General features: G+C 40.7%; 1 protein-coding gene across 1 annotated transcript; it reads right to left on the reverse strand.

The window, feature by feature from the left end:
* Positions 1-312: 312 nt before the first annotated feature.
* LOC106588536 (uncharacterized) lies at positions 313-76,485 on the reverse strand. The gene is made up of 198 exons (XM_045709208.1): positions 76,293-76,485; positions 71,651-71,811; positions 71,353-71,417; positions 71,024-71,205; positions 70,604-70,764; positions 70,306-70,370; positions 69,977-70,158; positions 69,561-69,721; positions 69,261-69,325; positions 68,932-69,113; positions 68,515-68,675; positions 68,215-68,279; positions 67,886-68,067; positions 67,470-67,630; positions 67,172-67,236; positions 66,843-67,024; positions 66,426-66,586; positions 66,127-66,191; positions 65,798-65,979; positions 65,382-65,542; positions 65,084-65,148; positions 64,755-64,936; positions 64,338-64,498; positions 64,039-64,103; positions 63,711-63,892; positions 63,295-63,455; positions 62,995-63,059; positions 62,666-62,847; positions 62,249-62,409; positions 61,949-62,013; positions 61,620-61,801; positions 61,203-61,363; positions 60,903-60,967; positions 60,574-60,755; positions 60,157-60,317; positions 59,855-59,919; positions 59,526-59,707; positions 59,110-59,270; positions 58,811-58,875; positions 58,482-58,663; positions 58,066-58,226; positions 57,764-57,828; positions 57,435-57,616; positions 57,017-57,177; positions 56,717-56,781; positions 56,389-56,570; positions 55,972-56,132; positions 55,673-55,737; positions 55,344-55,525; positions 54,928-55,088; positions 54,629-54,693; positions 54,300-54,481; positions 53,884-54,044; positions 53,584-53,648; positions 53,255-53,436; positions 52,836-52,996; positions 52,535-52,599; positions 52,206-52,387; positions 51,787-51,947; positions 51,487-51,551; positions 51,158-51,339; positions 50,742-50,902; positions 50,442-50,506; positions 50,113-50,294; positions 49,697-49,857; positions 49,398-49,462; positions 49,069-49,250; positions 48,652-48,812; positions 48,352-48,416; positions 48,023-48,204; positions 47,606-47,766; positions 47,305-47,369; positions 46,977-47,158; positions 46,560-46,720; positions 46,260-46,324; positions 45,931-46,112; positions 45,514-45,674; positions 45,214-45,278; positions 44,886-45,067; positions 44,470-44,630; positions 44,170-44,234; positions 43,842-44,023; positions 43,426-43,586; positions 43,127-43,191; positions 42,799-42,980; positions 42,382-42,542; positions 42,083-42,147; positions 41,754-41,935; positions 41,338-41,498; positions 41,038-41,102; positions 40,709-40,890; positions 40,292-40,452; positions 39,993-40,057; positions 39,664-39,845; positions 39,248-39,408; positions 38,947-39,011; positions 38,618-38,799; positions 38,202-38,362; positions 37,902-37,966; positions 37,573-37,754; positions 37,156-37,316; positions 36,855-36,919; positions 36,526-36,707; positions 36,111-36,271; positions 35,811-35,875; positions 35,482-35,663; positions 35,066-35,226; positions 34,767-34,831; positions 34,438-34,619; positions 34,022-34,182; positions 33,724-33,788; positions 33,395-33,576; positions 32,979-33,139; positions 32,679-32,743; positions 32,350-32,531; positions 31,934-32,094; positions 31,635-31,699; positions 31,306-31,487; positions 30,888-31,048; positions 30,588-30,652; positions 30,259-30,440; positions 29,842-30,002; positions 29,542-29,606; positions 29,213-29,394; positions 28,797-28,957; positions 28,498-28,562; positions 28,169-28,350; positions 27,753-27,913; positions 27,453-27,517; positions 27,124-27,305; positions 26,709-26,869; positions 26,409-26,473; positions 26,080-26,261; positions 25,664-25,824; positions 25,365-25,429; positions 25,036-25,217; positions 24,617-24,777; positions 24,317-24,381; positions 23,988-24,169; positions 23,571-23,731; positions 23,272-23,336; positions 22,943-23,124; positions 22,525-22,685; positions 22,224-22,288; positions 21,895-22,076; positions 21,479-21,639; positions 21,180-21,244; positions 20,851-21,032; positions 20,435-20,595; positions 20,136-20,200; positions 19,807-19,988; positions 19,391-19,551; positions 19,091-19,155; positions 18,762-18,943; positions 18,346-18,506; positions 18,047-18,111; positions 17,718-17,899; positions 17,303-17,463; positions 17,004-17,068; positions 16,674-16,855; positions 16,258-16,418; positions 15,959-16,023; positions 15,630-15,811; positions 15,213-15,373; positions 14,913-14,977; positions 14,584-14,765; positions 14,168-14,328; positions 13,870-13,934; positions 13,541-13,722; positions 13,126-13,286; positions 12,826-12,890; positions 12,497-12,678; positions 12,079-12,239; positions 11,779-11,843; positions 11,450-11,631; positions 11,035-11,195; positions 10,737-10,801; positions 10,408-10,589; positions 9,990-10,150; positions 9,690-9,754; positions 9,361-9,542; positions 8,946-9,106; positions 8,647-8,711; positions 8,318-8,499; positions 7,903-8,063; positions 7,603-7,667; positions 7,274-7,455; positions 6,873-7,033; positions 6,573-6,637; positions 6,244-6,425; positions 5,829-5,989; positions 5,530-5,594; positions 5,201-5,382; positions 4,159-4,260; positions 2,079-2,446; positions 1,380-1,441; positions 1,004-1,152; positions 313-591 (listed from the first exon to the last, which is right to left on the reverse strand). The coding sequence occupies exons 1-198, from the start codon at positions 76,483-76,485 to the stop codon at positions 506-508; spliced, it is 27,072 nt and encodes a 9,023-aa protein (XP_045565164.1). The 3' UTR covers positions 313-505.
* Between the last annotated feature and the right edge of the window lie 67,694 nt (positions 76,486-144,179).

Genomic DNA, 144,179 nt, shown 5'->3' on the forward strand with positions numbered 1-144,179 from the left:
TGTTTTGGTTTGTTTGCCCCACCATAATTTAGATGATAAAATCGTCACTGTGCATGTGACATCATTAGACATTTATAAAACGCATAGTGTACAATATGCAGAACAACCAAAGAATATCTGATCATGGAAGAACGTCAACTCTTAAATTTCAATACATTTTCTGCCACTGGGGCCACACATCAAATGAGTACAAAATGACTGGTAGGCACTTCTAAATCATTAAAGACATTCAATTATAATCTGCTAATCCTCATTTTGTTGGAAAATAAACTTTTCAATGTAATGTAAGACAAAGTAAATATACCACAGTAAAAAGCTCCAATTGATTAGAATAGGTTTATTTCAATTTGAATAATGAGTATAATAACTATAACTATAATGAGAATCAATTTAGTTGAACAAATACTGATTAAATAGGTTGCCATTATATATGATGGGAGTGGGGGGCATGAGGTAAATACATTTTCAAAGTTAATATATTTCATACTGCTGCTTGCTGCTGAGACTAGCTTGACAGCAGCAGCGACAACACCACCAGACAGGAGGCAGTGAAGAGACTGGTCTTGCTGCTTATTCCACTTGAGGTCACAACTGCATAGATAAAGAGAGAGAAAGTGAACATGAAAGGGAAATATGTATTTGCCAACCTGCTACATGATTATTGTGAATAAGGCCTGTACATATTTACTGTTAAATATTTACACACACACATACACATGGATTTAGTACTGTAGATAGTACTGTAGATATGTGGTAGTGTTGGGGCCTGAGGACACACAGTGTGTTGTGAAATCTGTGAATATATTGTAATGTTTTTAAAATTGTATAAACTGCCTTAATTTTGCTGGACACCAGGAAGAGTAGCTGCTGATGGGGATCCATAATAAATACAAATACAAATTCTGTTACTGCTACAATAAGTTTGTTTTCCACCATATAGAACCTCTAGATAATGGCATACAAAATATGAATTTACCATAAAGCATGGACAATATTTTTTTACCTTCACCATTGACAGTAACTGACGTGGGGTTGATGTTGAAAGCTGTGATGTTATGTGCAGCCTTTATCAAAACGGTGTCAATTTCCTTGGAATTTGGCACAGCGGAGGAGCTAAATGCTAAATTCATGGTGTTAATGATTGATCCATTTCTGGGAACAAATGAGAGATTGTTTTAATGACAGTTGAGCCTTGCAATATAGAACTACAATATATTTTCATAATGAAATATTTCTTTATTTTAAAAAGGAATTCTATGAGTTTTTTATTTATGATGTAGCATGTTTATATACATTTTCATGAAATCTGTATACGGTTCTTTGGCTGTAGAATTCAATTAATTAAAATCAACATAATCAATTGAATGCAAACAATTCACCTGAATTTTATTACTGTCAAACTGTTGAATGATGTGAAAGCTGATTGATAGAAAGGTTCAAGCTGCAAGGCAAAAAAACATGTAAAGTTTAGACAAACAAGTTTCAAGTAAACATTTTTTAACCTTTATTTAACTAAGCAAGTCAGTTAAGAACAAATTCTTATTTACACTGATGGCCTACCCGGCCAAACCCTAACGACGCTGGGCCAATTGTGCGCCGCCCTATGGGACACCCAATCAAGTCCGGTTGTGATACAGCCTGGAATCGAACCAGGGTCTGTAGTGACACCTCTAGCACTGAGATGCAGTGCCTTAGACCGCTGAACCACTCGGTATTCCATATATACTAGTCGTATGTAGGGGATACACATGGTATACAATATCCAACGAAATGCGTACTTGCAGGTTCCTTCTCAACAATGTAATAACAATAAGAAATAATAAAAGATAAGAATACGAACCTAAAGTAAATTGCTCTGTAGAGTATAATATTAGCATAAGTATAATACACGAAGGCGCAATTTACAGTCAAATATTTACACGTGTTTTGGGGAAGTGGGGATTGGGGGGAAAGTTTTTAAATTGTGCAGTATTTAGCTATCATAATAAGAGTAAACTGAGAGGTGTTTATTACTGTATTCTACCCCTCATCAGGACCTTCCCACATTTGTGTTCTTCTCATTCCTTCAGGAGGCTCACCTGTGTTTTAATCAGTGATGCTCGAGTTTGAAAGGCCTGAGAGGATGAGGTTGATAGGTCGGAGATAAATGTCTCTCCTTTGGACGTGAACTCCACAGACACTGTAGTGAGTATAATTGTGGCCACAGAGGTTGTGGTGGCAGCAGCAGTTGTAGTGGTTGGAGCAGCTGTGACAACGGTTGCGATGACAGGAGTAGCCGTTGTAATTGTTGTGGCACCTGTGGATGTATCTGGGACCCCTGTGAGGGGCACAGATGTTGTTGTAGTTGCAGGCCCAGTCACAGGAACAGTGGCAGGTTCTCCAGTTGGTTGTGTGATGGTTGTGCCAGCCACAGTAGTTATAGTAAGAACAGCAGATTTAGGACCACCTGAAATAAAATTAAAATTATCTCTTATTATTAATCCTTAAGAGTCTACTGAGGCAGCCGTTCGTCAATATAAGTAACATCATTAAAAAAATCCCCATCAAAATCCATCAGTTTAAGCTAGAGATTTGTGCCAATCCACCGCATTCGCTTATGTTGGCCTTCCGCATTAGCGGTGGAAGGTGGCTGAGCTACAGCAGTGTTTGTCAGACCATGAGACATCCTGAAAATTGGTCTTCTCGCGGAAACGCTGAACGGTTTGACCCCACGGGACTCGTCTGAAATCTGTAATGCTGATGTGCCAACTTCTGTCTGTAGCGTCTGCACCGTTTGGGCTACAAACTCATATGACACTTCAAAACCTTGCTCCTCATTATTTCGTTTTTGTGTGTCTTTTTGCCATTTATGAATGTGTTACTCAATGCGTTTCTATGGGCAATAGAAGTCAAGGCCAGATTCAACATTTTATCAAATAATTTGTGTATAATAATTATACCCAAAGGGATCCTAAAATTCAAAATCAATTAGCTAAATGATCCATGGTATGACCATATGACTAGGTAGAAAAAGTACTTTTGTGTACTTGCAATATGATAGTTATTAAGTTTGGGAAAGGCGTGCCGCTAGCGGGACACCTCGACAACATCTGGTGAAATTGCAGAGCGCCAAATTCAAACTACAGTATTATAAATATTTAACTTTCATAAAATCACAAGTGTAATACATCAAAATAAAGCTTAAGTTCTTGTTAATCCAGCCGCTGTGTCATATTTCAAAAAGTCTTTACGGCGAAAGCATACCATGTGATTATCTGAGGACAGCGCCATGCTTACAAAAACATACAAACATTTTCCAGCCAAGTAGATTAGTCACAAAAGTGAGAAATAGCGATAAATTAATCATTTACCTTTGATGATCTTCATATGGTTGCACTCACAAGACTCCATGTTACACAATAAATGTTTGTTTTGTTCCGATAAAGGCCCTCTTTATATCCCAAAAACTCTGTTTTGTTGGCATGTTTTGTTCAGTAATCCACTGGCTCAAAGGCGGTCACAACAGGCAGACAAATAGATCCAAATAGTACCGGTAAAGTTTGTCGAAACATGTCAAACAATGTTTTTTATTAATCCTCAGGTTGTCTATTGTCTTTATAATCCATAATATTTCAACCGGACAATAGAGTATTCAATACAAAAGGAAAAAGAACGGAGGGCGCGCTCCCAGTCGAGCAAAAAGCTCTTGTTCATTCTAGCGACCACTCAGAAAATGTTGTCATTCTTACTCATTTTTCAGAATAAAAGCCTGAAACAATGTCTAAAGACTGTTGACATGTAGTGGAAGCCATAGGAACTGCAATCTAGGTCCCATCCATTTATATGGTGGATACGCTTTCAATGGAAAAACACTAAATTCAAAAAAATGCCACTTCCTGGATGGATTTTCCTCAGATTTGTGCCTGCCATATCAATTCTGTTATACTCACAGACATTATTTTAACAGTTTTGGAAACTTTAGAGTGTTTTCTATCCAACTCTACCAATTATATGCACATCCTAGCTTCTGGGCCTGAGTAACAGGCAGTTAACATTGGGCACCTCATTCATCCAAACTTCTCAGTACTGCCCCCGGTCCCAGAAAGGTTAAGGGAAAATTATAGTCAAAAAATATAGCTGTCAACCTCTAGATAATGGATTGCGCAACAAATCACCTACCGACTGAGATGGAAGTAGTGGTTCTGATTCCTCTTGCTGTTGATTTTGCAACAGGAGGAGCTGTTGTATTTGTCGAGACATCTGTGGCTGTGCTTGGGATCCCTGTGAATGGAAAATGCATGTAATTAGAGATCAAACCAAGAATAAATTGTACGAAATTTCAACCGATTTTGGTGGACTACTTATAGGAAAAAATAGTTGTGGTTGGGGTGAGGGCAAAAGGTGACTGAATATGTAAAGTTGTGCTAAAAATAACGCTTATATGTTCAAAAGACGTTCATGTCTAAATGAAAGAAAATGGTTTAAAAGTAGAATACAATATTACCTGAATTGAGTAACAGTCGTCTGAACGAAACTAAGCCCATATCTTTGTCGGAAGATTGTGTCACACTGTAAGGAGTATGGGAGAGAAGAGACATCTTTAATAGACTATCAAATAGTATGAGAGATTTTCCAAACAGAATATATGTAACATTCTTCGGCAATTTTTTTTTGTAACAATCCCTTATTCCCATTGCTCAATGCTCTTAAAGCCTAAAGTCATTGTCACTTGAACCTTAGGTAAAGTAATAACCACATCAACAAAGACACAAATGAATGGTCATATCTGGATTTCGAGGACTTACAATTGTGGTAATGGTATATGATAGTGTTTTGAATTCTGTGCTTTGAGGGTCAGTCAAGGCTGGTACAAAAACTTGTTGCAAGGTGACTTGTAATTCCACCATTGGAGGAGGTGCCGTTGTTATGGCAATTGTAGCAGGAACAGTTGTTGTTGCAGGGGCATCTGAAATCAAAAAATGACACTCTTTTAGAATTTGAAAGGTGCTCCAATTGCAACGTGTGCTTAAACTGTACTGGTGATGTGCTAGTGTGTACAACTTGATAACGTGGGCTGTTGGGCGGAGGACAGTGAAATGTTGCTGATGTAGCTGCAATTGTTTGATCAATTCCGCAGCGTTATTTAACTTCAAAGTTGCCACAACTGAACATTACATGTCAATGCATAATTCTGGAGCACCTATTGATTGGGTTTGCTTACTTATCACAGTGATGGAGTTCAGATCCACAGAGAAGTTGAAGGTAGAGTTTGGATTGGTCACAGCCTCTTTCAATGTATCAACAATGTCACTGCCCTTGGGGACAGGTACAGTGGAGGTCGCATTGAACTCCAGTTCCAACCCCACCTCTGTGTTAGGATCCTGACCGAGACGGGGCACAGGTCTGCAAAGGATCAAAAAGTTCATAGGTTAGGGTCAAGTGAAAAGGTGACTGAAAATGTAAAGTTGTGCTAAAAATAACGCTTATATATTCAAAAGAAGTTCATGTCTAAATGAAAGAAAATGGTTTAAAAGTAGAATACAATATTACCTGAATTGAGTAACAGTCGTCTGAACGTAACAAAGCCCATATCTTTGTCGGAAGATTGTGTCACACTGTAAGGAGTAGGGGAGAGAAGAGACAACTTTAATAGACTATCAGATAGTATGCGAGATTTTCCAAACAGAATATATACAACATTCTTCGGCTATTTTTTTTAACAATCCCTTATTCCCATTGCTCAACGCTCTTTAAGCCTAAAGTCATTCTCACTTGAACCTTAGGTAAAGTCAATAACCACATTAACAAAGAAACAAATGAATGGTCATATCTGGATTTCGAGGACTTACAATTGTGGTAATGGTATCTGAAAGTGTTTTGAATTCTGTGCTTTGAGGGTCAGTCAAGGCTGGTACAAAAACTTGTTGCAAGGTGACTTGTAATTCCACCATTGGAGGAGGTGCCGTTGTTATGGCAATTGTAGCAGGAACAGTTGTTGTTGCAGGGGCATCTGAAATAAAAAAATTACACTCTTTTAGAATTTGAAAGGTGCTCCAATTGCAACGTGTGCTTAAACTGTACTGGTGATGTGCTAGTGTGTACAACTTGATAACGTGGGCTGTTGGGGGAGGACAGTGAAATGTTGCTGATGTAGCTGCAATTGTTTGATCAATTCCACAGCGTTATTTAACTTCAAAGGTGCCACAACTGAACATTACATGTCAATGCATAATTCTGGAGCACCTATTGATTGGGTTTGCTTACTTATCACAGTGATGGAGTTCAGATCCACAGAGATGTTGAATGTAGAGTTTGGATTGGTCACAGCCTCTTTCAATGTATCAACAATGTCACTGCCCTTGGGGACAGGTACAGTGGAGGTCGCATTGAACTCCAGTTCCAACCCCACCTCTGTGTTAGGATCCTGACCGAGACGGGGCACAGGTCTGCAAAGGATCAAAAAGTTCATAGGTTAGGGTCAAGTGAAAAGGTGACTGAAAATGTAAAGTTGTGCTAAAAATAACGCTTATATATTCAAAAGAAGTTCATGTCTAAATGAAAGAAAATGGTTTAAAAGTAGAATACAATATTACCTGAATTGAGTAACAGTCGTCTGAACGTAACAAAGCCCATATCTTTGTCGGAAGATTGTGTCACACTGTAAGGAGTAGGGGAGAGAAGAGACAACTTTAATAGACTATCAGATAGTATGAGAGATTTTCCAAACAGAATATATACAACATTCTTCGGCTATTTTTTTTTAACAATCCCTTATTCCCATTGCTCAACGCTCTTTAAGCCTAAAGTCATTCTCACTTGAACCTTAGGTAAAGTCAATAACCACATCAACAAAGAAACAAATGAATGGTCATATCTGGATTTCGAGGACTTACAATTGTGGTAATGGTATCTGAAAGTGTTTTGAATTCTGTGCTTTGAGGGTCAGTCAAGGCTGGTACAAAAACTTGTTGCAAGGTGACTTGTAATTCCACTACTGGAGGAGGTGCCGTTGTTATGGCAATTGTAGCAGGAACAGTTGTTGTTGCAGGGGCATCTGAAATAAAAAAATTACACTCTTTTAGAATTTGAAAGGTGCTCCAATTGCAACGTGTGCTTAAACTGTACTGGTGATGTGCTAGTGTGTACAACTTGATAACGTGGGCTGTGAAATGTTGCTGATGTAGCTGCAATTGTTTGATCAATTCCGCAGCGTTATTTAACTTCAAAGGTGCCACAACTGAACATTACATGTCAATGGATAATTCTGGAGCACCTATTGATTGGGTTTGCTTACTTATCACAGTGATGGAGTTCAGATCCACAGAGATGTTGAATGTAGAGTTTGGATTGGTCACAGCCTCTTTCAATGTATCAACAATGTCACTGCCCTTGGGGACAGGTACAGTGGAGGTCGCATTGAACTCCAGTTCCAACCCCACCTCTGTGTTAGGATCCTGACCGAGACGGGGCACAGGTCTGCAAAGGATCAAAAAGTTCATAGGTTAGGGTCAAGTGAAAAGGTGACTGAAAATGTAAAGTTGTGCTAAAAATAACGCTTATATATTCAAAAGAAGTTCATGTCTAAATGAAAGAAAATGGTTTAAAAGTAGAATACAATATTACCTGAATTGAGTAACAGTCGTCTGAACGTAACAAAGCCCATATCTTTGTCGGAAGATTGTGTCACACTGTAAGGAGTAGGGGAGAGAAGAGACAACTTTAATAGACTATCAGATAGTATGAGAGATTTTCCAAACAGAATATATACAACATTCTTCGGCTATTTTTTTTTAACAATCCCTTATTCCCATTGCTCAACGCTCTTTAAGCCTAAAGTCATTGTCACTTGAACCTTAGGTAAAGTCAATAACCACATCAACAAAGACACAAATGAATGGTCATATCTGGATTTCGAGGACTTACAATTGTGGTAATGGTATCTGAAAGTGTTTTGAATTCTGTGCTTTGAGGGTCAGTCAAGGCTGGTACAAAAACTTGTTGCAAGGTGACTTGTAATTCCACCACTGGAGGAGGTGCCGTTGTTATGGCAATTGTAGCAGGAACAGTTGTTGTTGCAGGGGCATCTGAAATAAAAAAATTACACTCTTTTAGAATTTGAAAGGTGCTCCAATTGCAACGTGTGCTTAAACTGTACTGGTGATGTGCTAGTGTGTACAACTTGATAACGTGGGCTGTTGGGGGAGGACAGTGAAATGTTGCTGATGTAGCTGCAATTGTTTGATCAATTCCACAGCGTGATTTAACTTCAAAGGTGCCACAACTGAACATTACATGTCAATGGATAATTCTGGAGCACCTATTGATTGGGTTTGCTTACTTATCACAGTGATGGAGTTCAGATCCACAGAGATGTTGAATGTAGAGTTTGGATTGGTCACAGCCTCTTTCAATGTATCAACAATGTCACTGCCCTTGGGGACAGGTACAGTGGAGGTCGCATTGAACTCCAGTTCCAACCCCACCTCTGTGTTAGGATCCTGACCGAGACGGGGCACAGGTCTGCAAAGGATCAAAAAGTTCATAGGTTAGGGTCAAGTGAAAAGGTGACTGAAAATGTAAAGTTGTGCTAAAAATAACGCTTATATATTCAAAAGAAGTTCATGTCTAAATGAAAGAAAATGGTTTAAAAGTAGAATACAATATTACCTGAATTGAGTAACAGTCGTCTGAACGTAACAAAGCCCATATCTTTGTCGGAAGATCGTGTCACACTGTAAGGAGTAGGGGAGAGAAGAGACAACTTTAATAGACTATCAGATAGTATGAGAGATTTTCCAAACAGAATATATACAACATTCTTCGGCTATTTTTTTTAACAATCCCTTATTCCCATTGCTCAACGCTCTTTAAGCCTAAAGTCATTGTCACTTGAACCTTAGGTAAAGTCAATAACCACATCAACAAAGACACAAATGAATGGTCATATCTGGATTTCGAGGACTTACAATTGTGGTAATGGTATCTGAAAGTGTTTTGAATTCTGTGCTTTGAGGGTCAGTCAAGGCTGGTACAAAAACTTGTTGCAAGGTGACTTGTAATTCCACTACTGGAGGAGGTGCCGTTGTTATGGCAATTGTAGCAGGAACAGTTGTTGTTGCAGGGGCATCTGAAATAAAAAAATTACACTCTTTTAGAATTTGAAAGGTGCTCCAGTTGCAACGTGTGCTTAAACTGTACTGGTGATGTGCTAGTGTGTACAACTTGATAACGTGGGCTGTTGGGGGAGGACAGTGAAATGTTGCTGATGTAGCTGCAATTGTTTGATCAATTCCACAGCGTTATTTAACTTCAAAGGTGCCACAACTGAACATTACATGTCAATGGATAATTCTGGAGCACCTATTGATTGGGTTTGCTTACTTATCACAGTGATGGAGTTCAGATCCACAGAGATGTTGAATGTAGAGTTTGGATTGGTCACAGCCTCTTTCAATGTATCAACAATGTCACTGCCCTTGGGGACAGGTACAGTGGAGGTCGCATTGAACTCCAGTTCCAACCCCACCTCTGTGTTAGGATCCTGACCGAGACGGGGCACAGGTCTGCAAAGGATCAAAAAGTTCATAGGTTAGGGTCAAGTGAAAAGGTGACTGAAAATGTAAAGTTGTGCTAAAAATAACGCTTATATATTCAAAAGAAGTTCATGTCTAAATGAAAGAAAATGGTTTAAAAGTAGAATACAATATTACCTGAATTGAGTAACAGTCGTCTGAACGTAACAAAGCCCATATCTTTGTCGGAAGATCGTGTCACACTGTAAGGAGTAGGGGAGAGAAGAGACAACTTTAATAGACTATCAGATAGTATGAGAGATTTTCCAAACAGAATATATACAACATTCTTCGGCTATTTTTTTTTAACAATCCCTTATTCCCATTGCTCAACGCTCTTTAAGCCTAAAGTCATTGTCACTTGAACCTTAGGTAAAGTCAATAACCACATCAACAAAGACACAAATGAATGGTCATATCTGGATTTCGAGGACTTACAATTGTGGTAATGGTATCTGAAAGTGTTTTGAATTCTGTGCTTTGAGGGTCAGTCAAGGCTGGTACAAAAACTTGTTGCAAGGTGACTTGTAATTCCACTACTGGAGGAGGTGCCGTTGTTATGGCAATTGTAGCAGGAACAGTTGTTGTTGCAGGGGCATCTGAAATAAATAAAAATTACACTCTTTTAGAATTTGAAAGGTGCTCCAGTTGCAACGTGTGCTTAAACTGTACTGGTGATGTGCTAGTGTGTACAACTTGATAACGTGGGCTGTTGGGGGGAGGACAGTGAAATGTTGCTGATGTAGCTGCAATTGTTTGATCAATTCCGCAGCGTTATTTAACTTCAAAGTTGCCACAACTGAACATTACATGTCAATGGATAATTCTGGAGCACCTATTGATTGGGTTTGCTTACTTATCACAGTGATGGAGTTCAGATCCACAGAGAAGTTGAAGGTAGAGTTTGGATTGGTCACAGCCTCTTTCAATGTATCAACAATGTCACTGCCCTTGGGGACAGGTACAGTGGAGGTCGCATTGAACTCCAGTTCCAACCCCACCTCTGTGTTAGGATCCTGACCGAGACGGGGCACAGGTCTGCAAAGGATCAAAAAGTTCATAGGTTAGGGTCAAGTGAAAAGGTGACTGAATATGTAAAGTTGTGCTAAAAATAACGCTTATATATTCAAAAGAAGTTCATGTCTAAATGAAAGAAAATGGTTTAAAAGTAGAATACAATATTACCTGAATTGAGTAACAGTCGTCTGAACGTAACAAAGCCCATATCTTTGTCGGAAGATCGTGTCACACTGTAAGGAGTAGGGGAGAGAAGAGACAACTTTAATAGACTATCAGATAGTATGAGAGATTTTCCAAACAGAATATATACAACATTCTTCGGCTTTTTTTTTAACAATCCCTTATTCCCATTGCTCAACGCTCTTTAAGCCTAAAGTCATTGTCACTTGAACCTTAGGTAAAGTCAATAACCACATCAACAAAGACACAAATGAATGGTCATATCTGGATTTCGAGGACTTACAATTGTGGTAATGGTATCTGAAAGTGTTTTGAATTCTGTGCTTTGAGGGTCAGTCAAGGCTGGTACAAAAACTTGTTGCAAGGTGACTTGTAATTCCACCACTGGAGGAGGTGCCGTTGTTATGGCAATTGTAGCAGGAACAGTTGTTGTTGCAGGGGCATCTGAAATAAAAAAATTACACTCTTTTAGAATTTGAAAGGTGCTCCAGTTGCAACGTGTGCTTAAACTGTACTGGTGATGTGCTAGTGTGTACAACTTGATAACGTGGGCTGTTGGGGGAGGACAGTGAAATGTTGCTGATGTAGCTGCAATTGTTTGATCAATTCCGCAGCGTTATTTAACTTCAAAGTTGCCACAACTGAACATTACATGTCAATGGATAATTCTGGAGCACCTATTGATTGGGTTTGCTTACTTATCACAGTGATGGAGTTCAGATCCACAGAGATGTTGAATGTAGAGTTTGGATTGGTCACAGCCTCTTTCAATGTATCAACAATGTCACTGCCCTTGGGGACAGGTACAGTGGAGGTCGCATTGAACTCCAGTTCCAACCCCACCTCTGTGTTAGGATCCTGACCGAGACGGGGCACAGGTCTGCAAAGGATCAAAAAGTTCATAGGTTAGGGTCAAGTGAAAAGGTGACTGAATATGTAAAGTTGTGCTAAAAATAACGCTTATATATTCAAAAGAAGTTCATGTCTAAATGAAAGAAAATGGTTTAAAAGTAGAATACAATATTACCTGAATTGAGTAACAGTCGTCTGAACGTAACAAAGCCCATATCTTTGTCGGAAGATTGTGTCACACTGTAAGGAGTAGGGGAGAGAAGAGACAACTTTAATAGACTATCAGATAGTATGAGAGATTTTCCAAACAGAATATATACAACATTCTTCGGCTATTTTTTTTTAACAATCCCTTATTCCCATTGCTCAACGCTCTTTAAGCCTAAAGTCATTGTCACTTGAACCTTAGGTAAAGTCAATAACCACATCAACAAAGACACAAATGAATGGTCATATCTGGATTTCGAGGACTTACAATTGTGGTAATGGTATCTGAAAGTGTTTTGAATTCTGTGCTTTGAGGGTCAGTCAAGGCTGGTACAAAAACTTGTTGCAAGGTGACTTGTAATTCCACCATTGGAGGAGGTGCCGTTGTTATGGCAATTGTAGCAGGAACAGTTGTTGTTGCAGGGGCATCTGAAATAAAAAAAAATTACACTCTTTTAGAATTTGAAAGGTGCTCCAGTTGCAACGTGTGCTTAAACTGTACTGGTGATGTGCTAGTGTGTACAACTTGATAACGTGGGCTGTTGGGGGGAGGACAGTGAAATGTTGCTGATGTAGCTGCAATTGTTTGATCAATTCCGCAGCGTTATTTAACTTCAAAGGTGCCACAACTGAACATTACATGTCAATGGATAATTCTGGAGCACCTATTGATTGGGTTTGCTTACTTATCACAGTGATGGAGTTCAGATCCACAGAGAAGTTGAAGGTAGAGTTTGGATTGGTCACAGCCTCTTTCAATGTATCAACAATGTCACTGCCCTTGGGGACAGGTACAGTGGAGGTCGCATTGAACTCCAGTTCCAACCCCACCTCTGTGTTAGGATCCTGACCGAGACGGGGCACAGGTCTGCAAAGGATCAAAAAGTTCATAGGTTAGGGTCAAGTGAAAAGGTGACTGAATATGTAAAGTTGTGCTAAAAATAACGCTTATATATTCAAAAGAAGTTCATGTCTAAATGAAAGAAAATGGTTTAAAAGTAGAATACAATATTACCTGAATTGAGTAACAGTCGTCTGAACGTAACAAAGCCCATATCTTTGTCGGAAGATTGTGTCACACTGTAAGGAGTAGGGGAGAGAAGAGACAACTTTAATAGACTATCAAATAGTATGAGAGATTTTCCAAACAGAATATATACAACATTCTTCGGCTATTTTTTTTTAACAATCCCTTATTCCCATTGCTCAACGCTCTTTAAGCCTAAAGTCATTGTCACTTGAACCTTAGGTAAAGTCAATAACCACATCAACAAAGACACAAATGAATGGTCATATCTGGATTTCGAGGACTTACAATTGTGGTAATGGTATCTGAAAGTGTTTTGAATTCTGTGCTTTGAGGGTCAGTCAAGGCTGGTACAAAAACTTGTTGCAAGGTGACTTGTAATTCCACTACTGGAGGAGGTGCCGTTGTTATGGCAATTGTAGCAGGAACAGTTGTTGTTGCAGGGGCATCTGAAATAAAAAAATTACACTCTTTTAGAATTTGAAAGGTGCTCCAATTGCAACGTGTGCTTAAACTGTACTGGTGATGTGCTAGTGTGTACAACTTGATAACGTGGGCTGTAGGTGGAGGACAGTGAAATGTTGCTGATGTAGCTGCAATTGTTTGATCAATTCCACAGCGTGATTTAACTTCAAAGGTGCCACAACTGAACATTACATGTCAATGGATAATTCTGGAGCACCTATTGATTGGGTTTGCTTACTTATCACAGTGATGGAGTTCAGATCCACAGAGATGTTGAATGTAGAGTTTGGATTGGTCACAGCCTCTTTCAATGTATCAACAATGTCACTGCCCTTGGGGACAGGTACAGTGGAGGTCGCATTGAACTCCAGTTCCAACCCCACCTCTGTGTTAGGATCCTGACCGAGACGGGGCACAGGTCTGCAAAGGATCAAAAAGTTCATAGGTTAGGGTCAAGTGAAAAGGTGACTGAAAATGTAAAGTTGTGCTAAAAATAACGCTTATATATTCAAAAGAAGTTCATGTCTAAATGAAAGAAAATGGTTTAAAAGTAGAATACAATATTACCTGAATTGAGTAACAGTCGTCTGAACGTAACAAAGCCCATATCTTTGTCGGAAGATCGTGTCACACTGTAAGGAGTAGGGGAGAGAAGAGACAACTTTAATAGACTATCAGATAGTATGAGAGATTTTCCAAACAGAATATATACAACATTCTTCGGCTTTTTTTTTAACAATCCCTTATTCCCATTGCTCAACGCTCTTTAAGCCTAAAGTCATTGTCACTTGAACCTTAGGTAAAGTCAATAACCACATCAACAAAGACACAAATGAATGGTCATATCTGGATTTCGAGGACTTACAATTGTGGTAATGGTATCTGAAAGTGTTTTGAATTCTGTGCTTTGAGGGTCAGTCAAGGCTGGTACAAAAACTTGTTGCAAGGTGACTTGTAATTCCACTACTGGAGGAGGTGCCGTTGTTATGGCAATTGTAGCAGGAACAGTTGTTGTTGCAGGGGCATCTGAAATAAAAAAATTACACTCTTTTAGAATTTGAAAGGTGCTCCAATTGCAACGTGTGCTTAAACTGTACTGGTGATGTGCTAGTGTGTACAACTTGATAACGTGGGCTGTTGGGGGGAGGACAGTGAAATGTTGCTGATGTAGCTGCAATTGTTTGATCAATTCCACAGCGTGATTTAACTTCAAAGGTGCCACAACTGAACATTACATGTCAATGGATAATTCTGGAGCACCTATTGATTGGGTTTGCTTACTTATCACAGTGATGGAGTTCAGATCCACAGAGATGTTGAATGTAGAGTTTGGATTGGTCACAGCCTCTTTCAATGTATCAACAATGTCACTGCCCTTGGGGACAGGTACAGTGGAGGTCGCATTGAACTCCAGTTCCAACCCCACCTCTGTGTTAGGATCCTGACCGAGACGGGGCACAGGTCTGCAAAGGATCAAAAAGTTCATAGGTTAGGGTCAAGTGAAAAGGTGACTGAAAATGTAAAGTTGTGCTAAAAATAACGCTTATATATTCAAAAGAAGTTCATGTCTAAATGAAAGAAAATGGTTTAAAAGTAGAATACAATATTACCTGAATTGAGTAACAGTCGTCTGAACGTAACAAAGCCCATATCTTTGTCGGAAGATCGTGTCACACTGTAAGGAGTAGGGGAGAGAAGAGACAACTTTAATAGACTATCAGATAGTATGAGAGATTTTCCAAACAGAATATATACAACATTCTTCGGCTATTTTTTTTTAACAATCCCTTATTCCCATTGCTCAACGCTCTTTAAGCCTAAAGTCATTGTCACTTGAACCTTAGGTAAAGTCAATAACCACATCAACAAAGACACAAATGAATGGTCATATCTGGATTTCGAGGACTTACAATTGTGGTAATGGTATCTGAAAGTGTTTTGAATTCTGTGCTTTGAGGGTCAGTCAAGGCTGGTACAAAAACTTGTTGCAAGGTGACTTGTAATTCCACTACTGGAGGAGGTGCCGTTGTTATGGCAATTGTAGCAGGAACAGTTGTTGTTGCAGGGGCATCTGAAATAAAAAAAATTACACTCTTTTAGAATGTGAAAGGTGCTCCAATTGCAAGGTGTGCTTAAACTGTACTGGTGATGTGCTAGTGTGTACAACTTGATAACGTGGGCTGTTGGGGGGAGGACAGTGAAATGTTGCTGATGTAGCTGCAATTGTTTGATCAATTCCGCAGCGTTATTTAACTTCAAAGTTGCCACAACTGAACATTACATGTCAATGGATAATTCTGGAGCACCTATTGATTGGGTTTGCTTACTTATCACAGTGATGGAGTTCAGATCCACAGAGAAGTTGAAGGTAGAGTTTGGATTGGTCACAGCCTCTTTCAATGTATCAACAATGTCACTGCCCTTGGGGACAGGTACAGTGGAGGTCGCATTGAACTCCAGTTCCAACCCCACCTCTGTGTTAGGATCCTGACCGAGACGGGGCACAGGTCTGCAAAGGATCAAAAAGTTCATAGGTTAGGGTCAAGTGAAAAGGTGACTGAATATGTAAAGTTGTGCTAAAAATAACGCTTATATATTCAAAAGAAGTTCATGTCTAAATGAAAGAAAATGGTTTAAAAGTAGAATACAATATTACCTGAATTGAGTAACAGTCGTCTGAACGTAACAAAGCCCATAGCTTTGTCGGAAGATTGTGTCACACTGTAAGGAGTAGGGGAGAGAAGAGACAACTTTAATAGACTATCAAATAGTATGAGAGATTTTCCAAACAGAATATATACAACATTCTTCGGCCTTTTTTTTTAACAATCCCTTATTCCCATAGCTCAACGCTCCTTAAGCCTAAAGTCATTGTCACTTGAACTTTAGGTAAAGTCAATAACCACATCAACAAAGACACAAATGAATGGTCATATCTGGATTTCGAGGACTTACAATTGTGGTAATGGTATCTGAAAGTGTTTTGAATTCTGTGCTTTGAGGGTCAGTCAAGGCTGGTACAAAAACTTGTTGCAAGGTGACTTGTAATTCCACCACTGGAGGAGGTGCCGTTGTTATGGCAATTGTAGCAGGAACAGTTGTTGTTGCAGGGGCATCTGAAATAAAAAAATTACACTATTTTAGAATTTGAAAGGTGCTCCAATTGCAAGGTCTGCTTAAACTGTACTGGTGATACGCTAGTGTGTACAACTTCATAACGTGGGCTGTTGGGGGGAGGACAGTGAAATGTTGTTGATGTAGCTGCAATTGTTTGATCAATTCCGCAGCGTGATTTAACTTCAAAGGTGCCACAACTGAACGTTACATGTCAATGGGTAATTTTGGAGCACCTATTGATTGGGTTTGCTTACTTATCACAGTGATGGAGTTCAGATCCACAGAGAAGTTGAAGGTAGAGTTTGGATTGGTCACAGCCTCTTTCAATGTATCAACAATGTCACTGCCCTTGGGGACAGGTACAGTGGAGGTCGCATTGAACTCCAGTTCCAACCCCACCTCTGTGTTAGGATCCTGACCGAGACGGGGCACAGGTCTGCAAAGGATCAAAAAAGTTCATAGGTTAGGGTCAAGTGAAAAGGTGACTGAAAATGTAAAGTTGTGCTAAAAATAACGCTTATATATTCAAAAGAAGTTCATGTCTAAATGAAAGAAAATGGTTTAAAAGTAGAATACAATATTACCTGAATTGAGTAACAGTCGTCTGAACGTAACAAAGCCCATATCTTTGTCGGAAGATTGTGTCACACTGTAAGGAGTAGGGGAGAGAAGAGACAACTTTAATAGACTATCAAATAGTATGAGAGATTTTCCAAACAGAATATATACAACATTCTTCGGCTATTTTTTTTAACAATCCCTTATTCCCATTGCTCAACGCTCTTTAAGCCTAAAGTCATTGTCACTTGAACCTTAGGTAAAGTCAATAACCACATCAACAAAGACACAAATGAATGGTCATATCTGGATTTCGAGGACTTACAATTGTGGTAATGGTATCTGAAAGTGTTTTGAATTCTGTGCTTTGAGGGTCAGTCAAGGCTGGTACAAAAACTTGTTGCAAGGTGACTTGTAATTCCACCACTGGAGGAGGTGCCGTTGTTATGGCAATTGTAGCAGGAACAGTTGTTGTTGCAGGGGCATCTGAAATAAAAAAATTACACTCTTTTAGAATTTGAAAGGTGCTCCAATTGCAACGTGTGCTTAAACTGTACTGGTGATGTGCTAGTGTGTACAACTTGATAACGTGGGCTGTTGGGGGAGGACAGTGAAATGTTGCTGATGTAGCTGCAATTGTTTGATCAATTCCGCAGCGTGATTTAACTTCAAAGGTGCCACAACTGAACATTACATGTCAATGGATAATTCTGGAGCACCTATTGATTGGGTTTGCTTACTTATCACAGTGATGGAGTTCAGATCCACAGAGAAGTTGAAGGTAGAGTTTGGATTGGTCACAGCCTCTTTCAATGTATCAACAATGTCACTGCCCTTGGGGACAGGTACAGTGGAGGTCGCATTGAACTCCAGTTCCAACCCCACCTCTGTGTTAGGATCCTGACCGAGACGGGGCACAGGTCTGCAAAGGATCAAAAAGTTCATAGGTTAGGGTCAAGTGAAAAGGTGACTGAAAATGTAAAGTTGTGCTAAAAATAACGCTTATATATTCAAAAGAAGTTCATGTCTGAATGAAAGAAAATGGTTTAAAAGTAGAATACAATATTACCTGAATTGAGTAACAGTCGTCTGAACGTAACAAAGCCCATAGCTTTGTCGGAAGATTGTGTCACACTGTAAGGAGTAGGGGAGAGAAGAGACAACTTTAATAGACTATCAAATAGTATGAGAGATTTTCCAAACAGAATATATACAACATTCTTCGGCTATTTTTTTTAACAATCCCTTATTCCCATAGCTCAACGCTCTTTAAGCCTAAAGTCATTGTCACTTGAACCTTAGGTAAAGTCAATAACCACATCAACAAAGACACAAATGAATGGTCATATCTGGATTTCGAGGACTTACAATTGTGGTAATGGTATCTGAAAGTGTTTTGAATTCTGTGCTTTGAGGGTCAGTCAAGGCTGGTACAAAAACTTGTTGCAAGGTGACTTGTAATTCCACTACTGGAGGAGGTGCCGTTGTTATGGCAATTGTAGCAGGAACAGTTGTTGTTGCAGGGGCATCTGAAATAAAAAAATTACACTCTTTTAGAATGTGAAAGGTGCTCCAATTGCAACGTGTGCTTAAACTGTACTGGTGATGTGCTAGTGTGTACAACTTGATAACGTGGGCTGTTGGGGGGAGGACAGTGAAATGTTGCTGATGTAGCTGCAATTGTTTGATCAATTCCACAGCGTGATTTAACTTCAAAGGTGCCACAACTGAACATTACATGTCAATGGATAATTCTGGAGCACCTATTGATTGGGTTTGCTTACTTATCACAGTGATGGAGTTCAGATCCACAGAGAAGTTGAAGGTAGAGTTTGGATTGGTCACAGCCTCTTTCAATGTATCAACAATGTCACTGCCCTTGGGGACAGGTACAGTGGAGGTCGCATTGAACTCCAGTTCCAACCCCACCTCTGTGTTAGGATCCTGACCGAGACGGGGCACAGGTCTGCAAAGGATCAAAAAGTTCATAGGTTAGGGTCAAGTGAAAAGGTGACTGAATATGTAAAGTTGTGCTAAAAATAACGCTTATATATTCAAAAGAAGTTCATGTCTAAATGAAAGAAAATGGTTTAAAAGTAGAATACAATATTACCTGAATTGAGTAACAGTCGTCTGAACGTAACAAAGCCCATAGCTTTGTCGGAAGATTGTGTCACACTGTAAGGAGTAGGGGAGAGAAGAGACAACTTTAATAGACTATCAGATAGTATGAGAGATTTTCCAAACAGAATATATACAACATTCTTCGGCTATTTCTTTTTAACAATCCCTTATTCCCATAGCTCAACGCTCTTTAAGCCTAAAGTCATTGTCACTTGAACCTTAGGTAAAGTCAATAACCACATCAACAAAGACACAAATGAATGGTCATATCTGGATTTCGAGGACTTACAATTGTGGTAATGGTATCTGAAAGTGTTTTGAATTCTGTGCTTTGAGGGTCAGTCAAGGCTGGTACAAAAACTTGTTGCAAGGTGACTTGTAATTCCACTACTGGAGGAGGTGCCGTTGTTATGGCAATTGTAGCAGGAACAGTTGTTGTTGCAGGGGCATCTGAAATAAAAAAATTACACTCTTTTAGAATGTGAAAGGTGCTCCAATTGCAAGGTGTGCTTAAACTGTACTGGTGATGTGCTAGTGTGTACAACTTGATAACGTGGGCTGTTGGGGGGAGGACAGTGAAATGTTGCTGATGTAGCTGCAATTGTTTGATCAATTCCACAGCGTGATTTAACTTCAAAGGTGCCACAACTGAACATTACATGTCAATGGATAATTCTGGAGCACCTATTGATTGGGTTTGCTTACTTATCACAGTGATGGAGTTCAGATCCACAGAGAAGTTGAAGGTAGAGTTTGGATTGGTCACAGCCTCTTTCAATGTATCAACAATGTCACTGCCCTTGGGGACAGGTACAGTGGAGGTCGCATTGAACTCCAGTTCCAACCCCACCTCTGTGTTAGGATCCTGACCGAGACGGGGCACAGGTCTGCAAAGGATCAAAAAGTTCATAGGTTAGGGTCAAGTGAAAAGGTGACTGAAAATGTAAAGTTGTGCTAAAAATAACGCTTATATATTCAAAAGAAGTTCATGTCTGAATGAAAGAAAATGGTTTAAAAGTAGAATACAATATTACCTGAATTGAGTAACAGTCGTCTGAACGTAACAAAGCCCATAGCTTTGTCGGAAGATTGTGTCACACTGTAAGGAGTAGGGGAGAGAAGAGACAACTTTAATAGACTATCAGATAGTATGAGAGATTTTCCAAACAGAATATATTCAACATTCTTCGGCTTTTTTTTTTAACAATCCCTTATTCCCATTGCTCAACGCTCTTTAAGCCTAAAGTCATTGTCACTTGAACCTTAGGTAAAGTCAATAACCACATCAACAAAGACACAAATGAATGGTCATATCTGGATTTCGAGGACTTACAATTGTGGTAATGGTATCTGAAAGTGTTTTGAATTCTGTGCTTTGAGGGTCAGTCAAGGCTGGTACAAAAACTTGTTGCAAGGTGACTTGTAATTCCACCATTGGAGGAGGTGCCGTTGTTATGGCAATTGTAGCAGGAACAGTTGTTGTTGCAGGGGCATCTGAAATAAAAAAATTACACTCTTTTAGAATGTGAAAGGTGCTCCAATTGCAAGGTGTGCTTAAACTGTACTGGTGATGTGCTAGTGTGTACAACTTGATAACGTGGGCTGTTGGGGGGAGGACAGTGAAATGTTGCTGATGTAGCTGCAATTGTTTGATCAATTCCGCAGCGTGATTTAACTTCAAAGGTGCCACAACTGAACGTTACATGTCAATGGATAATTCTGGAGCACCTATTGATTGGGTTTGCTTACTTATCACAGTGATGGAGTTCAGATCCACAGAGAAGTTGAAGGTAGAGTTTGGATTGGTCACAGCCTCTTTCAATGTATCAACAATGTCACTGCCCTTGGGGACAGGTACAGTGGAGGTCGCATTGAACTCCAGTTCCAACCCCACCTCTGTGTTAGGATCCTGACCGAGACGGGGCACAGGTCTGCAAAGGATCAAAAAGTTCATAGGTTAGGGTCAAGTGAAAAGGTGACTGAATATGTAAAGTTGTGCTAAAAATAACGCTTATATATTCAAAAGAAGTTCATGTCTAAATGAAAGAAAATGGTTTAAAAGTAGAATACAATATTACCTGAATTGAGTAACAGTCGTCTGAACGTAACAAAGCCCATAGCTTTGTCGGAAGATTGTGTCACACTGTAAGGAGTAGGGGAGAGAAGAGACAACTTTAATAGACTATCAGATAGTATGAGAGATTTTCCAAACAGAATATATACAACATTCTTCGGCTATTTTTTTTAACAATCCCTTATTCCCATAGCTCAACGCTCTTTAAGCCTAAAGTCATTGTCACTTGAACCTTAGGTAAAGTCAATAACCACATCAACAAAGACACAAATGAATGGTCATATCTGGATTTCGAGGACTTACAATTGTGGTAATGGTATCTGAAAGTGTTTTGAATTCTGTGCTTTGAGGGTCAGTCAAGGCTGGTACAAAAACTTGTTGCAAGGTGACTTGTAATTCCACCATTGGAGGAGGTGCCGTTGTTATGGCAATTGTAGCAGGAACAGTTGTTGTTGCAGGGGCATCTGAAATAAAAAAATTACACTCTTTTAGAATTTGAAAGGTGCTCCAATTGCAAGGTGTGCTTAAACTGTACTGGTGATGTGCTAGTGTGTACAACTTGATAACGTGGGCTGTTGGGGGGAGGACAGTGAAATGTTGCTGATGTAGCTGCAATTGTTTGATCAATTCCACAGCGTGATTTAACTTCAAAGTTGCCACAACTGAACATTACATGTCAATGGATAATTCTGGAGCACCTATTGATTGGGTTTGCTTACTTATCACAGTGATGGAGTTCAGATCCACAGAGAAGTTGAAGGTAGAGTTTGGATTGGTCACAGCCTCTTTCAATGTATCAACAATGTCACTGCCCTTGGGGACAGGTACAGTGGAGGTCGCATTGAACTCCAGTTCCAACCCCACCTCTGTGTTAGGATCCTGACCGAGACGGGGCACAGGTCTGCAAAGGATCAAAAAGTTCATAGGTTAGGGTCAAGTGAAAAGGTGACTGAATATGTAAAGTTGTGCTAAAAATAACGCTTATATATTCAAAAGAAGTTCATGTCTGAATGAAAGAAAATGGTTTAAAAGTAGAATACAATATTACCTGAATTGAGTAACAGTCGTCTGAACGTAACAAAGCCCATAGCTTTGTCGGAAGATTGTGTCACACTGTAAGGAGTAGGGGAGAGAAGAGACAACTTTAATAGACTATCAAATAGTATGAGAGATTTTCCAAACAGAATATATACAACATTCTTCGGCTATTTTTTTTTTAACAATCCCTTATTCCCATTGCTCAACGCTCTTTAAGCCTAAAGTCATTGTCACTTGAACCTTAGGTAAAGTCAATAACCACATCAACAAAGACACAAATGAATGGTCATATCTGGATTTCGAGGACTTACAATTGTGGTAATGGTATCTGAAAGTGTTTTGAATTCTGTGCTTTGAGGGTCAGTCAAGGCTGGTACAAAAACTTGTTGCAAGGTGACTTGTAATTCCACTACTGGAGGAGGTGCCGTTGTTATGGCAATTGTAGCAGGAACAGTTGTTGTTGCAGGGGCATCTGAAATAAAAAAAAATGACACTCTTTTAGAATTTGAAAGGTGCTCCAATTGCAAGGTGTGCTTAAACTGTACTGGTGATGTGCTAGTGTGTACAACTTGATAACGTGGGCTGTTGGGGGGAGGACAGTGAAATGTTGCTGATGTAGCTGCAATTGTTTGATCAATTCCGCAGCGTTATTTAACTTCAAAGTTGCCACAACTGAACATTACATGTCAATGGATAATTCTGGAGCACCTATTGATTGGGTTTGCTTACTTATCACAGTGATGGAGTTCAGATCCACAGAGAAGTTGAAGGTAGAGTTTGGATTGGTCACAGCCTCTTTCAATGTATCAACAATGTCACTGCCCTTGGGGACAGGTACAGTGGAGGTCGCATTGAACTCCAGTTCCAACCCCACCTCTGTGTTAGGATCCTGACCGAGACGGGGCACAGGTCTGCAAAGGATCAAAAAGTTCATAGGTTAGGGTCAAGTGAAAAGGTGACTGAATATGTAAAGTTGTGCTAAAAATAACGCTTATATATTCAAAAGAAGTTCATGTCTAAATGAAAGAAAATGGTTTAAAAGTAGAATACAATATTACCTGAATTGAGTAACAGTCGTCTGAACGTAACAAAGCCCATAGCTTTGTCGGAAGATTGTGTCACACTGTAAGGAGTAGGGGAGAGAAGAGACAACTTTAATAGACTATCAAATAGTATGAGAGATTTTCCAAACAGAATATATACAACATTCTTCGGCTATTTTTTTTAACAATCCCTTATTCCCATTGCTCAACGCTCTTTAAGCCTAAAGTCATTGTCACTTGAACCTTAGGTAAAGTCAATAACCACATCAACAAAGACACAAATGAATGGTCATATCTGGATTTCGAGGACTTACAATTGTGGTAATGGTATCTGAAAGTGTTTTGAATTCTGTGCTTTGAGGGTCAGTCAAGGCTGGTACAAAAACTTGTTGCAAGGTGACTTGTAATTCCACTACTGGAGGAGGTGCCGTTGTTATGGCAATTGTAGCAGGAACAGTTGTTGTTGCAGGGGCATCTGAAATAAAAAAAATTACACTCTTTTAGAATTTGAAAGGTGCTCCAATTGCAACGTGTGCTTAAACTGTACTGGTGATGTGCTAGTGTGTACAACTTGATAACGTGGGCTGTTGGGGGGAGGACAGTGAAATGTTGCTGATGTAGCTGCAATTGTTTGATCAATTCCACAGCGTGATTTAACTTCAAAGGTGCCACAACTGAACATTACATGTCAATGGATAATTCTGGAGCACCTATTGATTGGGTTTGCTTACTTATCACAGTGATGGAGTTCAGATCCACAGAGAAGTTGAAGGTAGAGTTTGGATTGGTCACAGCCTCTTTCAATGTATCAACAATGTCACTGCCCTTGGGGACAGGTACAGTGGAGGTCGCATTGAACTCCAGTTCCAACCCCACCTCTGTGTTAGGATCCTGACCGAGACGGGGCACAGGTCTGCAAAGGATCAAAAAGTTCATAGGTTAGGGTCAAGTGAAAAGGTGACTGAAAATGTAAAGTTGTGCTAAAAATAACGCTTATATATTCAAAAGAAGTTCATGTCTAAATGAAAGAAAATGGTTTAAAAGTAGAATACAATATTACCTGAATTGAGTAACAGTCGTCTGAACGTAACAAAGCCCATATCTTTGTCGGAAGATTGTGTCACACTGTAAGGAGTAGGGGAGAGAAGAGACAACTTTAATAGACTATCAGATAGTATGAGAGATTTTCCAAACAGAATATATACAACATTCTTCGGCCTTTTTTTTTTAACAATCCCTTATTCCCATTGCTCAACGCTCTTTAAGCCTAAAGTCATTGTCACTTGAACCTTAGGTAAAGTCAATAACCACATCAACAAAGACACAAATGAATGGTCATATCTGGATTTCGAGGACTTACAATTGTGGTAATGGTATCTGAAAGTGTTTTGAATTCTGTGCTTTGAGGGTCAGTCAAGGCTGGTACAAAAACTTGTTGCAAGGTGACTTGTAATTCCACCACTGGAGGAGGTGCCGTTGTTATGGCAATTGTAGCAGGAACAGTTGTTGTTGCAGGGGCATCTGAAATTAATAAAAAATTACACTCTTTTAGAATTTGAAAGATGCTCCAATTGCAACGTGTGTTTAAACTGTACTGGTGATGTGCTAGTGTGTACAACTTGATAACGTGGGCTGTTGGGGGGAGGACAGTGAAATGTTGCTGATGTAGCTGCAATTGTTTGATCAATTCCACAGCGTGATTTAACTTCAAAGGTGCCACAACTGAACATTACATGTCAATGGATAATTCTGGAGCACCTATTGATTGGGTTTGCTTACTTATCACAGTGATGGAGTTCAGATCCACAGAGATGTTGAAGGTAGAGTTTGGATTGGTCACAGCCTCTTTCAATGTATCAACAATGTCACTGCCCTTGGGGACAGGTACAGTGGAGGTCGCATTGAACTCCAGTTCCAACCCCACCTCTGTGTTAGGATCCTGACCGAGACGGGGCACAGGTCTGCAAAGGATCAAAAAGTTCATAGGTTAGGGTCAAGTGAAAAGGTGACTGAATATGTAAAGTTGTGCTAAAAATAACGCTTATATATTCAAAAGAAGTTCATGTCTAAATGAAAGAAAATGGTTTAAAAGTAGAATACAATATTACCTGAATTGAGTAACAGTCGTCTGAACGTAACAAAGCCCATATCTTTGTCGGAAGATTGTGTCACACTGTAAGGAGTAGGGGAGAGAAGAGACAACTTTAATAGACTATCAAATAGTATGAGAGATTTTCCAAACAGAATATATACAACATTCTTCGGCTATTTTTTTTAACAATCCCTTATTCCCATTGCTCAACGCTCTTTAAGCCTAAAGTCATTGTCACTTGAACCTTAGGTAAAGTCAATAACCACATCAACAAAGACACAAATGAATGGTCATATCTGGATTTCGAGGACTTACAATTGTGGTAATGGTATCTGAAAGTGTTTTGAATTCTGTGCTTTGAGGGTCAGTCAAGGCTGGTACAAAAACTTGTTGCAAGGTGACTTGTAATTCCACCACTGGAGGAGGTGCCGTTGTTATGGCAATTGTAGCAGGAACAGTTGTTGTTGCAGGGGCATCTGAAATAAAAAAATTACACTCTTTTAGAATTTGAAAGGTGCTCCAATTGCAACGTGTGCTTAAACTGTACTGGTGATGTGCTAGTGTGTACAACTTGATAACGTGGGCTGTTGGGGGGAGGACAGTGAAATGTTGCTGATGTAGCTGCAATTGTTTGATCAATTCCACAGCGTGATTTAACTTCAAAGGTGCCACAACTGAACATTACATGTCAATGGATAATTCTGGAGCACCTATTGATTGGGTTTGCTTACTTATCACAGTGATGGAGTTCAGATCCACAGAGATGTTGAAGGTAGAGTTTGGATTGGTCACAGCCTCTTTCAATGTATCAACAATGTCACTGCCCTTGGGGACAGGTACAGTGGAGGTCGCATTGAACTCCAGTTCCAACCCCACCTCTGTGTTAGGATCCTGACCGAGACGGGGCACAGGTCTGCAAAGGATCAAAAAGTTCATAGGTTAGGGTCAAGTGAAAAGGTGACTGAATATGTAAAGTTGTGCTAAAAATAACGCTTATATATTCAAAAGAAGTTCATGTCTGAATGAAAGAAAATGGTTTAAAAGTAGAATACAATATTACCTGAATTGAGTAACAGTCGTCTGAACGTAACAAAGCCCATATCTTTGTCGGAAGATTGTGTCACACTGTAAGGAGTAGGGGAGAGAAGAGACAACTTTAATAGACTATCAAATAGTATGAGAGATTTTCCAAACAGAATATATACAACATTCTTCGGCTATTTTTTTTTAACAATCCCTTATTCCCATTGCTCAACGCTCTTTAAGCCTAAAGTCATTGTCACTTGAACCTTAGGTAAAGTCAATAACCACATCAACAAAGACACAAATGAATGGTCATATCTGGATTTCGAGGACTTACAATTGTGGTAATGGTATCTGAAAGTGTTTTGAATTCTGTGCTTTGAGGGTCAGTCAAGGCTGGTACAAAAACTTGTTGCAAGGTGACTTGTAATTCCACCACTGGAGGAGGTGCCGTTGTTATGGCAATTGTAGCAGGAACAGTTGTTGTTGCAGGGGCATCTGAAATAAAAAAATTACACTCTTTTAGAATTTGAAAGGTGCTCCAATTGCAACGTGTGCTTAAACTGTACTGGTGATGTGCTAGTGTGTACAACTTGATAACGTGGGCTGTAGGTGGAGGACAGTGAAATGTTGCTGATGTAGCTGCAATTGTTTGATCAATTCCACAGCGTGATTTAACTTCAAAGGTGCCACAACTGAACATTACATGTCAATGGATAATTCTGGAGCACCTATTGATTGGGTTTGCTTACTTATCACAGTGATGGAGTTCAGATCCACAGAGAAGTTGAAGGTAGAGTTTGGATTGGTCACAGCCTCTTTCAATGTATCAACAATGTCACTGCCCTTGGGGACAGGTACAGTGGAGGTCGCATTGAACTCCAGTTCCAACCCCACCTCTGTGTTAGGATCCTGACCGAGACGGGGCACAGGTCTGCAAAGGATCAAAAAGTTCATAGGTTAGGGTCAAGTGAAAAGGTGACTGAAAATGTAAAGTTGTGCTAAAAATAACGCTTATATATTCAAAAGAAGTTCATGTCTGAATGAAAGAAAATGGTTTAAAAGTAGAATACAATATTACCTGAATTGAGTAACAGTCGTCTGAACGTAACAAAGCCCATATCTTTGTCGGAAGATTGTGTCACACTGTAAGGAGTAGGGGAGAGAAGAGACAACTTTAATAGACTATCAAATAGTATGAGAGATTTTCCAAACAGAATATATACAACATTCTTCGGCTATTTTTTTTTAACAATCCCTTATTCCCATTGCTCAACGCTCTTTAAGCCTAAAGTCATTGTCACTTGAACCTTAGGTAAAGTCAATAACCACATCAACAAAGACACAAATGAATGGTCATATCTGGATTTCGAGGACTTACAATTGTGGTAATGGTATCTGAAAGTGTTTTGAATTCTGTGCTTTGAGGGTCAGTCAAGGCTGGTACAAAAACTTGTTGCAAGGTGACTTGTAATTCCACCACTGGAGGAGGTGCCGTTGTTATGGCAATTGTAGCAGGAACAGTTGTTGTTGCAGGGGCATCTGAAATAAAAAAATGACACTCTTTTAGAATTTGAAAGGTGCTCCAATTGCAACGTGTGCTTAAACTGTACTGGTGATGTGCTAGTGTGTACAACTTGATAACGTGGGCTGTTGGGGGGAGGACAGTGAAATGTTGCTGATGTAGCTGCAATTGTTTGATCAATTCCGCAGCGTTATTTAACTTCAAAGTTGCCACAACTGAACATTACATGTCAATGGATAATTCTGGAGCACCTATTGATTGGGTTTGCTTACTTATCACAGTGATGGAGTTCAGATCCACAGAGAAGTTGAAGGTAGAGTTTGGATTGGTCACAGCCTCTTTCAATGTATCAACAATGTCACTGCCCTTGGGGACAGGTACAGTGGAGGTCGCATTGAACTCCAGTTCCAACCCCACCTCTGTGTTAGGATCCTGACCGAGACGGGGCACAGGTCTGCAAAGGATCAAAAAGTTCATAGGTTAGGGTCAAGTGAAAAGGTGACTGAATATGTAAAGTTGTGCTAAAAATAACGCTTATATATTCAAAAGAAGTTCATGTCTGAATGAAAGAAAATGGTTTAAAAGTAGAATACAATATTACCTGAATTGAGTAACAGTCGTCTGAACGTAACAAAGCCCATATCTTTGTCGGAAGATTGTGTCACACTGTAAGGAGTAGGGGAGAGAAGAGACAACTTTAATAGACTATCAAATAGTATGAGAGATTTTCCAAACAGAATATATACAACATTCTTCGGCTATTTTTTTTAACAATCCCTTATTCCCATTGCTCAACGCTCTTTAAGCCTAAAGTCATTGTCACTTGAACCTTAGGTAAAGTCAATAACCACATCAACAAAGACACAAATGAATGGTCATATCTGGATTTCGAGGACTTACAATTGTGGTAATGGTATCTGAAAGTGTTTTGAATTCTGTGCTTTGAGGGTCAGTCAAGGCTGGTACAAAAACTTGTTGCAAGGTGACTTGTAATTCCACCACTGGAGGAGGTGCCGTTGTTATGGCAATTGTAGCAGGAACAGTTGTTGTTGCAGGGGCATCTGAAATAAAAAAATTACACTCTTTTAGAATTTGAAAGGTGCTCCAATTGCAACGTGTGCTTAAACTGTACTGGTGATGTGCTAGTGTGTACAACTTGATAACGTGGGCTGTTGGGGGGAGGACAGTGAAATGTTGCTGATGTAGCTGCAATTGTTTGATCAATTCCACAGCGTGATTTAACTTCAAAGTTGCCACAACTGAACATTACATGTCAATGGATAATTCTGGAGCACCTATTGATTGGGTTTGCTTACTTATCACAGTGATGGAGTTCAGATCCACAGAGATGTTGAATGTAGAGTTTGGATTGGTCACAGCCTCTTTCAATGTATCAACAATGTCACTGCCCTTGGGGACAGGTACAGTGGAGGTCGCATTGAACTCCAGTTCCAACCCCACCTCTGTGTTAGGATCCTGACCGAGACGGGGCACAGGTCTGCAAAGGATCAAAAAGTTCATAGGTTAGGGTCAAGTGAAAAGGTGACTGAATATGTAAAGTTGTGCTAAAAATAACGCTTATATATTCAAAAGAAGTTCATGTCTGAATGAAAGAAAATGGTTTAAAAGTAGAATACAATATTACCTGAATTGAGTAACAGTCGTCTGAACGTAACAAAGCCCATATCTTTGTCGGAAGATTGTGTCACACTGTAAGGAGTAGGGGAGAGAAGAGACAACTTTAATAGACTATCAAATTGTATGAGAGATTTTCCAAACAGAATATATACAACATTCTTCGGCTATTTTTTTTTAACAATCCCTTATTCCCATTGCTCAACGCTCTTTAAGCCTAAAGTCATTGTCACTTGAACCTTAGGTAAAGTCAATAACCACATCAACAAAGACACAAATGAATGGTCATATCTGGATTTCGAGGACTTACAATTGTGGTAATGGTATCTGAAAGTGTTTTGAATTCTGTGCTTTGAGGGTCAGTCAAGGCTGGTACAAAAACTTGTTGCAAGGTGACTTGTAATTCCACTACTGGAGGAGGTGCCGTTGTTATGGCAATTGTAGCAGGAACAGTTGTTGTTGCAGGGGCATCTGAAATAAAAAAAATTACACTCTTTTAGAATTTGAAAGGTGCTCCAATTGCAACGTGTGCTTAAACTGTACTGGTGATGTGCTAGTGTGTACAACTTGATAACGTGGGCTGTTGGGGGGAGGACAGTGAAATGTTGCTGATGTAGCTGCAATTGTTTGATCAATTCCACAGCGTGATTTAACTTCAAAGTTGCCACAACTGAACATTACATGTCAATGGATAATTCTGGAGCACCTATTGATTGGGTTTGCTTACTTATCACAGTGATGGAGTTCAGATCCACAGAGAAGTTGAAGGTAGAGTTTGGATTGGTCACAGCCTCTTTCAATGTATCAACAATGTCACTGCCCTTGGGGACAGGTACAGTGGAGGTCGCATTGAACTCCAGTTCCAACCCCACCTCTGTGTTAGGATCCTGACCGAGACGGGGCACAGGTCTGCAAAGGATCAAAAAGTTCATAGGTTAGGGTCAAGTGAAAAGGTGACTGAATATGTAAAGTTGTGCTAAAAATAACGCTTATATATTCAAAAGAAGTTCATGTCTGAATGAAAGAAAATGGTTTAAAAGTAGAATACAATATTACCTGAATTGAGTAACAGTCGTCTGAACGTAACAAAGCCCATATCTTTGTCGGAAGATTGTGTCACACTGTAAGGAGTAGGGGAGAGAAGAGACAACTTTAATAGACTATCAAATAGTATGAGAGATTTTCCAAACAGAATATATACAACATTCTTCGGCTATTTTTTTGTAACAATCCCTTATTCCCATTGCTCAACGCTCTTTAAGCCTAAAGTCATTGTCACTTGAACCTTAGGTAAAGTCAATAACCACATCAACAAAGACACAAATGAATGGTCATATCTGGATTTCGAGGACTTACAATTGTGGTAATGGTATCTGAAAGTGTTTTGAATTCTGTGCTTTGAGGGTCAGTCAAGGCTGGTACAAAAACTTGTTGCAAGGTGACTTGTAATTCCACTACTGGAGGAGGTGCCGTTGTTATGGCAATTGTAGCAGGAACAGTTGTTGTTGCAGGGGCATCTGAAATAAAAAAAAATGACACTCTTTTAGAATTTGAAAGGTGCTCCAATTGCAACGTGTGCTTAAACTGTACTGGTGATGTGCTAGTGTGTACAACTTGATAACGTGGGCTGTTGGGGGGAGGACAGTGAAATGTTGCTGATGTAGCTGCAATTGTTTGATCAATTCCACAGCGTGATTTAACTTCAAAGTTGCCACAACTGAACATTACATGTCAATGGATAATTCTGGAGCACCTATTGATTGGGTTTGCTTACTTATCACAGTGATGGAGTTCAGATCCACAGAGATGTTGAATGTAGAGTTTGGATTGGTCACAGCCTCTTTCAATGTATCAACAATGTCACTGCCCTTGGGGACAGGTACAGTGGAGGTCGCATTGAACTCCAGTTCCAACCCCACCTCTGTGTTAGGATCCTGACCGAGACGGGGCACAGGTCTGCAAAGGATCAAAAAGTTCATAGGTTAGGGTCAAGTGAAAAGGTGACTGAATATGTAAAGTTGTGCTAAAAATAACGCTTATATATTCAAAAGAAGTTCATGTCTAAATGAAAGAAAATGGTTTAAAAGTAGAATACAATATTACCTGAATTGAGTAACAGTCGTCTGAACGTAACAAAGCCCATATCTTTGTCGGAAGATTGTGTCACACTGTAAGGAGTAGGGGAGAGAAGAGACAACTTTAATAGACTATCAAATAGTATGAGAGATTTTCCAAACAGAATATATACAACATTCTTCGGCTATTTTTTTTAACAATCCCTTATTCCCATTGCTCAACGCTCTTTAAGCCTAAAGTCATTGTCACTTGAACCTTAGGTAAAGTCAATAACCACATCAACAAAGACACAAATGAATGGTCATATCTGGATTTCGAGGACTTACAATTGTGGTAATGGTATCTGAAAGTGTTTTGAATTCTGTGCTTTGAGGGTCAGTCAAGGCTGGTACAAAAACTTGTTGCAAGGTGACTTGTAATTCCACCACTGGAGGAGGTGCCGTTGTTATGGCAATTGTAGCAGGAACAGTTGTTGTTGCAGGGGCATCTGAAATAAAAAAAATTACACTCTTTTAGAATTTGAAAGGTGCTCCAATTGCAACGTGTGCTTAAACTGTACTGGTGATGTGCTAGTGTGTACAACTTGATAACGTGGGCTGTTGGGGGAGGACAGTGAAATGTTGCTGATGTAGCTGCAATTGTTTGATCAATTCCGCAGCGTTATTTAACTTCAAAGTTGCCACAACTGAACATTACATGTCAATGGATAATTCTGGAGCACCTATTGATTGGGTTTGCTTACTTATCACAGTGATGGAGTTCAGATCCACAGAGAAGTTGAAGGTAGAGTTTGGATTGGTCACAGCCTCTTTCAATGTATCAACAATGTCACTGCCCTTGGGGACAGGTACAGTGGAGGTCGCATTGAACTCCAGTTCCAACCCCACCTCTGTGTTAGGATCCTGACCGAGACGGGGCACAGGTCTGCAAAGGATCAAAAAGTTCATAGGTTAGGGTCAAGTGAAAAGGTGACTGAATATGTAAAGTTGTGCTAAAAATAACGCTTATATATTCAAAAGAAGTTCATGTCTGAATGAAAGAAAATGGTTTAAAAGTAGAATACAATATTACCTGAATTGAGTAACAGTCGTCTGAACGTAACAAAGCCCATATCTTTGTCGGAAGATTGTGTCACACTGTAAGGAGTAGGGGAGAGAAGAGACAACTTTAATAGACTATCAAATAGTATGAGAGATTTTCCAAACAGAATATATACAACATTCTTCGGCTATTTTTTTGTAACAATCCCTTATTCCCATTGCTCAACGCTCTTTAAGCCTAAAGTCATTGTCACTTGAACCTTAGGTAAAGTCAATAACCACATCAACAAAGACACAAATGAATGGTCATATCTGGATTTCGAGGACTTACAATTGTGGTAATGGTATCTGAAAGTGTTTTGAATTCTGTGCTTTGAGGGTCAGTCAAGGCTGGTACAAAAACTTGTTGCAAGGTGACTTGTAATTCCACCACTGGAGGAGGTGCCGTTGTTATGGCAATTGTAGCAGGAACAGTTGTTGTTGCAGGGGCATCTGAAATAAAAAAATTACACTCTTTTAGAATTTGAAAGGTGCTCCAATTGCAACGTGTGCTTAAACTGTACTGGTGATGTGCTAGTGTGTACAACTTGATAACGTGGGCTGTTGGGGGGAGGACAGTGAAATGTTGCTGATGTAGCTGCAATTGTTTGATCAATTCCACAGCGTGATTTAACTTCAAAGTTGCCACAACTGAACATTACATGTCAATGGATAATTCTGGAGCACCTATTGATTGGGTTTGCTTACTTATCACAGTGATGGAGTTCAGATCCACAGAGAAGTTGAAGGTAGAGTTTGGATTGGTCACAGCCTCTTTCAATGTATCAACAATGTCACTGCCCTTGGGGACAGGTACAGTGGAGGTCGCATTGAACTCCAGTTCCAACCCCACCTCTGTGTTAGGATCCTGACCGAGACGGGGCACAGGTCTGCAAAGGATCAAAAAGTTCATAGGTTAGGGTCAAGTGAAAAGGTGACTGAAAATGTAAAGTTGTGCTAAAAATAACGCTTATATATTCAAAAGAAGTTCATGTCTAAATGAAAGAAAATGGTTTAAAAGTAGAATACAATATTACCTGAATTGAGTAACAGTCGTCTGAACGTAACAAAGCCCATATCTTTGTCGGAAGATTGTGTCACACTGTAAGGAGTAGGGGAGAGAAGAGACAACTTTAATAGACTATCAAATAGTATGAGAGATTTTCCAAACAGAATATATACAACATTCTTCGGCTTTTTTTTTAACAATCCCTTATTCCCATTGCTCAACGCTCTTTAAGCCTAAAGTCATTGTCACTTGAACCTTAGGTAAAGTCAATAACCACATCAACAAAGAAACAAATGAATGGTCATATCTGGATTTCGAGGACTTACAATTGTGGTAATGGTATCTGAAAGTGTTTTGAATTCTGTGCTTTGAGGGTCAGTCAAGGCTGGTACAAAAACTTGTTGCAAGGTGACTTGTAATTCCACTACTGGAGGAGGTGCCGTTGTTATGGCAATTGTAGCAGGAACAGTTGTTGTTGCAGGGGCATCTGAAATAAAAAAAATTACACTCTTTTAGAATTTGAAAGGTGCTCCAATTGCAACGTGTGCTTAAACTGTACTGGTGATGTGCTAGTGTGTACAACTTGATAACGTGGGCTGTAGGTGGAGGACAGTGAAATGTTGCTGATGTAGCTGCAATTGTTTGATCAATTCCACAGCGTGATTTAACTTCAAAGTTGCCACAACTGAACATTACATGTCAATGGATAATTCTGGAGCACCTATTGATTGGGTTTGCTTACTTATCACAGTGATGGAGTTCAGATCCACAGAGAAGTTGAAGGTAGAGTTTGGATTGGTCACAGCCTCTTTCAATGTATCAACAATGTCACTGCCCTTGGGGACAGGTACAGTGGAGGTCGCATTGAACTCCAGTTCCAACCCCACCTCTGTGTTAGGATCCTGACCGAGACGGGGCACAGGTCTGCAAAGGATCAAAAAGTTCATAGGTTAGGGTCAAGTGAAAAGGTGACTGAAAATGTAAAGTTGTGCTAAAAATAACGCTTATATATTCAAAAGAAGTTCATGTCTGAATGAAAGAAAATGGTTTAAAAGTAGAATACAATATTACCTGAATTGAGTAACAGTCGTCTGAACGTAACAAAGCCCATATCTTTGTCGGAAGATTGTGTCACACTGTAAGGAGTAGGGGAGAGAAGAGACAACTTTAATAGACTATCAAATAGTATGAGAGATTTTCCAAACAGAATATATACAACATTCTTCGGCTATTTTTTTTAACAATCCCTTATTCCCATTGCTCAACGCTCTTTAAGCCTAAAGTCATTGTCACTTGAACCTTAGGTAAAGTCAATAACCACATCAACAAAGACACAAATGAATGGTCATATCTGGATTTCGAGGACTTACAATTGTGGTAATGGTATCTGAAAGTGTTTTGAATTCTGTGCTTTGAGGGTCAGTCAAGGCTGGTACAAAAACTTGTTGCAAGGTGACTTGTAATTCCACCACTGGAGGAGGTGCCGTTGTTATGGCAATTGTAGCAGGAACAGTTGTTGTTGCAGGGGCATCTGAAATAAAAAAAATTACACTCTTTTAGAATTTGAAAGGTGCTCCAATTGCAACGTGTGCTTAAACTGTACTGGTGATGTGCTAGTGTGTACAACTTGATAACGTGGGCTGTTGGGGGAGGACAGTGAAATGTTGCTGATGTAGCTGCAATTGTTTGATCAATTCCACAGCGTTATTTAACTTCAAAGTTGCCACAACTGAACATTACATGTCAATGGATAATTCTGGAGCACCTATTGATTGGGTTTGCTTACTTATCACAGTGATGGAGTTCAGATCCACAGAGAAGTTGAAGGTAGAGTTTGGATTGGTCACAGCCTCTTTCAATGTATCAACAATGTCACTGCCCTTGGGGACAGGTACAGTGGAGGTCGCATTGAACTCCAGTTCCAACCCCACCTCTGTGTTAGGATCCTGACCGAGACGGGGCACAGGTCTGCAAAGGATCAAAAAGTTCATAGGTTAGGGTCAAGTGAAAAGGTGACTGAATATGTAAAGTTGTGCTAAAAATAACGCTTATATATTCAAAAGAAGTTCATGTCTGAATGAAAGAAAATGGTTTAAAAGTAGAATACAATATTACCTGAATTGAGTAACAGTCGTCTGAACGTAACAAAGCCCATATCTTTGTCGGAAGATTGTGTCACACTGTAAGGAGTAGGGGAGAGAAGAGACAACTTTAATAGACTATCAAATAGTATGAGAGATTTTCCAAACAGAATATATACAACATTCTTCGGCTATTTTTTTTTAACAATCCCTTATTCCCATTGCTCAACGCTCTTTAAGCCTAAAGTCATTGTCACTTGAACCTTAGGTAAAGTCAATAACCACATCAACAAAGACACAAATGAATGGTCATATCTGGATTTCGAGGACTTACAATTGTGGTAATGGTATCTGAAAGTGTTTTGAATTCTGTGCTTTGAGGGTCAGTCAAGGCTGGTACAAAAACTTGTTGCAAGGTGACTTGTAATTCCACCATTGGAGGAGGTGCCGTTGTTATGGCAATTGTAGCAGGAACAGTTGTTGTTGCAGGGGCATCTGAAATAAAAAAATTACACTCTTTTAGAATTTGAAAGGTGCTCTATTGCAACGTGTGCTTAAACTGTACTGGTGATGTGCTAGTGTGTACAACTTGATAACGTGGGCTGTTGGGGGAAGGACAGTGAAATGTTGCTGATGTAGCTGCAATTGTTTGATCAATTCCACAGCGTGATTTAACTTCAAAGTTGCCACAACTGAACATTACATGTCAATGGATAATTCTGGAGCACCTATTGATTGGGTTTGCTTACTTATCACAGTGATGGAGTTCAGATCCACAGAGAAGTTGAAGGTAGAGTTTGGATTGGTCACAGCCTCTTTCAATGTATCAACAATGTCACTGCCCTTGGGGACAGGTACAGTGGAGGTCGCATTGAACTCCAGTTCCAACCCCACCTCTGTGTTAGGATCCTGACCGAGACGGGGCACAGGTCTGCAAAGGATCAAAAAGTTCATAGGTTAGGGTCAAGTGAAAAGGTGACTGAATATGTAAAGTTGTGCTAAAAATAACGCTTATATATTCAAAAGAAGTTCATGTCTGAATGAAAGAAAATGGTTTAAAAGTAGAATACAATATTACCTGAATTGAGTAACAGTCGTCTGAACGTAACAAAGCCCATATCTTTGTCGGAAGATTGTGTCACACTGTAAGGAGTAGGGGAGAGAAGAGACAACTTTAATAGACTATCAAATAGTATGAGAGATTTTCCAAACAGAATATATACAACATTCTTCGGCCTTTTTTTTTTTAACAATCCCTTATTCCCATTGCTCAACGCTCTTTAAGCCTAAAGTCATTGTCACTTGAACCTTAGGTAAAGTCAATAACCACATCAACAAAGACACAAATGAATGGTCATATCTGGATTTCGAGGACTTACAATTGTGGTAATGGTATCTGAAAGTGTTTTGAATTCTGTGCTTTGAGGGTCAGTCAAGGCTGGTACAAAAACTTGTTGCAAGGTGACTTGTAATTCCACTACTGGAGGAGGTGCCGTTGTTATGGCAATTGTAGCAGGAACAGTTGTTGTTGCAGGGGCATCTGAAATCAAAAAAATTACACTCTTTTAGACTTTGAAAGGTGCTCCAATTGCAACGTGTGTTTAAACTGTACTGGTGATGTGCTAGTGTGTACAACTTGATAACGTGGGCTGTTGGGGGGAGGACAGTGAAATGTTGCTGATGTAGCTGCAATTGTTTGATCAATTCCGCAGCGTTATTTAACTTCAAAGTTGCCACAACTGAACATTACATGTCAATGGATAATTCTGGAGCACCTATTGATTGGGTTTGCTTACTTATCACAGTGATGGAGTTCAGATCCACAGAGAAGTTGAAGGTAGAGTTTGGATTGGTCACAGCCTCTTTCAATGTATCAACAATGTCACTGCCCTTGGGGACAGGTACAGTGGAGGTCGCATTGAACTCCAGTTCCAACCCCACCTCTGTGTTAGGATCCTGACCGAGACGGGGCACAGGTCTGCAAAGGATCAAAAAGTTCATAGGTTAGGGTCAAGTGAAAAGGTGACTGAAAATGTAAAGTTGTGCTAAAAATAACGCTTATATATTCAAAAGAAGTTCATGTCTGAATGAAAGAAAATGGTTTAAAAGTAGAATACAATATTACCTGAATTGAGTAACAGTCGTCTGAACGTAACAAAGCCCATAGCTTTGTCGGAAGATTGTGTCACACTGTAAGGAGTAGGGGAGAGAAGAGACAACTTTAATAGACTATCAGATAGTATGAGAGATTTTCCAAACAGAATATATACAACATTCTTATGCCTTTTTTTTTTAACAATCCCTTATTCCCATTGCTCAACGCTCTTTAAGCCTAAAGTCATTGTCACTTGAACCTTAGGTAAAGTCAATAACCACATCAACAAAGACACAAATGAATGGTCATATCTGGATTTCGAGGACTTACAATTGTGGTAATGGTATCTGAAAGTGTTTTGAATTCTGTGCTTTGAGGGTCAGTCAAGGCTGGTACAAAAACTTGTTGCAAGGTGACTTGTAATTCCACTACTGGAGGAGGTGCCGTTGTTATGGCAATTGTAGCAGGAACAGTTGTTGTTGCAGGGGCATCTGAAATCAAAAAAATTACACTCTTTTAGAATTTGAAAGGTGCTCCAATTGCAAGGTGTGCTTAAACTGTACTGGTGATGTGCTAGTGTGTACAACTTGATAACGTGGGCTGTTGGGGGAGGACAGTGAAATGTTGCTGATGTAGCTGCAATTGTTTGATCAATTCCACAGCGTGATTTAACTTCAAAGGTGCCACAACTGAACATTACATGTCAATGGATAATTCTGGAGCACCTATTGATTGGGTTTGCTTACTTATCACAGTGATGGAGTTCAGATCCACAGAGAAGTTGAAGGTAGAGTTTGGATTGGTCACAGCCTCTTTCAATGTATCAACAATGTCACTGCCCTTGGGGACAGGTACAGTGGAGGTCGCATTGAACTCCAGTTCCAACCCCACCTCTGTGTTAGGATCCTGACCGAGACGGGGCACAGGTCTGCAAAGGATCAAAAAGTTCATAGGTTAGGGTCAAGTGAAAAGGTGACTGAATATGTAAAGTTGTGCTAAAAATAACGCTTATATATTCAAAAGAAGTTCATGTCTGAATGAAAGAAAATGGTTTAAAAGTAGAATACAATATTACCTGAATTGAGTAACAGTCGTCTGAACGTAACAAAGCCCATATCTTTGTCGGAAGATTGTGTCACACTGTAAGGAGTAGGGGAGAGAAGAGACAACTTTAATAGACTATCAGATAGTATGAGAGATTTTCCAAACAGAATATATACAACATTCTTCGGCTATTTTTTTTTTAACAATCCCTTATTCCCATTGCTCAACGCTCTTTAAGCCTAAAGTCATTGTCACTTGAACCTTAGGTAAAGTCAATAACCACATCAACAAAGACACAAATGAATGGTCATATCTGGATTTCGAGGACTTACAATTGTGGTAATGGTATCTGAAAGTGTTTTGAATTCTGTGCTTTGAGGGTCAGTCAAGGCTGGTACAAAAACTTGTTGCAAGGTGACTTGTAATTCCACTACTGGAGGAGGTGCCGTTGTTATGGCAATTGTAGCAGGAACAGTTGTTGTTGCAGGGGCATCTGAAATCAAAAAAATTACACTCTTTTAGACTTTGAAAGGTGCTCCAATTGCAACGTGTGTTTAAACTGTACTGGTGATGTGCTAGTGTGTACAACTTGATAACGTGGGCTGTTGGGGGAGGACAGTGAAATGTTGCTGATGTAGCTGCAATTGTTTGATCAATTCCACAGCGTGATTTAACTTCAAAGGTGCCACAACTGAACATTACATGTCAATGGATAATTCTGGAGCACCTATTGATTGGGTTTGCTTACTTATCACAGTGATGGAGTTCAGATCCACAGAGAAGTTGAAGGTAGAGTTTGGATTGGTCACAGCCTCTTTCAATGTATCAACAATGTCACTGCCCTTGGGGACAGGTACAGTGGAGGTCGCATTGAACTCCAGTTCCAACCCCACCTCTGTGTTAGGATCCTGACCGAGACGGGGCACAGGTCTGCAAAGGATCAAAAAGTTCATAGGTTAGGGTCAAGTGAAAAGGTGACTGAAAATGTAAAGTTGTGCTAAAAATAACGCTTATATATTCAAAAGAAGTTCATGTCTAAATGAAAGAAAATGGTTTAAAAGTAGAATACAATATTACCTGAATTGAGTAACAGTCGTCTGAACGTAACAAAGCCCATATCTTTGTCGGAAGATTGTGTCACACTGTAAGGAGTAGGGGAGAGAAGAGACAACTTTAATAGACTATCAAATAGTATGAGAGATTTTCCAAACAGAATATATACAACATTCTTCGGCTATTTTTTTTAACAATCCCTTATTCCCATAGCTCAACGCTCTTTAAGCCTAAAGTCATTGTCACTTGAACCTTAGGTAAAGTCAATAACCACATCAACAAAGACACAAATGAATGGTCATATCTGGATTTCGAGGACTTACAATTGTGGTAATGGTATCTGAAAGTGTTTTGAATTCTGTGCTTTGAGGGTCAGTCAAGGCTGGTACAAAAACTTGTTGCAAGGTGACTTGTAATTCCACTACTGGAGGAGGTGCCGTTGTTATGGCAATTGTAGCAGGAACAGTTGTTGTTGCAGGGGCATCTGAAATCAAAAAAATTACACTCTTTTAGAATTTGAAAGGTGCTCCAATTGCAAGGTGTGCTTAAACTGTACTGGTGATGTGCTAGTGTGTACAACTTGATAACGTGGGCTGTTGGGGGGAGGACAGTGAAATGTTGCTGATGTAGCTGCAATTGTTTGATCAATTCCGCAGCGTGATTTAACTTCAAAGTTGCCACAACTGAACATTACATGTCAATGGATAATTCTGGAGCACCTATTGATTGGGTTTGCTTACTTATCACAGTGATGGAGTTCAGATCCACAGAGAAGTTGAAGGTAGAGTTTGGATTGGTCACAGCCTCTTTCAATGTATCAACAATGTCACTGCCCTTGGGGACAGGTACAGTGGAGGTCGCATTGAACTCCAGTTCCAACCCCACCTCTGTGTTAGGATCCTGACCGAGACGGGGCACAGGTCTGCAAAGGATCAAAAAGTTCATAGGTTAGGGTCAAGTGAAAAGGTGACTGAAAATGTAAAGTTGTGCTAAAAATAACACTTATATATTCAAAAGAAGTTCATGTCTAAATGAAAGAAAATGGTTTAAAAGTAGAATACAATATTACCTGAATTGAGTAACAGTCGTCTGAACGTAACAAAGCCCATAGCTTTGTCGGAAGATTGTGTCACACTGTAAGGAGTAGGGGAGAGAAGAGACAACTTTAATAGACTATCAAATAGTATGAGAGATTTTCCAAACAGAATATATACAACATTATTCGGCTATTTTTTTTTAACAATCCCTTATTCCCATAGCTCAACGCTCTTTAAGCCTAAAGTCATTGTCACTTGAACCTTAGGTAAAGTCAATAACCACATCAACAAAGACACAAATGAATGGTCATATCTGGATTTCGAGGACTTACAATTGTGGTAATGGTATCTGAAAGTGTTTTGAATTCTGTGCTTTGAGGGTCAGTCAAGGCTGGTACAAAAACTTGTTGCAAGGTGACTTGTAATTCCACCACTGGAGGAGGTGTCGTTGTTATGGCAATTGTAGCAGGAACAGTTGTTGTTGCAGGGGCATCTGAAATCAAAAAAATTACACTCTTTTAGAATTTGAAAGGTGCTCCAATTGCAAGGTGTGCTTAAACTGTACTGGTGATGTGCTAGTGTGTACAACTTGATAACGTGGGCTGTTGGGGGAGGACAGTGAAATGTTGCTGATGTAGCTGCAATTGTTTGATCAATTCCGCAGCGTGATTTAACTTCAAAGGTGCCACAACTGAACATTACATGTCAATGGATAATTCTGGAGCACCTATTGATTGGGTTTGCTTACTTATCACAGTGATGGAGTTCAGATCCACAGAGAAGTTGAAGGTAGAGTTTGGATTGGTCACAGCCTCTTTCAATGTATCAACAATGTCACTGCCCTTGGGGACAGGTACAGTGGAGGTCGCATTGAACTCCAGTTCCAACCCCACCTCTGTGTTAGGATCCTGACCGAGACGGGGCACAGGTCTGCAAAGGATCAAAAAGTTCATAGGTTAGGGTCAAGTGAAAAGGTGACTGAAAATGTAAAGTTGTGCTAAAAATAACACTTATATATTCAAAAGAAGTTCATGTCTAAATGAAAGAAAATGGTTTAAAAGTAGAATACAATATTACCTGAATTGAGTAACAGTCGTCTGAACGTAACAAAGCCCATAGCTTTGTCGGAAGATTGTGTCACACTGTAAGGAGTAGGGGAGAGAAGAGACAACTTTAATAGACTATCAAATAGTATGAGAGATTTTCCAAACAGAATATATACAACATTCTTCGGCTATTTTTTTTAACAATCCCTTATTCCCATAGCTCAACGCTCTTTAAGCCTAAAGTCATTGTCACTTGAACCTTAGGTAAAGTCAATAACCACATCAACAAAGACACAAATGAATGGTCATATCTGGATTTCGAGGACTTACAATTGTGGTAATGGTATCTGAAAGTGTTTTGAATTCTGTGCTTTGAGGGTCAGTCAAGGCTGGTACAAAAACTTGTTGCAAGGTGACTTGTAATTCCACTACTGGAGGAGGTGCCGTTGTTATGGCAATTGTAGCAGGAACAGTTGTTGTTGCAGGGGCATCTGAAATCAAAAAAATTACACTCTTTTAGAATTTGAAAGGTGCTCCAATTGCAACGTGTGTTTAAACTGTACTGGTGATGTGCTAGTGTGTACAACTTGATAACGTGGGCTGTTGGGGGGAGGACAGTGAAATGTTGCTGATGTAGCTGCAATTGTTTGATCAATTCCGCAGCGTGATTTAACTTCAAAGGTGCCACAACTGAACATTACATGTCAATGGATAATTCTGGAGCACCTATTGATTGGGTTTGCTTACTTATCACAGTGATGGAGTTCAGATCCACAGAGAAGTTGAAGGTAGAGTTTGGATTGGTCACAGCCTCTTTCAATGTATCAACAATGTCACTGCCCTTGGGGACAGGTACAGTGGAGGTCGCATTGAACTCCAGTTCCAACCCCACCTCTGTGTTAGGATCCTGACCGAGACGGGGCACAGGTCTGCAAAGGATCAAAAAGTTCATAGGTTAGGGTCAAGTGAAAAGGTGACTGAAAATGTAAAGTTGTGCTAAAAATACACTTATATATTCAAAAGAAGTTCATGTCTAAATGAAAGAAAATGGTTTAAAAGTAGAATACAATATTACCTGAATTGAGTAACAGTCGTCTGAACATAACAAAGCCCATAGCTTTGTCGGAAGATTGTGTCACACTGTAAGGAGTAGGGGAGAGAAGAGACAACTTTAATAGACTATCAAATAGTATGAGAGATTTTCCAAACAGAATATATACAACATTCTTCGGCTATTTTTTTTAACAATCCCTTATTCCCATAGCTCAACGCTCTTTAAGCCTAAAGTCATTGTCACTTGAACCTTAGGTAAAGTCAATAACCACATCAACAAAGACACAAATGAATGGTCATATCTGGATTTCGAGGACTTACAATTGTGGTAATGGTATCTGAAAGTGTTTTGAATTCTGTGCTTTGAGGGTCAGTCAAGGCTGGTACAAAAACTTGTTGCAAGGTGACTTGTAATTCCACCATTGGAGGAGGTGTCGTTGTTATGGCAATTGTAGCAGGAACAGTTGTTGTTGCAGGGGCATCTGAAATAAAAAAATTACACTCTTTTAGAATTTGAAAGGTGCTCCAATTGCAAGGTGTGCTTAAACTGTACTGGTGATGTGCTAGTGTGTACAACTTGATAACGTGGGCTGTTGGGGGGAGGACAGTGAAATGTTGCTGATGTAGCTGCAATTGTTTGATCAATTCCGCAGCGTGATTTAACTTCAAAGGTGCCACAACTGAACATTACATGTCAATGGATAATTCTGGAGCACCTATTGATTGGGTTTGCTTACTTATCACAGTGATGGAGTTCAGATCCACAGAGAAGTTGAAGGTAGAGTTTGGATTGGTCACAGCCTCTTTCAATGTATCAACAATGTCACTGCCCTTGGGGACAGGTACAGTGGAGGTCGCATTGAACTCCAGTTCCAACCCCACCTCTGTGTTAGGATCCTGACCGAGACGGGGCACAGGTCTGCAAAGGATCAAAAAGTTCATAGGTTAGGGTCAAGTGAAAGGTGACTGAAAATGTAAAGTTGTGCTAAAAATAACACTTATATATTCAAAAGAAGTTAATGTCTAAATGAAAGAAAATTGTTTAAAAGTAGAATACAATATTACCTGAATTGAGTAACAGTCGTCTGAACATAACAAAGCCCATAGCTTTGTCGGAAGATTGTGTCACACTGTAAGGAGTAGGGGAGAGAAGAGACAACTTTAATAGACTATCAGATAGTATGAGAGATTTTCCAAACAGAATATATATAACATTATTATGCCTTTTTTTTTAAACAATCCCTTATTCCCATAGCTCAACGCTCTTTAAGCCTAAAGTCATTGTCACTTGAACTTTAGGTAAAGTCAATAACCACATCAACAAAGACACAAATGAATGGTCATATCTGGATTTCGAGGACTTACAATTGTGGTAATGGTATCTGAAAGTGTTTTGAATTCTGTGCTTTGAGGGTCAGTCAAGGCTGGTACAAAAACTTGTTGCAAGGTGACTTGTAATTCCACCATTGGAGGAGGTGTCGTTGTTATGGCAATTGTAGCAGGAACAGTTGTTGTTGCAGGGGCATCTGAAATCAAAAAAATTACACTCTTTTAGAATGTGAAAGGTGCTCCAATTGCAAGGTGTGCTTAAACTGTACTGGTGATGTGCTAGTGTGTACAACTTGATAACGTGGGCTGTAGGTGGAGGACAGTGAAATGTTGCTGATGTAGCTGCAATTGTTTGATCAATTCCGCAGCGTGATTTAACTTCAAAGGTGCCACAACTGAACATTACATGTCAATGGATAATTCTGGAGCACCTATTGATTGGGTTTGCTTACTTATCACAGTGATGGAGTTCAGATCCACAGAGAAGTTGAAGGTAGAGTTTGGATTGGTCACAGCCTCTTTCAATGTATCAACAATGTCACTGCCCTTGGGGACAGGTACAGTGGAGGTCGCATTGAACTCCAGTTCCAACCCCACCTCTGTGTTAGGATCCTGACCGAGACGGGGCACAGGTCTGCAAAGGATCAAAAAGTTCATAGGTTAGGGTCAAGTGAAAAGGTGACTGAAAATGTAAAGTTGTGCTAAAAATACACTTATATATTCAAAAGAAGTTCATGTCTAAATGAAAGAAAATGGTTTAAAAGTAGAATACAATATTACCTGAATTGAGTAACAGTCGTCTGAACGTAACAAAGCCCATAGCTTTGTCGGAAGATTGTGTCACACTGTAAGGAGTAGGGGAGAGAAGAGACAACTTTAATAGACTATCAAATAGTATGAGAGATTTTCCAAACAGAATATATACAACATTCTTCGGCTATTTCTTTTTAACAATCCCTTATTCCCATTGCTCAACGCTCTTTAAGCCTAAAGTCATTGTCACTTGAACCTTAGGTAAAGTCAATAACCACATCAACAAAGACACAAATGAATGGTCATATCTGGATTTCGAGGACTTACAATTGTGGTAATGGTATCTGAAAGTGTTTTGAATTCTGTGCTTTGAGGGTCAGTCAAGGCTGGTACAAAAACTTGTTGCAAGGTGACTTGTAATTCCACCATTGGAGGAGGTGCCGTTGTTATGGCAATTGTAGCAGGAACAGTTGTTGTTGCAGGGGCATCTGAAATCAAAAAAATTACACTCTTTTAGAATGTGAAAGGTGCTCCAATTGCAAGGTGTGCTTAAACTGTACTGGTGATGTGCTAGTGTGTACAACTTGATAACGTGGGCTGTTGGGGGGAGGACAGTGAAATGTTGCTGATGTAGCTGCAATTGTTTGATCAATTCCACAGCGTGATTTAACTTCAAAGGTGCCACAACTGAACATTACATGTCAATGGATAATTCTGGAGCACCTATTGATTGGGTTTGCTTACTTATCACAGTGATGGAGTTCAGATCCACAGAGAAGTTGAAGGTAGAGTTTGGATTGGTCACAGCCTCTTTCAATGTATCAACAATGTCACTGCCCTTGGGGACAGGTACAGTGGAGGTCGCATTGAACTCCAGTTCCAACCCCACCTCTGTGTTAGGATCCTGACCGAGACGGGGCACAGGTCTGCAAAGGATCAAAAAGTTCATAGGTTAGGGTCAAGTGAAAAGGTGACTGAAAATGTAAAGTTGTGCTAAAAATAACACTTATATATTCAAAAGAAGTTCATGTCTAAATGAATGAAAATGGTTTAAAAGTAGAATACAATATTACCTGAATTGAGTAACAGTCGTCTGAACGTAACAAAGCCCATAGCTTTGTCGGAAGATTGTGTCACACTGTAAGGAGTAGGGGTGAGAAGAGACAACTTTAATAGACTATCAAATAGTATGAGAGATTTTCCAAACAGAATATATACAACATTCTTCGGCTATTTCTTTTTAACAATCCCTTATTCCCATAGCTCAACGCTCTTTAAGCCTAAAGTCATTGTCACTTGAACTTTAGGTAAAGTCAATAACCACATCAACAAAGAAACAAATGAATGGTCATATCTGGATTTCGAGGACTTACAATTGTGGTAATGGTATCTGAAAGTGTTTTGAATTCTGTGCTTTGAGGGTCAGTCAAGGCTGGTACAAAAACTTGTTGCAAGGTGACTTGTAATTCCACCATTGGAGGAGGTGCCGTTGTTATGGCAATTGTAGCAGGAACAGTTGTTGTTGCAGGGGCATCTGAAATCAAAAAAATTACACTCTTTTAGAATGTGAAAGGTGCTCCAATTGCAAGGTGTGCTTAAACTGTACTGGTGATGTGCTAGTGTGTACAACTTGATAACGTGGGCTGTTGGGGGGAGGACAGTGAAATGTTGTTGATGTAGCTGCAATTGTTTGATCAATTCCACAGCGTGATTTAACTTCAAAGGTGCCACAACTGAACATTACATGTCAATGGATAATTCTGGAGCACCTATTGATTGGGTTTGCTTACTTATCACAGTGATGGAGTTCAGATCCACAGAGAATTTGAAGGTAGAGTTTGGATTTGTCACAGCCTCTTTCAATGTATCAACAATGTCACTGCCCTTGGGGACAGGTACAGTGGAGGTCGCATTGAACTCCAGTTCCAACCACACCTCTGTGTTAGGATCCTGACCGAGACGGGGCACAGGTCTGCAAAGGATCAAAAAGTTCATAGGTTAGGGTCAAGTGAAAAGGTGACTGAAAATGTAAAGTTGTGCTAAAAATACACTTATATATTCAAAAGAAGTTCATGTCTAAATGAAAGAAAATGGTTTAAAAGTAGAATACAATATTACCTGAATTGAGTAACAGTCGTCTGAACATAACAAAGCCCATAGCTTTGTCGGAAGATTGTGTCACACTGTAAGGAGTAGGAGAGAGAAGAGACAACTTTAATAGACTATCAAATAGTATGAGAGATTTTCCAAACGGAATATATTCAACATTTTTCTGCATTTTTTTTTTTAACAATCCCTTATTCCCATTGCTCAACGCTCTTTAAGCCTAAAGTCATTGTCACTTGAACCTTAGGTAAAGTCAATAACCACATCAACAAAGACACAAATGAATGGTCATATCTGGATTTCGAGGACTTACAATTGTGGTAATGGTATCTGAAAGTGTTTTGAATTCTGTGCTTTGAGGGTCAGTCAAGGCTGGTACAAAAACTTGTTGCAAGGTGACTTGTAATTCCACCACTGGAGGAGGTGCCGTTGTTATGGCAATTGTAGCAGGAACAGTTGTTGTTGCAGGGGCATCTGAAATCAAAAAAATTACACTCTTTTAGAATGTGAAAGGTGCTCCAATTGCAAGGTGTGCTTAAACTGTACTGGTGATGTGCTAGTGTGTACAACTTGATAACGTGGGCTGTTGGGGGGAGGACAGTGAAATGTTGCTGATGTAGCTGCAATTGTTTGATCAATTCCGCAGCGTGATTTAACTTCAAAGGTGCCACAACTGAACGTTACATGTCAATGGATAATTCTGGAGCACCTATTGATTGGGTTTGCTTACTTATCACAGTGATGGAGTTCAGATCCACAGAGAAGTTGAAGGTAGAGTTTGGATTGGTCACAGCCTCTTTCAATGTATCAACAATGTCACTGCCCTTGGGGACAGGTACAGTGGAGGTCGCATTGAACTCCAGTTCCAACCCCACCTCTGTGTTAGGATCCTGACCGAGACGGGGCACAGGTCTGCAAAGGATCAAAAAGTTCATAGGTTAGGTTCAAGTGAAAAGGTGACTGAAAATGTAAAGTTGTGCTAAAAATAACACTTATATATTCAAAAGAAGTTCATGTCTAAATGAATGAAAATGGTTTAAAAGTAGAATACAATATTACCTGAATTGAGTAACAGTCGTCTGAACGTAACAAAGCCCATAGCTTTGTCGGAAGATTGTGTCACACTGTAAGGAGTAGGGGAGAGAAGAGACAACTTTAATAGACTATCAAATAGTATGAGAGATTTTCCAAACAGAATATATACAACATTCTTCGGCTATTTCTTTTTAACAATCCCTTATTCCCATTGCTCAACGCTCTTTAAGCCTAAAGTCATTGTCACTTGAACCTTAGGTAAAGTCAATAACCACATCAACAAAGACACAAATGAATGGTCATATCTGGATTTCGAGGACTTACAATTGTGGTAATGGTATCTGAAAGTGTTTTGAATTCTGTGCTTTGAGGGTCAGTCAAGGCTGGTACAAAAACTTGTTGCAAGGTGACTTGTAATTCCACTACTGGAGGAGGTGCCGTTGTTATGGCAATTGTAGCAGGAACAGTTGTTGTTGCAGGGGCATCTGAAATCAAAAAAATTACACTCTTTTAGAATGTGAAAGGTGCTCCAATTGCAAGGTGTGCTTAAACTGTACTGGTGATGTGCTAGTGTGTACAACTTGATAACGTGGGCTGTTGGGGGGAGGACAGTGAAATGTTGCTGATGTAGCTGCAATTGTTTGATCAATTCCGCAGCGTGATTTAACTTCAAAGGTGCCACAACTGAACATTACATGTCAATGGATAATTCTGGAGCACCTATTGATTGGGTTTGCTTACTTATCACAGTGATGGAGTTCAGATCCACAGAGAAGTTGAAGTTAGAGTTTGGATTGGTCACAGCCTCTTTCAATGTATCAACAATGTCACTGCCCTTGGGGACAGGTACAGTGGAGGTCGCATTGAACTCCAGTTCCAACTCCACCTCTGTGTTAGGATCCTGACCGAGACGGGGCACAGGTCTGCAAAGGATCAAAAAGTTCATAGGTTAGGGTCAAGTGAAAAGGTGACTGAAAATGTAAAGTTGTGCTAAAAATAACACTTATATATTCAAAAGAAGTTCATGTCTAAATGAATGAAAATGGTTTAAAAGTAGAATACAATATTACCTGAATTGAGTAACAGTCGTCTGAACATAACAAAGCCCATAGCTTTGTCGGAAGATTGTGTCACACTGTAAGGAGTAGGGGAGAGAAGAGACAACTTTAATAGACTATCAGATAGTATGAGAGATTTTCCAAACAGAATATATATAACATTATTATGCCTTTTTTTTTAACAATCCCTTATTCCCATTGCTCAACGCTCTTTAAGCCTAAAGTCATTGTCACTTGAACCTTAGGTAAAGTCAATAACCACATCAACAAAGACACAAATGAATGGTCATATCTGGATTTCGAGGACTTACAATTGTGGTAATGGTATCTGAAAGTGTTTTGAATTCTGTGCTTTGAGGGTCAGTCAAGGCTGGTACAAAAACTTGTTGCAAGGTGACTTGTAATTCCACCATTGGAGGAGGTGCCGTTGTTATGGCAATTGTAGCAGGAACAGTTGTTGTTGCAGGGGCATCTGAAATCAAAAAAATTACACTCTTTTAGAATGTGAAAGATGCTCCAATTGCAAGGTGTGCTTAAACTGTACTGGTGATGTGCTAGTGTGTACAACTTGATAACGTGGGCTGTTGGGGGAGGACAGTGAAATGTTGCTGATGTAGCTGCAATTGTTTGATCAATTCCGCAGCGTGATTTAACTTCAAAGGTGCCACAACTGAACATTACATGTCAATGGATAATTCTGGAGCACCTATTGATTGGGTTTGCTTACTTATCACAGTGATGGAGTTCAGATCCACAGAGAAGTTGAAGGTAGAGTTTGGATTGGTCACAGCCTCTTTCAATGTATCAACAATGTCACTGCCCTTGGGGACAGGTACAGTGGAGGTCGCATTGAACTCCAGTTCCAACCCCACCTCTGTGTTAGGATCCTGACCGAGACGGGGCACAGGTCTGCAAAGGATCAAAAAGTTCATAGGTTAGGGTCAAGTGAAAAGGTGACTGAAAATGTAAAGTTGTGCTAAAAATAACACTTATATATTCAAAAGAAGTTCATGTCTAAATGAAAGAAAATGGTTTAAAAGTAGAATACAATATTACCTGAATTGAGTAACAGTCGTCTGAACGTAACAAAGCCCATAGCTTTGTCGGAAGATTGTGTCACACTGTAAGGAGTAGGGGAGAGAAGAGACAACTTTAATAGACTATCAAATAGTATGAGAGATTTTCCAAGCAGAATATATACAACATTCTTCGGCTATTTTTTTTTAACAATCCCTTATTCCCATTGCTCAACGCTCTTTAAGCCTAAAGTCATTGTCACTTGAACCTTAGGTAAAGTCAATAACCACATCAACAAAGACACAAATGAATGGTCATATCTGGATTTCGAGGACTTACAATTGTGGTAATGGTATCTGAAAGTGTTTTGAATTCTGTGCTTTGAGGGTCAGTCAAGGCTGGTACAAAAACTTGTTGCAAGGTGACTTGTAATTCCACCATTGGAGGAGGTGCCGTTGTTATGGCAATTGTAGCAGGAACAGTTGTTGTTGCAGGGGCATCTGAAATAAAAAAATTACACTCTTTTAGAATTTGAAAGGTGCTCCAATTGCAAGGTGTGCTTAAACTGTACTGGTGATGTGCTAGTGTGTACAACTTGATAACGTGGGCTGTTGGGGGGAGGACAGTGAAATGTTGCTGATGTAGCTGCAATTGTTTGATCAATTCCGCAGCGTGATTTAACTTCAAAGGTGCCACAACTGAACGTTACATGTCAATGGATAATTCTGGAGCACCCATTGATTGGGTTTGCTTACTTATCACAGTGATGGAGTTCAGATCCACAGAGAAGTTGAAGGTAGAGTTTGGATTGGTCACAGCCTCTTTCAATGTATCAACAATGTCACTGCCCTTGGGGACAGGTACAGTGGAGGTCGCATTGAACTCCAGTTCCAACCCCACCTCTGTGTTAGGATCCTGACCGAGACGGGGCACAGGTCTGCAAAGGATCAAAAAGTTCATAGGTTAGGGTCAAGTGAAAAGGTGACTGAAAATGTAAAGTTGTGCTAAAAATAACGCTTATATATTCAAAAGAAGTTCATGTCTAAATGAAAGAAAATGGTTTAAAAGTAGAATACAATATTACCTGAATTGAGTAACAGTCGTCTGAACGTAACAAAGCCCATAGCTTTGTCGGAAGATTGTGTCACACTGTAAGGAGTAGGGGAGAGAAGAGACAACTTTAATAGACTATCAAATAGTATGAGAGATTTTCCAAGCAGAATATATACAACATTTTTCGGCTATTTTTTTTTAACAATCCCTTATTCCCATTGCTCAACGCTCTTTAAGCCTAAAGTCATTGTCACTTGAACCTTAGGTAAAGTCAATAACCACATCAACAAAGACACAAATGAATGGTCATATCTGGATTTCGAGGACTTACAATTGTGGTAATGGTATCTGAAAGTGTTTTGAATTCTGTGCTTTGAGGGTCAGTCAAGGCTGGTACAAAAACTTGTTGCAAGGTGACTTGTAATTCCACCATTGGAGGAGGTGCCGTTGTTATGGCAATTGTAGCAGGAACAGTTGTTGTTGCAGGGGCATCTGAAATTAATAAAAAATTACACTCTTTTAGAATTTGAAAGGTGCTCCAATTGCAAGGTGTGCTTAAACTGTACTGGTGATACGCTACTGTGTACAACTTGATAATGTGGGCTGTTGGGGGGAGGACAGTGAAATGTTGCTGATGTAGCTGCAATTGTTTGATCAATTCCACAGCGTGATTTAACTTCAAAGGTGCCACAACTGAACATTACATGTCAATGGATAATTCTGGAGCACCTATTGATTGGGTTTGCTTACTTATCACAGTGATGGAGTTCAGATCCACAGAGAAGTTGAAGGTAGAGTTTGGATTGGTCACAGCCTCTTTCAATGTATCAACAATGTCACTGCCCTTGGGGACAGGTACAGTGGAGGTCGCATTGAACTCCAGTTCCAACTCCACCTCTGTGTTAGGATCCTGACCGAGACGGGGCACAGGTCTGCAAAGGATCAAAAAGTTCATAGGTTAGGGTCAAGTGAAAAGGTGACTGAAAATGTAAAGTTGTGCTAAAAATAACGCTTATATATTCAAAAGAAGTTCATGTCTAAATGAAAGAAAATGGTTTAAAAGTAGAATACAATATTACCTGAATTGAGTAACAGTCGTCTGAACGTAACAAAGCCCATAGCTTTGTCGGAAGATTGTGTCACACTGTAAGGAGTAGGGGAGAGAAGAGACAACTTTAATAGACTATCAAATAGTATGAGAGATTTTCCAAACGGAATATATTCAACATTTTTCGGCATTTTTTTTTTTAACAATCCCTTATTCCCATTGCTCAACGCTCTTTAAGCCTAAAGTCATTGTCACTTGAACCTTAGGTAAAGTCAATAACCACATCAACAAAGACACAAATGAATGGTCATATCTGGATTTCGAGGACTTACAATTGTGGTAATGGTATCTGAAAGTGTTTTGAATTCTGTGCTTTGAGGGTCAGTCAAGGCTGGTACAAAAACTTGTTGCAAGGTGACTTGTAATTCCACCATTGGAGGAGGTGCCGTTGTTATGGCAATTGTAGCAGGAACAGTTGTTGTTGCAGGGGCATCTGAAATTAATAAAAAATTACACTCTTTTAGAATTTGAAAGGTGCTCCAATTGCAAGGTGTGCTTAAACTGTACTGGTGATACGCTAGTGTGTACAACTTGATAACGTGGGCTGTTGGGGGGAGGACAGTGAAATGTTGCTGATGTAGCTGCAATTGTTTGATCAATTCCGCAGCGTGATTTAACTTCAAAGGTGCCACAACTGAACGTTACATGTCAATGGATAATTCTGGAGCACCTATTGATTGGGTTTGCTTACTTATCACAGTGATGGAATTCAGATCCACAGAGAAGTTGAAGGTAGAGTTTGGATTGGTCACAGCCTCTTTCAATGTATCAACAATGTCACTGCCCTTGGGGACAGGTACAGTGGAGGTCGCATTGAACTCCAGTTCCAACCCCACCTCTGTGTTAGGATCCTGACCGAGACGGGGCACAGGTCTGCAAAGGATCAAAAAGTTCATAGGTTAGGGTCAAGTGAAAAGGTGACTGAAAATGTAAAGTTGTGCTAAAAATAACACTTATATATTCAAAAGAAGTTCATGTCTAAATGAAAGAAAATGGTTTAAAAGTAGAATACAATATTACCTGAATTGAGTAACAGTCGTCTGAACGTAACAAAGCCCATAGCTTTGTCGGAAGATTGTGTCACACTGTAAGGAGTAGGGGAGAGAAGAGACAACTTTAATAGACTATCAAATAGTATGAGAGATTTTCCAAACAGAATATATACAACATTCTTCGGCTATTTTTTTTTAACAATCCCTTATTCCCATTGCTCAACGCTCTTTAAGCCTAAAGTCATTGTCACTTGAACCTTAGGTAAAGTCAATAACCACATCAACAAAGACACAAATGAATGGTCATATCTGGATTTCGAGGACTTACAATTGTGGTAATGGTATCTGAAAGTGTTTTGAATTCTGTGCTTTGAGGGTCAGTCAAGGCTGGTACAAAAACTTGTTGCAAGGTGACTTGTAATTCCACCATTGGAGGAGGTGCCGTTGTTATGGCAATTGTAGCAGGAACAGTTGTTGTTGCAGGGGCATCTGAAATAAAAAAATTACACTCTTTTAGAATGTGAAAGGTGCTCCAATTGCAAGGTGTGCTTAAACTGTACTGGTGATGTGCTAGTGTGTACAACTTGATAACGTGGGCTGTTGGGGGGAGGACAGTGAAATGTTGCTGATGTAGCTGCAATTGTTTGATCAATTCCACAGCGTGATTTAACTTCAAAGGTGCCACAACTGAACGTTACATGTCAATGGATAATTCTGGAGCACCCATTGATTGGGTTTGCTTACTTATCACAGTGATGGAGTTCAGATCCACAGAGAAGTTGAAGGTAGAGTTTGGATTGGTCACAGCCTCTTTCAATGTATCAACAATGTCACTGCCCTTGGGGACAGGTACAGTGGAGGTCGCATTGAACTCCAGTTCCAACTCCACCTCTGTGTTAGGATCCTGACCGAGACGGGGCACAGGTCTGCAAAGGATCAAAAAGTTCATAGGTTAGGGTCAAGTGAAAAGGTGACTGAAAATGTAAAGTTGTGCTAAAAATAACACTTATATATTCAAAAGAAGTTCATGTCTAAATGAAAGAAAATGGTTTAAAAGTAGAATACAATATTACCTGAATTGAGTAACAGTCGTCTGAACGTAACAAAGCCCATAGCTTTGTCGGAAGATTGTGTCACACTGTAAGGAGTAGGGGAGAGAAGAGACAACTTTAATAGACTATCAGATAGTATGAGAGATTTTCCAAACAGAATATATATAACATTATTATGCCTTTTTTTTTAACAATCCCTTATTCCCATTGCTCAACGCTCTTTAAGCCTAAAGTCATTGTCACTTGAACCTTAGGTAAAGTCAATAACCACATCAACAAAGACACAAATGAATGGTCATATCTGGATTTCGAGGACTTACAATTGTGGTAATGGTATCTGAAAGTGTTTTGAATTCTGTGCTTTGAGGGTCAGTCAAGGCTGGTACAAAAACTTGTTGCAAGGTGACTTGTAATTCCACCATTGGAGGAGGTGCCGTTGTTATGGCAATTGTAGCAGGAACAGTTGTTGTTGCAGGGGCATCTGAAATCAAAAAAATTACACTCTTTTAGAATGTGAAAGGTGCTCCAATTGCAAGGTGTGCTTAAACTGTACTGGTGATGTGCTAGTGTGTACAACTTGATAACGTGGGCTGTTGGGGGAGGACAGTGAAATGTTGCTGATGTAGCTGCAATTGTTTGATCAATTCCGCAGCGTGATTTAACTTCAAAGGTGCCACAACTGAACATTACATGTCAATGGATAATTCTGGAGCACCTATTGATTGGGTTTGCTTACTTATCACAGTGATGGAGTTCAGATCCACAGAGAAGTTGAAGGTAGAGTTTGGATTGGTCACAGCCTCTTTCAATGTATCAACAATGTCACTGCCCTTGGGGACAGGTACAGTGGAGGTCGCATTGAACTCCAGTTCCAACCCCACCTCTGTGTTAGGATCCTGACCGAGACGGGGCACAGGTCTGCAAAGGATCAAAAAGTTCATAGGTTAGGGTCAAGTGAAAAGGTGACTGAAAATGTAAAGTTGTGCTAAAAATAACGCTTATATATTCAAAAGAAGTTCATGTCTGAATGAAAGAAAATGGTTTAAAAGTAGAATACAATATTACCTGAATTGAGTAACAGTCGTCTGAACGTAACAAAGCCCATAGCTTTGTCGGAAGATTGTGTCACACTGTAAGGAGTAGGGGAGAGAAGAGACAACTTTAATAGACTATCAAATTGTATGAGAGATTTTCCAAACAGAATATATATAACATTATTATGCCTTTTTTTTTAACAATCCCTTATTCCCATTGCTCAACGCTCTTTAAGCCTAAAGTCATTGTCACTTGAACTTTAGGTAAAGTCAATAACCACATCAACAAAGAAACAAATGAATGGTCATATCTGGATTTCGAGGACTTACAATTGTGGTAATGGTATCTGAAAGTGTTTTGAATTCTGCGCTTTGAGGGTCAGTCAAGGCTGGTACAAAAACTTGTTGCAAGGTGACTTGTAATTCCACCATTGGAGGAGGTGTCGTTGTTATGGCAATTGTAGCAGGAACAGTTGTTGTTGCAGGGGCATCTGAAATCAAAAAAATTACACTCTTTTAGAATGTGAAAGGTGCTCCAATTGCAAGGTGTGCTTAAACTGTACTGGTGATGTGCTAGTGTGTACAACTTGATAACGTGGGCTGTTGGGGGGAGGACAGTGAAATGTTGCTGATGTAGCTGCAATTGTTTGATCAATTCCACAGCGTGATTTAACTTCAAAGGTGCCACAACTGAACATTACATGTCAATGGATAATTCTGGAGCACCTATTGATTGGGTTTGCTTACTTATCACAGTGATGGAGTTCAGATCCACAGAGAAGTTGAAGGTAGAGTTTGGATTGGTCACAGCCTCTTTCAATGTATCAACAATGTCACTGCCCTTGGGGACAGGTACAGTGGAGGTCGCATTGAACTCCAGTTCCAACCCCACCTCTGTGTTAGGATCCTGACCGAGACGGGGCACAGGTCTGCAAAGGATCAAAAAGTTCATAGGTTAGGGTCAAGTGAAAAGGTGACTGAAAATGTAAAGTTGTGCTAAAAATACACTTATATATTCAAAAGAAGTTCATGTCTAAATGAAAGAAAATGGTTTAAAAGTAGAATACAATATTACCTGAATTGAGTAACAGTCGTCTGAACGTAACAAAGCCCATAGCTTTGTCGGAAGATTGTGTCACACTGTAAGGAGTAGGGGAGAGAAGAGACAACTTTAATAGACTATCAGATAGTATGAGAGATTTTCCAAACAGAATATATATAACATTATTATGCCTTTTTTTTTTAACAATCCCTTATTCCCATTGCTCAACGCTCTTTAAGCCTAAAGTCATTGTCACTTGAACCTTAGGTAAAGTCAATAACCACATCAACAAAGACACAAATGAATGGTCATATCTGGATTTCGAGGACTTACAATTGTGGTAATGGTATCTGAAAGTGTTTTGAATTCTGTGCTTTGAGGGTCAGTCAAGGCTGGTACAAAAACTTGTTGCAAGGTGACTTGTAATTCCACTACTGGAGGAGGTGCCGTTGTTATGGCAATTGTAGCAGGAACAGTTGTTGTTGCAGGGGCATCTGAAATCAAAAAAAATGACACTCTTTTAGAATTTGAAAGGTGCTCCAATTGCAACGTGTGCTTAAACTGTACTGGTGATGTGCTAGTGTGTACAACTTGATAACGTGGGCTGTTGGGGGGAGGACAGTGAAATGTTGCTGATGTAGCTGCAATTGTTTGATCAATTCCACAGCGTGATTTAACTTCAAAGGTGCCACAACTGAACATTACATGTCAATGGATAATTCTGGAGCACCTATTGATTGGGTTTGCTTACTTATCACAGTGATGGAGTTCAGATCCACAGAGAAGTTGAAGGTAGAGTTTGGATTGGTCACAGCCTCTTTCAATGTATCAACAATGTCACTGCCCTTGGGGACAGGTACAGTGGAGGTCGCATTGAACTCCAGTTCCAACCCCACCTCTGTGTTAGGATCCTGACCGAGACGGGGCACAGGTCTGCAAAGGATCAAAAAGTTCATAGGTTAGGGTCAAGTGAAAAGGTGACTGAAAATGTAAAGTTGTGCTAAAAATAACGCTTATATATTCAAAAGAAGTTCATGTCTGAATGAAAGAAAATGGTTTAAAAGTAGAATACAATATTACCTGAATTGAGTAACAGTCGTCTGAACGTAACAAAGCCCATAGCTTTGTCGGAAGATTGTGTCACACTGTAAGGAGTAGGGGAGAGAAGAGACAACTTTAATAGACTATCAGATAGTATGAGAGATTTTCCAAACAGAATATATACAACATTATTTCGGCCTTTTTTTTTTTAACAATCCCTTATTCCCATTGCTCAACGCTCTTTAAGCCTAAAGTCATTGTCACTTGAACCTTAGGTAAAGTCAATAACCACATCAACAAAGACACAAATGAATGGTCATATCTGGATTTCGAGGACTTACAATTGTGGTAATGGTATCTGAAAGTGTTTTGAATTCTGTGCTTTGAGGGTCAGTCAAGGCTGGTACAAAAACTTGTTGCAAGGTGACTTGTAATTCCACCATTGGAGGAGGTGCCGTTGTTATGGCAATTGTAGCAGGAACAGTTGTTGTTGCAGGGGCATCTGAAATCAAAAAAATTACACTCTTTTAGAATGTGAAAGGTGCTCCAATTGCAAGGTGTGCTTAAACTGTACTGGTGATGTGCTAGTGTGTACAACTTGATAACGTGGGCTGTTGGGGGAGGACAGTGAAATGTTGCTGATGTAGCTGCAATTGTTTGATCAATTCCACAGCGTGATTTAACTTCAAAGGTGCCACAACTGAACATTACATGTCAATGGATAATTCTGGAGCACCTATTGATTGGGTTTGCTTACTTATCACAGTGATGGAGTTCAGATCCACAGAGAAGTTGAAGGTAGAGTTTGGATTGGTCACAGCCTCTTTCAATGTATCAACAATGTCACTGCCCTTGGGGACAGGTACAGTGGAGGTCGCATTGAACTCCAGTTCCAACCCCACCTCTGTGTTAGGATCCTGACCGAGACGGGGCACAGGTCTGCAAAGGATCAAAAAGTTCATAGGTTAGGGTCAAGTGAAAAGGTGACTGAAAATGTAAAGTTGTGCTAAAAATAACACTTATATATTCAAAAGAAGTTCATGTCTGAATGAAAGAAAATGGTTTAAAAGTAGAATACAATATTACCTGAATTGAGTAACAGTCGTCTGAACGTAACAAAGCCCATAGCTTTGTCGGAAGATTGTGTCACACTGTAAGGAGTAGGGGAGAGAAGAGACAACTTTAATAGACTATCAGATAGTATGAGAGATTTTCCAAACAGAATATATATAACATTATTATGCCTTTTTTTTTAACAATCCCTTATTCCCATTGCTCAACGCTCTTTAAGCCTAAAGTCATTGTCACTTGAACCTTAGGTAAAGTCAATAACCACATCAACAAAGACACAAATGAATGGTCATATCTGGATTTCGAGGACTTACAATTGTGGTAATGGTATCTGAAAGTGTTTTGAATTCTGTGCTTTGAGGGTCAGTCAAGGCTGGTACAAAAACTTGTTGCAAGGTGACTTGTAATTCCACCATTGGAGGAGGTGCCGTTGTTATGGCAATTGTAGCAGGAACAGTTGTTGTTGCAGGGGCATCTGAAATCAAAAAAATTACACTCTTTTAGAATTTGAAAGGTGCTCCAATTGCAAGGTGTGCTTAAACTGTACTGGTGATGTGCTAGTGTGTACAACTTGATAACGTGGGCTGTAGGTGGAGGACAGTGAAATGTTGCTGATGTAGCTGCAATTGTTTGATCAATTCCACAGCGTGATTTAACTTCAAAGGTGCCACAACTGAACATTACATGTCAATGGATAATTCTGGAGCACCTATTGATTGGGTTTGCTTACTTATCACAGTGATGGAGTTCAGATCCACAGAGAAGTTGAAGGTAGAGTTTGGATTGGTCACAGCCTCTTTCAATGTATCAACAATGTCACTGCCCTTGGGGACAGGTACAGTGGAGGTCGCATTGAACTCCAGTTCCAACCCCACCTCTGTGTTAGGATCCTGACCGAGACGGGGCACAGGTCTGCAAAGGATCAAAAAGTTCATAGGTTAGGGTCAAGTGAAAAGGTGACTGAAAATGTAAAGTTGTGCTAAAAATAACGCTTATATATTCAAAAGAAGTTCATGTCTGAATGAAAGAAAATGGTTTAAAAGTAGAATACAATATTACCTGAATTGAGTAACAGTGGTCTGAACGTAACAAAGCCCATAGCTTTGTCGAAAGATTGTGTCACACTGTAAGGAGTAGGGGAGAGAAGAGACAACTTTAATAGACTATCAGATAGTATGAGAGATTTTCCAAACAGAATATATATAACATTATTATGCATTTTTTTTTTTTAACAATCCCTTATTCCCATTGCTCAACGCTCTTTAAGCCTAAAGTCATTGTCACTTGAACCTTAGGTAAAGTCAATAACCACATCAACAAAGACACAAATGAATGGTCATATCTGGATTTCGAGGACTTACAATTGTGGTAATGGTATCTGAAAGTGTTTTGAATTCTGTGCTTTGAGGGTCAGTCAAGGCTGGTACAAAAACTTGTTGCAAGGTGACTTGTAATTCCACCATTGGAGGAGGTGCCGTTGTTATGGCAATTGTAGCAGGAACAGTTGTTGTTGCAGGGGCATCTGAAATCAAAAAAATTACACTCTTTTAGAATGTGAAAGGTGCTCCAATTGCAAGGTGTGCTTAAACTGTACTGGTGATGTGCTAGTGTGTACAACTTGATAACGTGGGCTGTTGGGGGGAGGACAGTGAAATGTTGCTGATGTAGCTGCAATTGTTTGATCAATTCCACAGCGTGATTTAACTTCAAAGTTGCCACAACTGAACATTACATGTCAATGGATAATTCTGGAGCACCTATTGATTGGGTTTGCTTACTTATCACAGTGATGGAGTTCAGATCCACAGAGAAGTTGAAGGTAGAGTTTGGATTGGTCACAGCCTCTTTCAATGTATCAACAATGTCACTGCCCTTGGGGACAGGTACAGTGGAGGTCGCATTGAACTCCAGTTCCAACCCCACCTCTGTGTTAGGATCCTGACCGAGACGGGGCACAGGTCTGCAAAGGATCAAAAAGTTCATAGGTTAGGGTCAAGTGAAAAGGTGACTGAAAATGTAAAGTTGTGCTAAAAATAACGCTTATATATTCAAAAGAAGTTCATGTCTGAATGAAAGAAAATGGTTTAAAAGTAGAATACAATATTACCTGAATTGAGTAACAGTGGTCTGAACGTAACAAAGCCCATAGCTTTGTCGGAAGATTGTGTCACACTGTAAGGAGTAGGGGAGAGAAGAGACAACTTTAATAGACTATCAGATAGTATGAGAGATTTTCCAAACAGAATATATATAACATTATTATGCCTTTTTTTTTTAACAATCCCTTATTCCCATTGCTCAACGCTCTTTAAGCCTAAAGTCATTGTCACTTGAACCTTAGGTAAAGTCAATAACCACATCAACAAAGACACAAATGAATGGTCATATCTGGATTTCGAGGACTTACAATTGTGGTAATGGTATCTGAAAGTGTTTTGAATTCTGTGCTTTGAGGGTCAGTCAAGGCTGGTACAAAAACTTGTTGCAAGGTGACTTGTAATTCCACCATTGGAGGAGGTGCCGTTGTTATGGCAATTGTAGCAGGAACAGTTGTTGTTGCAGGGGCATCTGAAATCAAAAAAATTACACTCTTTTAGAATGTGAAAGGTGCTCCAATTGCAAGGTGTGCTTAAACTGTACTGGTGATGTGCTAGTGTGTACAACTTGATAACGTGGGCTGTTGGGAGGAGGACAGTGAAATGTTGCTGATGTAGCTGCAATTGTTTGATCAATTCCACAGCGTGATTTAACTTCAAAGGTGCCACAACTGAACATTACATGTCAATGGATAATTCTGGAGCACCTATTGATTGGGTTTGCTTACTTATCACAGTGATGGAGTTCAGATCCACAGAGAAGTTGAAGGTAGAGTTTGGATTGGTCACAGCCTCTTTCAATGTATCAACAATGTCACTGCCCTTGGGGACAGGTACAGTGGAGGTCGCATTGAACTCCAGTTCCAACCCCACCTCTGTGTTAGGATCCTGACCGAGACGGGGCACAGGTCTGCAAAGGATCAAAAAGTTCATAGGTTAGGGTCAAGTGAAAAGGTGACTGAAAATGTAAAGTTGTGCTAAAAATAACGCTTATATATTCAAAAGAAGTTCATGTCTAAATGAAAGAAAATGGTTTAAAAGTAGAATACAATATTACCTGAATTGAGTAACAGTCGTCTGAACGTAACAAAGCCCATAGCTTTGTCGGAAGATTGTGTCACACTGTAAGGAGTAGGGGAGAGAAGAGACAACTTTAATAGACTATCAAATAGTATGAGAGATTTTCCAAACAGAATATATACAACATTATTCGGCTTTTTTTTTTTAACAATCCCTTATTCCCATTGCTCAACGCTCTTTAAGCCTAAAGTCATTGTCACTTGAACCTTAGGTAAAGTCAATAACCACATCAACAAAGACACAAATGAATGGTCATATCTGGATTTCGAGGACTTACAATTGTGGTAATGGTATCTGAAAGTGTTTTGAATTCTGTGCTTTGAGGGTCAGTCAAGGCTGGTACAAAAACTTGTTGCAAGGTGACTTGTAATTCCACCATTGGAGGAGGTGCCGTTGTTATGGCAATTGTAGCAGGAACAGTTGTTGTTGCAGGGGCATCTGAAATCAAAAAAATTACACTCTTTTAGAATGTGAAAGGTGCTCCAATTGCAAGGTGTGCTTAAACTGTACTGGTGATGTGCTAGTGTGTACAACTTGATAACGTGGGCTGTTGGGGGGAGGACAGTGAAATGTTGCTGATGTAGCTGCAATTGTTTGATCAATTCCACAGCGTGATTTAACTTCAAAGGTGCCACAACTGAACATTACATGTCAATGGATAATTCTGGAGCACCTATTGATTGGGTTTGCTTACTTATCACAGTGATGGAGTTCAGATCCACAGAGAAGTTGAAGGTAGAGTTTGGATTGGTCACAGCCTCTTTCAATGTATCAACAATGTCACTGCCCTTGGGGACAGGTACAGTGGAGGTCGCATTGAACTCCAGTTCCAACCCCACCTCTGTGTTAGGATCCTGACCGAGACGGGGCACAGGTCTGCAAAGGATCAAAAAGTTCATAGGTTAGGGTCAAGTGAAAAGGTGACTGAAAATGTAAAGTTGTGCTAAAAATAACGCTTATATATTCAAAAGAAGTTCATGTCTAAATGAAAGAAAATGGTTTAAAAGTAGAATACAATATTACCTGAATTGAGTAACAGTCGTCTGAACGTAACAAAGCCCATAGCTTTGTCGGAAGATTGTGTCACACTGTAAGGAGTAGGGGAGAGAAGAGACAACTTTAATAGACTATCAAATAGTATGAGAGATTTTCCAAGCGGAATATATACAACATATTTCGGCCACTTTATTTTAACAATCCCTTATTCCCATTGCTCAACGCTCTTTAAGCCTAAAGTCATTGTCACTTGAACCTTAGGTAAAGTCAATAACCACATCAACAAAGACACAAATGAATGGTCATATCTGGATTTCGAGGACTTACAATTGTGGTAATGGTATCTGAAAGTGTTTTGAATTCTGTGCTTTGAGGGTCAGTCAAGGCTGGTACAAAAACTTGTTGCAAGGTGACTTGTAATTCCACCATTGGAGGAGGTGCCGTTGTTATGGCAATTGTAGCAGGAACAGTTGTTGTTGCAGGGGCATCTGAAATCAAAAAAATTACACTCTTTTAGAATGTGAAAGGTGCTCCAATTGCAAGGTGTGCTTAAACTGTACTGGTGATGTGCTAGTGTGTACAACTTGATAACGTGGGCTGTTGGGGGAGGACAGTGAAATGTTGCTGATGTAGCTGCAATTGTTTGATCAATTCCACAGCGTGATTTAACTTCAAAGGTGCCACAACTGAACATTACATGTCAATGGATAATTCTGGAGCACCTATTGATTGGGTTTGCTTACTTATCACAGTGATGGAGTTCAGATCCACAGAGAAGTTGAAGGTAGAGTTTGGATTGGTCACAGCCTCTTTCAATGTATCAACAATGTCACTGCCCTTGGGGACAGGTACAGTGGAGGTCGCATTGAACTCCAGTTCCAACCCCACCTCTGTGTTAGGATCCTGACCGAGACGGGGCACAGGTCTGCAAAGGATCAAAAAGTTCATAGGTTAGGGTCAAGTGAAAGGTGACTGAAAATGTAAAGTTGTGCTAAAAATAACCCTTATATATTCAAAAGAAGTTCATTTCTGAATGAAAGAAAATGGTTTAAAAGTAGAATACAATATTACCTGAATTGAGTAACAGTCGTCTGAACGTAACAAAGCCCATAGCTTTGTCGGAAGATTGTGTCACACTGTAAGGAGTAGGGGAGAGAAGAGACAACTTTAATAGACTATCAGATAGTATGAGAGATTTTCCAAACAGAATATATATAACATTATTATGCTATTTTTTTTAACAATCCCTTATTCCCATTGCTCAACGCTCTTTAAGCCTAAAGTCATTGTCACTTGAACCTTAGGTAAAGTCAATAACCACATCAACAAAGACACAAATGAATGGTCATATCTGGATTTCGAGGACTTACAATTGTGGTAATGGTATCTGAAAGTGTTTTGAATTCTGTGCTTTGAGGGTCAGTCAAGGCTGGTACAAAAACTTGTTGCAAGGTGACTTGTAATTCCACCATTGGAGGAGGTGCCGTTGTTATGGCAATTGTAGCAGGAACAGTTGTTGTTGCAGGGGCATCTGAAATCAAAAAAATTACACTCTTTTAGAATGTGAAAGGTGCTCCAATTGCAAGGTGTGCTTAAACTGTACTGGTGATGTGCTAGTGTGTACAACTTGATAACGTGGGCTGTTGGGGGGAGGACAGTGAAATGTTGCTGATGTAGCTGCAATTGTTTGATCAATTCCACAGCGTGATTTAACTTCAAAGGTGCCACAACTGAACATTACATGTCAATGGATAATTCTGGAGCACCTATTGATTGGGTTTGCTTACTTATCACAGTGATGGAGTTCAGATCCACAGAGAAGTTGAAGGTAGAGTTTGGATTGGTCACAGCCTCTTTCAATGTATCAACAATGTCACTGCCCTTGGGGACAGGTACAGTGGAGGTCGCATTGAACTCCAGTTCCAACCCCACCTCTGTGTTAGGATCCTGACCGAGACGGGGCACAGGTCTGCAAAGGATCAAAAAGTTCATAGGTTAGGGTCAAGTGAAAAGGTGACTGAAAATGTAAAGTTGTGCTAAAAATAACGCTTATATATTCAAAAGAAGTTCATGTCTGAATGAAAGAAAATGGTTTAAAAGTAGAATACAATATTACCTGAATTGAGTAACAGTCGTCTGAACGTAACAAAGCCCATAGCTTTGTCGGAAGATTGTGTCACACTGTAAGGAGTAGGGGAGAGAAGAGACAACTTTAATAGACTATCAGATAGTATGAGAGATTTTCCAAACAGAATATATATAACATTATTATGTCTTTTTTTTAACAATCCCTTATTCCCATTGCTCAACGCTCTTTAAGCCTAAAGTCATTGTCACTTGAACCTTAGGTAAAGTCAATAACCACATCAACAAAGACACAAATGAATGGTCATATCTGGATTTCGAGGACTTACAATTGTGGTAATGGTATCTGAAAGTGTTTTGAATTCTGTGCTTTGAGGGTCAGTCAAGGCTGGTACAAAAACTTGTTGCAAGGTGACTTGTAATTCCACCATTGGAGGAGGTGCCGTTGTTATGGCAATTGTAGCAGGAACAGTTGTTGTTGCAGGGGCATCTGAAATCAAAAAAATTACACTCTTTTAGAATGTGAAAGGTGCTCCAATTGCAAGGTGTGCTTAAACTGTACTGGTGATGTGCTAGTGTGTACAACTTGATAACGTGGGCTGTTGGGGGAGGACAGTGAAATGTTGCTGATGTAGCTGCAATTGTTTGATCAATTCCACAGCGTGATTTAACTTCAAAGGTGCCACAACTGAACATTACATGTCAATGGATAATTCTGGAGCACCTATTGATTGGGTTTGCTTACTTATCACAGTGATGGAGTTCAGATCCACAGAGAAGTTGAAGGTAGAGTTTGGATTGGTCACAGCCTCTTTCAATGTATCAACAATGTCACTGCCCTTGGGGACAGGTACAGTGGAGGTCGCATTGAACTCCAGTTCCAACCCCACCTCTGTGTTAGGATCCTGACCGAGACGGGGCACAGGTCTGCAAAGGATCAAAAAGTTCATAGGTTAGGGTCAAGTGAAAAGGTGACTGAAAATGTAAAGTTGTGCTAAAAATAACACTTATATATTCAAAAGAAGTTCATGTCTAAATGAAAGAAAATGGTTTAAAAGTAGAATACAATATTACCTGAATTGAGTAACAGTCGTCTGAACGTAACAAAGCCCATAGCTTTGTCGGAAGATTGTGTCACACTGTAAGGAGTAGGGGAGAGAAGAGACAACTTTAATAGACTATCAGATAGTATGAGAGATTTTCCAAACAGAATATATATAACATTATTATGCCTTTTTTTTTAACAATCCCTTATTCCCATTGCTCAACGCTCTTTAAGCCTAAAGTCATTGTCACTTGAACCTTAGGTAAAGTCAATAACCACATCAACAAAGACACAAATGAATGGTCATATCTGGATTTCGAGGACTTACAATTGTGGTAATGGTATCTGAAAGTGTTTTGAATTCTGTGCTTTGAGGGTCAGTCAAGGCTGGTACAAAAACTTGTTGCAAGGTGACTTGTAATTCCACCATTGGAGGAGGTGCCGTTGTTATGGCAATTGTAGCAGGAACAGTTGTTGTTGCAGGGGCATCTGAAATCAAAAAAATTACACTCTTTTAGAATGTGAAAGGTGCTCCAATTGCAAGGTGTGCTTAAACTGTACTGGTGATGTGCTAGTGTGTACAACTTGATAACGTGGGCTGTTGGGGGGAGGACAGTGAAATGTTGCTGATGTAGCTGCAATTGTTTGATCAATTCCACAGCGTGATTTAACTTCAAAGGTGCCACAACTGAACATTACATGTCAATGGATAATTCTGGAGCACCTATTGATTGGGTTTGCTTACTTATCACAGTGATGGAGTTCAGATCCACAGAGAAGTTGAAGGTAGAGTTTGGATTGGTCACAGCCTCTTTCAATGTATCAACAATGTCACTGCCCTTGGGGACAGGTACAGTGGAGGTCGCATTGAACTCCAGTTCCAACCCCACCTCTGTGTTAGGATCCTGACCGAGACGGGGCACAGGTCTGCAAAGGATCAACAAGTTCATAGGTTAGGGTCAAGTGAAAAGGTGACTGAAAATGTAAAGTTGTGCTAAAAATAACGCTTATATATTCAAAAGAAGTTCATGTCTGAATGAAAGAAAATGGTTTAAAAGTAGAATACAATATTACCTGAATTGAGTAACAGTCGTCTGAACGTAACAAAGCCCATAGCTTTGTCGGAAGATTGTGTCACACTGTAAGGAGTAGGGGAGAGAAGAGACAACTTTAATAGACTATCAGATAGTATGAGAGATTTTCCAAACAGAATATATATAACATTATTATGTCTTTTTTTCAACAATCCCTTATTCCCATTGCTCAACGCTCTTTAAGCCTAAAGTCATTGTCACTTGAACCTTAGGTAAAGTCAATAACCACATCAACAAAGACACAAATGAATGGTCATATCTGGATTTCGAGGACTTACAATTGTGGTAATGGTATCTGAAAGTGTTTTGAATTCTGTGCTTTGAGGGTCAGTCAAGGCTGGTACAAAAACTTGTTGCAAGGTGACTTGTAATTCCACCATTGGAGGAGGTGCCGTTGTTATGGCAATTGTAGCAGGAACAGTTGTTGTTGCAGGGGCATCTGAAATCAAAAAAATTACACTCTTTTAGAATGTGAAAGGTGCTCCAATTGCAAGGTGTGCTTAAACTGTACTGGTGATGTGCTAGTGTGTACAACTTGATAACGTGGGCTGTAGGTGGAGGACAGTGAAATGTTGCTGATGTAGCTGCAATTGTTTGATCAATTCCACAGCGTGATTTAACTTCAAAGGTGCCACAACTGAACATTACATGTCAATGGATAATTCTGGAGCACCTATTGATTGGGTTTGCTTACTTATCACAGTGATGGAGTTCAGATCCACAGAGAAGTTGAAGGTAGAGTTTGGATTGGTCACAGCCTCTTTCAATGTATCAACAATGTCACTGCCCTTGGGGACAGGTACAGTGGAGGTCGCATTGAACTCCAGTTCCAACCCCACCTCTGTGTTAGGATCCTGACCGAGACGGGGCACAGGTCTGCAAAGGATCAACAAGTTCATAGGTTAGGGTCAAGTGAAAAGGTGACTGAAAATGTAAAGTTGTGCTAAAAATAACGCTTATATATTCAAAAGAAGTTCATGTCTGAATGAAAGAAAATGGTTTAAAAGTAGAATACAATATTACCTGAATTGAGTAACAGTCGTCTGAACGTAACAAAGCCCATAGCTTTGTCGGAAGATTGTGTCACACTGTAAGGAGTAGGGGAGAGAAGAGACAACTTTAATAGACTATCAGATAGTATGAGAGATTTTCCAAACAGAATATATACAACATTATTATGCCTTTTTGTTTTAACAATCCCTTATTCCCATAGCTCAACGCTCTTTAAGCCTAAAGTCATTGTCACTTGAACTTTAGGTAAAGTCAATAACCACATCAACAAAGACACAAATGAATGGTCATATCTGGATTTCGAGGACTTACAATTGTGGTAATGGTATCTGAAAGTGTTTTGAATTCTGTGCTTTGAGGGTCAGTCAAGGCTGGTACAAAAACTTGTTGCAAGGTGACTTGTAATTCCACCATTGGAGGAGGTGCCGTTGTTATGGCAATTGTAGCAGGAACAGTTGTTGTTGCAGGGGCATCTGAAATCAAAAAAATTACACTCTTTTAGAATGTGAAAGGTGCTCCAATTGCAAGGTGTGCTTAAACTGTACTGGTGATGTGCTAGTGTGTACAACTTGATAACGTGGGCTGTTGGGGGGAGGACAGTGAAATGTTGCTGATGTAGCTGCAATTGTTTGATCAATTCCACAGCGTGATTTAACTTCAAAGGTGCCACAACTGAACATTACATGTCAATGGATAATTCTGGAGCACCTATTGATTGGGTTTGCTTACTTATCACAGTGATGGAGTTCAGATCCACAGAGAAGTTGAAGGTAGAGTTTGGATTGGTCACAGCCTCTTTCAATGTATCAACAATGTCACTGCCCTTGGGGACAGGTACAGTGGAGGTCGCATTGAACTCCAGTTCCAACCCCACCTCTGTGTTAGGATCCTGACCGAGACGGGGCACAGGTCTGCAAAGGATCAAAAAGTTCATAGGTTAGGGTCAAGTGAAAAGGTGACTGAAAATGTAAAGTTGTGCTAAAAATAACGCTTATATATTCAAAAGAAGTTCATGTCTGAATGAAAGAAAATGGTTTAAAAGTAGAATACAATATTACCTGAATTGAGTAACAGTGGTCTGAACGTAACAAAGCCCATAGCTTTGTCGGAAGATTGTGTCACACTGTAAGGAGTAGGGGAGAGAAGAGACAACTTTAATAGACTATCAGATAGTATGAGAGATTTTCCAAACAGAATATATATAACATTATTATGCCTTTTTTTTTTAACAATCCCTTATTCCCATTGCTCAACGCTCTTTAAGCCTAAAGTCATTGTCACTTGAACCTTAGGTAAAGTCAATAACCACATCAACAAAGACACAAATGAATGGTCATATCTGGATTTCGAGGACTTACAATTGTGGTAATGGTATCTGAAAGTGTTTTGAATTCTGTGCTTTGAGGGTCAGTCAAGGCTGGTACAAAAACTTGTTGCAAGGTGACTTGTAATTCCACCATTGGAGGAGGTGCCGTTGTTATGGCAATTGTAGCAGGAACAGTTGTTGTTGCAGGGGCATCTGAAATCAAAAAAATTACACTCTTTTAGAATGTGAAAGGTGCTCCAATTGCAAGGTCTGCTTAAACTGTACTGGTGATGTGCTAGTGTGTACAACTTGATAACGTGGGCTGTTGGGGGAGGACAGTGAAATGTTGCTGATGTAGCTGCAATTGTTTGATCAATTCCACAGCGTGATTTAACTTCAAAGGTGCCACAACTGAACATTACATGTCAATGGATAATTCTGGAGCACCTATTGATTGGGTTTGCTTACTTATCACAGTGATGGAGTTCAGATCCACAGAGAAGTTGAAGGTAGAGTTTGGATTGGTCACAGCCTCTTTCAATGTATCAACAATGTCACTGCCCTTGGGGACAGGTACAGTGGAGGTCGCATTGAACTCCAGTTCCAACCCCACCTCTGTGTTAGGATCCTGACCGAGACGGGGCACAGGTCTGCAAAGGATCAAAAAGTTCATAGGTTAGGGTCAAGTGAAAAGGTGACTGAAAATGTAAAGTTGTGCTAAAAATAACGCTTATATATTCAAAAGAAGTTCATGTCTGAATGAAAGAAAATGGTTTAAAAGTAGAATACAATATTACCTGAATTGAGTAACAGTGGTCTGAACGTAACAAAGCCCATAGCTTTGTCGGAAGATTGTGTCACACTGTAAGGAGTAGGGGAGAGAAGAGACAACTTTAATAGACTATCAGATAGTATGAGAGATTTTCCAAACAGAATATATATAACATTATTATGTCTTTTTTTCAACAATCCCTTATTCCCATTGCTCAACGCTCTTTAAGCCTAAAGTCATTGTCACTTGAACCTTAGGTAAAGTCAATAACCACATCAACAAAGACACAAATGAATGGTCATATCTGGATTTCGAGGACTTACAATTGTGGTAATGGTATCTGAAAGTGTTTTGAATTCTGTGCTTTGAGGGTCAGTCAAGGCTGGTACAAAAACTTGTTGCAATGTGACTTGTAATTCCACCATTGGAGGAGGTGCCGTTGTTATGGCAATTGTAGCAGGAAAAGTTGTTGTTGCAGGGGCATCTGAAATTAATACAAAATTACACTGTTTTAGATTTCGAAAGGTGCTCCAATTGCAACGTGTGTTTAAACTGTACTGGTGATGTGCTAGTGTGTACAACTTGATAACGTGGGCTGTTGGGGGGGAGGACAGTGAAATGTTGCTTATGTAGCTGCAATTGTTTGATCAATTCCACAGCGTGATTTAACTTCAAAGGTGCCACAACTGAACATTACATGTCAATGGGTAATTTTGCAGCACCTATTGATTGGGTTTGCTTACTTATCACAGTGATGGAGTTCAGATCCACAGAGAAGTTGAAGGTAGAGTTCGGATTTTTCACAGCCTCTTTCAATGTATCAACAATGTCACTGCCCTTGGGGATAGGTAGAGTGGAGGTCGCATTGAACTCCAGTTCCAACTCCACCTTTGTGTTAGGATCCTGACCGAGACGGGGCACAGGTCTGCAAAGGATCAAAAAGTTCATAGGTTAGGGTCAAGTCAAAAGGTGACTGAAAATGTAAAGTTGTGCTAAAAATAAAGCTTATATGTTCAAAAGAAGTTCAGGTCTAAATGAAAGTAAATGTGTAAAAAGTAGAATACCATATTACCTGAATTGAGTAACAGTAGTCTGAACGTAACTAAGTCCATATATTTGTTGGAAGATTGTGTCACACTGTTAGGTGTAGGGGAGAGAATAGACAACTTTAATAGACTATCAAATAATATGAGAGATTTTCCAAACAGAATATATATAACATTATTAGGCAATTCTTTTTAACAATCCCTTATTCCCATAGCTCAACGCTCATTAAGCCTAAAGTCATTGTCACTTGAACCTTAGGTAAAGTCAATAACCACATCAACAAAGACACAAATGAATGGTCATATCTGGATTCGAGGACTTACAATTTCGGTAATGGTATCTGATAGTGTTTTGAATTCTGTGCTTTGAGGGTCAGTCAAGGCTGGTACAAAGACTTGCTGCAAGGTGACTTGTAATTCCACTACTGGAGGAGGTGCCGTTGTTATGGGAATTGTAGCAGGAACTGTTGTTGTTGCAGGGGCATCTGAAATTAATAAAAAATTACACTCTTTTAGTATTTGATAGGTGCTCCAATTGAAATGTGTACTGGTGACGTACTCGTGTGTACCTTTAAAGTACTATTCTCTTATAACAGATTGTTCAACATTTCCCCTACCGACTGAGATGGAAGTAGTGGTTGTGGTTCCTCTTGTTGTTGATGTTGCAACAGGAGTAGCTGTTGTATTTGTCATCACATCTATGGCTGTGCTTGGGGATGCTGTGAATACAAAATGCCAGTAATTAGGGTTTATACGTTGAATTTATTGAATGGAATTACAACGATTTTGGTGGGTTAGATGATAACGTGTGCGGTTGATGGCAGGACAGTGAAATGTTGCTGATGTCGCCGCAATTATTTTATAAATTCCGCAGCGTGATTTAACTTCAAAGGTGCCACAACTGAACATTACATGTCAATGGATAATTTTGGAGCACCTATTGATTGGGTTTGCTTTGTATTTTAGATTTTGTTATAATTTTTTTTAGGCCATTATATCCCCACTTCAATTTCACAGATACATGTAACAGTTACATCTTGACCTTTAGGACTTATGGAATATGCATCTGGGACCATAAAATATCTCTAATGTTGCCCCTATATCCCGTAGACAGGACTGAATATAACTTCTTTGGGACCAAAACTGTTCAGTTCTTGTCAAAGGATATTTTTTGTGCACCCCTTGGTTGGGTTTACTTACTTATAACAGTAATGGAGTTTGGATCCAAATAAAGGTTGAATATTGACTTCAGTATATCCGCAATGTCACTACCCTTAGGGAAAGTTTCATTGGAGGTTCCATTGAACACCAGTTCAACCTCAGCCTCTGTGACTGTTCCCATACCGGAACAGAATACAGTGTTGACAACAGGTCTGCAAGGAGTCAGAGGTGAAAACAATTGGTGAGTGAACAGTGGCCAGTCATTCATGTGTAGCCTTGGTTAAAACACTGTCACCAAAATATCATAAATACATATTACAGAAAATGTTAGTTGTTGTATAAAATAGATAAATAATTACATATTTAATATATTTAATCAATATTACAATAAACATATTAATAAATAAGGTGTTTATTCAAATAAGTAAATATTACAGAAATGTTATTTGCGGTATAAAAGTTAATTGTTCTATTTTTGTGTAACAAAATACTTTCCCAAAGTGATTGGTAAATTAAAAAAGAGCTTAGCATAGACTAGAATATTACTTGAATCCAACAACAACCGTCTGGGTGAAAAGAGTCCCATATCTGGGTCTGTAGATCAAGTCGCACTGTAAAAAATAAGGGAAAAAGGAAAAGAAATGAACAATTTGTAGAACTTGCATTTAAAGCAGAATTTGGGATATTTCCATCTTTTCAATGGACCAATTCTGCCCTCAGTTACTGTTGCGAGGTTGGACAATTTTCCCCTGTGAACCAGCCAGTTTGATGTTAGCTGCATTTATACTACTTCATGAAGTTAACCGCTATCCACCCATGCAAATCTAGAGATCTCAGTAACGTTCTTGTGGATTGACATTACAATCACTTCAAGGGAACTGGTTAAAATTAATCTTGTAGTATGGCTAGCTGCTGCATGTGTCTGAATGCTCATAATATAGCTAACTTAACATTTGATGGAAACAAAGTTACATTTCCGGGTTAGCTAGCTAGTTAGCGTATGCTACTTGTTCTATGCCTGGCAATGCAAGCAAGCTAACTAGTCAACAAACAAAGCAACACATGTATAATTTCAACTGGCTCCGCATTTCAGGAATCAGTCACAAGTTCCCCCACGGGTGCACTGTTTAATATTTTAGCCATTTTAAACAATCCATTTTTAATGTAAACACATTTTTTGCCACAGCCCTCGTAGGCTTTCTTGCATTTGAAATGAGACCAGGTCTGGTTAGCGACAGTTGCTATACACCGGAGCTCTGCGACTGGATAGTTAGCTTGCCAATCAATAATTCAACATTCTTTATAACTAAATGGTACACTGTTATTTCAATTTGACAAATATTCATTGATTCTTGACAAATGTAACTTAAGAATGCCTTTTGAGCTTTCCTTTTACCTTACCATATCTAAAATGTTTATGATGCCATAAGCCACAAACTGGCAGCGGATTTGCGCTCTACAGTTTTAGACTTGATTTTGGTCTCAAATGAAGCATATAATCTTGGACCATGGTTAAACTACTTTAGATTGCACTGGGTTTTGGGTAACATGGGTTCATGGTTGGCCTGTCAAATCATTGAATTTCCAAGGGAAATCAACAAGTGCCTTGGTCCCACACAGAATTTGGGACTGGGTTTTTCAAACGCCCCAGTGAGGTGTCAGTAAGGTTGTTATACTCCATTGTTTTATGTGTTTGTGTTTGTAAACAAACACGATAGCTTCAAAATATGTTAAAGTTATCCTGTTGATCTCATGGATTTTCAGTCCATCTTTCACTCTGTCTTTGAATCAGAAAGTGGTTACATTCCCTAGCCCTATTCATTGGGCTGAAACACAAGCTCAGAATTGTCACCTGAACCTTACTACTGATAGTATCAACTATCATCACACAATGTCCATGGTCATACATTAAATAACAATTAAATAACAACAGAGACAAGTCAATGGTCACCGCTGGCTTTCTATGACCTACCATTTTAACAATGTTTGCGGCAAGTACTTGAAATTCTTTGCTTTGAGGATTACTCAAAGCTTTTACAAACACTTGTTGTATGGTGACATGTAAAGCCACAAGTGGAGGTGCAGTTGTTCTGGTAGTTGTAGCATGAACAGAAGTTGTTGCAGGAGCACCTGGAATTCAAAAGAAAAAAAGGGGCTGATACTAAAATCTGTAGATACACTTGAAATCGGAGGTTTACATACATACACCTTAGCCAAGTACATTTGAACTCAGTATTTCACAATTCCTGACATTTAATCCTAGTAACAATTCCTTGTCTTAGGTCAGTTAGGATCACCACTTTATTTTAAGAATGTGAAATGTCAGAATAATAGTAGAGAGAATGATTTATTTCAGCTTTTATTTCTTTCATCACATTCCCAGTGGGTCAGAAGTTTACATACACTCAATTAGTATTTGTTAGCATTGCCAATGTTTTGGGTAGCCTTCCACAAGCTTCCCAAAATAAGTTGGGTGAATTCTGGCTCATTCCTCCTGACAGAACTGAGTCAGGTTTGTAGGCCTCCTTGCTCGCACACACTTTTTCTGTTCTGCCCACAAATCTTCTATAGGATTGAGGTCAGGGCTTTGTGATGGCCACTCCAATACCTTGACTTTGTTGTCCTTAAGCCAGTTTGCCACAACTTTGGAAGTATGCTTTGGGTCATTGTCCATTTGGAAGACCCATTTGCGACCAAGCTTTAACTTCCTGACTGATGTCTTGAGATGTTGCTTCAATATGATGACATCTATTTTGTGAAGTGCACCAGTCCCTCCTGCAGCAAAGCAACCCCACAACATGATGCTGCCACCCCGGTGCTTCACAGTTGGGATGATATACTTCGGCTTGCAAGCGTCCCCCTTTTTCCTCCAACCATAACGATGGTCATTATGGCCAAACAGTTCTATTTTTGTTTCATCAGACCAAAGGACATTTCTCTAAAACGTATGATCTTTGTCCTTATTTGCAGTTGCAAACCGTAGTCTGGGTTTTTTATGGCGGTTTTGGAGCAGTGGCTTCTTCCTTGCTTAGCGGCCTTTCAGGTTATGTCGATATAGGACTCGTTTTAATGTGGATATAGATACTTTTGTACCTGTTTCCTCCAGCATCTTCACAAGGTCCTTTGCTGTTGTTCTGGGATTGATTTGCACTTTTTGCACCAAAGTACGTACATCTCCAGGAGACGGAATGTGTCTCCTTACTGAGCGGTATGACGGCTGCGTGGTCCCATGGTGTTTATACTTGCGTACACTATTGTTTGTACAGATGAACGTGGTACCTTCAGGCATTAGGAAATTGCTCACAAGATTTTTAAAAAAAATTCTGAGGTCTTGGCTGATTTCTTTTGATTTTCCCATGATGTCAAGCAAAAAGGCATTGAGTTTGAAGGTAGGCTTTGAAATACATCCACAGGTACACCTCCAAATGACTCAAATGATGTCAGTTAGCCTATAAGCCATGACATCATTTTCTGGAATTTTCCAAGCTGTTTAAAGGCACAGTCAACTTAGTGTATGTACATTTCTGACCCACTGGATTTGTGATACAGTGAATTTTACGTGAAATAATCTGTCTATTAACAATTGTTGGAAAAATTACTTGTGTCATGCACAAAGTAGATGTCCTAACCGACTTGCCAAAACTATAGTTTGTTAACAAGAAATTTGTGGAATGGTTGAAAAACGAGGTTTAATGACTCCAACCTAAGGGTTTGTAAACTTCCGACTTCAACTTCATGTTGTACTTTTGTGTACTTTTAGAAGTATTTTTTTATATATTTGCAGATTGGACAAGCTATCACTTACCAACTGTGGTGGATGGAGTGGTTGCGATTCCTGTTGTTGTTGATGCACCAGTGACCATGGTGGGTTTGACTGTAACAGTTGTTCGTACGTTGGTCACAGTTGTAGTCAATGCTTCTGTAGTTCTCATTGCATCACTGACAGTCACAGTGGATGCGACAGCTCCAGTTGCTTCTGGGAGTTGTGTTGTAGTCATCGCGATATTAATGGCCGCTATTTCACAGCAAAAACAGAAGCCACTTTATTTGATTAAAACAAGAACCATAACATCACAGACACGCATTCCAATATTATGGTTTTATTTCTGTTGGAAGTGACAAAAGACCACTGATCCGAATGAGTCTTTGCAGCAAACTTCTAATACAGTGAGCTACAAAAGTATTGGGACAGTGCCACATTTTTTTATGTTTTGGCTCTGTACTCCAGCACTTTTGGATTTGAATCGTGAATAATGATGAGTGAGAAATGACCGACGCACTGCCCAAAAATGCTAACCTCATCTGTTATTGTAATGGTGAGAGGTTAGCATGTCCTGGGGGTATGATATTTGTGCGTCTGTAACTTTCTCACTCATCACTATTCACAATTCATTCAGGACTATCCGTAATCATGGTAGCATCCACATTAATGTTGAAGTGTTTAGAAATATATTATATTCTTATTTGCAATAAAAGTGACTCCAAAAATGACACAATACATTATTTACCATTAATTTATATTGGCCACAAAATAATCTGAAACACAACCAAAACAAACAGGAAATGCATCCAACAAGTTTGTAGAGTCACAAGCTTGATGTAATCATTGCGATCAAGGAATATGGGACTAAATGCTACACTTTTGACTACTTTAATACACAAAAGTGAATTTGTCCCAATTCTTTTGGTCCCCTAAAATGGGGGAGTATGTACAAAAAGTGCTGTAATTTCTAAACGGTTCACCCGATATGGATGAAAACACCCTTAGATTAAAGCTGACAGTCTGCACTTTGACCTCATAGTCATTGTATAATTTCAAAAGTGCTGGAGTACAGCGCCAAAACAACAAAACATGTCTCACTGCCCCAATACTTTTGGAGCTCACTGTATATCCAAGTTTGCACTGCTGTAATCCCACATATTGTTAAACTTTAATCCTCAAAGTTGAAAAGCACATGCATAAAGAAGATATTCTCCCTTTAACAAAGATTGTGTAGATTTCGTTTTCCTTTTGTATTTTGTGATTTGATAGCGTGTATTATGCATCTATTAAATGCTGCACTGTATGTGACGTTCCATAAGTAAATTAGTCAATTTATGATGAGGTTGAGCAGTGGTTGACATTGTACACGCAATTCCAGAGACTTTTAAAACTATATACAATTTCTGAGAAGTTTAATATATTAAACTTTGGGGAACTTGTAATGATAGTTTGTAAACTTGATACACCGACAATAAATGCAAGTTTTATCATATTTATTGAATATTCAATTAAATTGAAATTAGATTTTAAAACTGAATGCAATATTAAGTCAATACGGTATCAAATCATAAGATATAAAATCAATGATTCAATTTGTGTACTACAAATTCAATATCTAAATACAAAAAAAGAAATTGAATTCAAAGACAGTTTCTGTTGGCATTGAAATCACTCCATACACCCGTGTCTACAATGCTGATTGTTTCCATCAGGCCTGGGCCTGCCGTGAGTTTTTTTTATGTGTCAGGTAATCCATCCACATGAAATGGTTGGAAGGAAACATGGTTACATTCTGTGGAATGATGCATCTTAAAAGACTTTAAAAAAACTTTATACACTGAGTATGCCAAACATTTGGACCCCCCCCCGCACTTTTGCCTTCAGAACAGCCTCAATTTGTCCAGGCATGGACTCTACAAGGTGTCGTAAGCATTCCACAGGGATGCTGGTCAATGTTGAAAAAACCAACAACATTTAAATAGAAAACGTTTAAATCGAACTATTATATTAAGTGCAGTCCGTGTTCCTATTGGTCAGCCACCAGGAACAGCTTATAAGACCAGCAAAGGCTACACAACAAAGGCTCAACATTTCTGACACGACCAGAACTTTGTCGGAGCCTACGGCCGCACTTAGTGATACTTGATCAGCAGATGTAGACTCTGTCATATTGAACGAGCCAAGACATCCAACAATCGTTTACGACCTAAGAATTTGCCAAAGACGTGGATATTTTGTCTGGGACGGCAAAGTTGTTACATAAGATGGCTAAAATCGTACAGTCTGTGTGGGCCTTTAGATGAACAGAGCCAAATTATCCAATATAGCCAGCACAAAACCAAACGTCGGGGGTTTTGTGCTGGCTTTAGTGGCAGGGGGCAGGGGGAATAAATTTATTAAGCATTTCATTTATTTGTTTATACGTGTGTTTTCCACATTTTGGAGATTATACCCAGAAATGTCAAACAAGCCACTTACCCATTAGAAGGAGCACTGTTGATGTCATTTTCCTAACATTCATCTTGTGCGCTCTTTCAAAATTATCATCTAAAGAAACATACAATACAATTAATGCAGGTAAATGACAGGAATGTTAAAAATGGTAGAAATAAGCATAGAAATATAATGACAACAACCAGTTCCCTCGCCATTGTAGCTACAGGACATTTTTGCATTTCCCAACATCTTTACTGGAAGTAGTCATTTCTAAGTAACACTGCCACATGTAGAAGAAGATGACAGCGTGTCACACAGCGGGATCCAAAAAACACACATACGTAGGTCTGTAACAGTTTGGGTCTAGAGTGTCTCCCCCTTTGAAGAGGGGGATGACCACAGCAGCTTTCCAATCTTTAGGGATCTCAGACGATACGAAAGAGAGGTTGAACAGACTAGTAATAGAGGTTGTAACCATTGCGGTGGATCATTTTAGAAAGAGATGGTCCAGATTGTCTAGCCCAGCTGATTTGCAGGGGTTCAGATTTTGCAGCTCTTTCAGAACATCATCTATCTGGATTTCAGTGAAGGAGAAGTGGGGGAGTCTTGGGTAAGTTGCTGTGGGGGGTGCAGAGCTGTTGACTGGGGTAGGGGTAGCCAGGTGGAAAGCATGGCCAGCCGTAGAAAAATGTTTATTGAAATTCTCGATTATCATAGATTTATCGATGGTGACTGTGTTTCCTAGCCTCAGTGCAGTGGGCAGCTCAGAGGAGGTGCTCTTATTCGCCATGGACTTTACAGTGTCCCAAAACTTTTTGGAGTTTGTGCTACATGATGCAAATTTCTGTTTGAAAAAGCTAGCCTTTGCTTTCCTAACTTCCCTGAAAAGTTGCATATCGCGGGGACTATTCGATGCTAATGCAGTACGCCACAGGATGTTTTTGTGCTGGTCGAGGGCAGTCAAGTCTGGAGTGAACCAAGGGCTAAATCTGTTCTTAGTACTAATAGTTTTGAATGGGGTATGCTTATTTAATATGGTGAGGAAAGCACTTTTAAAGAATAACCAGGAATCCTTTACTGACGGAATGAGGTCAATATCCTTCCAGGATTCCTGGGTCAGGTTGATTAGTGATGAGGCGTATGTACTGTATGTATGTTTGTGTTGTGTTGGTATGCGTGTGTGTTATGTGTGTGCGTATGTAGTGTATGCACATGCGTGTGGACTTTGTGTGGAATGTCAATGTTGTATGTGAGTGAATATGTATATAGTGTGTATATACAGTATACAAACTTAGTAAAAAGGGTTCCAAAAGTGTTCTTCTACTGACCCTATCTTGCGCTGACCCTACGCACATTCATTAGACTACACACCCTTTTGGGTTCCATGTAGAGCCCTCTGTGGAAAGGGTTCTATATGGAACTGAAAGGGTTCTACCTGGATCCAAAAAGGATTCTTCAAATGGTTCTCCTATGGGGACAGCCAAAGAACCCTTTTAGGTTTTAGATAGCACTGTTTTTCAACAACTAATTGACCGACATCGGTTCAATTATTTGAATTCTATTTCGTAAAAAATTTCGGAGCCCCAGTTGCATTTTCTGTAGAGATAAATTAAACCTGAACTTTGTGATGTAGTAGGGAGTTGTAGTTTCCAACAGGCCAATATTCTACATACTGCAGTTTAGAGCAGAAAACATGGAAATTAACTACAATGACCATAATCCATTGCGCGCCTGCTTAAACTTGTCAAGTCTGTGCAGAGCAGACATGGAGACTGAGAGAAGAGAGAATGCGGGATCAAGAGCCTCAAGAGCCTCAAAATACTTAATGTAAGTGATTGATAGTTGGTATTCAGCAGTCATTAAAGTAGCTCTATAGAGATGAGAAGATGACTTGCAATGAAATAATAATGTCATCAAATAAAATACATATTTTATTAAAGTAAAGTAATGTGAATAAATTATGGTTAATAAGTGATAAGCAGTAATGGACAGTCACTACCATCATTGGACTTGTATTATTATTATTTTTTTCAGTGTTGTTACAGCGTTCAACCCACATAATGCATAGTGGTCATTTAATGTCTAAAAATAATTCATCAAAACCGAAATAGAAAACCATTATATTTTATTCAAAATCGAACCGAAAACGAACCGACCTCAAAAAACACTAATCACTCAGCACTAGTAATAGGCAATAGCCATGGATTACCATAAATAACTAACCACTTTCAAGCAATCAGCATTCAGGATCCAAATTGACGTTTTATAAAATTAAACAATGCAGAATTTTTCTAAATAATTGTAGTAAATAAAACATATCTAAATTACAGCACGATTATGCAACAGGAAGCCATGAAAAATGACGTTTATATTACCATTTGCCAAACATGTAATGCATAAAATTCTGGATTAACTAGTTTGGAAACATTTGTTTGGATGTTAAAACACTCCACACTAATTTTCAACTATGTCAGGGAAAGCAGGAAACCTCCATTGCCTTTAAAACTGCAGTAATCTGAATATAAGCTTACCTCCGTCTAGGTTTAGTACTTAGACATGAACTAGGACTGGACTAGCTAAAATAAAAATAAAAATGAAATTATGTTTGAGAAATAAAATGTTCATTGATTAAATTTAAAAGTGCAATTTGGTCCAAGACTAGGCTTTATCTCCGTCCAGGAACCCGCCTCTAAATGTTTTACAGAAAACAAGTCTAAAGAAAACATTTTGGAAAATATTGTTAAAATGTCTTTGAAATAGATTAATATACTTACCCAGTGTTATGAACTTTAACATCTTGATATTGTGTGGTGCATGACTCTAAAGAGCTGTCACCTTGACTGTCATCACTTTTATAAGGTGAAGTGACACCAAAGATAGCGTCACACGTATGCTAAAGAGAAAAACATTATGTTAATCATCAGTCAACTCGTCCCATAATTCATTCCCAGTAAGATGGGGCGGTACTCAGTTTTTCTTACCTCCTCAAACCAGATAGAGTAGGGTTGGGCAGGATTCAAATTTGTTCACAGCCTAGGGGTATGCTGCATTCATAACATCTCGTAAATTCATAAATGTGAGGGTACAACCAAGAAAAATCTACTTGAACACCCCTCCAACCCGTAATTACTAGTGAGAAACTAATCTATCATCCCTGAGCTCTGACTTCTCCCACATGAAGAACTCTGATGTTACCAGAAATGACCTTTGCAACAGATTTTCAGGAGTTAAATGCATCAAGAAAACATTATTTATACAGTACCAGTCAAAAGTTTGAAGACACCCCCCCATTAGCTGTTGCAAAAGCAGCAGCTACTCTTCCTGGGGTCCACACAAAACAAGAAACATAATACAGAATGACATACAGAACATCAATAGACAAGAACAGCTCAAGGACATAAAAAAAATGTAAAAGGCACACGTAGCCTACATATCAATGCATACAAACAAACTATCTTGGTCAAATAGGGGAGCTGCGTTGTGCCGTGAGGTGTTGCTTCATCTGTTTTTTGAACCAGGTTTGCTGTTTATTTGAGCAATATGAAATGGAAGGAAGTTCAATGCAATAAGGGCTCTATATAATACTGTACGCTTTCTTGAATTTGATCTGGATTTGGGGACTGTGAAAAGACCCCTGGTGGCATGTCTGGTGGGATAAGTGTGTGTGTCAGAGCTGTGTTTTAAGTTGACTATGCAAACAAGTTTGGCATTAGTCATGTAAACACCTTACTCTGATTATCTTAAAGTCCCACTCCAGTTAAAGGTCGTAAGGTCATCAGCGAAGTAATCTGAGTTTCATGCAGTGTATTTGATCAGCATATGTGCTATCACGGGCAGCGCAAGCCTTCCTCTTTGCAGTGAGTGAAGCAAGTTCAGTAAAGGTATCTGAGAAATAGTTTTCACATACAAACGTTATATGTCCATACTCAGAATCCCCAAAATTATATGACCGCTGTGATGGAAGGTTTATTTTATAGGGAGTATCAGAATTTTCTTAAAGTCCCATCAGGTAGCCTGATTATGAGCTGTCTATGGAAACCGGATTGTAAGGGAAATTGTTCTTCTTGGTAAAGCATGTCAATATTTTCATGAAACTATTAGATTAAACAGAGTATTCACAATAATTGTGTTATTTAATGCATGTAAACATACCCATTGCTTGGGGCTGTTGATGTGTGCTTGATGTTGTGTGTTGATGGCTTCCTATGTTTTTGACATCAACTACCCCAGACCTTGTGTCAATGCAGGAATTCATAAGACTTTAAGTCTATCAGCAGCAGGAGAAGAGATTGTTGACTCAAATTACAACTCTATCTCATTTTTATAATTCATAGAATGTTGTCTACCTGGAAAAGGCGCTTGTCATCCATCAACCTCAGTACAGGTGTGACCTTAAATGATATGTTAAAATGTGAGATGTGAATCTAGTTTATGTGGGTAGGCTGGGCCTCAGAACACTCAACTCCATATTGTGGGAGATGAGTCACTGATATAGTTCCTGATCGGAATGAACCATTCCTCACTGCATCTTATGGGGGAGATTAACATGAACCAGTTTTGTCTGTTTTGTAACCATCTGTTTTGTAACCAGGCTGCCTCCCAGGTGTGAGCCAGGTGCCAGCTACAAGCCATTGAATAATATTGCTTAATCTTTCTCCCAAATTCAAACTAGATTGAGATTTTGAGCATGTGGATAAGACATGTTGTATGTTTCAGTCAAAAGTCTATATACAGTGCATTCAGAAAGTATTCCGAATTTTCCCAAATTTTCTTCTGTTACAGCCTTATGTCATGCCCTGACCTGAGAGAGACGTTTTTCTCTGTTTGGTTAGGTCAGGGTGTGACATGGGGTGCGCATTCTATGTTTTCTATTTCTTTGTGTTTAGCCGAGTATGGTTCCTAATCAGAGGCAGCTGTCTATCGTTGTCTCTGATTGGGAATCATACTTAGGCAGCCTTTTCCCCATCTGTGTTTGTGGGTAATTATTCTTTCTGTGAGTGTTTTGTGTTCGCCTCAGTTGCGTGATGTTTCTTTCTGTTTACCTGTTTATTGTTTTGTTCTGTGTTCTCCAATAAAGAATGTGGAATTACCAGCACGCTGCGCCTTGGCTGATATTTGACAGGGAGTTTCAGGACAGTGAACATGACACCTTATTCTAAAATTGATTGAATAGCTTTTTCACCTCATTAATCTACACACTATACCCCATAATCACAAAGCAAAAAATAAAAAATGAAATATCATATTTACATAAGCTTCAGAACCTCTACTCAGTAATTTGTTGAAGCACCTTTGGCAGTGATTACAGCCTTGAGTCTTCTTGGGTATGATACTACAACCTTGGCACACCTGTATTTGGGGAGTTTCTACTATTCTTCTCTGCAGATCCTCTCAAGCTCTGTCAGGTTGGATGGGCAGCGTCGGTGCACAGCTATTTTCAGGTCTCTCCAGAGATCATGTTCAAGTCCAGGCTCTGGCTGGGCTACTCAAGGACATTCAGAGACTTGTCCCGAAGCCACTCCTGCGTTGTCTTGGCTGTGTGCTTAGGGTTGTTGTCCTGCCCAGTCTGAGGTACTAGGCGCTCTGGAGCAGGTTTTACATTTACATTTACATTTTAGTCATTTAGCAGACGCTCTTATCCAGAGCAACTTACAGTAGTGAATGCATACATTTCATACATTTTTTTCTCCGCACTGGTCCCCCGTTTTCATCAAGGATCTCTCTGTACTTTGCTCTGTTCATCTTTCCCTCGATCCTGACTAGTCTCCCTGTAACTGCCGCTGAAAGAAATTCCCACAGCATGATGCTGCCACCACCATGCTTCACCTTAGGGATAGTGTCAGGTTTCCTCCAGACTTGACGCTTGGCATTCAGGCCAAAGAGTTCAGTCTAGGTTTCCTCAGATCCGAGAATCTTGTTTCTCATGGTTTGCGAGTCCTTTAGGTGCCTTTTGGCAAACTCCAAGTGGGCTGTCATGTGCCTTTTACAGAGGAGTGGCTTCCGTCTGGCCACTCTTCCATAAAAACCTGATTAGTGGAGTGCTGCAGAGATGGTTGTCTTTCTGGAAGGTTCTCCCATCTCCACAAAGGAACTGGTTCTGGCAGTGACTCCTAAGGAACCTCCCCAGCTCCTGGTTGGTCCTCTCCACCTGCCCGTTGGACTGAGGCCGGTACCCCGGATGTGAGGCTGGCCGTGGTCCCCAGATTCTCCAAGAAGGCTCTCCATACAAGCGAAGTGAATTGGGGGCCACGGTCAGAGACAATGTCTTCCCGGAAGGCCATAGTGCTGGAAGACCTGTCGGAACAGTGCCTCAGCGACCTGGAGGGTGGTAGGGAGACCAGAGAGAGGAATACAGAGAGAGAAAACCATCACACGGAGGGAGATCAGCCACAAAATCTATGGATAGATGGGATCAAGGCCGCTGAGTCCTGGGAAGGGGAAGAAGTTTCCCTGCTGGAGCGTGCCACAGAGATTTTGTTTGGGCACATGCGGAGCAGGAGAATACATAGTGGGTGATGTCCTGAGCCAAGGTGGGCCACCAGTAGATTAAATGGTGCAGGTGATTCCTGCATGTCCTGCAGCGAGGGATACGTCGCTGGAGACTCTGGGCTGCAGGCCATCGCTGGAGACCCTGGGCTGCAGGCCGTCGCTGAAGAATCTGGGCTGCAGGCCGTCGCTGGAGGCTCCGGACTGGGGAGCGTCGCTGGAGGCTCCAGACTGGGGAGCATCGCTGGAGGCTCCGGACTAGGGACCGTTGCTGCAGGCTCCATGCCATGGATCATCAATACAGATTCCGTGGCATGGATCATCACTGGAGGCTACGTGCCATGGATCATCTCTACAGGCTCCGGGCCATGGATTATCCCTACAGGCTTCTTGCCATGGATTATCCCTACAGGCTCCGGACCATGGATAATTCCTACAGGCTCCGGGCCATGGATTATCCCTACAGGCTCCGGGCCATGGATTACCTCTGGAGGCTTCGTGCCATGGAACATCCGGACAGGCTCCGGGCCATGGATCATCACTAGAGGCTTCGTGCCATGGATCATCTCTACAGGCTTCGGACCATAGATTATCACTGGAGGCTTTACTCGTGGAGCTGGAACAGGTCTCACCGGACTGGAGAGACGCACTGAGGACCGGGTGCTAAGAGCAGGCACCGGCCGTACTGGGCTATGGAGGCGCACTGGAGGGAGAGTGCGAGGAGCAGGCACAGGACGTACTGGGCTACGGAGGTGTACTGGAGGGAGAGTGCGAGGAGCAGGCACAGGATGTACTGGGCTATGGAGGTGCACTGGAGGGAGAGTGCGAGGAGCAGGCACAGGACGTACTGGGCTATGGATGCGCACTGGAGGTCTGGAGCATATGGCTGGCACAAACCATCCTGCCTGGATAACCTCCGTAGCCCGACAAGCGTGAGGCATTGTGACAGGTCGCACAGGTTTGTGTTGGCGAACTGGGGTTACCGTGCGTAGAGCTGGCGCAGGATAACCTGGGCCGAGAAGACGCACCAGAGACTAGGAACGCTGAGCAGGCACACTCCTTCCTGGCTGAATGCCAACTCTAGCACGGCACCTGTGAGGAGCTTGCACTGAGCGCACCGGGATGTAGCTGCGCACTGGCGACACAGTGCGTATCTCAGCATAACATGGTGCTTGCTCGATCACTCGCCCCCCACAGTAAGCACGGGGAGTTGGCTCAGGTTTCCAACCTGACTCTGCCAATCTCCCCGTGTGCCCCCCCAAAAAATTATTTGGGGCTGTCTCTCGCACTTGCCTCGTTTTTGGTACAGCGCCTCATAATGACGCCGCTTTAGCTGCCTCAATCTCCTCCCTCGGACGGCGATACTCCCCAGCCTGCCTACAGGGTCCTTTTCCGTCCAGAATGTCCTCCCAGGTCCATTTCTGTTGCTCCTGGGCACGCTGCTTGGTCTTTTTGTGGTGGGTGATTCTGTCACGGCTGTCGAATGGAGCGGACCAAAGTGCAGCGTGGTTGTAGTTCCACATTTTATTAAATCCGTGAAACTTTGCAAAACATAAATAACTGAATTTACAAAACAACAAACCGTGACGCAGAGAGGAACAAACACTACTCAAAAGATAATCACCCCCAAAACTCAGGAAGAAAAACCCATACTTAAATATGATCTCTAATTAGAGGCAACGAGGACCAGCTGCCTCCAATTGGAGATCAACCCAAAAAACAACAACATAGAAATAGAACAACTAGAACTTAAACATAGAAATAGAAAACATAGAGAAACACAAAACACCCCCTGTCACGCTCTGACCTACTCTACTATAGAAAATTACATCTTACTAGGGTCAGAGACGTAAACAAGCAAAAACACCGGTTACACTGTGAGAAAATGTAATGGATTAGTGCAGTGTTATAAATTGGAGATATGTACTTTACAACAGCTTTGGAAGGTATAACCTACATCAAGCTGGTCCCCCTCTGTCTCAGAGCACAGGGAATCAGACTGATCCGAACTCACTGGCTCTGGTGGATGGGATACCTCCTGGGGGTTTCGGACAGTCAATGGTCCTAAAGTCATTTGGAGAGGTAAATTTAAGAAGTAAATGTTTATAAGCTCAGCATAACTACCATTTCTTGCTTTCTCAAATGTCAACCAAAGCTTACATACGTTGTCTATTGGGCTTTACCGAAGTGTAGGGCATCAGGGCTTTCAGTGGTCGACTGTCCAAATGCTCCAACTGGAGAAGATTGTTGCCTTCCGCCGAGGTAACCCCAGGAAGACAAAGAGAAAAATATCAGTGTTAGGGAATTTTGTGTGCAGATGCAATTAGTTATTATCTGAGATGTTTTCTATTCACTTTAACAGATGGTGAACCCAGCTAGGAGCGAAAGAGCAGCGAGGTTTCACAGGTCTTGTCTTCCTTTCGTCCTTCCAAACCAAGTAATTTGCCCGGATGTCGAAGCACTTGGTTCCCTTCCTGTTTCTGCTCTGGTAGATCTCCTTCTGTTTCTCCTGTGCCTTGTCAATGTTCAGTCTCACCTTGATTGATAACAGGAATAAATGCAATTACAGTGCATTTGTAAAGTATTCAGACCCCTTGACTTTTTCCACATTGTGTTACTTTACAGCCTTATTCAAAAATGTGTAAAAATAATTCCCCTCATCAATCTACACACAATACCCCATGATGACAAAGCAAAACAGGTTATTAAAATAAAAAAATTCAAGTATTCAGACCCTTTGCTATGAGACTCGAATTTGAGCTCAGGTGCATCTTGTTTCCATTGATCATCCTTGAGATGTTTCTACAACTTGATTGGAGTCCACTATTGGTAAATTTAATTGATTGGACATGATTTGGAAAGGCACACACCTGTCTATATAAGGTCCCACAGTTGACAGTGCATGTCAGAGCAAAAACCAAGTGATGAGGTCGAAGGAATTGTCCGTAGAGCTCCGAGACAGGATTGTGTTGAGGCACAGATCTGGGGAAGGGTACCAGAAAATGTCTGCTGCATTGAAGGTCCCCAAGAACACGGTCGCCTTCATCATTCTTAAAATGTAAGAACTTTGGAACCACCAAGACTCTTCCTAGAGCTACATGTCTGGCCAAACTGAACAATTGAGGGAGAAGGGTCTTGGTCAGGGAGGTGACCAAGAACCTGATGGTCACTCTGACAGAGCTCCAGAGTTAATCTGTGGAGATGGGAAAACCATCTAGAAGGACAACCATCTCTGCAGCACTCCACCTGTAACGGCTGTCGTAGAGAGGGGACCAAAGCTTAGCGTGTTGATTGCTCATGATGAATATTTATTATAGATCAAAATACTACAGGAAAAATAACAAATAGGGAAAATGAAAGCGCACAGTTCTGTCAGGTACATAAACTACACAGAAGACAACTACCCACAAACACAGGTGGAAAAAACTCCTACTTAAGTATGATCTCCAATTAGAGACAACGAGGACCAGCTGCCTCTATTTGGAGACCATCCCCAAAACAACAACATAGAAATAGAAAAACTAGAACCTAAACATAGATGTACAAAACATAGAAAAACACAAAACACCCCCTGTCACGCCCTGACCTACTCTACCATAGAAAATAACAGACGGAAGCCAATCCTCAGTAAAAGGCACATGACAGCCTGCTTGGAGTTTTCCAAAGGGCGCCTAAAGGACTCTCAGACCATGAGAAAATGGTTTTCTGGTCCAATGAAACCAAGATTGAACTCCTTAGCCTGACTGCCTACTGTCACGTCTGGAGGAAACCTGGCACCGTCCCTAAGGTGAAGCATAATGAGGGCAGGATCATGCTGTGGGGATGTTTTTCAGCGGCAGGGACTGGGAGACTAGTCAGGATCGCGGGAAAGATGAACGGAACAAATTACAGAGCGATCCTTGATGAAAACCTGCTGCAGAGCGCTCAGAACCTCTGACTGGGGCGAAGGTTCACCTTCCAACAGGATAACTACCCTAAGCATACAGCTAACACAACACAGGAGTGGCTACGGGACAAATCTCTGAATGTACTTGAGTAGCCCAGCCAGAGCTCGGACTTGAACCCAAACAAACATCTCTGGAGAGACCTGAACATAGCTGTGCAGCGATGCTCCCCATCCAATTTGACAGAGCTTGAGATGATCTGCAGCGAAGAATGCAAGAAACTCTCCAAATACAGGTGCGCCAAGCTTGTAGCTTCATATCCAAGAAGACTCGAGGCTGTAATCTCTGCCAAAGATGCTTCAAAGTACTGAGTAAAGGGTCTAAATACTGCTGCTGCCACCCTAGTGCTTCACGGTTGGGATGGTGTTCTTCAGCTTGCAAGCGTCCCCCTTTTTCCTCCAAACATAATGATGGTCATTATGGCCAAACAGTTCTATTTTTGTTTCATCAGACCAGAGAACATTTCTCCAAAAAGTACAATCTTTGTCCCCATGTGCAGTTGCAAACCGTAGTCTGGATTTTTTTATGGCGGTTTTGGAGCAGTGGCTTCTTCCCTGCTGAGTGGCCTTTCAGGTTATGTCGATATAGGACTCGTTTTACTGTGGATATAGATACTTTTATAACTGTTTCCTCCAGCATCTTCAAAAGGTCCTTTGCTGTTGTTCTGGGATTAATTTGCACTTTTCTCACCAAAGTATGTTTATCTCTAGGCAACAGAACTGAGTGTAAGACATTTTTTAAAGCCTCAAAGGATAATATGATCCATCTTTCAAAACAAATATTTTTTGGCTAGCTAGGTAGCCGTTAAGATTTCTAGCACATTCACTAATTGGTTTCTAAACAGTTAACAAGCTATTTAGCTACCACATGTTCTTGTCAAACTGTAAACAGAGTAGCTAGCAAGCAACAAGATATGCTGAAAACAGTCTAAAAACCACTTGAGGGCAAATAAATAAAATGGGGGGTAACAACAACAAATAACAAAATTGCCTTCCCTTCAGGTAGCTACCAAGTGGTATGGTTATGTGAAATGACCAGTGGTGACCCATCATTCTCTGCCCCACCTGTTTTGAGACCCACATTTTTAGCAAAAAATAATCTATATATTTTTATGTACATTTTTGGGGTGGCTTGCCTGTTTTGCATGTCATTTTGGCATTAATACGTGTCACATATCAGTTTGCAAACAATGTAAAAATAAACATGCTAACATGCACTCGTGACTAGACATAGACATGTCTTATATATATATATATATATTTTATTTTTTAAATGTAACTCTTATTTAACTAGGCAATTCAGTTAAGAACAGACTCTTATTTACAATGACGGCCTACCCCGGCCAAAGCCGGACGATGCTGGGCCAATTGTGCGCCGCCCTATGGGCAGAAAGCTTAAATTATCGTAATCTAACTGCAGTGTCCAAATAACAGTAGCTATTACAGTGAAAAAATACCATGCTTTTAAACATCTGGTCACATCCGGTCACATCCGGTCACAACTTGCAGACTTGTTTACGTGCTGCTGTGCGTTTTTGTTGCCAACCTTACTTTTCTACCAGACAATTTTACGTTTTTTACTTTTAATTACCGTTTATATTTTAAGTTTTTCCCTCACTCAACTTTTTTTCATTCAACTTTTTCACTCCGGACGTTTTATCTGGACATGGTTCGTCAGGACTTCCAACAGCCGAAGCTAAGTAACAGTAACATGATGCCTTCTAATTGCAGTCGCTGTACTCATAATATACAGGAGAACGATCACCTTACGGCGAGGATAGCTGTGCTGCAAGCCCAGCTTCAGATGCAATCGTTAGGCAAGGGTAATTTCAATGTAGGAAAGGATGAAACAGCATCTGTGCCACCAGTAAGTACAGATGGTATCGTTAGTATAAATCCCCTCGCACGGTCCCTGCAGCTGGACAACTTTCTCATGGCTTCTGGAGGGAAATGCTGTAGGAATGCTCAACCGGTGTCGCTCATTCACCTGACAGAAACTTTCAACCGGTTCTCCCCATTAAGCCGCGAGTCGGAGTCAGAGGCCGAGCCTTCTCTGGTCTCTACTCCTCCCATTCCGGGGTCTGAGATGCCGAAGCTTCCCACCGTTAGCTCTGACAAATTGAAAACCCTAGCCATTGGCGACTCCATTAACTGCAGTATTAGACTTAAAAGAAATCATCCAGCGATCATACACTGTTCACCAGGGGGCAGGGCTACCGACGTTAAGGCTAATCTGAAGATGGTGCTGGCTAAAGCTAAAACTGACGAGTGTAGAGAGTATAGAAATATTGTTATCCACGTCAGCACCAACGATGTTATGATGAAACAGTCAGAGGTCTCCAAGCGCAACATAGCTTCAGCGTGTAAATCAGCTAGAAAGATGTGTCGGCATCGAGTAATTGTTTCTGGCCCCCTCCCAGTTAGGGGGAGTGATGAGCTCTACAGCAGAGTCTCACAACTCAATCGCTGGTTGAAAACTGTTTTCTGCCCCTCCCAAAAGATAGAATTTGTAGATAATTGGCCCTCTTTCTGGGACTCACCCACAAACAGGACCAAGCCTGAGTGACGGACTCCATCCTAGCTGGAGGGGTGCTCTCATCTTATCTACGAACATAGTCAGGGCTCTAACTCCCCTAGCTCCACAATGAAATAGGGTGCAGGCCAGGCAGCAGGCTGTTAGCCAGCCTGCCAGCTTAGTGGAGTCTGCCACTAGCACAGTCAGTGTCGTTAGCTCAGCTATCCCCATTGAGACCGTGTCTGTGCCTCAACCTAGGTTGGGCAAAACTAAACATGGCGGTGTTCGCTTTAGCAATCTCACTAGAATAAAGACCTCCTCCATTCCTGCCATTATTGAAAGAGATCGTGATACCTCACATCTCAAAATAGGGCTACTTATTAATGTTAGATCCCTCACTTCAAAGGCAGTTATAGTCAATGAACTAATCACTGATCATAATCTTGATGTGATTGGCCTGACTGAAACATGGCTTAAAACCTCTTAGGGACAGTATCCAATAGTATAGCGTATATCCAATAGTATAGCGTGGCGCGAAATACAAACACCTAAGAAATGCTATAACTTCAATTTCTCAAACATATGACTATTTTACACCATTTTAAAGATAAGACTCTCGTTAATCTAACCACACTGTCCGATTTCAAAAAGGCTTCACAGCGAAAGCAAAACATTAGATTATGTCAGGAGAGTACCCTCCCAAAAATAATCACACAGCCATTTTCAAAGCAACCATATATGTCACAAAAACCAAAACCACAGCTAAATGCAGCACTAACCTTTGATGATCTTCATCAGATGACACTCCTAGGACATTATGTTATACAATACATGCATGTTTTGTTCAATCAAGTTCATATTTATATAAAAAACCAGCGTTTTACATTAGCATATGATGCTCAGAACTAGCATACCAACTGAAAACTTCGAGTGAATTTACTAAATTACTCACGATAAACGTTGACAAAAAAGCATAACAATTATTTTAAGAATTATAGATACAGAACTCCTTTATGCAATCGCAGTGTCCCATTTTAAAATAGCTTTTCGGTGAAAGCACATTTTGCAATATTCTGAGTACATAGCCCGGCCATCACGGCTAGCTATTTTGACACCCACCAAGTTGGGCACTCACCAAACTCAGATTTACTATAAGAAAAATTTGATTACCTTTGCTGTTCTTCATCAGAATGCACTCCCAGGACTTCTACTTCAACAACAAATGTTGTTTTGGTTCGAAATAATCCAGTTATATTCCAATAGCTCCTTTTTGTTCATGCGTTCAGGTAACTATCCGAAGGGTGACGCGCCGGCGCGTTTCGTGACAAAAATATTCAAAATATTCCATTACCGTACTTCGAAGCATGTCAAACGCTGTTTAAAATCAATTTTTATGCTATTTTTCTCGTAAAATAGCGATAATATTCCAACCGGGCGACGTTGTATTCGTTCAAACACTGAAAGAGAAAAATGGAGTCCTCACATGCATGCGCGCGCCAGTGCCATTGTTCTCAGAACAACCACTCACCAAAACCCCTGCTGTTTTTCGCCCAGATACTGCAGAGCTATCAGTCCACGTTCTGGCGCCTTCCTACGGCCAATGGAAGCCTTAGAAAATGTCACGTTACAGCAGAGATCCTGTATTTTCGATAGAGATGACACAGAAGGCCAAGAAATGGTCAGACAGGGCACTTCCTGTATAGAATCCTCTCAGGTTTTGGCCTGCCATTTGAGTTCTGCTATACTCACAGACACCATTCAAACAGTTTTAGAAAGTTTGGAGTGTTTTATATCCAAATCTACTAATTATATGCATATTCTAGTTTCTCGGCAGGAGTAGTAACCAGATGAAATCGGGTATGATTTTTATCCGGCCGTGAAAATACTGCCCCCTATCCCTAACAGGTTTTAAGCCTGATGAATTTACTGTGTTAAATGAGGCCTCAACTCCTGGTTACACAAGTGACCATATCCCCGCTGCATCCCGCAAAGGCGGAGGTGTTGCTAACATTTACGATAGCAAATTTCAATTTACAAAAAAACAACATCGACGTTTTCATCTTTTGAGCTTCTAGTCATGAAGTCTATGCAGCCTACTCAATCACTTTTTATAGCTACTGTTTACAGGCCTCCTGGGCCATATACAGCGTTCCTCAATGAGTTCCCTGAATTCCTATCGGACATTGTAGTCACAGCAGATAATATTCTAATTTTGGTGACTTTAATATTCACATGGAAAAGTCCACAGACATACTCCAAAAGGCTTTCGGAGCCATCATCGACTCAGTGGGTTTTGTCCAACATGTCTCTGGACCTACTCACTGCCACAGTCATACTCTGGACCTAGTTTTGTCCTGTGGAATAAATGTTGTGGATCTTAATGTTTTTCCTCATAATCCTGGACTATCGGACCACCATTTGATTACGTTTGCAATCGCAACAAATAATCTGCTCAGACCCCAACCAAGGAGCATCAAAAGTCGTGCTATAAATTCTCAGACAACCCAAAGATTCCTTGATGCCCTTCCAGACTCTCTCTGCCTACCCAAGGACATCAGAGGACAAAAATCAGTTATCCACCTAACTGAGGAACTCAATTTAACTTTGCGCAATACCCTAGATGCAGTTGCACCCCTAAAAACTAAAAACATTTGTCATAAGAAACTAGCTCCCTGGTATACAGAAAATACATGAGCTCTGAAGCAAGCTTCCAAAAAATTGGAACGGAAATGGTGCCACACCAAACTGGAAGTCTTCCGACTAGCTTGGAAAGACAGTACCGTGCAGTATCGAAGAGCCCTCACTGCTGCTCGATCATCCTATTTTTCCAACTTAATTGAGGAAAATAAGAACAATCCAAATTTTATTTTTGATACTGTCGCAAAGCTAACTAAAAAGCAGCATTCCCCAAGAGAGGATGGCTTTCACTTCAGCAGTAATAAATTCATGAACTTCTTTGAGGAAAAGATCATGATCATTAGAAAGCAAATTACAGAGTCCTCTTTAAATCTGCGTATTCCTCCAAAGCTCCGTTGTCCTGAGTCTGCACAACTCTGCCAGGACCTAGGATCAAGGGAGACACTAAAGTGTTTTAGTACTATATCTCTTGACACATTGATGAAAATAATCATGGCCTCTAAACCTTCAAGCTGCATACTGGACCCTATTCCAACTAAACTACTGAAAGAGCTGCCTCCTGTGCTTCGCCCTCCTATGTTAAAGATAATAAACGGCTCTCTATCCACCGGATGTGTACCAAACTCACTAAAAGTGGCAGTAATAAAGCCTCTCTTGAAAAAGCCAAACCTTGACCCAGAAAATATAAAAAAACTATCGGCCTATATCAAATCTTCCATTCCTCTCAATTATTTTTTGAAAAAGCTGCCTTCACGGCTTTCCTGAAGACAAACAATGTATACGAAACGCTTCAGTCTGGTTTTAGACCCCATCATAGCACTGAGACTGCACTTGTGAAGGTGGTAAATGACCTTTTAATGATGTCAGACCGAGGCTCTGCATCTGTCCTCGTGCTCCTAGATCTTAGTGCTGCTTTTGATACCATCGATCACCACATTCTTTTGGAGAGATTGGAAACCCAAATTGGTCTACACAGACAAGTTCTGGCCTGGTTTAGATCTTATCTGTCGGAAAGATATCAGTTTGTCTCTGTGAATGGTTTGTCCTCTGACAAATCAACTGTAAATGTTGGTGTTCCTCAAGGTTCCGTTTTAGGACCACTATTGTTTTCACTATATATTTTACCTCTTGGGGATGTCATTCGAAAACATAATGTTAAATTTCACTGCTAAGCGGATGACACACATCTTTACATTTCAATGAAACATGGTGAAGGCCCAAAATTGCCCTTGCTAGAAGCCTGTGTTTCAGACATAAGGAAATGGATGGCTGCAAACTTTCTACTTTTAAATTCAGACAAAATAGAGATGCTTGTTCTAGGTCCCAAGAAACAAAGAGATCTTCTGTTAAATCTGACAATTAATCTGGATGGTTGTACAGTCGTCTCAAATAAAACTGTGAAGGACCTCGACGTTACTCTGGACCCTGATCTCTCTTTTGAAGAACATATCAAGACTGTTTCAAGGACAGCTTTTTTCCATCTGTGTAACATTCCAAAAATCAGAAACTTTCTGTCCACAAATGATGCAGAAAAATTAATCCATGCTTTTGTTACTTCTAGGTTGGACTACTGCAATGCTCTACTTTCCGGCTACCCGGATAAAGCACTAGATAAACTTCAGTTAGTGCTAAATATGGCTGCTAGAATCCTGACTAGAACCAAAAGATTTGATCATATTACTCCATACCAACACGTACGCTACGGTCACAATACGCAGGCCTCCTAATTGTCCCTAGAATTTCTAAGCAAACAGCTGGAGGCAGGGCTTTCTCCTATAGAGCTCCATTTTTATGGAATGGTCTGCCTACCCATGTGAGAGATGCAGACTCGGTCTCAACCTTTAAGTCTTTACTGAAGACTCATCTCTTCAGTGGGTCCTATGACTGAGTGTAGACTGGCCCAGGAGTGTGAAGGTGAACGGATAGGCTCTGGAGCAACGTACCACCCTTGCTGTCTCTGCCTGGCCGGTTCCCCTCTCTCCACTGGGATTCTCTGCCTCTAACCCTATTACAGGGGCTGACTCACTGGCTTATTGGTGTTCTTCCATGCCGTCCCTAGGAGGGGTGCGTCACTTGAGTGGGTTGAGTCACTGACGTGGTCTTCCTGTCTGGGTTGGCGCCTCCCCTTGGGTTGTGCCGTGGCGGAGATCTTTGTGGGCTATACTTGGCCTTGTCTCAGGATGGTAAGTTGGTGGTTGAAGATGTCCCTCTAGTGGTGTGGGGGCTGTGCTTTGGCAAAGTGGGTGGGGTTATATCCTTCCTGTTTGGCCCTGTCCGCGGGTATCATCGGATGGGGCCACAGTGTCTCCTGACCCCTCCTGTCTCAGCCTCCAGTATTTATGCTGCAGTAGTTTATGTGTTGGGGGGCTAGGGTCAGTCTGTTATATCTGGAGTATTTCTCCTGTCTTATCCGGTGTCCTGTGTGAATTTAAGTATGCTCACTCTAATTCTCTCTCTCTTTCTCTTTCTTTCTTTCTCTCTCTCTGAGGACCTGAGCCCTAGGACCATGCCTTAGGACTACTTGACATGATGACTCCTTGCTGTCCCCAGTCCACCTGGCCGTGCTGCTGTTCCAGTTTCAACTGTTTTGCCTGTGGCTATGGAACCCTGACCTGTTCACCGGACGTGCTACCTGTCCCAGACCTGCTGTTTTCAACTCTCTAGAGACAGCAGGAGCGGTAGAGATACTCTCAATGATCAGCTATGAAAAGCCAACTGACATTCACTCTTGAGGTGCTGACTTGTTGCACCCTCGACAACTACTGTGATTATTATTATTTGACCTTGCTGGTCATTTATGAACATTTGAACATCCTGGCCATGTTCTGTTATAATCTCCACCCGGCACAGCCAGAGGAGGACTGGCCACCCCTCAAAGCCTGGTTCCTCTCTAGGTTTCTTCCTTGGTTTTGGCCTTTCTAGGGAGTTTTTCCTAGCCACCGTGCTTCTACACCTGCATTGCTTGCTGTTTGGAGTTTTAGGCTGGGTTTCTGTACAGCACTTTGAGATATCAGCTGATGTAAGAAGGGCTATATAAATACATTTGATTTGATTTGATGCTATTGTTTGAGGAGAGTGCACAACAACAAAAACCTTTTATCACGACAACTGGTTTGATATATTCACCTCTGAAGGTAAAGGGGTTATTTGTATTTGTAGGTTGGTCAGGACGTGGCAGAGGGTATTTGTTTTATGTGGTTCGGGGGTTATGTGTATTGTAGAGGGGTGTTTTATTAATGTATTACGGGGTTTTGGTGTATGTTCTGGGTTTTGTATTCTAGGTTGGTTTTCTAGTTTGTTTATTTCTGTGTGGTCTGTGTGGCTCCCGATCAGGAACAGCTGTACGTCGTTGTTCCTGATTGGCAGTCATATATTAGTTGCGTGTTTTCACCTGGGGATTTGTAGGTAGTTGTATTTCACACTGCTGTGAGTATTAGCCTGTGAAACTGTCGTTCTTGTTTTTCTGTGTTCACAGTTAGTTAATAAAATATAATGATGAACATGCAACCCGCTGCACCTTGGTCCTCTCTACCCAACGACACCCATTACAACATTCAGTAATCTTGCTCTGATTTGTCATCCTGAGGGTCCCACAGATAAAATGTAGCATAGTTTTGTTTGATAAAATCCATTTTTATGTTCAAATTTAGGAACTGAGGTCTACAGTTTGACCACACTGCTGTCTCTGGTTCCACACCCACCCTGCCATCTAGATGTGTGAAAGTTAGTGTATAAGCTAATGATCCATCATGTATGACAGTCCTGGGAGTGTGTAAACTTACATTTTTATTACAATAGCATTTTTGTACGTTCTCTATAGTTATGCACTTGAAAATGTATCAATTGACCAATTTGGCACATTTAGGCAATCTCCTGGCAGACTTAATACAAACCAAAAAACATGCATTTTTTTTCATCATCTTTGAAATGCAGGAGAAAGGCCATACTTTCAATTAGGAGTCTAGGTGTAATTTAGATTTTGTCCACCAGATGACAGCAGTGTGTGTGTTCAATGTTTCAGACTGATCCAGTGAAGAATTACATTACTGCACAATATTTTGTATCATCTTTTACTAGATTTAATGTGTTATATTCTCCTACATTATTTTCACGTTTTCACAAACTTCAAAGTGTTTCCTTTCAAATGGTATCAAGAATATACATATCCTTGCTTCAGGTCCTGAGCTACAGGCAGTTAAGATTTGGGTATGTCATTTTAGGATCATACCCTTTTTATTGAAAAAAATGGTATGATCCTTAAGAGGTTTTAATAAAGCTGCACACCAACATGGTCTCTTTTTTGTTTTCTTGAGTAAAGGAGCTCCACAATGCAGGTGTTTCAGCCTAGCTTAGTGCTTTCTGTGGTGGTGGGGCAAGCCAGCAGAAAATTACGGAGCGTTTGGCTCAGTGTTCTGTCACTCGTGGGGACACTATGTCACTGACAAGTCTAAGGTTAGAGCCCAAAAATTCAAGCCCCTTCGGTGCTGCCATAGAGTTACATTATAAGTGTCCATCCAAGAAGGCTCAAGCTCATTGGCCACGGAGAAAATGTTGTCAAATCACGTCATATCTACAGTAGCTTTGATTGGACTGATCATGTCAACATCATACTTTCAAAATCTTAACTAGCAGTCATCAACAAGAATCAAGCCGACAATCTATTGGCAAATCCTTTTTAATCCTTGTCATATGAAGATAAATAATGAAGAGAAATGATAGATAAAACATATCAGTGCTCATCGACCATTGGACATTAACATTACACAACAAGTTGGAAATCGCAAATTCAGCAATGAGGGGTTTGGAAGGAATCATTGGCTAACTGCAAGCATTGCAAAGCAATCATTAGCCTGCTATTCATTGGAGTGGCTGTGTGGTCCCAAGTCTAAGATTAGGGGTCTCTTTTCCTAGTTTAAAATGATAAACATTCAACATTGGCCATGCTGTCAATGAAGCATGATTTGTGCTGCACTCAAAACAACTGTTAACTCTGAACTGCAAAATCTTACTTTAGTGAGTTCAAGACAACTGGGAACTCGGGGAAAAACGAGCTACTACTGGGAAAACTTTCATCCAACTTGTAAATCGGGAACTCAGGCCTCTTTCGATCTGAAAATCCCTGACATCTCGGGCTCTGGGCTACTAAGACCTGAAAATCGCTGACATCATCATGATTCAACCTTTTTTTTCTGAGTTCCCAGTAGTCTTGAAAGCACCATAAATCCAGAGAATGCCAGACTTTGATGACAAAGTTTGCCCACGAAGGACCGCCGCGCCACCTTCATGTTCAAGTGAGTACAGCACAACAAGGTCCATAAATGTATTGTATGCTGCTGCATAAATGATGTAATATGCCAGGGAGATATGTATACTGTAGCTAAGAAAGTAATACAAACTGTATGTTGTGTAGTAAGCTGTTAGCAGCCCATGTGCCTCACCCAAATCATTTGGTCTATTTTCAAATCTTAATTTTGCCTACTGTTCTGACTTGGTGGTGCACATGTAGCCAAAACCTGTTTTTGTGAAATGTAATCATTGAATATTGTAAGAGCTTTCATTGTGTGCCAATATGCCCCTTTTATTTATCCTATGGTTCTGACTGGCTGTACAGGGAGAATACTGTAAGAATGGCCCATGTTCTGAATTCTGTCGCTGTACATTTCAAAAGTGCTGAACAAAAAGTTAAATTCAAATGAAATAAAATGTTATTGGTCAAATACACGTGTTTAGCAGATGTTATTGCGGGTGTACTGAAATGCTTGTATTCTAACAGTGCAGTAATATCTAACAAGTGATATCTAACAATTTCACAACAATGCACACAATACACACAAGTCTTAAGTAAAGGAAGGGAATTAAGAATATATACATATTTTGATGAGCAATGGCATAGACTAAGATACAGTAGAATAGAATAGAATACAGTATATACATATGAGATGAGTAATGCAAAATATGTAAACATTATTAAAGCGACTAGTGTACCATTATTAAAGTGGCTAGTGATTTCAAGTCTATGTATATAGGGCAGCAGCCTCTAATGTGCTAGTGATGGCTATTTAACAGTCTGATGGCCTTGAGATAGAAACTGTTTTTCAGTATCTCGGTCCCAGCTTTGATGCACCTGTACTGACCTTGCCTTCTGGATGATAATGGGGTGAACAGGCAGTGGTTTGAGTGGTCGTTATCCTTGATTATCTTTTTGGCCTTCCTGTGCTGTAGTGTCCTAGAGGGCAGGTAGTTTGCCCCCAGTGATGTGTTGGGCAGACCGCGCCACCCTCTGGAAAGCCCTGTGGTTGTGGGCGGTGCAGTTGCAATACCAGGTGGTGATACAGTCCGACAAAAGTTTGTGAGGGTTTTAGGTGCCAAGCCAAATTTCTTCAGCCTCCTGAGGTTGAAGAGGCGCTGTTGCGCCTTCTTCACCACACTGTCTGTGTGGGTGGACCATTTCAGTTCAACAGTAATGTGTACGCCGAGGAACTTGAAGCTTTCCACCTTCTCCACTGCGTTCCCCTTGATGTGGATAAGGGGGATGCTCCCTCTACAATCAGCTCCTTTGTTTTGTTGATGTTGGGTGAGAGGTTATTTTCCTGGCACCACACTCCCAGTGCCCTCTCACCTCCCTGTAGGCTGTCTCATCAGTGTTGGTAATCAGGCTTACTACTGTAGTGTCGTCTGCAAACTTGATGATTGAGTTGGAGGCGTGGGTGAACAAGGAGTACAGGAGGGGGATGAGCACATACCCTTGTTGGGCCCCTGTGTTGAGGATCTGTGAAGTGGAGTGTTGTTTCTTACCTTCACCACCTGGGGGCGGCCGTCAGGAAATCCAGGGCCCAGTTGTACAGGGCGGGGTTCAGACCCTGGGGCTCAAGCTTAATGATGAGCTTGGAGGGTACTATGGTGTTGAATGCTATAGTCAATGAACAGCATTCTTACATAGGTATTCCTCTTGTCCAGATAGGATAGGACAGTGTGCAGTGCGATTGCGATTGCATCGTCTGTGGATCTATTGGGGCAGTAAGCAAATTGAAGTGGGTCTAGGGTGCCAGGTAAATTAGAGGTGATATGATCCTTAACTAGTCTCTCAAAGCACTTCATGATGACAGAAGGGAGTGCTACAGGGCGATAATAATTTAGTTCAGTTACCTTTGCTTTCTTGAGAACAGGAACAATGGTGGATATCTTGATGCATGGGGGGACAGATTGAATATGTCCGTAAACACTCCAGCCAGCTGGTCTGCGCATGCTCTGAGGACGCGGCTAGGGATGCCATCTGGGCCGGCAGCCTTGCGAGGATTAACACGCATAAATATCTTACTCACGTCGGCCCCGGAGAAGGAGAGCCCACAGTCCTTGGTAGTGGGGCACGTCGGTGGCACTGTATTATCCTCAATGAGGGCGAAGAAGGTCTTTAGCTTGTCCAGAAGCAAAACGTTGGTGTCCTTGACGTGGCTGGTTTTCCTTTTGTAGTCGTGATTGTCTGTAGACCCTGCCACATACATTTCATGTCTGAGCTGTTGAATTCCGGCTACGTCCATCCTAGCTCGCTCATTAATGTCTTCATCAAAATGTCTTCATCGAAAATACAGATTGCCTCTTATGCGCTTGTCGTCCCATTATGCCATAGTTTGTACATCTCAATTGTTAGTAGAAACCACATTTGTTTAAGCAAGTCAGCCATATCAGCTATGTTTTTTAAAGGCAGTAAAGGAGGCTGAATGAACTGTTTCGCTGCCAGCGAAGGTTCCGCTGATTGCCAGGTTTAGCAGTGGTAAGGTGATGGGACTGCTGTTGGGACTCTGTTGTTGGGACAGCTTTATATAGGCCCTAACAGGTTGTGGGCACCATTTGTAACTGTTATAGTGTAATTAATGAATTGTTTAGTGTTATGTGGTGTAGTGGCTTTGCTGGCAACCATCCCATTCTTTTTTTGTTGTCATTAAATAAATAAAATGCATTTTTAGCAAAGATTGGCCTACATTTGCATCTTTGCAGAAAACCTGTGTTGTGATTGGAGCTATTGGAAATAGCAACTTCGATTAAGTATGATGATGTTTGCCTTTCCGTGCCTTGTAGCTTACTACTGAATACGGTGCAAATGCTTGTTCAGATAAGTCACCTTCAGGTGAAGAAGCACAAGGATTTTCGGCACCTGAACAGATAAAATAATTTGGGCACTGGACATTGATCATGAGTCGGATTTAGCCCATTTTCTATCAGACATACGAGGATGAATATTACACATCATGTAAGGATATCTATTGACATTATGCATTTTTTGAGAAATAAGAACACAAATGATCAGGTAATGACTACAAATATGTGGCTTGGTTCATGCCTAAGTATAAAGGCTTAGATTTGTCAGCATGTTGACACACCCTTTCAGGAGTTAGAATATTCTTCAAATACTCATTAGGTGCATATCTTGAACGTATCTCACCCCAGATATCTCCCCGGACTCATACAGTTGCAGGGAGATTTCTGAGGTCCCTACTGATGGGCCATCAACAGGTTTCCCATTGTATTCAGACAAGGAGATTTTCAGAAGTACAAAATGTTTTAGCTGTTAAAGTGACATGAAGGTAATCTTGTTATGCAACATTATTACTTTTTTGGCACCTGCCCATAACCATAAATGCTGAGACATTCCAGATGTCATTAAGACACTGCCTTCCCTAAGGGCACTTGGCACTGATGAAGGGTACACTAATTGTCTTTGATTGGAATATATTCACTCTTACTACATATCCTGCCCATTCCACATTTCACTCATTCTTCGAAAGGGTTGGAGCCATTTTCTGTTCCCATCTATCATCATATTAGTCATATGGTGAAATGCCTTCAACAACTATTGAAAACAACATCACAACTTGAGGTTATAACATTAAACAAAGTTTTACTTGAGCAAAACAGGATGCAACATGGGCCTGTTAATTAAAAGAGTAATTGTAGCAAGAAATTCTGTCACCACTTTGTGAAAATATTTTAAGAGTCATCATAGCGTCACAGCATGTCACCAAACACCTGTCAATAAGAAACAAAATCAATGTTATTCTTAGTTATCCCACTGTATACGGTCACGTCCTGACCAGTAAAAGGGGTTATTTGTTATTGTAGTTTGGTCAGGGCGTGGCAGGGGGTGTTTGTTTTGGGGGTTTTGGGTTATGTTCTATGTTAGTCTATTTCTATGTTTATTCTAGGTTGTCTTTGTCTAGGTTGGAAGTGTTTGGGATTGGTCTCTAATTGGAGGCAGCTGTATCTCGTTGCCTCTGATTAGAGACTATATTTAAGTAGGGTTTTTTCTCATTGTGTTTGTGGGTGGTTATTTTCTGTTCAGTGTTTCATGTTCCTGACAGTACTGTTTGGCTGTCGTGTTTTTCTTGTTTTGTTTAGTGTTCTAAATAAAGTTAATTATGAGCACTCAACCCGCTGCGCCTTGGTCTACTCCCTTCGACGGCTATTACATATACACAGGTTTCTGCAATGAGCATAGATGTTGACATTTATGGGAGGGAATAACTTGCCATTAATATCCTACCATGTAATATCATTGCATTGATAAGGTTAGCAAAAATCTATCAGATCATAAACTATTTTGGTAATGATTCAAAATCTATTCAAACACTTGGATTAAGGTCGCATCTCACTTGCAACTTTGCAAAAATATAATTTTCTATGATATTTTATTATAATCCATTATATCATTTTCATAAAATAGATTTGTGTTGACCGTGATCATGGTGTCTTGTCTGCTAAATTAACAAACTATGCCTTTGGCATTGCTCATAGATATAGACTAAGGCCTAACGTGGTAACAGCTGTCTACGGATTGAATCCTGGACTCAGGAAACAACCAAATATGGAATTATGTTCTTTATACAAGGAAAATCCATATCCAAATGTTTCTTGAGACCTGCCTAAACACAATCAATTTATAATTTTTTTATGGCACTTATTTAGGTTGATAATACAGTAAATGTCTAGGCTGGAGGTGACGTCAGTGTTTTCTCAGTACTAATAGGAAGGCTGATTGTGCTAGGTTTAAAGGGGACAAAGGAAAAAACAATAAAGGTAAATCAGTCATAAAGAATAAATATTTACTACACAAATATTTTCAGTGCTTGAACATATAATATTATGTATGAATATAATACTTTTTGTGAGTTGACACAGTCACGTGTGCTGGGAAAAGAACTGCACTGCATGCATGCTGACTGTCACGCCCTGACCATAGAAAGCCCTTTTATTTTTCTATTTAGGTTAGGTCAGGGTGTGATTTGGGTGGGCATTCTAGATTTGGGTGGGCATTCTAGATTTTGTATTTCTATGTTCTATTCTATGTTTTCTACAACTCACGCTGCGCCTTGGACTACCCATAATGACGGAGGTTAAAAGCGGTGTCAATAATTTTGATCCTTACTGTACATACCTTACCTGAAAAAATAATATTACTTACTCTCTTTCTCTGAGTAATTGTATTAGTATAAGTGAATATAATTTTGCCTTTTTTTAGCATACAATATAGTTCAGTATTTTCATTATTTATTTTATACAGTCATTATTGGTAATCTTTATCAAGGATGTCAATAATTTCAGACCCCACTGTATATATCACCTGTTGGGGCTACAGGTTAGCAATGAACCCCGAGTCGGGATTGCTAACAAGGCTGGAAATTCAAAACATCAAAAATCTAATAATTTCAATTTCTCAAACAATCAACTATTTTACACAATTTAAATGATAAACATCTCCTTAATCTAACCACATTGTTCGATTTTCAAAGAGGCTTTACGGCAAAAGCATAAAGTTAGATTATGTTAGGACAGTACATAGCCACAAAAGTACAAACATCCATTTTCAATTCAAGGTCAGGCGTCACCAAAAGCAGAAACCAGCTAGAATTATGCACTAACTTTTGTCAATCTCCATCAGATGACACTCCTAGGACATTATGTTATACAATACATGCATTTTTTGTTCCATCAAGTTCATATTTATATCCAAAAACAGCATTTTACAGTAGCGCGAAATTCAGATTTTTTTCTTCTCTGAAATGCTTCCGGTGAACATAACAAAATTACTATTCGAAAACATTGGTAAATTATAATATTGTCATTCAAAGAATAATATATTATCATCTCGTAATTGCTACCGAATGGCCAGATCTCAAAATAACTTTACTGGGAAATCACATTTTGCAATAAACGGGGTGCTATGCTAAGAACAACAGGCTATGCAAAACAGTTAGCATCATCTAAAAACGATAATAACATTGTAAATATCCCCTTACCTTTGATTATCTCCATCAGAAGGCAGGCATCCCAGGTCCGGAAGGCATCCCAGGTCCGGAACAAATGTGGTTTCTTTTGACAAAGTTCATAATTTATGTCCAAATAACACCAAGTACTTAGCGTTCATTATGCTCCCACAAAACGTGGTGGGGGGAGTATAAAATCACGCCGAAAAGCAAAAAAAAACTAGTAAATAATCTATTTATGTTCGTTCAAACATGTCAAATGTTGTTTAGCATTAATCTTTTGGTCCATTTTTAACGTTAAACATCAGTAATATTTTCACACAACCTATCCTATGTCTAGATAAAAAATGATAACAAACTCACGTTTCTCAGATTTATGCGCAGGCGCAAAAAAATGAAGTGATGACATGTCAACTTCCTTGGATTCTAATTTGCTCTCTGTTTATCATAGACGCTTCAAACAACTTTATAAAGATCGTTGACATCTAGTGGAAGCCGTAGGTGTTGCGAAATGAATCCTTTCTCACTATGGTATCTATAAAACAATGACACTAAATAGTACAGTCACAAAATTCACATTTTTTTTGATCTATTTTTCACAGGTTTTTGCCTGCAATATGAGTTTTGTTATACTTACAGACACCATTCAAACTGTTTTAGAAAATTCAGAGTGTTTTCTATCCGAATGTGTTAATAATATGCATATCCTAGCTTCTGAGTTGGTGTAGGAGGCAGTTAAAAATGGGCACATATTTTTTTCAAAATGTCTCAATACTGCCCCCGAGCCCCAACAGGTTTTAAGAAGGAAAGAATTTCCAGAAATGAACTTTTAACACGGCACACATCTTAATTGCAATGCATTGCACGTGACTATCTCATGAATCTGGTTGAGAGAATGCAAAGAGTGTGCAAAACTGTCATCAAGGCAAAGGGTGGCTACTTTAATGAAACAAAAATATATCATATATTTTGATTTGTTTGAAAGTTTTTTGGTTACTCAACTCAGCAAAAAAAGAAACGTTCCTTTTTCAGGACCCTATCTTTCAAAGATAATTTCTACAAATCCAAACAACTTCACAGATCTTCATTGTAAAGGGTTTAAACACTGTTTCCCATGCTTGTTCAATGAACCATGAACAAATTAATGAACATGCTCCTGTGGAATCGTTATTAAGAGACTAACACTTAACAGACGGTAGGCAATTAAGGTCACAGTTATGAAAACCTAGGACACTAAAGAGGCCTTTCTACTGAATCTGAAAAACACAAAATAAAGATGCCCAGGGTCCCTGCTCATCTGCGTGAACTTGCCTTAGGCATGCTGCAAGGAGGCATGAGGACTGCAGATGTGGCCAGGGCAATAAATTGCAATGTCTGTACTATGAGATGCCTTAGACAGCGCTACAGGGAGACAGGATGGACAGCTGATCATCCTCGCAGTGGCAGACCACGTGTAACAACACCTGCACAGGATTGGTACATCCGAACATCACACCTGTGTGACAGGTACAGGATGGCAACAACAACTGCCCAAGTTACACCAGGACTGCACAATCCCTCCATCAGTGCTCAGACTGTCCGCAATAGGCTGAGAAAGGCTGGACTGAGGGCTCGTAGGCCTGTTGTAAGGAAGGTCCTCACCAGACATCAACGGCAACAACGTCGCCTATGGGCACAAACCCATCGTTGCTGGACCAGACAGGACTGGAAAAAAGTGCTCTTCACTGACGAGTCGCGGTTTTGTCTCACCAGGGGTGATGTTCGGATTTGCATTTATAATTGAAGGAATGAGCATTACACCGAGGCCTGCACTCTGGAGCGGGCTCGATTTAGAGGTGGAGGGTTCGTCATGGTGTGGGGCGGTGTGTCACAGCGTCATCGGACTGAGCTTCTTGTCATTGCAGGCAGTCATTCTGCTGTGCGTTACAGGGAAGTCATCCTCCTCCCTCATGTGGTACCCTTCCTGCAGGCTCATCCTGACATGCCCCTCCAGCATGACAATGCCACCAGCCATATGCTCATTATGTGTGTGATTTCCTGCAAGACAGGAATGTCAGTGTTCTGCCATGGCCAGCAACGAGCCCGGATCTCAATCCCATTGAGCACGTCTTGGACCTGTTGGATCGGAGGGTGAGAGCTTGGGCCATTCCCCCCCAGAAATGGTCGGGAACTTGCAGGGGGCTTGGTGGAAGATTGGGGTAATCTCTCACAGCAAGAACTGGCATATCTGGTGCAGTCCATGAGGAGGAGATACACTGCAGTATTTAATGCAGCTGGTGGCCACACCAGATACTGACTGTTACTTTTGATTTTGTCTGTGGAACTTGTTCAGGTTATGTCTCAGTTGTTGAATATTATGTTGATACAAATATTTACACATGTTAAGTTTGCTGAATATTCACGTAGTTAAAAGTGAGAGAACGATACTTTTTTTCTGAGTTTATATACGACTTGAATACTTGGCACAAAGTTATATTATATTCTACTCAATCCATAGGCTTCATTAATGTAATTCAGACTGTTCTGAAGTTGATACAACTGTCTATGATTGCTGAGGTTCATAGCTAGGTTCTGAACTAATATGTATACCGAGCATTTTAGGACCCATCCACAGACTGGCTACATAGCTAGCTACACATCCATAGGCATGAAAACATTTGTTATCCTCCACTGCACAATAAGCAAAAAAATGTTTGCTAGTTACGTTATTCCATCTATCTGCATTGCATGGCAAATGTCAGTTTCAGGTGTGTGCGTACTGGTAGCGAAGTCAGGTGCAGGAGAGCAGAGATTTGTGAACAGGCACATACTTTATTGAGGCAAAAGTGCAAAATGCGCAACAGTCACAAGAATTATGTTTAACAATAAACATCTTCGTGAAATACCACGGGGAAAGAAAAACTAGTCTGGCACGTCAACAATAAACACGTAACACAAACAATCTTTCACAAAGACATGATGGGGAACAGAGGAATAAATACATGTAGATTGATTGGGGAATGAAAACCAGGTGTGCAGGGAGCAAGACAAAACAAATGGATACATGAAAAATGGAGCAGCGATGGCTAGAAAGCCGGTGACGTCGACCGCCAAACGCCGCCCGAACAAGGAGAGGAGCCGACTTCAGCGGAAGTCGTGACAGTCAGCAAGGCAAGCTTACACAATTGTACATTCAATTTGCAGTAAATGCTTTAGCTAGCTGGATTCTTTACATCCACTGTTTCACAAGACGACAGCCTGGTTTGCTGGTTGTTTCAGGAGTCCCTAAAACATTAAACAACCAGAATTACAATTTAATACTCATGTCACAACACCCGTAAAGCTAGCCAGCTAGCTGAATAATGTTAGCTAGTCAGCTAACTTGCTAAATCACGTTTTTTTTTTTGTTTCACTGCGCGGCGTCTTGTGCTAGTGCACATGGGGCATTATAAGAACACAAGTTTGAGGAGCTGTGCTCTCACTGTGCTACTGGTGATATTCTGCTCTGTAGGTTATACGGTGCACATGTGATAAATAAGATGCATGACGAACTAACAAAAATACACAAACAGCAATTAAATTCCACTGAAGTATTCCCAAAAATGTTGGGAGTATCATTGTTTTAGTGTAAAAGACAAATCATTATAGCTAATTCAGATTATATGGGAGGCAGTAGTGCTGCATGCTTGCAAGTTGCAACATTGTGCATTTGTAATAATATGACAAATTATAACTGAAAAGGAAAAATGTATGGGCTTTCCTCTGACACCACCTATTATATACGTCCTGGGTGGCAGGAAGCTTGGCCCCAGTGATGTACTGGGCCTTATGCACTACCCTCTGTAGCGCCTTACTGTCAGATCCCGAGCAGTTGCCATACCAGGTGGTGATGCAACCAGTCAGGATGCTCACGATGGTGCAGCTGTAGAACCTTTTGAGGATCTGGGGACCCATGCCAAATATTTTCAGTCTCCTGTGGGGGAAAATGTTTTGTCATGCCCTCTTCACAACTGTCTTGGTGGGTTTGGACCATGATAGTTTGTTGGTGATGTGGACACCAATGAACTTGAAACTCTCGACCCCCTCCACTACAGCCCTGTCGATGTTAACGGGGGCCTGTTTGGTCCACCTTTTCCTGTGGTCCACGATCAGCTCCTTTGTCTTGCTCACATTGAGGGAGAGGTTGTTGTTCTGGCACCACACTGCCAGTTCGCTGACCTCGTCCTTATAGTCTGTCTCATCATTGCCGGGGATCAGGCCTACCACCGCTGTGTTGTCAGCAAACTTAATGATGGTTTTGGAGTCATGTTTGGCCACGCAGTCGTGGGTGAACAGGGAGAACAGGAGGGGACTAAGTACACACTCCTGAGGGGCCCCAGTGTTGAGGATCAGACATGTTACATGTTACACGCTGAGCGGAAACCAATGAACAGCATTCTCACATAGGTGTTCCTTTTGTCCAGGTGGGAAAGGGAAGTGTGGTGTGCGATTGCGTCATCTGTGGATCTGTTGGGGCGGTATGACAATTGTGGTGGGTCTAGGGTATACGGGAGGATGCTGTTGATGTGAGCCATGACCAGCCTTTCAAAGCACTTCATATGCTATCGACGTGAGTGCTACGGGGTGGTAATCATTTAGGTAGGTTACCTTCGCATCCTTGGGCACAGGGAATATGGTGGTCTGATTGAAACATGTAGGTGTTACAGACACAGTCAGGGACAGGTTGTAAATGTCAGTGAAGACACTTCCCAGTTGGTCCGCGCATGATTTGAGGACATGTCCTGGTAATCCGTCTGGCCCTGCGGCTTTATGAATGTTGACTTGTTTAAAGGTCTTACTCACATCGGCTACTGAGAGCGTTATCACACAATCATCCAGAGCAACTGGTGCTCTCGTGCAAGCTTCAGTGTTGTTTGCAACGAAGCGAGCATAAAAGGCATTTAGCTCATCTGGTAGAGACACATCACTGAGCAGCTCGCATCTTGGTTTCCCTTTGTAGTCTGTAATAGTTTTCAAGGACTGCCACATCCGATGAGTGTCATAGCCAGTGTAGTAGGATTCAATCTTAACTTCTTGGGGCTATGTGGGACGCTAGCGTGCCACCCGTGGTGCACCCTATCAACAGGTGCATTTCAAGAGCGGCAAATTTGAAACCAAATAAATGTCAAAATTCAATTTTTTCAAACATACAACTATCTTACACCCTTTGAAAGATAAACATCTCCTTAATCTAACCATGTTGTCCGATTTCAAAAAGGTTTTACGGCGAAAGCATAAAGTTAGATTATGTTAGGAGAGTACATTGACAATAGCTGTGTGTAATGTTTTGTCAATTCAAAGACAGGCGTCACCAAAACCATAAAACCAGCTAAAATGATGCACTAACCTTTTACAATCTCCATCAGATGACACTCCTAGGACATTATGTTAGACAATGCATGCATTTTTAGTTCTATCAAGTTCATATTTATATCCAAAAACAGCGTTTTACTATGGCATTGATGTTGAGGAAATCGTTTCCCTCCAATAACCGGCAGTCAAGTCAGCACCACAAATTAAATAATTAAAATTAGAAAACATTGGTAAAATATTATATTGTCATTTAAAGAATTATAGATTTACATCTCTTGAACGCAATCAACTTGCCAGATTTAAAAATAACCTTACTGGGAAATCACACTTTGCAATAATCTGAGCACTGCGCCCAGAAAAATATGCTTTGCTATACAGACAAACGGCCATGTTGGAGAGATCTAAAATCGAAAATACTATGTAAATAATCCATTACCTTTGATTCTCTTCATCAGATGTCACTTCCAGGAATCCCAGGTCCATAACGAATGTAGTTTTGTTCAAAAAAGCTCATCATTTATATCCAAAAAGCTCCGTGTTGTTAGCACATGATCTAAGCCAGCCGGACTTCTCGTCATGAACGAGGGGAAAAAATATATTTACGTTCGTTCAAACATGTCAAACGTTGTATAGCATAAATCATTAGTGCCTTTTTTAACCAGAACATGAATAATATTCAAGGTGGACGAATGCATTCTCTTTTATAACGTATTGGAACGAGGGTACCCAACATGAACTCGCGCGCCAGAGTCTAATCGGCCATCACCGTTCCATGGCTCTTGTTCGGTCAGATCTCACAGTAAAAGACTCAAAACACTTTGTAAAGGCTGGTGACATCTAGTGGAAGCAATAGGAAGTGCCAAAACATTAATCAACCCCTGTGTGTTTGAATGGCATAGGCTTAAAGGTAATTCAACACATCAGGTATCCACTTCCTGTCAGAAAATGTCTCAGGGTTTTGCCTGCCAAATGAGTTCTGTTATACTCACAGACACCATTCAAACAGTTTTAGAAACTTTAGGGTGTTTTCTATCCATATATAATAAGTATATGCATATTCTAGTTACTGGGTAGGATTAGTAACCAGACGTTTTTTTATCCAGCCGTGAAAATACTGCCCCCTAGCCCCAACAGGTTAATCCTGTATTGACTCTTTGCTAGTTTGATGGTTCGTCTGAGGGCATAGCGGGATTTCTTTAAAGCATCCGGATTAGGGTCCCGCTCCTTGAAAGTGGCAGCTCTAGCCTTTAACTCAATGCAGATGTTGCCTGTAGTCCATGGCTTCTGGTTAGAATATGTACGTACGGTCACTTTGGGGACGATGTCGTCGATGCACTTATTGATGAAGCTGAACACTGAGGTGATGGAGCCGATGACTGTTGCATAGCATGCGCGTCATCTAACCACTTCCGTATTAAGCGAGTCCCTGGTACTTCCTGCTTTAGTTTTTGCTTGTAAGCAGGAATAAGGAGGATAGAATTATGGTCATATTTGCCAAATGGAGGGTGGGGGAGAGGTTTGTATGCATCTCTGTGTGTGGAGTAAAGGTGGTCAAGAGCTTTTTTTTGGTCTGGTTGCACATTTGACATGCTGTTAAAAATTTGGTAACCCTGATTTAAGTTTGCCTGCATTGAAGTCCCGGCCACTAGGAATGTCGCTTCTGGATGAGCATTTTCTTGTTTGCTTACGGCCTTATAGAGTTGGTTAAGAGCGGTCTTAGCGCCAGCATTGGTCCCTGGTGGTAAATAGACAGCTACGAATAATATAGATGATAACTCTCTTGGTAGATAGTGTGGTTTACAGCTTATCATAAGGTACTCTACCTCAGGCGAGCAATACCTCAAGAGTTCTTTAATATTAGACATCGTGCACCAGCTGTTATTGACAAATAGACATACACCCTCACCCCTCGTCTTACAAAACGTAGCTTCTCTGTTCTGCCGGTGCATGGAAGATCCCGCCAGCTCTATGTTATCCGTGTCGTCGTTCAGCCACGACTCGGTGAAGCATAAGATATTACAGTTTTTAATGTCCCATTGGTAGGATAATCTTAATTGCAGGTCATCAATTTTATTTTCCAATGATATCACGTTAGCCAATAGAACGGATGGCAGTGGGAGTTTACTCGGCTACGAGTTCTCAGAAGGCAGCCCGACCTGCACCCCCTTTTCCTCCGTCTTTTCTTTGCGCAAATGACGGGGATTTGATTTACTGGAAAGCATTATATCCTTCTCGTCGGACTCGTTAAAAGAAAAAGCTTCTTCCAGTTCGAGGTGAGTAATCACTGTTCTGATGTCCATAAGTTATTTTCGGTCATAAGAGACAGTAGCAGCAACATTATGTACAAAATAAGTAAAAGAACAAGTTACAAACAAAGCAAAAAAACTAACAAAAATAGCACAGTTGGTTAGGACCATGTAAAACGTCAGCCATCCTCTTTGGCGCCATCTTGTGTTTATCACAACATGTCTCTCTCATATTGATATCAAACAATGTTATTTAAAAATCAATATTGGTGCCCTCCACTACTGGAAGTGGTCCTCGAGCAGCAGGCTCTTTCCATATCTGTCTCTGTCTGTATCCTAGTGTCAGTAGAATCCTGGGCCCTCATTTATCAACCTTGCGTAAATGTCTTACTTCATTCTGGCTTAGGTGGAGATTCTAACATTTGCGTGCACAACACATTATTGGGATATTTCAAACTGAGCGCACGCAACATATACACATGTTTTCATTGATCAGCGCCATACTATATTTGTGCGCTTGTGAACAAGCGTTACCGCCCTGTGTGGAAAACGCCCTTAATTCACCTTTTATGGTAACAAAAACACCCTAATTTGCTGTAAATCTTTGAAAATGTTGGAACTGGGCCATGTCAGTTTCTAAGCACAATGGCAAACTTGATCACGTTTCTGTAAATGTGAGGGTACAAAGTTTTTATATTTTGCAGTGACTTTTTCAGACTAAAATTCAGGCCGCCTTGGCTATAACACTGGTAGAGCATTCTGCAAGAATATTTGAACAATTTAAAAGTAAATGCTACAGCACACACAAAACATTGACACCCTTGATAAAGATTAGCAATAATAACTGTAATAAAATATATAATTAGAGTAAGGAGCAACAAAAAAAGTGAAATTATATTATTTTATAGTAATTCAATTGCTAAAAGAAAGAGATTATGTTTAACAAGTAATACTTTTTTCTCAACAAGTTAGGGGTCAATTTATTGACACCCCTAATTAAAAATAACCCTTGTCTGACACACCAATAAATAAATATCCCAATAAATATTTGTCTGAAAACAATGTGTATTTAGCCTTACTATATAGGCCATAAATTAATATGTTTTATTTGCATGACTTAGATAGGTAATGCATCACAAACATTTCAACCAGCTAGTTGACATGACCAATTAGGGTAAAATAATTTTGTATTGAAATTGGCATAGACTTTTTAAACAATCTAAAACATGATACATTAAATTAACATTTTCTGCTTCAGTGGCTGATGTTTTGGTCACTTTTGAATGCTGGCGTTGCTTTCAATCTAGTGGTAGCATGAGACAGAGTCTACAACCCACACAAGTGGCTCAGGTAGTGCAGCTCATCCAGGATGGCACATCAATGCGAGCTGTGGCAAGAAGGTTTGCTGTGTCTGTCAGCATAGTGTCCAGAGCATGGAGGCGCTACCAGGAGACAGGCAAGTACATCAGGAGACGTGGAGGAGGCCGTAGGAGGGCAACAACCCAGCAGCAGGACCGCTACCTCCGCCTTTGTGCAAGGAGGAGCAGGAGAAGCACTGCCAGAGGCCTGCAAAATGACCTCCAGCAGGCCACAAATGTTCATGTCTCTACTCAAATGTTCAGAAACAGACTCCATGAGGGTGGTATGAGGGCCCGACTTCCACAGGTGGGGGTTGTGCTTACAGCCCAACACCGTGCAGGACGTTTGGCATTTCCCAGAGAACACCAAGATTGGCAAATTCGCCACTGGCGCCCTGTGCTCTTCACAGATGAAAGCAGGTTCACACTGAGCACGTGACAGACGTGACAGAGTCTGGAGACGCCGTGGAGAACGTTCTGCTGCCTGCAACATCCTGCAGCATGACCGGTTTGGCGGTGGGTCAGTCATGGTGTGGGGTGGCATTTCTTTGGGGGGCCGCACAGCCCTCCATGTGCTCACCAGAGGTAGCCTGACTGCCATTAGGTACCGAGATGAGATCCTCAGACCCCTTGTGAGACCATATGCTGGTGCGGTTGGCCCTGGGTTCCTCCTAATGCAAGACAATGCTAGACCTCATGTGGCTGGAGTGTGTCAGCAGTTCCTGCAAGAGGAAGGCATTGATGCTATGGACTGGCCCGCCCGTTCCCCAGACCTGAATCCAATTGAGCACATCTGGGACATCATGTCTCGCTCCATCCACCAACGCCACGTTGCACCACAGACTGTCCAGGAGTTGGCGGATGCTTTAGTCCAGGTCTGGGAGGAGATCCCTCAGGAGACCTTCCACCACCTCATCAGGAGCATGCCCAGGCGTTGTAGGGAGGTCATACAGGCACGTGGAGGCCACACACACTACTGAGCCTCATTTTGACTTGTTTTAAGGACATTACATCAAAGTTGGATCAGCCTGTAGTGTGGTTTTCCACTTTAATTTTGAGTGTGACTCCAAATCCAGACCTCCATGGGTTGATAAATTGGATTTCCATTGATTATTTTTGTGTGATTTTGTTGTCAGCACATTCAACTATGTAAAGAAAAAAGTATTTAATAAGATTATTTATTTCATTCAGATCTAGGATGTGTTGTTTAAGTGTTCCCTTTATTTTTTTGAGCAGTATAGTTCAGTATTTTCAATATTTATTTTATACAGTCATTATTGGTCATCTTTATCAAGGATGTCAATCATTTCAAAACCCACTATATATATCACATTGGGCGTTACCTACGTAAGGGCCGTGTATGAATCAGTAGAGTCACTTGTGTGTGTGTGAAGGCACACCCTGGTGATGTGCAAGGGCCTCCACCCATCTGGTCACATGCCAGGGCCTCCACCCAGTTTATGCAGTCTGACAACATTACTATCAACAGTTTATATCTAACTGTACATGATGACAATACTTGTCACTCTGGTTTTGGCCTAACACCAAAATAATTTTGCAAAAAAAAGTGAACTCTTTATTTGGATAATCAAATCAAATCTAATCTAAGCTTATTTTTCACATGTGCCAAATACAACAGGTGTAGACTTTACCATGAAATTCTTACTTATGAGCCCTTTCCCAACAATGCTGAGTTAAAAAGTAAGGATATCAGCAAATAAAAAGGAAATAGAAACACAATAAGTAACAATAACGAGGCTATATACAAGGACTACCTATACCGAGTCAATGTGCAGTGGTACGAGGTAGCTGAGGTAATATGTATACTACCGGTGAAAAGTTTTATAAAACCTACTCATTCAAGGGTTTTTCTTTATTTGTACTATTTTCTAAATTGTAGAATGATAGTGAAGACATCAAAACTATGAAATAACACATATGGAATCATGTAGTAACCAGAAAAGTGTTAATCAAATCAAATATATTTTATTTTTGAGATTCTTAAAATAGCCACCCTTTGCCTTGATAACAGCTTTGCACACACTTGGCATTCTCACATCCAGCTTCATGAGGTAGTCACCTGGACTGCATTTCAATTAACAGGTTTGCCTTTTAAAAATTATTTTGTGGAATTCTTAATGCGTTTGAGCCAATCAGTTGTGTTGTGACGAGTTGATGTAAGGTTCTGTATTTATTTTCTTAGTCAACCTTGTGTTCTGTTCCATTGTGTTCTTGAACGTAGCTCTGTTTCTTTGTGTTCTTGAATGTAGCTCTGTCTTTCATTTTTGTTCATTGATTTCAACTGTGTTAGTTACTCACCTGGTCTCATCTGCTCCTTATTTAGTTCAGTTCATTCTGTTTGTGCCTTTGTGAGGTATTGTTCATTTTGACTCAACCAAGCCTTTCTTAGCTCGTTTGTGAGAACCAGTTATAGCCTTCAGTCCTATTTTTGATTCACCTGCCTGTTTGCCTACCTGTGTATGACCATTGCCTGCCTGTGACCACGATTCCTGCCTTCTGCGAAGGCGTAATAAACACCTGCCGCGCTCTGTGCATGAATTTACCACTTTTTCTCCCAGAGTATTCATTACAGAATACCTCACTTAAAAATGAAATGGATTCAGTGGAGCTACAGCGGCGCCGAACCCAGCAAGAGGAGCGTATGGAGGAAATCTTCCATCTTCTCCGCCAGCCTTACCCTACTCGTCCGATGACAGGTATCGTAACCCATAGAGCTCCTTCATTCATATCCATTCCTGGAAAATACGACGGCTCACCTGGGAAATGTCAGAGATTTCTGATGCAATGCAGCAAATACATTGAGCACAACCCCACTAACTTCGCCACCGACAAGAGCGGGGTGGATTTTGTTTAGTCTCTACTCACAAGCAAAGCCCTGGATTGTGCCACCGCCAAATGGACTGCCAACAGTACATAACTCGGATACAAGACCCATTTCCACACCCTCTTCAAAGAGGTACTCGATCAGTCTCCTTCCGGTCGTCCTATAGGAGACATCCTCATAGAACAACAACAAGGACGCAATTCAGCTGCTGAGTATGCTCTCAAGTTCCGCACCAATGCTGCAGGGAGTGGATGGAGTGAGGCTGCTTTACTTACCGTCTACCAAAGAGGGCTCAACAGGGAACTTCAGGCGGAGCTGGCCTGTAGAAGTGACCTTCAGGATTTAAGTCAATACATTTGGATGTCCATCTCCATCGACCACCTCACCGCCGACTGCCGAAGGACTCTGCCACCCAGGAACCCGAGACCTTCTCTTTCCATGATGCCGTCATCCCCTCCGAGTCTTCCAGAGCCCATGCAGTTGGGCCATGCTCCTCTCCTGTGTATCGAACGTCAAAGGCGGATCCAAGAAGGGCTCTGCCTATACTGTGGAGGGAAAAATCATCTACTCATTCATTGCCCTGTTCGCCCCCCACGGAGAGATGAGAAGGGTCCCTCCGCTGCCATGCAGTTAGGCGTGTCTTTATTTCTAAATATCTCCCATAAGTAAATCTCCATCCCAGTATTGATAACCGTGAAGGGGGATAGTAAGTACGCAGAGGGCTTGATAGATTCGGGAGCAGCAGGTAATTGTATCGATCATCATCTCGTACAAGAGCTTGACATTGATCTAACACCTGTCACCCCTCCATTAAGGATTAACACCCTGGATGGGTAGCCATTGGGCACGGGTTTCATTACGCACCTGACACAGAACATTACCTTCCAGATTGGAGTCTTCCACACCAAAACCATTCAACTCATGGAACTCTCATCCCTCAAACAGCCACTAATCCTCGGACACCCCTGGCTTTGTCGGCACGACCCTGCCATCTTGTGGCGACAAGGTGAACTACTGTTCTGGTCTTCTTCCTGCTTCACCAGTTGTCTCAGCATACCCTGCAGAGCCACCACCATTGAGGACCCTGCCTCTGCGGTGGCACCCACCATACCATCTGAATACGCACAGTACAGCAATGTCTTCAGCAAAATCAAGGCCTCCACTCTGCCACCACATCGCCCAGGGAACTGTGCTATTGACTTACTCCCTGGAGTGTCCCCACCGAAGGGCCGTGTTTACCCCCTGTCTATCCCGGAAAATGAGGCAATGGAGAATTACATTGATGAAGCACTCAAACGGTTTCATTCGTCCATCTTCTTCCCCGGGTGCATCCAGCTTCTTCTTTGTTGGAAAAAAGGACGGTGGTCTCTGTCCATGTATTGATTACCATTCCCTGAATGATGTCACGGTCAAGAACCGTTTCCCTCTTCCTCTGATCCCAGCGACCCTTGAACAAGTGGGACGTGCCAACATCTATACAAAACTCGACCTGCAAAGTGCATATAACCGTGTCCGTATACATGAAGGCGACGAATGGAAGATGGCCTTTATCACTGCACGAGGGCACTACGAATACCTGGTCATACCCTAAGGCCTTACTATCGCCCCCGCCATCTTCCACTCCTTTATGAATGAGGTTTTCCAGGATATGATCAACCGCTTTCTCATCGTCTACATTGATGAAATCCTGATTTACTCCCACTCCCTGAAGGAACACATACAGCATGTGCAAAATGTCCTTCAACGGCTCGTTGACCATAACGTTTATGTGAAGACTGAAAAGAGCACCTTCCATTTAACTTCGGTAAACTTCCTCGGATTCGTACTAACACCTGGAGGGGTCAGCATGGATGAGAACAAAGTCACCGCCGTCAGTAACTGGCCCAAACCCACCACCGTTAAGGAACTCCAACGTTTCATTGGGTTTTCCAACTGCTATCGCCGGTTCATTCGGAACTTCAATTTTACTGCCGCTCCCCTCACTGCCCTTACCAGCCAAAAGACCCGGACCCTTCAATGGACTGATACCACCCTGACTGCTTTCAACAACTTGAAACGCCTCTTCACCTCAGCTCCTGTCCTTCGCCAACCTGATCCGACCCTTCCTTTCACCATGGAGGTGGATGCCTCCGAAGTAGAAGTAGGAGCCATACTCTCTCAGCGGGTGGGAACACCTCCAAAATCACATCCCTGTGCCTTCTTCTCCAGGAAGTTATCCACCGCTGAGAGGAATTACGATGTGGGGAACAGAGAACTTCTCACCATCAAGCTGGCACTCGAGGAGTGGTGCCACTGGTTGGAGGGTGCACAACATCTCTTTCTCGTCCTAACAGATCATCGTAATTTGGAATATATCAGAGGGGCCAAGAGGTTAAACTCCAGACAAGCCCGCTGGGCTCTCTTCTTCACACGCTTCCATTTTCATGTTACTTACATCCCTGGAAAGAAAAACATAAAAGCTGATGCTCTCTCATGCAAGGACCACCAGAACTTACCTTCTGACCAGTAACTCAGACCCTACACACATTCTTCCTTCCTCTTGCATTATGGGACCGGTACAGTGAGAGGTTCACTGCCATACAAGAAGCCCGAACCTCAGACCCGGATCCTCCTGAGATACCAGCTGGGAAGAGTTGTGTACCAGCAGCTGTTAGACCCCAACTGATGCAATGGTGTGACACGTCATTGGGGTCAGGACATCCAGGCATTACACAAACCACCGAACTTGTAGCTGGTAAGTTCTGGTGGTCCTCACTGGCATCCAAAGTAAGAGATTATGTACTCTCCTGTCCGGTCCGCGCCCAAACCAAAAGCCCTCGTCATCTCCCAACGTGCAAGCTTCAACCTTTGCCAATCCCTCACAGACCCTGGTCCCACATAGCTGTTGACTTCATCACAGACCTTCCTGAATCCTCTGGTAACACCACAACCTTGTCATAGTAGACCGCTTTTCAAATATGCGTCGTCTGGCTCCCCTTCCTCATTTACCTAACGCCATGGAATTTCCTGAGTGTGTGTTCCATCTGTATGGGATTCCGGAGGACATTGTCTCTGACCGCGGACCCCAGTTTGTCTCCCAGGTGTGGCGAGCCTTCTGTGACTGACTGGGGGTCGCCTTCAGCCTCACTCTCGGGTACCATCCCCAGACCAACGGGCAGACGGAACGCCTGAACCAAGAAATTGGGAAGTACCTCCACCAACAATGTTCTGCCTCTCCACACGACTGGATTCGGTATATGGCCTGGGCCGAATACGCTCAGATCTCACTCATGCATTCATCCCTCCGCCTTACTCTGTTTCAGTGTGTACTTGGTTACCAACCCCCCATGTTTCCCTGGGAGGCGGCTCCTGGTACTGTCCCAGCTGTCGATGACTGACTGGTTTCGGCGTAGTGAGCGGGTATGGGAGACCACCCACTGGCATCTGCAGGAAGCCTCTAATACCCAGAAACACTTTGCTGACAGACGCTGCCGACCTATGCCACTTTTTCATCCCGGACAGTGTGTGTGGCTCTTTACCAGAGACCTCTTTATCCAGCTCCGCCTACCCTGCAAAAGTTCTATCCTCGCTTCATTGGTCTCTTCAAGATAACCCATCGTATCAACCGTGTCATGTACCGCCTCCAATTACCCCGTCAGTATAAAATCTCTCTGTCCTTCCATGTGTCTCTGTTAAAACTGGTCACCTACAGTCCTCTTTATCCTCCAGTCTCAACCCGCAGTGCGCCCCCACCGTTGGACATCGGAGGGGAACCTGCCTATGCCATTCAGGCCATCCTTGATTCCAAACGCCTGAGAGGTCGGATCCACTATCTAGTAGACTGGGAAGGTTATGGTTTCCGTTTTATAACATTTGTAATTTCTGGTCATTTTTCCGCTGTTCCGGAAAATTCCACCAGATGGCGACTTGCTGCTTATTTCAAATGGACAAAACATCACCAAACGGACATGGCCGTTTCTCCTAAATGGAAAAGACTTCGAAGATGAAACTCGGTGAGCACAGGTTTGGCCAAAATTCGGCTTTTGGCCCAGAAGGCCTCAACGCTTTTTGAGTTAAGGCCCATTTTCTGGGATTAAAGGTCAAAAACAGTAATACAGAGCTAATTTGACCGCTTCACATCAAAGTAAATAAACCTACAGTGTAAGGAAAAAAGAACCAGGCATTTATCTATCGTAATTTATGATAAATAATTCAATGTCCTTTTTGTGATGGTTAAATAAATGTGCTTTTTTCCCCCAAAAAGTTATAGAACCAGTTGCGGCGTTTTCAGACGAATCCATTAAGGCGTGATTTCTGTGATTTTCTGAACTCACACACACACACAGAGACACACCGTTTTCGATGGGCTCACCAGGGGGAGGTTGGGGTGGACAAGCCACAGAGATATTCTAGCTGCGTGCACCAGTTCATGTAGTCTGAAACATCCGAGTTTCTCCCTAAGGATGACAGGGGTTTACAGGTTATGCTCTAACTCTGCTTCTGCGCAGGCCATTTTAAAAATTCATTTTGCCACGTGTTCAGGGTCACCTGTACTTCTACAGATATCAACATGAAAAGATTGAATGGTCCCCTTCATATCCTAAAGGGGAAATGTGAACTTTACCATCAAATAGGGATGAAATCCCCAAAAGGGGAGGCTTAAATAATCACAGAAAGGGAAACAAATGGCCATTTGCCATTGTGACCATTTGCCATATGAAAATCTACGGTGGAGCGCACTCGCCATCTTTGGGATTTTTGGGGTATGACACTTGGCATTTGCCATGTTCCGCTTGCCATATGGTTTTGATATACTGTCGTCCATTTGAGTGGTATTTGCAATTGTGCATATAGTTTGCCCAATGTCAAAAAGTTGCCATTAATATTTGTCCATTTCATGGGGGTCTTCCCTTACTTGCCTGTGACCACGATTCCTTCCTTCTGCGAAGGTATAATAAACACCTGCCGCGCTCTGCGCATGAATCTACACCGTTTTCTCCCTGAGTATTCATTACAAGTAAGGTAGGTATACAGAAGATAGTCCTATCTGGTAAAAGACCAAGTCCATATTATGGCAAGAACAGCTCAAATAAGCAAAGAGAAACTTTGGGCTAGGTGGGACGCTAGGGACCCACCTCGACAACATGCGGTGAAATTGCAGAGCGCGAAATTCAAAATACAAAATCGTAATATTAAACATTCATGAAAATACAAGTGTCTTACATCGTTTAACTTCTATGGGCTACATGGGATGCTAGCGTCCCACCTGCGGGACACAGCCAGTGAAATATCAGGGCGGCAAATTCAAAAACAACTAAATGTCATAATTCAACTTTCTCAAACATACAACTATTTTATACAATTTTAAAGATATACTTCTCCTTGATGTAACCATATTGTCCGATTTCAAAAAGGCTTTTACAGCAAAAGCAAAACATTAGATTATGTTAGGAGAGTACATAGACAAAAATAATCACACAGCCATTTTCCAAGCAAGGACATGTGTCAATAAAACCCAAAACACAGGTAAATGAAGCACCAACCTTTGACGATCTTCATCAGATGACACTCCAAGGACATTGTTACACAATACATGTATGTTTTGTTCGATAAAGTTCATATTTATATCCAAAAACAGCATTTTACATTGGCGCGTGATGTTCAGAAAATGAATTCCCACCAAAACGTCCGGTGAATGTGCACATCAATTTACAAAAATACTCATCATAAACGTTGACAAAATATATAACAATTATTTAAAGAATTATATAGACTACCCCTGGATGCAACCGCTGTGTCAGATTTTAAAATAGCTTTACGGAGAAAGCACATTTTTCAATATTCTGAGTACATAGCTCAGCCATCATGGTGAGCTATACAGACACCCGCCAAGTTCGGGGAAACCTAAACTTAGAATTCGTATGAGAAATATTCTCTTACCTTTGCTGATCTTCGTCAGAACGCACTCCCAGGACTGCTACTTCCACAAGAAATGTTGTTTTTGTTCCAAATAATCCATATTTATGTCCAAATACCTCCGTTTTGTTCGTGTGTACAGATCACTTATCCAAAGGCATAACACGCGAGTGCGGAACCAGAGACGAAAAGTCAAAATGTTCATTTACCATACTTTGAAGCATGTCAAACGCTGTTTAAAATCAATCTTTATGGTATTTTTAACGTAAAATTGCGATAATATTCCAACCGGACAATAGCGTATTCATTCAAGGAGAAAAACAAGGAACAGCGTGCTCGCGTGACTGCACATATCCAATCCCTTTGTTGCCAGGCAGTCCACTCAGAAACTGAGCTCCTATTATCTGCCCAGTGACAGGAGAATGCTCAAACCACTTTCTGAAGGCTTTAGACAGCCAATGGAAGCCTTAGGAAGTGCAACGTAACCCCACGGATTCTGTAGTTTTGAAAGGGACTAGAAAGAACTACAATTCTCAGATCCTCCACTTCCTGGTTGACTTTTTCTCAGGTTTTTGCCTGCCATATGAGTTCTGTTATACTCACAGACACCATTCAACAGTTTTAGAAACTTCAGAGTGTTGTCTATCCAAATCTACTAATAATATGCATATTATAGTTTCTGCGCCAGAGTAGTAACCTGTTTAAATTGGGTACGTTTTTCATCCGGCCGTGAAAATACTGCCCCCTAGCCCAGACAGGTTAAAAGCTTAACTTCTTGTTAATCCAACCTCTTTGTCAGATTTCAAAAAGGCTCTACGGCGAAAGCATACCATGCGATTATCTGAGGACAGCGCCCCGCATACACCAGCATTAAAAACATTCTCCAAACCAGTGGAGGCGTCACAAAAATCAGAAATAGCGATAAAATAAATCACTTACCTTTGAAGATCTTCCTCTGTTTGCAATCCCAAGGGTCCCACCTACACAACAAATGGTCGTTTTGTTCAATAAAGTCGCCTTTCTTTATATCCCCAAAAAGTCAGTTTAGTTGGCGGGTTTGATTCAGAAATCCACCCGTTCCACTCGTTCAACATGCAGTCAAAGGAATCCGAAAGTTACCAATAAACTTCATCCAAAAACTTCAAACAACATTTCTAATCAATCCTCATGTACCCTAATATGTAAATAAACAATACAATTTAAGATGGCATGTAGTATGTTCAATAATGGAGATAAATAATGAGGTGTGCGCCCTCATCCACGCCCGCCACAACACTACAGTCCAAATGAGAGCCACCTTGAAAAACTACAACTACTCGTTTTCAAAAAACAAGCCTGAAACCCTTTCTAAAGACTGTTGACATCTAGTGGAAGCCATAGGAACTGCAATCTGCGAGGAATTCCTTTGAATATCCCATAAACAAGCATTTGAATGGACTGTGACCTCAAAAAAAAGAAATTCCGGATGGATTCTCCTCGAGTTTTTGCCTGCCATATGAGTTCTGTTATACTCACAGACATAATTTTAACAGTTTTAGAAACTTCAGAGTGTTTTATATCCAATGCTACCAATTATGTGCCTATTATAGCTTCTGGGCCTGAGTAACAGGCAGTTTACTTTAGGCACGTCAGTCATCCAAACTTCCGAATACTGCCCCCTAGCCTTAAGAATGGCTACCACAGCATTCTGCAGTGATATGCCCCCCATCTGGTTTAGGCTTAGTGGGACTATCATTTGTTTTTTAACAGGACAATGACCCAACACACCTTCAGGCTGTGTAAGGGCTATTTTACCAAGAAGGAGAGTGATGGAGTGCTGCATCAGATGACCTGGCCTCCACAATCCCCCGACCTCAACCAAATTGATATGGTTTGGGATGAGTCGGACCGCAGAGTGAAGGAAAAGCAGCCAACAAGTGCTCAGCATATTTTTTATTTTTTAATTTTATTTCACCTTTATTTAACCAGGTAGGCAAGTTGAGAACAAGTTCTCATTTACAATTGCGACCTGGCCAAGATAAAGCAAAGCAAAATGTCAAAACAACATACAAAAACACAGAGTTACACATGGAGTAAAACAACATACAATCAATGATACAGTAGACAAAAATAAGACTATATTCAAATGATGTGAGATAAGGGAGGTAAAGGCAAAAAAAGCCATGGTGGCAAAGTAAATAAAGTATGGCAAGTAAAACACTGGAATGGTAGATTTATAATTTGAAGAAAGTTCAAAGTTAAAATATAAATAATATGGTGCAAAGGAGCTAAATAATAAATTAAATAAATAAATACAGTAGGGGAAGAGGTAGTAGTTTGGGCTAAATTATAGATGGGCTATGTACAGGTGCAGTGATCTGGGAGCTGCTCTGATAGCTGGTGCTTAAAGCTAGTGAGGGAGATAAGTGTTTCCAGTTTCAGAGATTTTTGTAGTTCGTTCCAGTCATTGGCAGCAGAGAACTGGAAGGAGAGACGACCAAAGGAGGAGTTGGCTTTAGGGGTGACCAGAAAGATATACCTGATGGAGCATGTGCTACAGGTGGGTGCTGCTATGGTGACCAGTGAACGGAGATAAGGGGGGACTTTACCTAGCAGGGTCTTGTAGATGACCTGGAGCCAATGTGTTTGGCGACGATTATGAAGCGAAGGCCAGCCAACGAGAGCGTACAGGTCGCAGTGGTGGGTAGTATATGGGGCTTTGGTGACAAAATGGATGGCACTGTGATAGACTGCATCCAGCTTGTTGAGTAGGGTATTGGAGGCTATTTTGTAAATGACATCGCCGAAGTCGAGGATTGGTAGGATGGTCAGTTTTACGAGGGTATGTTTGGCAGCATGAGTGAAGGATGCTTTGTTGCGAAATAGGAAGCCAATTCTAGATTTAACTTTGGATTGGAGATGATTGATGTGAGTCTGGAAGGAGAGTTTACAGTCTAACCAGACACCTAGGTATTTGTAGTTGTCCACAAATTCTAAGTCAGAACCGTCCAGAGAAGTGATGCTGGACAGGCGGGCAGGTGCAGGCAGCGATCGGTTGAAGAGCATGCATTTAGTTTTACTTGTATTTAGGAGCAGTTGGAGACCACGGAAGGAGAGTTGTATGGCATTGAAGCTCGTCTGGAGGGTTGTTAACACAGTGTCCAAAGAAGGGCCAGAAGTATACAGAATGGTGTCGTCTGCGTAGAGGTGGATCAGAGATTCACCAGCAGCAAGAGCGACATAATTGATGTATACAGAGAGAAGAGTTGGCCCAAGAATTGAACCCTGTGGTACCCCCATAGAGACTGCCAGAGGTCCGGACAGCAGGCCCTCTGATTTGACAAACTGAACTCTATCAGAGAAGTAGTTGGTGAACCAGGCGACGCAATCGTTTGAGAAACCAAGGCTATTGATTCTGCCGATGAGGATGTGGTGATTAACAGAGTCAAAAGCTTTGGCCAGGTCAATGAATATGGCTGCACAGTATTGTTTCTTATCGATGGCGGTTACGATGTCGTTTAGGACCTTGAGCATGGCTGAGGTGCACCCATGACCAGCTCTGAAACCAGATTGCATAGCGGAGAGGGTGCGGTGGGATTCGAAATGGTCGGTAATCTGTTTGTTGACTTGGCTTTCGAAGACTGTAGAAAGACAGGGTAGGATGGATATAGGTCTGTAGCAATTTGGGTCAAGAGTGTCACCTCCTTTGAAGAGGGGGATGACAGCAGCTGCTTTCCAATCTATGGGAATCTCAGATGACACGAAAGAGAGGTTGAACAGGCTAGTAATAGGGGTTGCAATAATTTCGGCAGATAATTTTAGAAAGAAAGGGTCCAGATTGTCAAGCCCAGCTGATTTGTAGGGGTCCAGATTTTGCAGCTCTTTCAGAACATCAGCTGAATGGATTTGGGAGAAGGAGAAATGGGAGAGGCTTGAGCGAGTAGCTGTGGGGGGTGCAGTGCTGTTGAATGCAGTAGGGGTAGTTAGGTGGAAAGCATGGCCAGCCGTAGAAAAATGCTTATTGAAATTCTCAATTATAGTGGGCTAATCGGTGGTGACAGAGTTTCCTATCCTCAGTGCAGTGGGCAGTTGGGTGGAGGTGTTCTTATTCTCCATGGACTTTACAGTGTCCCAGAACTTTTTAGAGTTTGAGTTGCAGGAAGCAAATTTCTGTTTGAAAAAGCTAGCCTTGGCGTTTCTAACTGCCTGTGTGTATTGGTTTCTAACTTCTCTGAAAAGTTGCATATCGCGGGGGCAGTTCGATGCTAATGCAGACCGCCACAGGATATTTTTGTGTTGGTTAAGGGCAGTCAGGTCTGGGGAGAACCAAGGGCTATATCTGTTCCTTGTTCTAAATTTCTTGAAAGGGGCATGCTTATTTAAGATGGTGAGGAAGGCATTTTTTTTAAATAACCAGGCATCCTCTACTGACGGGATGAGGTCAATATGCTTCCAGGATACCAGGGCCAGGTCGATTAGAAAGGCTTGCTCGTTGAAATGATTCAGGGAGCGTTTGACAGTGATGAGTGGAGGTCGTTTGACCGCTGAACCATTACGGGTGCAGGCAATGAGGCAGTGATCGCTGAGATCTTGGTTGAAAACAGCAGAGGTGTATTTAGAGGGCACGTTGGTTAGGATGATATCTATGAGGGTGCCAGTGTTTGCGGCTTTGGGGTTGTACCTGGTGGGTTCATTAATAATTTGTGTGAGATTGAGGGCATCAAGCTTGTATGTAGGAGTTCCTTCAGACTGTTGGAAAAGAATTCCAGCTGAAGCTGATTGAATGAATGCTAAGAGTGTGCAAAGCTGTCATAAAGGCAAGGGGTGGCTATTTGAATATAAAATATATTTTGATTTGTTTAACACTTTTTTGGTTACTACATGATTCCAAATATGTTATTTCCTCATTTTGATTTATTCACTATTATTCTACAATAGAACGTTTGTGTATGTGTTGGAGTGTCAGTGTAAGTATGTGTGACAGTCCATCTGTAGATGCTCTACAGAATATCTACTGACTATCAGTAAAAATGTCAACTAACTGTCTACTAACCCTAACCCTTATCCTAACCCTAAACTTAACCTTTACCCTAACCCTTATTCTAAACCTGACCCTAACCGTAACCTCAGAAAGCAGTTGCTTATCAACAGATAGTTCATTGATAGTATGACCATCTCTTGAGCATTTACAGATGTACAATCCGGACAATCCAAATAAAGTGTTAGTGATCTGAATCAAATGGATCACAGTGGGAAGAGAAGAGAACTGGCTCCCCCTGCTGTGGTTGCACCTCGAGGACACTCACACACAAGTCAAATTCCAAATTAAGCCATAGCCCCTAGACTACATAGCCCCTAGACTACACTTTGTGTAGACCTTAAAGGATTTTATGGATGGCTTTGTCACCGGCAGTGACATTTTACATATTTTGTTACATTGTGCCTCAGGAAAACATTTGCAGAACTGCATGCACTTTACTAGCTAAGCAAGCATCCACAGTTGTCTAGGTAGCATCTGAGCATGGTATACCAAATAGAACTGGAAAAGTGACAAGTTTGTCAAAACAACACATGCAGTTAGCACATACAATGTAGTTAGTCTGTTAGCTAGATGGCTAATGGTAGCTGACAGGGAGGGAAGTGGTGCTATGCTAAAGTTACAGTGCCTTCAGAAAGTATTCATACCCGTGGACTTATTCCATATTTATTGTTCCAGCCTTAATTCAAAATTGATTAAATATATGTTTTTTTCTCACCCATTTACACACAAAACCCCATAATGACAAAGTGAAAATATATTTTTAGAGTTTTCTGCAAATTAACTGAAAGTAAAATCCAGAAAAATCTCATTTACATTCAATACGTTTTATCACAGGGGACAATTTTAGGACTCATCATTGTAGTCTGTATAAAAATGTCAGATGGACCTCTTGGTCTGTAAGAAGAGAGCTGCATTCTCTTTTATTTACTTACAAAGCAGTCTTACAGAAACTCCCTTCATATGGAACTTCATGATTTAAATTAAGAATCATAAGTTACCAAACCCGTTCTCAGGATGGATAACACTCGAGATCCCATCAGTCTCCACATATTTGGGAAAATATGCGGGGGGGTTTTCCCCCTAATTTGTGAAACAATTTGCAGAGTTCACTGCAGTTACATGTGCTGGTGCCACTCAGGCAGTTTAAATTATTGATTGAGGACATATGTAGTTGAATGTGATTGCTTTTATTAAAAATGTTTATTTTGTTATTGTTTGCAGAGTTATGTTGTTATATATACATATACAGTACCAGTCAAACGTTTGGACACACCTACACATTCAAGGGTTTTTCTTTATTTTCACTATTTTCTACATTGTACTGTAGAATAAAAGTGAAGACATCAAACTATGAAATAACACATATGGAATCATGTAGTAACCAAAAAAGTGTTAACCTCTATGGGCAAGGCGGGACGAATTCGTCCCACCTACGTAACAGCCACCTGAATTCAGTGGCGCGATTTTTGAATCGTTTGAAATACTATTACTTCAATTTCTCAAACATATGACTATTTTACAGCTATTTAAAGACAAGACTCTCCTTAATCTAACCACACTGTCCGATTTCAAAAAGGCTTTACAACGAAAGCAAAACATTAGATTATGTCAGGAGAGTGCCCAGCCAGAAATAATCAGACACCCATTTTTCAAGCTAGCATATAATGTCACAAAAACCCAAACCACAGCTAAATGCAGCAATAACCTTTTATGATCTTCATCAGATGACACACCTAGGACATTATGTTATACAATACATGCATGTCTGTTCAATCAAGTTCATATTTATATCAAAAAACAGCTTTTTACATTAGCATGTGACGTTCAGAAAAAGCATACCCCCCGCAAACTTCCGGGAATTTACTAACAGTTTGCTAAATTACTCACGATAAACGTTCACAAAAAGCATAACAATTATTTTAAGAATTATAGATACATTACTCCTCTATGCACTCGATATGTCCGATTTTAAAATAGCTTTTCGGATGAAGCACATTTTGCAATATTCTAAGTACATAGCCCAGCCATCACGGCTAGCTATTTAGACACCCGGCAAGATTAGCCTTCACCAAAATCCTATTTCCTATAAGAAAAATGTTCTTACCTTTCCTGTTCTTCGTCAGAATGCACTCCCAGGACTTCTACTTCAATAACAAATGTAGGTTTGGTCCCAAATAATCCATCGTTATATCCAAATATCCTCTGTTTTGTTTGTGCGTTCTAGACACTATAAGAATGGTAAATAACGGTCGTGCGCATGGCGCATGGCGTGACAAAAAATGTCTAAATATTCCATTACCGTACTTCGAAGCATGTCAACCGCTGTTTAAAACCAATTTTTATGCCATTTATCTCGTAGAAAAGCGATAATATTCCGACCGGGAATCTGCAATAAGCTAAACAGCCGAATGAAATTTCTCCACGGGGGCGAATCGTGCACGCGCCTCATTCAATGGTCCTCTGATCGGCCACTTGGATAAGGCGATAATCTGTTTCAGCCAGAGGCTGCCTCGTCATCGTTCAGGTTTTTCCCGGGTTCTGAGAGCCTATTGGAGCCCTGGGAATTGTCACGTTACAGCTAAGATCCTTAATCTTCAATAAACAGATGCAAGACGCACGACTCCTTGTCAGACAGGCCACTTCCTGCATGAAACCTTGTCAGGTTTTTGCCTGCCATAGGAGTTCTGTTATACTCACAGACACCATTCAAACAGTTTTAGAAACTTTAGGGTGTTTTCTATCCAAACCTGAACAATAATATGCATATTCTAGCTTCTGAGTTGGTGTAGGAGGCAGTTAAAAATGGGCACATATTTTTTCCCAAATTCTCAATACTGCCCCCTAGCCCAAACAGGTTAAAGTTAAAAGAAAAAATAGCCACCCTTTGCCTTGATGACAGCTCTGCACACGCTTGGCATTCTCTCAATAAGCTTCACCTGGAATGCTTTTCCAACAGTCTTGAATGAGTTTCCACAAACGCTGAGCACTTTTTGGCTGCTTTTCCTTCACTCTGCGGTCCGACTCAACCCAAACCATCTCAATTGGGTTGTGGTCAGGTGATTGGGGAGGCCAGGTCTCCTTCTTGGTCAAATAGCCTTTACACAACCTAGAGGTGTGTTGGGTCATTGTCCTGTTGAAAAACAAATGATAGTCCCACTAAGCACAAACCAGATGGGATGGTGTATCACTGCAGAATGCTGTGGTAGCCATGCTGGTTAAGTGTGCCTTGAATTCTAAATAAATCACAGACAGTGTCACCATCACACCTCCTCCTCCATACTTCACGGTGCTATCCAAATATGCAGAGATTCTGATTCTACTCTGCGTCTCACAAAAACACAGCGGTTGGAACCAAAAATCTATCATTTGGACTCAGTAGACCACCGGTCTAAAGACCATTGGTCGTGTTTCTTGGCCCAAGCAAATCTCTTCTTAATATTGGTATCCTTTAGTAGTGGTTTCTTTGCAGCAATTCGACCATGAAGGCCTGATTCAACTCTGAAGAGTTGATGTTGCTGTGTCTGTTACTTGAGCCAGTTTCATCATAGCACTTGATGGTCTTTTCGACTGCTCTTGAAGAAACTTTCAAAGTTCTTGAAATTTTCTGGATTGACTGACATTCATGTCTTAAAGTAATGATGGTCTGTCGTTTCTCTTTGCTTATTTGAGCTGTTCTTGCCATAATATATAATACCAAATAGGGCTATCTTCTGTATACCACCCCTACCTTGTCACAGCACAACTAATTGGCTCAAACGCATTAAGAAGGAAAGAATTTCCAGAAATGAACTTTTAACATGGCACACATGTTAATTGCAATGCATTCCAGGTGACGACCTCATAAAGCTGGTAGAGAGAATGCAAAGAGTGTGCAAAACTGTCATCAAGGCAAAGGGTGGCTACTTTGAAGAATCTCAAATATTAAATATATTTTGATTTGTTTAAAACATTTTGGTTACTAAACTCAGCAAAAAAAAGAAACTTCCCTTTTTCAGGACCCTGTCTTTCAAAGATAATTTGTAAAAATTCAAATAACTTCAGATCTTCATAGTAAAGGCTTTAAATACTGTTTCCCATGCTTGTTCAATGAACCATAAACTATTAATGAACATGCACCTGTGGAATGGTCGTTAAGACACTAACAGCTTATAGACGTTAAGCAATTAAGGTCACAGTTATGAAAACTTAGGACACTAAAGAAGCGAATGGCTGACTCTGAAAAACACCAAAATAAAGATGCCCAGGGTCCCTGCTCATCTGCGTGAACGTGCCTTAGGCATGCTGCAAGGAGGCATGAGGACTGCAGATGTGGCCAGGGCAATAAATTGGAATGTCCGTACTGTGAGACGCCTAAGACAGTGCTACGGGGAGACAGAATGAACAGCTGATCGTCCTCGCAGTGGCAGACCACGTGTAAAAACACCTGCACAGGATCGGTACATCAGAATATCATACCTGCGGGACAGGTACAGGATGGCAACAACAACTTCCCAAGTTACACCAGGAACGCACAATCGCTCCATCAGTGCTCAGACTGTCCGCAATAGGCTGAGCGAGGCTGGACCGAGGGCTTGTAGGCCTGTTGTAAGGCAGGTCCTCACCAGACATCACAGGCAACAATGTTGCCTATGAGCACAAACCCACCGTTGCTGGACCACACAGGACTGGAAAAAAGTGCTCTTCACTGGTGAGCCGCGGTTTTGTCTCACCAGGGGTGATGGTCAGATTTGCGTTTATCGCAATGGAATGAGCGTTACACCGAGGCCTGTACTCTGGAGCGGGATCGATTTGGAGGTGGAGGGTCCATCATGGTCTGGGGTGGTGTGTCACAGCATCATCGGACTGAGCTTGTCGTCATTGCAGGCAGTCTCAACGCTGTGCGTTACAGGGAAGACATCCTCCTCCCTAATGTGGTACCCTTCCTGCAGGCTCATCCTGACATGACCCTCCAGCATGACAATGCCACCAGCCATACTGCTCCTTCTGTGCGGGATTTCCTGCAAGACAGGAATGTTTGGGTTCTGCCATGGCCAGCGAAGAGCCCAGATCTCAATCCCATTGAGCACGTCTTGGACCTGTTGGATCGGAGGGTGAGGGCTATGGCCGTTCCCCCCAGAAATGGCTAGGAACTTGCAGGTGCCTTGGTGGAAGAGTGGGGTAACATCTCACAGCAAGAACTGGCAAATCTGGTGCAGTCCATGAGGAGGAGATGCACTGCAGTACTTAATTCAGCTGGTGTTTACACCAGATACTGACTGTTACTTTTGACCCCCCCTTTGTTCAGGGACACATTATTCAATTTCTGTTAGTCACATGTCTGTGGAACTTGTTCAGTTTATGTCTCAGTTGTTGAATCTTGTTATGTTCATACAAATATTTACAAATGTTACGTTTTCTGAAAATACACAGAGTTGACAGTGAGAGGACGTTTTTTTGTTGTTGCTGAGTTTACATGATTTCATGTGTTATTTCATAGTTTTGATGTCTTCACTATTATTATACAATGTAGAAAATAGTAAAAATAAAGAAAAACCCTGTAATGAGTAGGTGTGTCCAAACTTTTGACTGGTACTGTATGTGTGTGTTTTTTAATTTTCTGTTTTCATTGTAATATATATACAGGGCTCTTTTGTGAAATAGATTTTTAATCTCAATGTGACTCCTTGTTTAAAGAAAGGTTAAATAAAAAAATAAACATAAGTATTCACACTCCTGAGTTAATATCTTGTAGAAGCACCTTTTGCAGTGAATACAGCTGTGAGTCTTTCTGGGTAAGTCTCTAAGAGCTTTCCACTCCTGGATTGTGCAACATTTGCCCATTATTATTTTTAATTAATCCAGCTCTATTGAATTGGTTGTTGATCATTGCTAGGCAATCATTTTAGATCTTGCCATAGATTTTCAAGTAGATTTAAGTCAAAACTTTAACTCGGCAACTCAGGAACATTCACTGTCTTCTTGGTAAGCAACTCCAGTGTAAATGTTGCCTTATTGTCCTGTTGAAAGGTGAATTAATCTATCAGTGTCTGGTGGAAAGCAGACTGAACCAAGTTTTCCTCTGGGATTTTACCTCTGCTTTGCTCCATTTCATGTCTTTTTTTATCTTGAAAAACTCCCCAGTCCTTAAGGATTATAAGGATACCCATAACATGATGCAGCCACCAAAATGCTTGAAAATATAGAGAGTGGTACTCATTAAGTTGTTGTATTTAATTTGCCTCAAACATAACACTTTGTATTCAGGACAAAAAGTTAATTGCTTTGCCACATTTTTTGTAGTTTTACTTTAGTGCCTTTTTGCAAACAGGATGCATGTTTTGGAATATTTGTATTATGTACAGGCTTCCTTCTTTTCACTCTGTCAATGAGGTTAGTATTGTGGAGTAACTACAATGTTGTTTATCCATCTTCAGGTTTCTCCTGTCACAGCCATTAAACTCTATAACTGTTTTGAAGGCAACATTGGTCTCATGGTGAAATCCCTGAGCGGATTCCTTGTTCTCCGGCAACTGAGTTAGGAAGGACACCTGTATCTTTGTAGTGACTGGGTGTATTTATACACGATCCAAAGTGCTATTAAAAACTTCACCATGCTCAAAGGGATAGTGAGCGTCTACTTAAAAAAAAAAACGAATCTACCAATTGGTGCCCTTCTTTGCGAGGCATTGGAAAACCTCCCTGGTCTTTGTGGTTGAATCTGTGTTTGAAATCCACTGCTCGACTGAGGGACCTTACAGATCATTGTATGTGTGAGGTACAGAGAGGAGGTAGTCATTCAAAAATCATGTTAAACACTACTATTGCACACAGAGTGAGTCCATGCAACCTATATGAGTTGTTAAGCAGATTTTCACTCCTAAACTTGTTTAGGCTTGTCATAATAAAGGGGTTGATTTCTTATTGACTTAAGACATTTTAGTTTTAAATGTTTTATTAATTTGTAAAAATGTCTAATAAAATAATTCCACTTTGACATTATGGGGTATTGTGTGTAGTCCAGAGTGAAATATCTCAATTGAATACATTTAACATTCAGGCTGTAACGCAACAAAATTTGGAAAAAGTCAAGCGGTGTGAATACTTTCTGAAGGGACTGTATCCATCCAACTAACTTTAGGACTAAATTGTATGTTCGTTGTGAGCTTTTCAGCTGAGTCTTTGTATGAAAGCACTTTTTTGAGAGTTTAGGGGGTCTGTTAGTGTCTCTGTCACATCTTTCTTTCATGAGGACCCTGCTCATGACATTAGTCAACGAGTCAACTCAATCTGCTGTCATGGATGGGACCATGGGACCGCCAGTTTGGTACATATTTAGGTAGCCTGCACATGGTTTCCACAAAGATGAAGAAGTTGAGTTTTCCTGGGAGAAGCTTATCTGCAACTGCATCATTCACCACTGAAATGTACTTGTATGAAAGTTATTAGGCTGTAGTTGGAATATTTTTGTTTTTCACCCATCAATGGCCACAACTTCTTTGGGAAAACCGAGAAACCCGTGCAATAGTCTGTAGAAAGCATTCAGAAGTAGTCTCTATGTCCTAGCCCTCACTTTCATTTAAACTATTCTTTACTGATTTTCACAGCAATTATACAGTCCAAGTACAGCATCATATCAAAACAGAATGCACATCTTCTTTGACATGCCATCCCCACCCCCTCCTTATAAGTGGAAAATAATACAAATGGTACATAAAAATGAACTAAGACCAATTGTCAGATTTCAAACTTGTAGCACTTTTAAATACACTTGGATTCTAATGAATGACAAGTGTGTAGATGACCACAAGAGGGCAATGATTAGGTGGCAATAAAACAATAGAAAGAAATGTTATTAATCTCAATAAATTAATTTCCAACATTAAGACAACAGTTGGTCAGAAGAAAAGTTAACCAAAATGTTTAATAATTAACATACAAATATGTGGATAAAAACAGCAATAATATTTAATGATTTTGTTGAAACTTGAACTGTCAGTTGATAATAGTATAAAATCCATAGGTAGATAAAAAGTCAGTGTGAAAAATGAAACCTTCTATAGTTGTACATACAGTATATTTACAATGCTCTGTTCAACTATTAAAGGCCCAGTACAGTTAAAAATGAGATTTTCTGTGTTTTATATACACTGAACAAAAATATAAAACGCAATAAGCAACAATTTTCAAAGATTTGACTGAGTTACAGTTTATATCATAAAGAAATCAGTCAATTGAAATAAATAAATTAGGCCCAAATCTATGGATTTCACGACTGGGAATACAAATATACATCTGTTGGTCACAGATACAGTACCTTAAAAAAAGTTCTGGGCGTGGATTAGAAAACCAGTCAGTATCTCATGCAGTGTGACACATCTCCTTCACATAGAGTTAATTGTGGCATGTGGAATGTTGTAGCACCTCTCTTCGATGGCTGTGCGAAGTTGCCGGATATTGTCAGGAACCGGAAAACGCTGTCGCACACATCAATCCAGACCATCCCAAACATGCTCAATGGGTGACATGTCTGGTGAGAATGCAGGCCATGGAAGAACTGGGACATTTTCAGCTTCCAGGAATTGTGCACAGATCCTTACGACATGGGGCTGTGCATTATCATGCTGAAACATGAGGTGATGGCGGCGGATGAATGGCAAGACAATGGCCTTAAGGATCTCGTCACAGTATCTCTGTGCATTCAAATTGCCATTGATAAAATGCAATTGTGTTCGTTGTCTGTAGCTTATGACTGCCCATGCCATAACCCCACCACCACCATGGGGCACCCTGTTCACAAAGTTGACATCAGCAAACCATTCACCCACACGACGCCATCCATGCCGTCTGCCCGATACAGTTAAAATCTTGTTTCATCCATGAAGAGCACACTTCTCCAGCGTGCCAGTGGCCATCGAAGGGGAGCATTTGCCCACTGAAGTTGGTTACGACGCCGAACTAAACAAGGGACCAACATTTTACATGTTGCATTTATCATTTTAATCAGTATATATTGCCACACTATGAGGTTGGAATAATACTGTGAAATTGTGATGATGATAATGCTATTTTAGTGTAAGATCTGTTTGAAAAGACCGCCTGGAATTCCAGCTTGTTTCGGTGAGATGGAGTTTTGGTCTACCTGGTGACATTATCAGTCACATTGACAAAGTTGTTGTGAAGATGGGGAAAGGCATGTCTGGGGTTTTTGGGGGACACAAAAATCAACTGTTCTAGTTGTTCAGGCTCTGGTCTTGTCCCATCTTAATTATTGTCCGGTAATATGGTCAAGTGCAAAGCTGCAGCTGGCTCAAAACAGAGCATCACACCTTGCCGTTAACTGCACATACAGAACTAACAACAACATGCATGCCAGTCTTTCCGGATTGAGGGTTTATGAGAGATGAACTGCTTCTGTGCTAGATTTAATCAGAAATATTACTGTGATGAAAATTCTGCATAATCAAATAACATTCAGCCTAGACACCCATACAATACATACCCCACAAGACATGCCACCAGCGGTCTCTTCTCAGTCCCCAAGTCCAAAACAAATTCACAGCAACGTACAGTTTTATACAGAGCCATGATTGCATGGAACTCCCTTCCATCTCCAATTACTTAAGCAACCAGCAGAAATGCCTTTAAAAACAGATTCAACAACAACTCATGGAATGGCGGGGACTGTGAGGGGACACACAAACACATGCACACACAGACACACTGACACACATCAGTTTTGTTGTTGTTGTATTGTTTGTTGATGCAGGTTGGTGCTCCTGCAGGCTGCTGTGGAGTCTTCGCCCAGCAGTTTGACAACATTTGGCATTTTATTAGGATCCCCATTAGCTGTTGCAAAAGCAGCAGCTACTCTTCCTGGGGGTCCACACAAAACATAATACAGAACATTAATAGACAAGAATAGTTCAAGGAAGAACTACATCAATTAAAAAAATGTATTAAAAAAGGCACACATAGCATACATATCAGTACCAATACATACACACAGTCTATGTATGTCAAATATCAGCTCTGTCTCTCAGATCCATCATCTGGATACGCAGCATCTTGGCTCACTCCTTAAGTATGAATTGCAGGATCAACATGGGAACGTAATCTGCATGACGCTGGTAGACATCTAGGAGTGGGGTGAACAGACAATGACACTAAGGTGAAACATGCAATTGAAAAGCTATGTGATTACTCCTATGGATGTCTTTTTTTAAAAGGACACCACTGTTTTAGTATCCTTTCCTTTCCCCTTTTTTTCTCTGAATTGCTCTTGTATTTCCGGTACGGACTCTAACATGCAAAGCCTGGCCCCTTTGGGTTCGGGTTATTGCAGTGCTTCCTGAACTTTCCCAGTGTATGCCCTCCTTGACTAAAGGGAGAATCTCCACCCCCATCTATTATGAAAAACAAACTGCTATCAAACATACTGTACCTTCCTGGTATCAAATGTGGTACAGTTGAATGTAGTAGTGTTGTCCCTGTCCTCCTAACTTTTTTCTGGATTATAAAACTGCTATTTATGATCCTTCAAGCCCTTGACAAAAATACTATCCTGAGTGTTCACCAATCGCTCTATACTGACGTATTCTTTGATTCTCTTCTCAACTTTGGCCTCCTTCTTCAACTGGATATCGTACATTTTAGTCTAATGAATTGTGTTGTGTGACTGATTGTTCGCTACATGTATGACACAATAAACATTCTATCATTGATTATCCATTTTACTTCACAACCATAATCCATGATATAAAATATTCCACGTCACATTAACTCACCAAAGCCAGGCATCTGAGCTGAGGATAGCTTTAGAAACAAGCTTCACACATCTCTAAACTCAGCAAAAACAAAATGTTAATATATAGGATTTGAAGGCCTGTTTACTGGTCAATATTCAACATTATGTCTATAGTTCCTCTCTAATCTAGTGACACCATGCAATATCATGAAAAGTTCATACTTCAGCATAGGAATTTCACAGTCTATTGTCTAATAGGAATTCCCAATGATTAAACCACAATTTTCATCGGAATGAGACACCATTTGCATTTGATAAGATCAGAGCCATATACTATACAGTAAATAGAGAATCAGGCTAGGGTTAAGATGTAAGTGCCCATATAGAACTTTATTCTTGAAATGTTGGTGATGTAACAATACGAGTGCGCCTCTGACAGTTCCTTATGAAATGACCCGCTGTAAACAAGCAAAACATTTTTGTCACGTCCTGACCATAGAAGCTTTTATTTTCTATGGTAAGGTAGGTCAGGGCGTGACGGGGTCGTGTCTAGTTTAGATTTTCTATGTTGTCATGTTCTTGTTTCTGTATTTCTATGTTGTTGTTTTTTGGGATGATCTCCAATTAGAGGCAGCTGGTCATCGTTGTCTCTAATTGGAGATCATACTAAAGTAGTTGTTTTCCCACCTGGGTTTGTGGGAGATTGTATTTTGAGTTAGTGTATGTTGCACCGCTTCGTCACGGTTTGTTGTTTTGTTTATTAGTCTATTTATATTTCTTGCATAGTTTCACTGTGATAATAAAATGTGAAACGATACACACGCTGCGCTTTGGTCCCCTTCTTTGTACGACAAACGTGACAATTTTTATTGATTAACAATCAGGATAAAAGTCTTTACTGTGTTGTAGTGTCAACAAATTGCATATCTAATTTCACTGGACATCTTCATAAGTTTTGAAAACTATTACAAATAAACAGCACTACATAGAAGCTTTAATTATCACTTAGCAACAGCTACGGAGGAAAAACTGGCCATTGGCCTAACTCTTAACACTAAGTGCACAACACATTAAGGACACCTGCTGTTTCCCTGACATAGACTGACCAGGTGAATCCAGGTGAAAGCTATGATCCTTTATTGATGTCACTTGTTAAATCCACTTTAATCAGTATAGATGAAGAGGAGACAGGTTAAAACCTCTCTGGGATAGGGTCTAGTTTCCTGAATTTCCGCCTGACTGACGTGCCCAAAATAAACTGCCTGTTACTCAAACCCAGAAGCCAGGATATGCATATAATTGGTAGCATTGGATAGAAAACACTTTGAAGTTTCTAAAAATGTTAAAATAATGTCTGGACTATAACAGAATTGATATGGCAGGCAAAAATCTGAAGAAAAACCATCCGGAAATATTTTTTTGAGGTCCCAGGCTCTTACAATGGAAGGCTATGGGTCCTATGTAATTCCGTATCCCAGATTGCAATTCCCATGGCTTCCAGTAGAAGTCAACAGTCTTTATTCAAGGTTTCAGGCTTGTTTTTTGAAAAACGAGCAAGAATTTGGAGTTTTGGTGAAGAAAGCACCGGAACAATATCAGTTTTTCGGCACGCGCTTACTAATTTTACTTTCCTATTGAACATACTGCTTTCAGTATTAAATATTATAGTTTATTTACATTTTAGGGTACCTGAGGATTAAAGAGAAATGTCATTTGACTTGTTTGGACAAAGCTTAGCTTTTTGGACTCATTTGTCTGCATGTTGAACGAGTGGATTACTGAAATCGATGGCGCCAACTAAACAGACTTTTTGGGATATAAAGAAGGATTTTATCTAACAAAACGACCATTCATGTTGTAGCTGGGACCCTTGGGATTGCAAACAGAAGAAGATTTTCAAAAGTAAGTGATTTATTTAATTGCTATTTGTGATTTTACTGGCCTGTGCTGGTTGAGAAATATGTTGAAGTGGGCGCCGTCCTCAGACAATCGCATGGTATGCTTTCGCTGTAAAGCCTATTGTAAATCAGACAACGCAGTTAGATTAACAAGATTGGAAGCTTTTCAATGATGTAAGATACTTGTATGTTCATGAATGTTTAATATTACGATTGTTTATTTGAATTGCACTCCCTCCAATTTCACCGGATGTTGTCGACAGCGGGACGCCTTAAAGAATGATCTTTAAGCTATGATACAATTGAGACATGGATTGTGTATGTATGCCATTCAGAGGGTGAATGTGGTAAACACAAGATTTAAGTGCCTTAGAACGGGGTATGGTAGTAGGTGCCAGGCGCACCCGTTTGAGTATGTCAAGAACTGCAACGTTGCTGGGTTTTTTACGCTCAGCAGTTTCTTGTGTGATTTTCATTCCAAATCACGATATATACATTTTCAGAATATTGCTAAAGTGACATTAATTAACACATCTTGTTAAATAGAGACATCATTTTTTCATCTTACCATGACATGGGCTAATGAAAATAATAGTAATTGTGTTGTGGCAAAACGATACATGTATATCCACCTCAAAGAACAGAACTGTCACGTCCTGGCCAGTATAAGGGTTAATTGTCATTTTAGTTTGGTCAGGACGTGGCAGAGGGTATTTGTTTTATGTGGTTCAGGGTGGTGTGTTAGTTAGGAGGGCGTTTGATTTATTATTTCTGGGTTTTGAGTTATGGTCTATGTTGAGGTATTTCTATGTGTAGTCTGGTTGATCTGTTTCTATGTTGAGTTAATTGGGGTGGACTTCCAATTGAAGGCAGCTGTGTGGTGTTGCCTTTGATTGGAAGTCCTATATTAGTTGGGTGTGTTTGTCTGTGTATTTGTGGGAGATTGTTTAGTGTGTGTAAACCTAACAGGACTGTCAGTGTATCGTGCGTTCGTTTTTGTTATTTTGTATGTTCGTTTTGGAATTTATTAAAAGTTCAAAATGAACCATCTCAACTCTGCTGCATATTGGTCCTCATTTTCCGATGATGATTTCGCCATATCGTCCTCCGACGAAGAAATCCCTGACAAGAACTCCAAAATAAAAACTATCCCGGTTGGATTTTAAACAGTTAGGCCTACATGTAATAACATACACATAAATGAATATCCAAATAATCAATTTTAAAAATCACAGGATGTATTATTGTATCCAGGGTGAACAGCGTATTAAATGTCTTTTCTTTTAGGACATTTAAGTAACTATAAGAATGATTTTATGGGGTTTGTAATGTTTTTCTCATTAGGATAAATCAAGGGCAGCTTTTGGAGTTTGATTATATACACTTTAAGGAAAAATAAGGACATTGTGTCACCTTGTATAAATGATTGGAGACAGGCGCAGGGATTCGTAGTGGGGGGGGGGGTTAATACTCCACCCAAAATATACAACATGCCATGAAAGGCACAGTGACTAAGCCCAAAACAAACACATATACAAAACACAGGGATGTAACCCAAACAAAAGAGCGCCCCCTGCAATTCACTACACGGGGTGAGACCCGTAATAACAAATGCACAACAATACACAGGACGAGAACCGTAATAACAAGAGCACAATACACGCAGCACGAAAGCTGAAATAGCAACGCACAGGTACTCACAGACCAACAGACATGGGAACAATAACCTACAAACCAATGGTGAACAGAGGGCACATATATACAATTGCTAGTCAGGGGAAATGGAAACCAGGTGTGCGTAATGAAACAGTTCAGTGACGCTTAGAGGCGGGTGACATGGAATGAGCAGCAGTACCAGGGGAATCCGTGACACATTGAAAGTCTGTCAGAATGAATATGCCGGTCAAGGATGGATTAATTCTTATAGTTGGAGTGATACAGTCCACTGTTTGCAGCCTCCTTTTTCTCTCGAAGATATATTATTGTTTCCCTTCACCTGAGTTGTGCTGGATCTTGGTTCTCTCCTTTCCAACTTTTATTTTATTTATTTTTAATAAAAAAAATTACAAACACAAAACAAAACACCCACTATACAACACATTCCCCAAGGTAATCAACGTTGGTTTCCAAATTTTGTCAAACACTTCCGTTTTTTGTTTAACTTTATAATATACACCAAGCCCCATATACTACCCACCACTGCGACCTGTATGCTCTCGTTGGCTGGCCCTCGCATCATATTTGTCACCAAACCAACTGGCTCCGGGTCATCTATAAGTCTTTGGTTGGTAAAGCCCCGCCTTATCTCAATAATTAATTTGTCATGCTGCTTTGATTATTTGAACCAGCTATAAAGGGCAAAAAAAACTAAACGTTTACCCCTTGGAGTCCCCAGGACCGAGTTTGGGAAACGCTAAGCTAGATAGTTCAGTCCTCCAGTTTTTTGCATCACTTAAACCTAGATTACAAATTGTTCTCTGATATTGATCACCAATATTTACATTTCCAACAGACATAATTGTGGAAATGGATGGATATAAATTCCTAGACTCAATGAAATGAAAGCACATACATTATCCCAAAATGGTGTCAGTTTATCACAGGAACACGGCACTTGTTATAAGGTTCCTTTGTGCTTTTTGCATCTCCAACAGATATGTGACATTTCTGGGTGCATTACTGTACATGCATTCTGGCATGAGTGTAGTAAGTCCTATGAATTATCGTAAATTGCAGTAGTTTATGTCTTAAGTTTAGCCTGTTTGGGATAGGGGGCAGTATTTTCATGGCCGGATAAAAAACGTACCTGATTTAATCTGGTTACTACTCCTGCCCAGAAACTAGAATATGCATATAATTATTAGCTTTGGATAGAAAACACTCCAAAGTTTCTAAAACTGTTTGAATGGTGTCTGTGAGTATAACAGAACTCATATGGCAGGCAAAAACCTGAGAAGATTCCAAACAGGAAGCGCCCTCTCTGACCATTTCTTGGCCTTCTTGATCATCTCTATCCAAGTGCAAATCAATCCCAGAAAAACAGCAAAGGACCTTGTGAAGATGCTGGAGGAAACAGGTACAAAAGTATCTATATCCACAGTAAAACGAGTCCTATATCGACATAACCTGAAAGGCCGCTCAGCAAGGAAGAAGCCACTGCTACAAAACCGCCATAATAAAGACAGTTACAGACTACAGTTTGCAACTGCACATGGGGACAAAGATTGTACTTTTTGGAGAAATGTTCTCTGGTCTGATGAAACAAAAATAGAACTGTTTGGCCATAATGACCATCATTACGTTTGGAGGAAAAAGGGGGAGGCTTGCAAGCCGAAGAA

Source organism: Salmo salar, chromosome ssa27 (genome assembly GCF_905237065.1).
Source record: "Salmo salar chromosome ssa27, Ssal_v3.1, whole genome shotgun sequence".
In the NCBI taxonomy this organism is placed as follows: Eukaryota; Metazoa; Chordata; class Actinopteri; order Salmoniformes; family Salmonidae; genus Salmo; species Salmo salar.

Bases quoted from the DNA above. Each gene is read 5' to 3' on its own strand.
- LOC106588536 (XM_045709208.1), bottom strand. From the start codon at position 76,485: ATGACTACAACACAACTCCCAGAAGCAACTGGAGCTGTCGCATCCACT. The intron at 41,499-41,753 runs GTAAGCAAACCC...TTTTGATTTCAG, and splicing joins GAACTCCATCACTGTGATAA to ATGCCCCTGCAACAACAACT. The intron at 15,374-15,629 runs GTAAGCAAACCC...TTTTTATTTCAG, and splicing joins GAACTCCATCACTGTGATAA to ATGCCCCTGCAACAACAACT.